The sequence below is a fragment of the Grus americana genome, chromosome 8, assembly GCF_028858705.1.
Source record: "Grus americana isolate bGruAme1 chromosome 8, bGruAme1.mat, whole genome shotgun sequence".
Lineage (NCBI taxonomy): Eukaryota > Metazoa > Chordata > Aves > Gruiformes > Gruidae > Grus > Grus americana.
The window spans coordinates 19560569-19671804 of record NC_072859.1 but is presented as its reverse complement, the minus strand read 5'-3'; the positions used below and the strand labels follow the sequence as shown (position 1 = coordinate 19671804).

At 38.4% G+C, this 111236-nt stretch overlaps 3 protein-coding genes across 15 annotated transcripts; 2 read left to right on the top strand and 1 right to left on the bottom strand.

The window, feature by feature from the left end:
- Positions 1-26254: 26254 nt before the first annotated feature.
- Positions 26255-85865, bottom strand: ODF2L (outer dense fiber of sperm tails 2 like). Of its 10 annotated transcripts, none has more exons than XM_054833863.1 (24): positions 85460-85845; positions 81598-81720; positions 75727-75769; positions 68700-68887; positions 67443-67489; positions 67071-67175; positions 66844-66935; positions 63203-63356; positions 55327-55622; positions 47853-51642; positions 47118-47213; positions 45678-45827; positions 44041-44103; positions 43737-43808; positions 41829-41945; positions 38450-38635; positions 37003-37112; positions 36392-36527; positions 35719-35829; positions 34461-34565; positions 31085-31206; positions 30836-30998; positions 29901-30026; positions 26255-27872 (listed from the first exon to the last, which is right to left on the bottom strand). In XM_054833863.1, the coding sequence occupies exons 11-24, from the start codon at positions 47199-47201 to the stop codon at positions 27744-27746; spliced, it is 1674 nt and encodes a 557-aa protein (XP_054689838.1). In that variant the 5' UTR covers positions 47202-47213; positions 47853-51642; positions 55327-55622; positions 63203-63356; positions 66844-66935; positions 67071-67175; positions 67443-67489; positions 68700-68887; positions 75727-75769; positions 81598-81720; positions 85460-85845; the 3' UTR covers positions 26255-27743. The 10 variants fall into 10 exon arrangements, with proteins under 10 accessions (XP_054689838.1, XP_054689839.1, XP_054689835.1 ...); XM_054833864.1 differs by lacking the exon at positions 55327-55622 and having other exon boundaries at positions 47853-50272; positions 51551-51642; XM_054833860.1 differs by lacking the exon at positions 55327-55622.
- Positions 57700-78005, top strand: LOC129209447 (calcium-activated chloride channel regulator 1-like). Of its 2 annotated transcripts, XM_054833857.1 has the most exons (14): positions 57700-59018; positions 61932-62072; positions 62296-62446; positions 63134-63245; positions 63923-64094; positions 65821-66048; positions 67788-68012; positions 69151-69328; positions 71096-71202; positions 72543-72761; positions 72919-73186; positions 74385-74549; positions 75438-75665; positions 77023-78005. In XM_054833857.1, exons 1-14 carry the CDS (start codon positions 58860-58862, stop codon positions 77445-77447), a joined length of 2778 nt encoding a protein of 925 aa, XP_054689832.1. In that variant the 5' UTR covers positions 57700-58859; the 3' UTR covers positions 77448-78005. The 2 variants fall into 2 exon arrangements, with proteins under 2 accessions (XP_054689832.1, XP_054689833.1); XM_054833858.1 differs by lacking the exon at positions 67788-68012.
- Positions 85866-85954: 89 nt separating the features above from the next.
- SH3GLB1 (SH3 domain containing GRB2 like, endophilin B1) lies at positions 85955-110837 on the top strand. 3 transcript variants are annotated; one of them, XM_054833871.1, is made up of 11 exons: positions 85955-86143; positions 90673-90814; positions 93456-93584; positions 95330-95463; positions 95854-95946; positions 98065-98103; positions 99561-99584; positions 104014-104103; positions 104639-104739; positions 109202-109433; positions 110363-110837. In XM_054833871.1, exons 1-11 carry the CDS (start codon positions 86072-86074, stop codon positions 110468-110470), a joined length of 1164 nt encoding a protein of 387 aa, XP_054689846.1. In that variant the 5' UTR covers positions 85955-86071; the 3' UTR covers positions 110471-110837. The 3 variants fall into 3 exon arrangements, with proteins under 3 accessions (XP_054689846.1, XP_054689847.1, XP_054689848.1); XM_054833872.1 differs by lacking the exon at positions 98065-98103 and having other exon boundaries at positions 85956-86143; XM_054833873.1 differs by lacking the exons at positions 98065-98103; positions 99561-99584 and having other exon boundaries at positions 85957-86143.
- The last annotated feature ends 399 nt before the right edge of the window (positions 110838-111236 follow it).

Genomic DNA, 111236 nt, shown 5'->3' with positions numbered 1-111236 from the left:
CTTGATGGATGGTGGCACTTCAAATTACGTTGGGATTCTTTTCTGTCCTGTAGTGCATAAGTTGGAAGAGATTATCCTCCCAAACAATACCAGCTGTGTTATGATAACTTTTTTAGTTCTCAGTTATTCAGATTGACGTTTCTACCACCACATGAGGCTCTACAGCGTAGGCTTGCTATTGTCTGCCTGAGCTCACGCATCTGAAAGAATTGCAAACGGCAATATACTACATTCTCATGATACTCCTGCTCAACTTGAAAACAAAGCCAGGAATAGTCTGCTAAGAGGAAGTCATTTAGTTTTCCCGTGTAACTCGGCTGCACCTCCCGACCGTGTCCCAGGAGTCACCGGGAACCTCGTTCCTGCGCGTTTCGGTTCTGCGCGGAGCCTGGACCCTGTTGCCTGCTGCCTCTTTCTGCTCTTTCCCCCTCAGTCCGTGCTGTGCGAAGCTGTAAAGCCAGATTGTTTGGCATCTTGTTTGGCGCTCCGCTTTCATCGACGGCTGCGCTGGCCTGTGTTCCCCGTGAGGGGAAGAACACACACAGAGGTAATTAGGGGAGCCAAACAGCGCTGTACATCTGAACGGCAGTGCACAGAGCTGCCTCTCCTATGTGGCTTTGCTTTTAAGTTACGTGGTCCTTGTGCAATAGCCTTATTGGAGTGCTTTGATAACCTCTCATAAAAGATTTCGGCATAAGCAGGAAAGGTTTCTGTGGCAAACCGATCCAGTGTTTTATCTCCTGGTTGTATGCAACAGACTTCAGCTTTTTCATACTCTAACGATGTGGATTTTTTATTTCCCCTCCCACGGGCAATTCTTAAACTATGTTCAATACCAATCTATCTTAAAGTTTCTTATATATTTACCAGGCTATAGCACTACATATAGAGATTTAAAATAGAAGGACAAAATAATGTTTAATAATTTAATAAAAATATTAATTTTAATAAAAATTAGTGAACTTACATACAACCCAACAATATCATCCAGAGGCTGAAGCATGCCATAGCTAACTCAAAGGGAACTATGACAACATCTGTAAAACAAATTTTTTCCCCCATCATATCAGGGAAAAAATAAAATAAAAATCTTTCTTCCCCTTTCCCCAGCCAGCATATTTAAATCAGTTTAGCCAGCTGGCTTATAGCTGCCCAGGATGCTTCAAAGCGTTAGAAAACAGCTCCCTCCATTCGCCGCTTCTCATGACAGATCATACAATAGCTTTATCCTGCCCTTGTACTTAGGGGCTGGTTTTGTTTTGCTGGGTTTTGAGTTTGGTTTTTTTTTTTTCTTTCTTTTTTTCCCCAAGACATTCTGATGTTTGCTAAATTACTTTTATGCGGTTTGCTGACAGCATAATTTAGGTCCAGAAACATTATAGCCAACTGTATGAAAATCTTGAATTGCTTTCCCAATGACAGGTAACGACACCTCACACCAGGGGGTTATTTTGGTCTGCTTCCTTGTGTCATATTTTCAGTTTTATTTTAGCTTGCAATTGTGCAATCCTCAATGTGCTACAATAGGAATTCACCGTGAGAGAGGAACAGCAAATCACTTACAAATTTTCCACCAGACAACTTGCGTTGTCTGGATACTGTTTCCTGTGTAAAGGAGTAAAATAATTACTTACAAATAAGCAAGTTGTAGGGCATCAGTCTTAGTCTCTCAGCAGAGCAAGTCAAGCCACGCTCTGGAATGACACTCAGAAATACAGCTCATAATTTGCAAGTCTTCTCTTTAACAAGAGCAGTTAGGAATCCTTCATTTTTTGCCTAAACATGATATATTCCTGAGTTTCGTGTTTCAATGAGGAAAGATCAGCTTTAAGTTGGCTCATTTCAGACTCTCCTAGGCAGAGAAAAGCCTACCGCAGAGCAGATGAGGAGAGGCACTGGGAGAGTAGAGCTTCTCTGTTCTGATGCCTCGGAGAGGAGCCTGGACGTGGCGTGGAGCCGGGGCACCACGTGCTGTCCCTGCCTTGCCGTCCCCACGACCAGGCTGTTGCGGGCTCCTCAGCCGCCTCCCCGAGCAAGGAGCCAGGGCAGACGCCCAACGCTTCCCCCATTCACCACCCGCCCCAGCAAACCTCCGCAGCGGCTCGGCCAGGAGGTGCCAATCAAGGGACTGCGTACAATGTTCCAGCACCCAAAGCTGACGGTAAAACACTTCAAGATGCAGATTTATCAACAGCCCCAGCTCCCTGTAAGCACCTACCCTGACACACATTATCCTGCTTTACTTGGAGTTTAACCGAGTTGGGCAAACACGTCCTCTTTTCTCCAGTATTTCTACCTGCAAAAAGCTACTTACTGCTTTCACATATATGAATATTTAAGAAAAAATTTGCAGTCTATGATGTTGTTTTCAAAGAGACAGATTTTAACTTGTTTTCTGCAGAGGCATCTCACAGGGATGTCTCAGCTCTTTTGCAGTTTCATGTACAAATATTTACAATAAACAGCAAATGCCCACAAAGGGAGTGAGGAGTCAGTGTTTCCTGGTTGTGATTTGAATTTAACCTCAATAAAACCACAGAGACGTTAACTATTACTTCATTTCTTTGTGCCATCATGACTGAAGCAATAGCTGCCAATACGTTATCGACAGCCACACAACACCATGTAAAACTGAATCGTTTCACGGCAAGAAGATTCACCCACAATTTTAGTGAAATATCTGTGTGCCTGTGACAGGAATAGGAAAAAATCCTAAGGAACCATGAGGGGGAAAAAGACTAGGATGAAAATGCTAGCTGTTGAAACAGTGTCTTTGGGAAGATTGAGTTCATCTAAGTATGATTATTTACTGAAAAGAAGCATTTCTTTCTTTGATTTTTCAGGTACTAAGACAAAATTTATGGATGTTAAATGTGACTTCTTTAGAGTATGGTTAATTCTGCTGTTTGGTGCGACTCTGTACTGGAAGAGCCTTTCAGACCTTTTCTGCAGACCCGTCGTGCAAGTGAAGAAAAATTCTAAGAGTATGTTTGCCCCAAACCTCTGAAAGGTTAGTTCATAGGCTCCATAGCTTTACACAAACAACTTCAAACCCTTTTAAACCTGGACGATGATACATGCCTAACTGGGAAGTTAGCAATGTCACGTGTATTTAGGAGGACATCAATCTCTTTATGAAGAAAGAGGGTTTCTCACCCTGAACCTGACGCTGCGTGCTGTCTCAGGGAGAATGAAGCACAGGCAGTTTACTCCCAGGACCTTGCAGTCAGGGCTGCTTTACAGCTTCCTCATGTGAAGATCCAGAGACAGATGGACTGCACTCTCAGCAGGCTCCGGGCTGAGCTGTGTTTTTACCACAGAAGACCTTTGCTTGTTCCTCACCTGGAGTCTCTGAACCAGGACCTTCCCTTCGCTGAAGGTGAAAGTTGCATATTGGAAACAGCACGGAGAAAACTCCACTAGTAACCAAAATACCTCAGTCTTTAAAGTTTCAGAAACGTATGAGGCCAACATCAAAGTGGAAACGGGAAGACTTGAGGTATCAGCCTGCGACACCTTGCTGCATCACGGCCTGCTTTGGGTGAAACAGATTTCGTGGGTTGTTTTCAATGCCAGTCTGCAGGTGAAGCACGTTGCCGTGCCATCCTCAGGGTAACAGAAGTTGGCATTGTAAGGAGGTCCAAAAGCACCACCAGGATTGCAGTTCTTCAAATTCAGCGGCACACGTCCTGTGTGAAGGGCCACGTTGTCTTCCCCAATGCACGTAGTTCGTTCGATCTGAGCAATGCAAGCACCAAGCAGCTGTGCTGAGGCATATTTTACTGCTGGTTTCTTATCGCAATTGAATAAGCACACAGATGCTACAACAACATATTATCTCTCTCATGTACATTCAATCAATTCTGTCCTCACTTAAATTCGTTTTCCACTAACTGCACTGATTTCCGTGATGACATCCTTGATTTACACTAACGAGAAGACTAGAATCAGACCTGCTGAATTCCCTGGCAGTTGTCTTAATTTTTGTGGGCGTCTTTTCAGCTCATGTAGTAACAAGGCATGGAGCAGACTTATTCAGGAACATTTCTTTGGCCAACAAGTGATGTTAACAAGAAAAATCGAAGGAAGTATTGTCATTCTTTAAATTTGCAAATGAACAAAAATTCTTTGCATCTGGCATTTTCGTTTAGCCAGCAGGTACTTTTCATCATTTGCTAGGATATTATGTGCGTAATAGAAGGGCAATATACGATCCAACAAAAACAGTTGACATCTATAAAGCATGTTAAATGTTGATGTCTGGCTTGGGACTCGGACAGAACTGACCTGGTGACAAAGCAAAGGAGCCATCTCTCAGAATGTTACATAGTAAAAAACACCAGAAAGTATCTAGCATAAATTACTTTTCCATTTCATTTCCTGATTCAACAACCTTTTTTAAATGAGTGAAGGCATCTTCTAAAACAAGGCTGGAAAAGTCATCAAGGAAAGGAAATGGAAGAGACTGTGGCTGATGCATTAAAAGCAAGGAGAAAGCTGTGGAAGCTTTGTCATGTTTCCTCTTCATTCTAGGTAAGATTGAACTGTGACTGTCTTGTAGGAAGCTTATTGGAATGGGCAAATATTACAGACATTCTGAAAACAGCAACAGTCTGTGGATGGTGACCCTTGCAAAGATTATTTAGGGGAAAAAAAAACTAAAAGGAAAAAAGTATCCGTGCAGGTAGTCTGAGCAAGCCCAGGAAACATGGCATGTTTGAGAAGAACACGAAGAGATGATGTTTGACTAACAGTAGACAGGACTCTAAGCCACATCTTATTGTGATATTTTTGGATGGGCAAAGACTGCTCAAAGTGCCGGGTACAACAGGAAGCTTGTAATGAACACTGTGACGAACACTGAATTAAACACTTTACAGCAAGGATTTTCTACAGGTTTGTGGTTTTGGGGAGGTTCTCCCCTTTTATTCTTCTCTTAACACCAGGATAAACGAGATGTCTCCTTCACTGTTACAAACATGACTTCCACGAGAAGCACATCTGAGCATCCCATACAGGGAGGGTGGACATAGTTCCAGTGACCGTAGCTCAGAGCAGGGCCATTGCACTCGGACATCAGGACTCTGATGGGTTTCCCGTTTCTGCCAGTCCCCCAGCATCGCTTTAGCGGAACACACCATTATTTAAGCTTCAAGCTCCCTTCTGTATTTATGTGAAGCAGCCTTACCATAAATGAGAATCAGCCCAGATGTCTTTACAGGAAATTCTACATGGGAAAAATGCATAGCCCTACAAATATAGAAACCTGTCCTCTCTCCATCCATTTCCAAACCTGAAATTTTCCTTAGACATATAAAGACACATGTAATTAAGGACATTGAGCTGGCTGTAGGGATGCAAATTTGTAGCCCTGCTCTAAGTGAGGCTGTTGAAACAGAAGTGGTGAGACAGACCACTAATCAAGGAGACAGCCATTTACAGAAGGAAGGAAGGAGGGGCACGGCCTGTCTGCCCATCGATCAAGCAGCCTTGCACCTGCAATGGGCCCCATTACAGAAGTGACAGGTTCTCCCCCTCCCAGCACCCCCGTAGTCTTTGCCCAGAGCTGGCCTTCACCCAGGTGCCCTTGGCAAGGGTTGGAGGACAGGAAGAAACATTTTTTGCGTTTGGACAGGATGATCAGGGGCTCACATATTGCTGAAACATCACGTCCACAGCTTCCTGGAGTCTTACAGACAGTGGGAAGATCACAGACCAGGTCTAGGCTCAAGTGAAAGGCTTACCGAGGTCATACAGTAGTTTGAGGCAAGAAGGGGATCACTGGCATACACATTTTTCACTGCAGCACAAACTAGTTCAAATTACCTTATGTTTCATTGCAGGATAGGAGTTTGCAGAGTGGCGGCTCCCCCGGGTCTGCTCATGAGCGGTGACCAGCTCCTCGTGCAGCTGTGGGTGCGATTTGCAGCACGGTCCCACTCAGCACCCGCACGCCTGATGGGCTCCAAACGCATCCAGGATATCACGACTTTTAAGGGAAATTCCATTGCACAGTAGTCGCTATATGCAGCTACAAAAACCCCATGTGTGCAGCCCTTCTCCTGACATCGATCTGGCAAACCTCACTCAGTGAGAAGGTAGAAATTGTAGATATTTGCCATTTTCCTCCTTTACGCAGGTGTCAGCGTAGGCTGACAGGGCCAGTGGAAAGTATCAAAGCCGAGAGGGCTTTCAGCAATTTCTTTTACATAAACCCCTGTATTATGCAGCTGTCCCAAAGTTCGCAACATTTAAAGGAAATGGGTTTGGATGAAAGAAGAGCTCTGTGCAAGTTCACTGTTTGCTGTGAATCCTGGTTTTCCTCCTGTCCCAGGAGTAAATCAAACACCTGTAGCGAACACCAAGTGACACAGCAGGCAGCTCCAGTTTGCCACGGGATGCTGGTTTCAGTACACTGGAGCTTCTGGAAGAGTCCATCTGCTCTGCCCGATGGCGCAGGGGACATGGGGATATTTGTGTCCCAAAGCATTTTTAAACTGGTTGGATGTGAAAGAGCAGGCAATACCCCTGGGTAAACAGGGACGGAGGCACACTGTTGAAGTGCACATAATAAAACCTTTTGCTGTCATCCGTACGCGCTTTGCCACTTCCTGAAGGCCTTGCTTTTTCAAAACATGCCTTTAATTTGAGGGCAGTTCTGATTAAATCGAAAGCAAATAAAAGTTGGGTTTCTCCCCTGCCTGAAGCCCGACAGGGAGCAAAAGATCCCACGGCGGTTCACGCCTGCTCCCGCGCTGCAAGGGCGGGGCAGCAGCGGGGGACACCTCCCGCCCCCCATAACCTCCCCAGTGCCGGGGCTGCCCCGGCGCACGCCCACGGCTCGGCACCTCTCCCGGCGCTCACCCAAGCCTCTGCGGTCACAGCTGCACCCTCGCCCAGACACCACCAGTGCTGGACAAGGCAGGTGGCACGGAGCGGGGCTGAAAACCCACCATTTAGCTCATTTTTTCCTACGCCCGGGACAGGTAATGCCAGGTCAGTCCTACATGTTCCCCCACGCTGTGGGGGAGAATTAAATAGCATGCTTGGACGCCTTCACGGGAAGCAAATTGAGGGCATGCATTACTCACCAAGAAAGTTCATCTTTAAGTAAACTTTTTATGATTCAAGTTGTCATGCAGGACAAAGCCTCCTTTCACCAAAACACAACATTTAAGATCGCTCGCCTTCCCTTGGAGTTCCTCTTTCTCCAAAGATCACACTCCTCCTTTCCTATGTTACCAAAATGATACTCCCAGAACAAGCAAGTAATACAGCAGCCATGCCAAAACAGTGGGAATGCTTTTCTATAATACAGTTTCTTGCTAAGCGATGAATTTAAAGGAGGAAGAGGTAAATTCATCCTCGTTTTATTCCCTGCAGTGTGTGTGTGGGGGGGAATAATGTTGCTGCTTCAGAGTCAGCAGATTAGTTACTTTGCAGTTCTTCACTGAGTGTTTCCCCTGCCTTGGGAAGATCATAGGAGATATTTTTAATACAAACTCAGTGAATGGAAATACTGCCAGTGGCGAGCAGGGATGAAAGTCAACACTATTTAGTGAGCAGTCCCAAGATTATCTTAATGCACCTACATGTCAGGGTTTCAACTCACCTGTTACAGATTCGGTAGGGCAAGTCTGATTACCCTGCTATTGAGCGTTGTCTATTCTGTCGCAACAGCGTGAAAGCAAGCTAAACACGTGCCTCACAAGGCCACGGCCCCTCCGCGGCAGACGTGGTGCGAGACACAATGGGACTATCCTGCAACATGCCATACTGTCACCGGCCGCTCTCAAAGATGTTTCTGGTCTAAAATCTAGATGTGAACCTTAGAGTTTTCTGTTGAAAGCTGTAAAAGCTCGTTAGTATTTCTAATCAATTTGCAGGATAAAGTTTGTGATCTGACTAGTGAGTAAAATTGCATTAAATAAAACAGTTATTCCTGTCTGTCTCAGCAGCCAATTTGGCCCCACACGCCTATTGGCTTTCTGAAACAAATAAAGACCATCTTGCCTTTAAAGGCAAAAAAATGTGTTGGTTTTTTTTTTTATAATACTGCATTCACTTGAATGTATTCCATATTTTTAACTTGGCAAAGAAAGTCCTCAATATATCAGGATGCTCTCAGCTCCCAACAAGCTGAGCTGTTCAGCACCCAAAACCATAGCTGAGATAGTGAGACATATCTGGAGAAAGCTTTAAATTATTTAAACTAATTCTCCTGGTGATGCAGGTTGAGGCAAAGGCACTTTGGATGTGAAACATGAGGACTTATTTCAGCAGGCAGAAGTCCAAACGCTTTGCCTGTTTGCACAAAGCTAAATCACTCGGATACAGGAGGATTTGGGGGGATGGCTCTGACCCTGCGCATCCCCCTCAGAGCAGGGAGTCTGTGCTGGAGACACGGACACACCTCGATTTCTCCCGTCTGAGATGAGGTTCAGGACAGATTGCTGGGCGTTAGTTATAATGCACCACTTCAACTCTGTGATGTACCACGACTGATCTCAGCGGTGGGAACTCAGGGTACGAAGCTGCCCACTGCCAGCAAGGGCAGAAGGAGTTCCCTTTCGTCTAACAGTCATTCGTTAAGTACCAAGGTAGTTAGTGGGAAGGATGTGGAAACAACGCTGCGCACAGGGTGTTTTACCTATTGGGCCACTGGTTTTGCTTCCCACCAGCTACAGAAACAAAGTTTATATTTAGATTTCCTTTCACAAATATCCTGCAATTGACAGAGCGGAATGAACCGTGCGCCACACGGGCAGTGACATGGCACACCCAACACAAGCATAGCACCGTCTCAGACATCTTCTAAAGTTTTATAACAAAGTAGTAACTCTGGTTTTCTTCCCTAATTCTACACCAAGACTATAAGAGGGAAAGGGACAGTCATAATGCCCAAGCACATATCTGCAGTCACAAATCTCCGTACAAACATTCTGCGATATTCACACATACCACTACAGCTACAGTCACCTACGGCAGCAGGACGTTGAGATAGCAAAATAACCATTTAACTGCACGGCTGTTCCTGAATGGGTTTCTAGACATTCACATGTGAGTATCACAGCACAGAAAGGAAGTAGTAGAGAGGAACCAAATAAGGGCTCAAAGGCCCCATCCACGTGCAAGATCTGCATTAGCAACTGCATTCAGCCGACCGTCAGAAACTGCAGGAGGAAGCACCTCCATTTGTCCCCAAAAAGAAAGACAAAAATAACCCAACATCATTCCACAAAGAATCAACTTTTTCCAAACATACTGACCCTACTAAGCATGATACTCCAACCACAACATATAATAACAGCCTCACTTACATATTGCTTCTTATAGAAACACCCAAAATAGCTGCCCAGGGCCAGCGCTCACCCAGCTGAAGAGCAGCACTTCTGCAGAGCGACATCTCGGCAGCTCCCCCAGCAGCGTGGGGGCTGCCCCGGGCCTGGGGGCGAACCACAAACCACCCGACTGATTGGGACCGATCATCGTAGTTACAGACAACGCAGCTCAGCTGGAGCATTACCCAGGGCTATTGCTGAGGCTGTTTCTCATATAGAGGACCATAATGTATTTAATCATCTGTCTATATTTTATATTTTATTCATATCTGCATTATTTACATTTTTCCTGCTTATTGAACAGCAGTCCACGTGCAGTGGGATGGGGGGAGGGCAGTGGTACCTCACCAAAACCACTGCACCTTCAAAATCTGCTAACATGGGGTTAAAACCTTTACCCAAGCAGTCAACTTCCCCTGCCCCAGCTTTTTTGGGGAAAAAATATATATCTATTTACACTTCTTTTGAACTTTTAAATCAAGCTGGAAGGGGTTCAAGTGCCCAAGAGCAATTTACTGTAGCTGCTGGGAGAAGGGAAATTTGCATACACATTCCTGTTAATATGAGTAAGCAAGAAAAGGCAGCACAAACTCCACTTCGGCATAAAACACATCCATCTTTATGCTGAAGTGATTTATGAGGTAAAACCATCTGCCTGTAAGCACCTTTTAAAGTAGAATCAGCAACTGCTAATAAAGCAGCTGTTTAGAGAGATGGATAAATCCATTGATGTAAGCAGGTGCAGCTCTGTTTCATTCCACAGCATGAGTACGCCCTGTACCAATGATGAGCATGGATCATTGTAAAGGGCACTTTTCAAAGTAGGTTCAGAATTACATCTGATGTTGGGCATCATCCCAGTATCGTCCGATACGATATATGTTGTGGTGGTACTGGTGGTTTTCTGGGACCTGCGGAACTCTAAATGCTTCTCCTGAACAAAGTACGCTGCGCTGCACTGAATGATGGCCAAAAAGAAGGTCCTGCTGCATGCCCTCCATCCTGGGCTCGCTTAGCTAAACTGAGTCTGGGGCCAGAATAGGACAATTGGCTGATAACCCAGGTTTGTCTCTCTAAAGGTGGCATCGTCATTCAAAACATAATTTACTGAGGAGATCCTTCTAAGGACAGGCCACAGTGCAGTGTTCAGTAAAACCTGAAGCACACGCTGTACAAGAGCTATACTTGAGCTTTTTCCTGGATCTTTTTGCACCAGTGCACTGAAAGAGCATGAGAGTATTTCATGCCGGGACGTTACTGCCTTATCCGCAGCACATCGTATTGCCGTGCGAGTCCTCCCCACGCCGCCCGACCTCGGGGTCTGATGGTGCTGAGCACACACAGGCATCAGCTGGGCTCTGCTGGCTGCTCTCAGAGGACGCCTTTCCACACCAGGTGCCTCCGGTGCGGGGAGATTTACACAGTGTGTACATGACTGCCAGCTACAGACCTGATAATATCTAAACACCCACTTTTCACCTCTTTAGGTGAAATGAGTTAAGTCCATATGTTTAGCTTTTACTTTTCCACATTCTAGAGCACATAAATACACACCAGATGTGCGTGAGAGGGGATGAACTCCTGTCAGGCTGTGAGAAGCTGCGTCAGAGTCTGCCTTTACATTTCCAGCTGCTCCCGAGGATGCTTTGGCAGTGGCTGGTACCAGCGCGGTGGGTCCCGCTCGCGGGGCCCTGGGGAAGCAGCTCTGCGTCAGGACCCGGTCGAGGGTGGACCTCCCTCTTCACATGTCACCATCAAGGACTTGAGAGCATCTGTCCTAAGTGTGATACTCCAAAGATGTATTTCACTGCACGTTGTGCCCTTTGGGACTCAGGCTCTTCAAACTAAAGCACAAGTTAATTAAAAAAGTCAAACACAGAAGATAGAAGCAATATGAACATTTTAACCAAAGTGAAGAAGAGATCAGAGTCTTGCCTTGGCAAGGCATTCATGATAATTTTATACATTGTTCCGCTGTCAGTAATTATTACTGAATAATATGAAGTATGTGAGATTTTCACTTCTTTTCTCATAGTCTCACACTTCTTTTTAGTTAGTTACTATCTGTCCATAAAATTAACTTTGTACTCCATATCAGAGGACTCAGCACGTTTACAGTTATTAATGTCTGTTTGGAGCAACACATTTTTAAGTATCTGAAGATTTTAGCTTATTTTTTTAACCTCTTTTTTTTCCACCTCAGAAATAAAACATTTTTCTCTGTTTATCTTTACAGGCTACAAGACTCTAAAGGGATTCCTTCTACTATAAAGTTTTTTTGTAAAGGGAACACGTGTCTTTTATTTTCAGAACATTATATACAGGTATTGTGCCATGCATGAAATTTTTATTCACAATAAATAATAAAGAAAAAAGTGCTCTAAACCTAGAACTAAATCATTCAAGTCAGTAAGAGCATCATCAGAAGCTGGTTTGTGCTGTTTATAAGAGAGATGTTACTAATACTAAATGATCTGCAAAAATTCCATAGAAAATTTTCCCGAGCTTAGTAAATTTTAATGATGATTTTGCTGAAAATGCAGTGTATTTGGATATAATGCACAGAGCAGGTAATGATCCTGCTTACCATAGGATACACTTAGTTAACCAAAAGTACTCCTGGAACACTATCGGAGTGCCTTTATTTGACTGAATCCAGCTGGGAACTCCACATATGTCAGGAATAAGATTTGCAGTTAATTGGCAACAGCTTAAAACATTTGAGAAAGGTTCCTCTGCACAGGAGGACACAATCCATGTCCACAGACAGTCATCTTTGACTCCCAGATGCAGCTCTATCTGGAAGACAAGCTCCTGCTGACTGTTTCTAGCGGAGGCATATTCTCCTGTCACAGAACCACCCGTTTGCTTGAAGCCTTTCAGGACGGAGACTGGGCTGGCCATTCCTCCGACACGTGGGGATGTGCAGGTAGTGCCACCACTGAGAAGGTCCTCGCAGCAACGGAGTCACTTTTCTTACATAAAACTTCTGAAAAAAGTAACCTCTTTTAGTAAAAGAACATTTACTGGAGACATCAGCTTATGCCAGAGACAGCAGAAGGTTGCTAAGAAGGTCTAACCCAAGAGGATGTTTACAGTTTAAGATTTGTTTAGTGCTTATGGTATAATTTGTGCCATATGTTCTCTTATTTACAGTTTTCCACACAAACCATTTTCTGCCAGATGTGGAGCACAAGGAACTTTCTTGCTCTGCACATTCCCCCATAACATACCCCTTCGCTACAGCTGGGATTGTCCTTCTGTGGCAATTTGTAACTAACATGTCCCTTGAATTTTTTATCTGGTCTCTGGCAGTAGAGAAATGTTGCAGCTGATGAGCCTGAATTACTGAAACCTAATCTGACAGATGGGAGCACACATGGAATATGGAACATCAGCTTGGTTTTCTGATGACTTTCTGTATTCATCTTGGGAGAAAACCTCCTCAGGAGGCTGCTTCCAGCTGGTAGCCTGGGACACGCTGGAGTGTCTTTTACTAAAAAGAAGCTTGTTTTATGTTATCAGTCATACTGAGATTGCAGCAGCAGCAGTAAATTATTGAGCATAAATTGTCATAAATAGTCTGAAATGAAGGGCTGAAACTGTCAGGCACCACAGAAAGGTTTTTATATGTCTCCTATTCTCCTGAAGGGACTGAGTGTCAATAATTCAGCAGTGGAAAACCAGGGAGTAATTGTTCTAGCCTGCTGGCCTGATAATTTTGGAAAATCCTTACTCTACCAGCAGAAACATTCCTGTTGGTGGTAAAGACATTTCACGTGTGCAAGTGAAGGTGCTGTCCTCTCTGAGGGAAGCAGCAGAGGGAGACAACTGTGCCCCTTTCAGCCTGCCCTGGTCTCGGCAAATACGGAGTCAGGATTTCTCCTCTGCTACACGATTTGTTCCAACACTTTTTGCCCCTCACCACTCTGGAGATGTTTCACATCTGTCCCTACTCATTCGTGTCTGTCCCACCTGGGCAGCCCCGGGTTGGTGGGTGCCTGCAGTGGTGGCGGCTCACACCATGTCCTGTACCTCCTGCTCAAGAGCAGCCCACTGCTGCCTCTTCCACCTTGGCAGGCTTGGGTGGCAGAACGCCTCAGCTGGAGCCCGACTTTGTGGCAGGACCACAAGGGCTGACACAGCGAAGGCAAAACACAAATAAAGCTTCTGCTGTCTTCCCACTGTACCTGACAATGGTCTTGCATCCAGCGAGCAAAGTAGCCCTTGTGATGGCTAGACTTCAGTTTATTTTTCCTGCTTACACTTTTGCTGGACCTACCTTTGCTGTGTACATATCATGTCTTTGTGCAGAGCCTGCTTCCTCCATATTGTTCTTGTTCAGAAAGAAAGAGAAGACTGTTTGGAATGACATTGTCCAGAGTTTTCATTTTTCCAGGCAGTGCAGGGCTTTGCCTTATTGTAAAATAAATCAATTTTTTTTCCTCCTGGTGTTCTTGAGAGCAATGTTTGTGAGGTTATTACCTCACAAAAAGGAAAGATGTATTAGTGGGTTTAGGTCAACACAAAAAAGTAAAACAAAAGGTAAAAACAAGAAAAAGGTTGTCTTAAAATTCTTTGCATGCTGTCTTTTCTTTGTCCTGTGTCAAAAGAATATATATAGTGGAAACTACCTCTGGGTGTGAAATTTATTTTTATTTCTCTCACATTTTAGCTTTGCTAGAAGTATAACCACGGGCTGGAAAAAGGTAAAGGTCTCACCTGAGTGTAACTGTGGCTATAGTGGAATGGCACAGGTCTGCCCCCACTCCAGTGCTGGGCACACTGGGAGCACTGGTTTCTCCTTGGTTCCCCAGTGGTGTGTAACCTCACCCCGGGGCTCTGCCTTCCCCTTCCCTCTCCCTGCACTGGCTCCTGGGACTCCATGGCAGCTGCCCCTCGCCCTGGCCTGCTTCACTGCCAAGCATCGTCTTGCTCAGCACTGTGCGGCACCGGCACCAGCCAGAGCGTCGATAAAAATCCCGTGCAAATCATCCTCAGGGTCTCTGCTGCCCTGCTGCCACCACAGACAGGAGCCCAGGCTGTGCCAGTGTCATCTGCACCCTGAGAGATAAATATTTATTTATTGACCAAAGTCTTTTTATTATACAGGTCAGTGTAATATGACACTATTAATGTAATACTTTTATTTCAGTTATCACTGAACATAATTGGTAGGCAGGAGAGAGCACCTTTAGTAAAATGGAGTAAGCAATGCTCAGCTTAAAGTGCAGTGGTACACTTTATTAACTGTCATTCCTTTTAATTTTATCACAGCCTATTCTTAACTCCCTCTTGCAAATGTACATGTATTTTTAGGTATCCTCACTTAAAAAGAGATCAGCGGTGCTAATTTAGCTGTAAACATAATCCATCTGGCATCTTTGAAGTAAGTTCTCTAATGATTTCGCTGAAATCAACACAGCTCACTAACCATTAATTAAGCATCTTCATCCAGTGGACCATAGCCGATAGAATTAAAACTGTGAATAATAAAATGAAGGAAACATAAAAGAGTTTCTTTTGATCTGGAGATTTTCCGCACCAGAATGAGATCACAACTGCTTCATTATGTTTTATAGACTGACAGAAGTTCAAAGCTAACACTAGACAGAAATTGGTTGTCATCACTGAATTAAATATCTATGATTCAATCAGATACGGTTATTGGTTATGATAATTCCTGCAAGAGTGCATCCATGCATAAAACCAGAAAGTATGGTAATCATATATAGTCACGAAAATGTTTAGGCTTACTTAGGAGCATCGTTACCACCTGTGGGAATAAGAATCAGCATTTTACTACGGAGTGCTAGAAACAAAGTAAGAAGCAAGACATTGGGGACATATACAGAGATGCAAGTTTCATCTAAAAGGTGGCTGTCCCTCGCTGGTTGTCAAAGGACCAAGGATGTGCATCTACACTGATTATTTGGTGTAGCAGCAAAACCCCACTCTTGACCATATTTCCAGTCAAACACCTCTGCAAAGGCTGCCTGCAGAGAGGAGCTGAGGCTTCATGAAGAAACCGAAGCGCCGGTACAGAACCAGAGGTGAGGCAGCTGCCTGCTCTGAGTGCAGAAGCCCTCCCTGGCTGAGGTTCTGCTGTCATGCTGCTCAGACTCTGAGATCTGAGAGAAATGAGTAAATAATAAGGAACTGGTCAAGACTATATTTAATTTCCAATGGATTTGGTGTAAAAATGTATTCCACATTGCTCACATATATCTTCAAAAATTGGGTGCTGCTGAAATTACCTGCAAGTTTTGTAGCAGGAACTGTGTAAAAGCTCTTAAAAATACGACACGTATGTGAGCACTTGCTTTCAATACTAATAAATGGAGAGCCTACACCTTCTTTGGGAACTGCTTGATATAGTCATATTCCTTGGACTTCTTGGGAGGATTTTTTTCACATCAATGCATTCTTTGTTTTATGTTGCGAAACATGAATGAGCTCTGGAGAGATATATATATGAAAATATATATAATTGTATATGATGGTTAAAGGAAGTCTATGGGAACCACTTGTTGATATTAAGCAAATGATTTTTAAAAATTAACATCTGGTATAAATGAGTATGACATAAATCACTTCTAACCTGAATCAGCTTTAACTTACTATAGAAAAGTTACTGATATACAGTGTAATGCAGAATGGAAAATAATCAAGCTTTCTTCCATTCGCCCTGAGACCTTTCCATGAATGTTACAGCTGCCAAACTTTTCACAGCTAAGAGTTATTATGGCCATTTTTGGTGTCACTATTATCACAAATTATTAATAATATGGGACTATAATTAATTTAATTGGATACTGTGACACAGCAGCCAAGAGAGTTTAATTGTGATACCCATAGGAGAGCAACTATGTTTTAGAAATTTGAACAGAATCAACTTGATTTGAGAGTTTATGCAGATAAGAGACAGAAATAATACTGTGCTCCATTTCATTTCCTCCCCCATTTCCAGTGCTAGAACTAATGCAATACTACCAGGAATATTCCTGCATAAACCACCATAAGTATCACACCAATGTAAACCCTTATATTGTGCAGAAAAAAAAGAGAAGTATGCAGCCCAAAGACATAAGAAATGCTTTCCTGAATCTGAATCAAACCACTTCCCTTTAGAGGTATTTTGCTGCCATACCTCTATGGTGAAGTTTGTTGTTTTCATTATTCCTGCTGTGAATACACACTATTAACACCTCTAAAATGATTCTGCCCCTGTGAATATTTCTGTAAGAGCAACGACTGTGGAAGAGGCAGACTGTAGAGCTGTCTAGAAAGTGATAGTAGCTTTAATGAGCAAATCAATGACAAATAAGACATTTAGGCATGAAAGTAACAAACAAGCAGCCACAGGGATTTAGTTTCACTCTTAGTCTGCTGTATTTCTAGCTTCGGATAACTAGAGGTACGCTTTAAAGAGAGCTACTGACCCTAGCACACAGCTGAGAAGATCATAAAAACCATTCACAAGGTTGTATTGAATGACAAGTTGTTTTTCTTTTAAAAGTTCTACCAACATTTTCCAAAGTATAAACTGGGTCTTTTGTGTGTGCACTTGCATGTCCACTCAGCTCCTATCATATGTCTATATTCGGAGAATGTAGAAATTAATTACTCAAAATTTGGGGTTGTTTGGGGATGGGAAGGAAGAAACCAACGTTCTAGGTTCAGCCAGCTGCTTGGCATTTGTTCTTGAGTAGCGATTCCTGGCCTGACTGACTCTAATGAACTCCTTGTCACTGAAAAAACAGCAGAGATAAACATCCACTTTATCCACTTTTCTCCAGTTCACAAGCTCTCCAGCTCTGAAAGTCCAACATCTGAAGCATAGATCGTCCCAAAGCAAATAGAGGCAAATGAGCAAAGTCTGATATACAGTGAGTATTCAGGAAGAATAAAGCAGAATAACAAAAAGGTAATTTCTTCCAGGGTACTGGCCGTGAGTCTGGGATTTCCTGGGTGCCTTACATAAAGTTTTACTGTTTGATGTGTGAGTAGAATTTTCATCTAATGTCACCAATTTCAACCATTACCTCCTTTCTTTTATAAGATCAATATACTCATTAAGAAGGGTTTCAGCTAATGAGGTTAATATAATTGAAAGGCTATTCAACATCCTTTTTCTTGAGCAGATGCTCCAGAGAGTTGACCCTAATTTATCATTTGGTTTCACAGAGTTTAAGGTTATGTTGAAAACTACAAACCCCTTGATTATTTATTTAAAGGAATCTAAATATAGCTTCCTTTAATGTTTTAGTACCTAGCAAATAAAACAGCTGTCAGCAATATGTTCTTCTGAGAGGCGTTCATATGAACACTAAGTCTGTTGTTTCTAATTTCAAAAATATGGCCACAGTCAACAGTCACCCGCAGACAGGTGTGCAGTCCAAATATAAATTTTGTATTTGCCAGCACATATGCACATTAAATACGAAGATGGTAATACTAAGTTTTACACAGTGGAACAGTAAGAGCTCTAAAATTAATATCAAATGCCTTGACACTGTCAGATGGTTACCAGGTGCCTTACCCTATGAATTTTTACATCATTACGAATGTATTTAAGAAACATGATCTGCAGTGCAGTATGTCACTGAAATTGCCAAATTCAAATGTTGAATTATGTTGTGTAAAATAATTTCTCACATTTGACAAATTTAAGTGGCTTTAGGCATGGAAGTTATTTTTGTCTTAGGGGCTCTATGAGCACTTAATACAGGTATTTTCAAGTGGGCAAACTAAGGATCTGGAACAGGATCACTGACTAAAAACGTGCTGCAATTGTTTATGGCCAGGTTGAATCAATCCACAATTCTCTATAGTTCTGAATAAAACAAAAATCCCAGCTTCAGAAACCAGCTACAGATTTTTATTTCACATACAGTGAGTAGAAAAGTGTATGATGAAGTCCCAAAAAGATGTCACTGGCAAGACTGCTATGGAGTTTTAATAAAACCCTGGCCATTGACTCTAACAACTACTCTTAGAATATAAAAAAATGAACTAGATAGAGACTAAGCATAGGAGTAGGAGTTGCTTCATTTAATCTAACACATTGTGTGAAGAACTTTTTGCTTTCCTTTCTTCTCCACCACGAACAATAGCACGTCTGAGGATGTGTAGAAGTTATTGCATACCACCTGCAAGTAAAGATACTGAAGTTCACAAATTTGTGAATTTCTTTTCCCACAAAACTGTGCACAAACTTTTTTTTTAAAGAAGGAAGGGTGGGGAAATAGAAGAATGAAACCAAGCATTCTAAGATATTTCTGTATGAGAGTGTTATTTCATTTAGCTAGGAACAGCAGGTGTGCCAGACAAAAGGAGCACATTTTGAAATGTGGGTACAATACCTGCAACCACAAACACACTCTCACTTTGCTCACAACCCCCCCCTTTTTTTTATGTTTGTGTGCATACCTGAAATATGTTACTTGTCCTTATATTTCTCATACAAGTGTGGGACTGTGAATTGCCACCATACGTGCCTTCATCTCTGAGCACTGGAAACATGCTGTCTGCTAGCAGTGGCCAGGAGCACCTTCCATGAGCAAACAGAACACCATCAAAAGCCATTGCAGAAGCAGAATAAACAGAGCAGTTTACCGAGAGCAGTTTACTGCTTTGAAGGAAATGTCTGAGACTCGTACTGACCCAGAAAGCCTTTATTAATGGCCTATGGATTTTTAGTTAATAAAATTTTGCTAGGTCTAAGTTAATCTTGAGTAATGTATTGGTATGGAAACAATCTAGTTCAAAGGATGTTTAATCTGTTCCAGTGTGATAAACATTAAGCAAGGATAATTAATTCCAGATTTTTAGATTCAAGAACCTAAGCTTCTGAATGGCTAATCAAATACATACAATGGCAAGATAATTCAGGAAGTCTGATCACATCTCACAAGACCCACCAGAGGCCTCATCTATCATATAAGAAATAATCTCATTCTCGGAGGAACTTGACAGCACAGTCAGACATCGTACCTAAAACTATCCATCCCACATCTAGCCATCCATCCAAAACAAACTGCTTAGGCATTCACCTTGGAAGGATTTCTGTCATCCATATGCTCTTTCACACAACTTTGCAAGTGGGTATGAGTCTTCATTACGATCTCCTGTTGGAAGCACTCAATTTATATCATCCCAGACCAAAGCAGATATTAAATCACTAAAATCTGGAATCAAATCTGGCAACCTTGGATGTACTTTTAAATACTTCATCCATGTGTACAGTTCTCAGATGCATCTCTTCATACTTTGGGAAGTGAAGTCTGACATGCAAAATGAAGCAAGAGGTTCACTAGTATAAACCAATATTTACCCAGGAGGTAATAGTTACACTAAAATACACTTTCCCCCTATTTAAGTAAATGATACTGTGAGACTAATACCTGTAAGATTTTAAAACATAAGTTGTAGCCAAAAAAGGAAAAAAACAGCAAATTTAGGATGGTCCTGAGTAAGTAAGGAGGTTCGTAGAGAATGTATTGGGGAGGGCAGCTGCTGTTATAGTCTTCCTGTAAGATTTGGGCTACTTGTGCTAGAGGCAAACAGAACAGAATAGCACCAGAGAATAATTACTAAGTTCACACTGAGGATTTTTTGGCATGATTGTCTTGTTTCCAGTACTTGACTGGCCAAATTACAGCTGTCACTGAAATGTGCCATTTGTGAGAAAAATGAAATGGCTATTCAAAACAAAGTCTTCACGGTAGAGTTGTATAATCCCTGGGAAGTACATCATCCGGAGTTTCTGAAACTTCCACAGCTAATGTAAATAGCAAGATGTAAAGCAAAGACAAAATGGAAATACGCAACAAGTCTTGGGCTAAATTACATCTTCACTTGGGCTGCTGCAGCTGCAGTGAATAGAAAAGTCAGGCATTAGACTCTAACATGTACAAAGGTATTTCTAATGTAACCGTGGTCTGACTTCTAAAATAGGTTTTAGAAAATTATTAAAAAATACGTTTGTTCCTGCCTGGAAAAAAGTTTGAAGGAAGGAACTCACTTCAAGAGTTTCAATATTGTTCAAAGAAAGGACAACCAAATCATCAAGGCGTCCTTCAGAAACTGTGGAGAGTGGTTAGATCAAATAATGTGAGTGTGCCAAAAGGCACAATGAGAAAGGATACTTAGAGGGCTTGTGAAAAGCTGGGTGCTTGGGCACTTGAAGTTTCCATACTTTGCTTGACTGTTCAAATAAAGTACCTTCACAAAAAACACCTTCACAGAAAGAGCTGCTATTTTTCTGTTATGTGATACTGTTAAGTGCTCAAAAGGGGGCAGAACTGGACGGCACAAAATTCCTATTTTAACACAGAATTTCAGTTCATTATATATACTAAGAAGACAGAAGGGAACAGAAATTCTTGATATTCACCATTTAAAGCTGGATATGATGCCAAGAACTGAGAAGTGATTAGGCTGCTAGAAAGAAACAAGACTTATTGTATAAAAATCATAAAGTTGTCCTGTTTCCAGATGTTAGTGTGGTAACCCAAGCCAGAAGAGTTGAATCCTAGCAAACAGTATTTTATAAAAAACATGAACTGCAGTTGATACCACTGTTCCCAGTACCCCCAGCAGATGAGAGTATTGCTTAAGCACGCTAAGTTCAGCAGGGGAATCGCGCCAAGAATGCTATCAACAACCAGTACCTAGCAGGATTCAAAGGATGTCTTCCGCAAAACAACAGCATGGAGTTTTTGTTTCTGTTACTGAGATTTATTTCATTCTTGGGAGCTTGTTTTTATTTCAGACCTTGGGGTGATGGGTCTACTAGAAACATGTCATTAGAAGACAAATGCATTTCCCCTCCATTATTATATGTGCACACTGAAAGAGAAATCAGCAAGGCTATCACCTCTGAATGCTTCTGTCCAGGGAAATCTCCCATGAAATACAAGTATGCAAAGAAATACTTAAATGTCTATTTCTGCATCACATATGCTTCATAAAATATGTCGGTGCTTGAGTATAACTGCATTGAATTACTAAGGCTTGGAATGTCATCAGTAAATGTCAGAACAATATCTGAACTCTCCATTTATAGAACTTGAACTCCATTTTTCTCTATAAAGACACTGTAGGATTCTCTTCAGTAATATCCACGGGAAATTTCTCCTAAACCATAATCTTAGGAAAACAAGACAATAAAAGTAGAAAATTTATTTGAAATGGAAAAAAACCTGTATTTTTAAAAATTATATTTAGAGTTAAAATTCAAAACCAGATCATTCAGCTTACACTTAATTCCAGAGAAATGCAAGTATCTAACTTTATATTATTTAAAGGCACTCTCCTCTCTCTTGATTGTTCCTGCCAACAGCAGGCTGCCACCTACAGAGATGCTCTCTTTCTGCTAATTTCAGGATCTTCTGATCCTGCTGAACCTCTTCCAGAGCCACTACTCTTGCTTTCCAAACCATACTCAAGCTGTGGGGTTTCATCAAAAGATGGAGGCCAGAAGCTACTGAAGAAAAGAAAATTTATCAGTCCTAGACCACTTTGCCTGTAACAATTCTCAACCAGGCCTCCAGCAAGCTTTCCCGGTAGTTCAACGATTTTCAAGAATATCATAGGCAAAGATCTGATCCTTTATCATAACTTGGCTAGTTCTAAAACTTTATTATGACAATATTTGTCTGTCATTTCACTGTTTTACAAAATTAAAGTAGTTACATTGTGGGCAGATAATGAGTGCCAAAGTTAGGAAAGAAACTGGCTATTTAAAACCTTATGTGACATTATTCTGGTACTTGCTAGTTTTAAACAATTACACAGCCTTATCACTTTTAAAAAAGTGAAAAGATACAGCACTACTTATGACTCAGCGTACTTCACAGGTTTCATAGGGTACTGTAGACATGAGGTGGATTTTATGTTTTACATAATATAATTGTATTATCAAATTATTATCAAATATGGCAACCCATGAAGTATATTGTTTGTCTCTACAAAGTGATCTGTAAGAAAGAGGTTGGCTTCTGAATCACTGACTGTCTCAAAGGGGTTACTTGTGTGCTTCAAGCTAAGTACACATAAATGACTACCAAACTGTGGGTGAAATTTGCTACTGCAAATTCCACTTAAATTCAAATGTCAACTCTTTTACAACACAACCAATTTTCAAAAAAAAAAACCACCTAAAAACCTAAATGGTGGCATGTAAATATTGATGTCATTACCATGTTCTGTGTGGTTCATAAAGCACAGGACCTAATATTCTACTGCATGGTAAGAAATTCAGAAACAAATTGGAAATAAAGCCTAGGACAGAATCACGAAAGTTTGCTGCACTCTGGCAAAGGATTTGCACAAAGACTTGAAAGCTCCTAGGTTGGGCCCTTCCTGCAGATTTCTTAAGATTTTTGTCTCTAGAAAAAGAATGAAATGTTGGTACAAAACAGTTTGCGTTTTGCAGCATATTAATGTACTGATTTTCTCAAGCAGAGAGAGGAGGAGTAAACCTGACTGTGGAGGAACAGCCAATCTCCTGAGAATAACCTGAAATGCCAGCTTAGCATTTTTGCACTTCAAAAAAAACCAGGCATGATCATAAAATTGAGGCTGTTAAAAATACATGGTTTACTTTGGTAGTTTATAATTCACAGTGGCATTTAGTGGGTGGAGTGGTAAATTAGTAAGTGGCCTGCTGCCACAGCAGAGCAGGCTGCTGCTCTGCAAAGGAGAATCTTTGCTAAGAATAGGAATGTGGTCACAGTGATAATGAAGAAGGGCTCGGCATGCCTGAAATGTTGATGGGAGATCTGGAGATGGTTGTTGGATGTGTAACAGCTGCTCTAGAAATTAGATGTTATCAAAGATTTTTTTGAAAGATTGAATTTGGATGAAAAGCATGCAAAGCTTAACCAATAAGACCTGGTTTCAATTTTTTGTAGTACCACTGAAGAGTGGCATATGAAATATTTATGTTGTCGATAAATTGGAAGGTACAGTTTTGCAGCCAACAAAATGCTATGTTTATTCTGCCATAAGAGGGACGCAAGATTGCAGCAGAGCCTCTACACATAAATGCATCCTTTCCCTATCGCTTTTAAATGAAGTAGATCAATCTGCCTTAAAAGTAATACAATACATTAATCAGGTCTGTCAAACACTCAAACAAAAAAGGTCTGTTTATAAGTCAGTTATTTCCTGGAAACAATATTATTGTTCTCAATAAAGCCAGCATTTTAAAGACCCTAGATTTCTCTGAGGGATTTACTTATCACTAGGATCATACTCCTTTGGACTGTTAGTAGCTGTAAAAACCTTATTCAAAGCTTGCAAGCCAACAGCATTACATCAAGAATCCTGAGTGAAGGGTGCAGATAGGTGTGGATGGCAATATAAAATACGCTCCACCTTCAAACATTTGGAAGCTTTACTACTGAGTGACAGCTGCTATATGATTATTGTTCAGCCGTAAGTACACAAAAAAATATTCTGAACCCAAATGTGTAACAGGGTGACCTGCGTGACTGCAATAAATTCATGGTTTTGACTGCTTGAATTTCCCATCAGTGGGCATCAACATAGTGCTCTCACTTCTCTAGCCTTAAGGAACAAACTTGAGCTATGTCAGCCTTAAAATGATCCACAGGAAGCTTTTGTTGAAAAAGCAAAGAAGAAATCTGTATGAAATCATCGCGTCTACTTCACGCCCTGCACAACCCTTTCCTATCGGCCCCTGCTTTGATCCCTGTTTGTGCTGGCCAGCCCCAGGCCTCCCAGGGCAGTAAGGGCTGTACTCAGATGTTAGGCTGCTGAACAGCTTGTCAGGTCACTTTTCCTATAGGAAAATCACCAACAAAGTGATTTTGTCACAAAAAGTCTCATCTGGCTCTTTTCCAAGATAGGACGCTGGACGTGATTCTAGCAGAGGACATTTTGAGCTGCGTAATAACAGTCCTTCCTTAAACTTTTTACAAAAATCCAATGCTGATTTCATTCACTGTTAAACAGATAAAAGGACTAGTTGAAAAATGCTGCACTAGTAACCGCTCACACTCAACTGAGGAGCCGTCCATACGGAGCTCAACAATCGCTACGTCTCTTCTATAAAGCTGTCGCTTAATGAGGCAGGTGTCCAGAGAGAAGTTACTGAGTTTCTGTGCTCCTCCTGGAAAGATTCCATCTTACAATAGGATTTATAGCAGGTTTTGTGCCATAGATAGGAAACAGATAAAGTTCTCCAATCAATCTTCAGCCACTAATAATAAGCTACGTGGCAGACAGGATTAAAGGGGGTAGGGCCCCAAGTAGCCCTAAGACTTATGCTTCTGCTTTAAATTCTGTGTTCCCACACATCAACAAATCTAAAACATACGATAAGATAATGATCTTCTACTTCAAATCCTTTCTTTCTTAAAACCAGCAAGAAACAAGGCACTGATGTGTTACTGTCCATTTTATCACAGATAAAGAATTGCAGGAATAGGGAGTTCAGGTCAACTCTTTAAGGTCTGCCAATTTCGGGACTATACATGCTTACAATTTAACCTAATTAAAGCTCGGAAATTCTGATTGGATATGGAAATTCACCAGCTACAGCTATTGGGAGAAAATAGTAACATCACAGGTGGCTTTGATTTGCTTTACACAAAGAACACCAGCATCAGTTCAGCTGTGGGCTCTCTTATGTGCCTTGGATCATACTGAATCAACCTGTGGGGAAAAATCACCACAACAATCTTAGCAAAACCATAAAATTCTGCAACACATACACAATATTCGACTATGTACCTTAGTAAGGTTATGGTAAAAATACCTTCTTACTGGGAAATCTAAATACAGTTGGATAGAGAATACTAGTGTTCTTACCCAGCTTAAACCTATTTAAATCTTCACTAGGTGAGCTCATCATTGAAAATATGGTCAAACTTCTACACAGAATCTCTGATTTCTACTGCTTTTCTGGCCAAGGGCGTTCTGAGTAGCAGCAGAGAAATCTTCCTGCTTGCTAAGGGTCCTGTGAATGAAAATGGAAAACAATCACAAAGCACGTACGACACAAAACTCTTGTTTTGGTAGTTTTTCTGTACGTATTTGCAGCAGTAAGCTGTTCCCTCTTACTGTCTGTATTTGAAAACTGCAGCAGCGTATTAAGCATTTTTTGGGGGAAATGCTAAATCAAAATCTCATTTGAAAGAAGGCCAAGAGGCGAGATGCTGGTAACAGCATCATTATCAAGGGCTTCTAAAATCATCCAGAGATGAAAACTCCCAGGAAAGCAAGCATAATTAATCTGTTTCTTCCTAGAAAACTGAGTGTCACTTCACTATGTCATGCAGACAGTAAAAATAAATTCCTTTAAAGAAAAATATTAGAATCCCAAAATACAGTCAATTCAGTATACCTGTATCCAAGAATTCTGCAGCATGACACACCGTTTTCTATGTTGTAAAATGAACAAGGCAAGAACTACTTCAGCTCTATTTTACACCATTACTAAAAATACAAACAGCAATCTAGAGTAAATGGAAAATCCTTAGGTAGTTAGAAAAATAATTTCATTATTAAAATCCACAGCAACTCCTGTCTCTAAGTCAGCTAACAAAATTTAAAATGCAAATAACATAATCAGCTAACACCAGTTCCCAAATGCAACTGAGAAAAAATAAGTGATTTTTGTGACTATTTCTACCATTAAAAAAAAAAAAAAAGAAAAGAAAATCAGTAATGGAGAGCCATAAAAGAATTTGGAAAATGCTGTCTTCGTTTTTAAGAGATTTCTAAGACCTCAAAGATCAAAAATGTATATTCCAGTGCTTAAACATGAAGAAAAGGAAAGAAAGTCTAGATTAATAGAAAGGAAACGATGGGTTGAAAAAAAGAACAAATACAAAATTTCAAATACAAAAATACAAATTTCTAATTTTCTAAGCTGAATCAAGTCACATATACTTTTACATATCCAAAATTTATTGTTTGTAGACATTCAGCAGTAAAGAGGTACCTGAAGCTGTCAGCAATTTCAATAATCCCAGATCTTTCAAAAGGTTTTGATATTTTATAAGTAGCACAAACAGAATTAAATTAATACAAATATGGTTGTAAGTGTATGTGTGTGATGCAAAACCCTCAAAAAATAAAACAGAAATATGTGCTAGTAACATGTCATATATAAGAAATCATAATTATTTTTTAAAAGTGCACACAAGCAGATCATTATCATGTATCAATATTTGTTAGGATGGATAAGCATTTGGAAAAAAAGAAAAAAGAACATCAACATTCTACACATTATAAATAACAATGAAATACATTTAACAAAGAGGTGTTGTCTGTGTGTGAACCAACTTATATTTTCAGTTAAAATATATATATTATTTAAATACACTAAATTATAAATTACATATATTTAACTTATCTGAATGTGCCACTTTTCAAAAAACATATCACAATTCTATAAGCATATATCTATAAAAACAATTACTTTCTCAGCTGGAATTGTTTTTTCTATTAGCCCTGTGTCAGCTGAGCATTTACATGTGTTTAACCTGAGGTATAAGTCAGTCTTACTCACTTCAGTGAACAGCAGCTCCTGTACTCAAGCACAGATAAACACTTAAATACCTTACTGGAGCTGTGTCACCGTGAAAGGGCCTATCAACACATTCAGAGCTTAAATTATATTTAAAATACTTTCCTACTTATATTTGTAAAATATTACTGTAGTATACTCCTGATCATAACAGGACGCAGGGAGAAAAGGCTGGATGGGACAGCCTCGCAGTGGCCACCATTCTGTGCGGTGCAGCAGTGCGTGCTGTGCTGGTGCTAAGCTACAGGAGGAAGGCAGGAGGGGAACCTAATGCTCATGAAATTCTTGCTTGTCTTAATAGGATAGATATCATTATCTTGCGCAACTAGATTTCTACAGTAACAGAAGCATAATGTCTGCTAAATATTATATAATTATTAATAATCAAAATATGCAAATCACTATGCAAACAGTCCATGGGTGTTCTCCTCCCCCACGGGAACTGAAAGGTAACCTGTGATCATCTGCGTTTACCATGGACTAAAAGGCCACATGTAATATTTTACATCACAAGCCTTAACGCATGGTAAATTCACAGACCAATTTACAACTGTCCCTACTGCCACACAGTCTTCTTTTTTCACTTCTGTTCCATGAATAATACAACTCTTTATATCAGTAATACCAGGTAAATTTTCCATATGTGACCAGCCAGTAGGATATACAGTAATGATTGACCTGCTTTTCCCTGCCTACTACAGAAGTTTTCCTAGGGAAGAATTAACATTATAGTACTCAGTCCTGCAAAATACTATAAAGCCTCAACAGCCTTGCCTACAACAAGACTTCACTAAATCTTGAAAAGTTTATTATTGAAATAAATTAAATTAAAGAATTCAACCAAACATTGTTACGTATGAAGCTTTCAAAAACTGCACATAATTCTGGATGCTCTGGGTCTTGTTCTCTGACTTCTGCAGGCTGTTCTCCAGCTCTTTCAAACATACTTCACGGTGCTTTTCATTCTAAAGAAAAAAAAGAGAAATGCAATGCAACTTAGCAATAAAATACAAATCAATCAAAATAACACTGCAAGACAACTAGTACCTAATTTTTATAAGACTTATTTACCCATAAAAGTTTTCAGAATCTCCATAAAAATGAGGGTTCTCAAAAGGACCTCAAAATATTGAAGATTTTTATGTTCAGTCAGGACCAAACTGAACATGTTTGAATAGATTTATAATCCAAAAAAGGCCTGGGAACATAAAAACTAATCTTCTGAATTTTTATCATGAAAGATATCTAGCATCTTAAATCTGTTATGGACTTAACACTCTCATCTTGATTTTTCAAGGAAACATCTGTTATTGATCTCTGATGCAACATGATTTTTGATGCCTATTGTTCCATATTTAAAAAAGATGATTGATAGCAACATTACCTGCTCATTAGTTCCATACCTGATGCACATCATAGATCATTTATTATATAAATACTACAGATATTCAGGTATTTCCTTTTATGTCTGTTACAGATTTCAGATGCTAGTTGGTTAAAATAAATTCAACTTCAAAAAATAGAATTATAGTTTCCAGATTTAAATCTAGCCTTAGAAAAAATTGGTCAGGTTAGAAGGAATAACTGAATAACGTTAACTTCACCATTGTATCTTGTTTCCAGTTTCACTACAACAACAGGACTAAGACCATTTTATCATTTTCCATAATGCATTCTCAGTTATATGTAAATGTAATTGGAATAAAAAGCAAGGAATTAATTTAGAACAGTTCTGCTCTCCGACATACATCCCTTTCACATTTATATTTCAACTCTAAGTTTAAAATGGAAACCATTTGAAAATATACTTTATTTCTGACACAGAAGGATAAATGGGAGTGTTCTGGCCACGTGACATGAATTCTTATTATCTGAGACTGCTGATTCTCAGAGTTTCTTTGCCTTTAGCCATTGGTTGGAGGATTTAAAACTAACAAGCAATTATTTATAAATTAAAATATGCTGGCAATTTGATAGAAAATAGCAAATTTAAATAATTTTAAAATAGAACTATGCAGACATTAAGTTACATTTTGTACAGATAAAAATAAAAGCATACTGAATTCAGAACCATATCTCTGATGTCGTCTTTGATTCTTGAATAGAATTTGCATTTAGGTTGGCTTGATTTTAATCTTGAATACTTCAAGTCAGAATATTGTTTTTGAGAGTCTAAGATAGTGACACTAAACCTTTCCAGTTTCTTCATATTTATTTTAAATAGCTTTGTAGCTTATTATCACTGATCACAGGACAAATCTCTAACTGTATCAAAACTTCGAGTACAGCAAATTATATGCCATCACTAGTGTAGGGAATTCAGATATGTCTGACATTTTATTAATAGAAAATGTGCTGAAATTTTCTGGATTAGCTAAAACAATAAATCAGACTTTTTTTTTGTTTGTTCTCAGAGAATATTACTCATCCAAAATACCTTCTTAGACTGTGGCTCAACTGAATAGGTAAGTATCAGCATATCTAAATTTGGGCATCTAAAGGCTTGACACTTTGAAATATCAGAATATCTCTTTTGTTACTAACTGCATTTATGTGCAACACTGGTATATAAGCTGAAGCTTTTTCACAAATTCCAGTAAAATCAGATTTGTGGATCAACTCAAGAAAAAAAAAAAAAAAGATACCACTATGTTGTTATGGAACTGTTACGTATTTATTCAAATGTAGGTATGCTTACTGAACATGATTAATCTCAGTCAAAACTTTTTTCATTTTTGCCTTGCTGGGAAAATTGGATTGAATATGAGATGTAAACTCAATCTTATTCCAGTGATTTAGTAAGATAGACTGGGCATCTGTTACACGTATTAGAAATGTCAATATACAAAGCATATCGTCAAGTTGAATTAATTTGCTGTTCCCTGAAGCATGTATCAATTGTATTAAAAGTGTGGTTTGCAGTAAAAGGAATTTCATGTAAACGGTGATGTGGTAAGTAATTTCTTAAGTCATAAACAGTATTATTTACTCACACGGTGAAATATGCAGAGGAGTTGTTCTTTCTCTTCTTGTTTCTCTCTCACTTCAGTTTCAAGAATGAGCATTTTTGTCTGAAGAGCTTGTTCTCTGTGTGACATTTTTTCTAGTTCTTCAGCCACCTGTAATAGTAATGAGAGAGAAATGATGCATATTTACTTTCACTTAAAGCCCAAACCAAGTTATTTTCTTATACCTTGGCATTAATAGCTCTATTTCCTATTTCCTATTCTGTGATCTAATACTTTCGTTATTTCCCATACACAGAAACTAAACAAACCTGGGAAATATTCCGGCTAAATTTGAAAGAAGTTTCAATTTGGAAAAAAATGTAATATTATTGGGACAGAAACACTTTTGTATCTCATTTGTAAATTAAGCCAAACATTGTTTTTTCAAAACCAAATCAATATCCTCAGACAGCATTGAGAAAATTCAGATAGTTTATTTCAACATGATTAATTCGAGACAGAAATTACAACTTCATACAAATTTTCTGATTAAACTAATATAACTCACGCCAATCTAAATTCCTGCATTTCCTCTTCCATTTGATTTACTGTTTGCTTCCTTTCTACAAATAACAAATCTCTGCTTAATACTGAAATTGTGCAGTGCCTTCCTCTAAAACATTTTGCCATATCTGTGGGATTTAATATTAGGTAGTTAAAGCATATTGATTTGTCACCAAAAAATGATAGTGAAATGTTGGTCCACTGAACTTTGTCATTACAATAGGATCTGAATTCCACAAAGAAGCTGAATTGTGCAATTCATATTTAACCATGCAGAATTCCCAGTAACTTTTCAGTATTGCTCCCTACATGCAAAATAATCTTGTCCCATCTTTTCTTAAACACATTTGGGCTTAATGCTATTTTAAAATAGAAAATGGCAAACAAGATTAAGAGATGTATTAAATTATCAATACCATTTTTCTCCCTTCTTCCAAGGCAAATTCCAGTTGTCTGGTTAATCCATTATATTCTGCAATTTTCTCTTCAAGCTGCAATTTACTGCACTGAAGACTCTCATCTTCTTTTTTCAGCTGACAAGCAAGTTCTTCATTTCGAAATTCCAACTTTTCTAATTGCCTTTACGCAAAACAGATTAATGCATTATAATTCGCTATAGCACGAAAGTGTAGGAATTAATTGCAGTCAGATTTTTTAAAAGTTACCATTTAAGGTCTTCGTATTTCTTCTGAATCTTACTGTTTTCTTCTTCTGAGGAATGACTGCCCATGGAATTTACACTGTCTTCCTCTTGTGAAAATGACAATTCGTTTCTAGCTGAAGAGACCTATGTACAGGATATTACAGAGTAAAGTAAGCTTCCCAATTAAAATCCAATCAAGTAATTTAACTGTGATCTCAGGTAAACACTATATTATATTCAAGTAAACATTATCCTGTATTTAAAACAAAGAAAATACAGCCAAAGTAGCAGACTAAAAGTTTGCGTGAACACTTTAAGACTGAAAACCTGCTCTGTAGCAAAGTGAAGTCCTAACAAAATCCATATGCTGCTTATGCAGCCTTGTGTATTAGGAGTCGGCCAGGTCTACCTCCTTGTGAACCTCAACTCAAGATTTAGATTCCAGCAAAAATAAGGTCCCTCACACTGTAGTCACAGGAAGCACAAAAATAATAATGCATATATATACAGATATCACAGAAGAACAGCGTAGCATTGCAAAGAATTTCAGAAAGTAGTGAATATCAAAAAAGACAATCAAGTTCATAAAAAGAAAAAAAGAAAATGACCCAAACTGTCTTCACCTCTTCAGCATCCAGACTGACAAACTGTTATACGTTTTCTTTTAAATCTCGTAAGAGTACCAGTGAGATTATTGCCCTTACTACCATCCATCAACAGCAGATTAGCAATAGCTAACAGCCACATCACCAGCCTGCTGGCACCATTATTTAAGAGGTAACCTCCACCATTCACGGGACTCTCTCAGGCAGTTCTATCCAGTAGTTTGAGCTCATCTGGCTGATTTTGCTTCTGTGAATTACAGGCTGTCCAGCTAGAAGACTGGTAGTAGCAGAAACCTCCAGCAGAGGGGCAGTAAACCGATGTCCTGGTCCAGCTGAACCCAGACAAGGGTTTCTGCACACGGTCCAGTTATTTGAAAAGGAATTTTCCTAAACTCTGATCATAAGATCAAGGGTGAAACTCTCTAAAGGACGCAATTTATTTCAGCATATTTTAATGCTGAAATTTAACTGTTGTTCCACCAGACTAGCGATTATACTCCCAATTACTTAATTAGACTTAAGAGGTTTTTTGCGTTTATTCAGGAAAACATGTAGTTAGAGTAACATTACATATATCATTTTATATATGCACTTCAAAATTAATTGTTGCTTAAATACTTTGCTAAGCAAAGATGGATTTATGAGCTTATTAGCATTCCTGGAAGGAGTATTTAAAATGATACAAACAAGAACAAAATTTCATGCTGTAGAGATCATCTTGAGAAGAAATTTAAGACAAAATCAAGAGCTATTTTTTATAAGCATATAAAGTCTATAGGGGCACAGAGACTCACTGTTCTAGCAGAGTATTCTCTTCTAACTGAAAAACACGTGGGTTTTTTTTTAAAAAGAAACAAAAGAACAACAAAACCCCCCAAACTTAGCCCTGCCATTGAAATTGATGACCAAAAAAAAGCTGAAGAATAGTCATATTTAGGCTTAAGAGAAAATACAAGCAGTAGTGCTAAAATCTTGCTAAAAATAGAAATGATCCTATTAAAACATATTTTAAAAAATTTTTTTTATCAACCAATACAATGTAATCATTGAAATATTAAAGTTATACATCATCAACAATAGAATTTATGACTATTTATCTGAGAAAATATTGTCTGGTTTATAAATTAGTCATTAAAACCAAAATGAATGCAGAATTAAATTATTCCACTAGATACAAACAATAATTAGACTTGCACATGTATTTCCAGGGAAGAATACTGCAGCATGTCTTAGGACATAAGTATTCAAAAGAATCAAGAATATACTCACTTAAAAGATACAGAATCTAAAAGTAAATAAAAGTAACTAGTCTTGTCATATACTGAATTCATATAAATAGTTGGCAATAGTTTTATTTGCATTGTGCTATTTCTACAGAAGGAGCTTTTGATTTATGAAGCAAATAATAAAGGAAACTGCACAACTGTCACACACACTAATAGGAAAAAAATGTTCCAGAGACTTTCTTATACATAATTTTCTCATTTATCTTTAAAAATCAACATGTTCTAAGCACCTGAACCTGCAACTCCCTAAGGGTTTTGCATTTCTGTGCATGGATCCTTTCCCAGGACATAAGCTTTTCCTGATATCCTTGCTGCTTTTCCTCAGCTGCTTTCAGCAAGTCACAAACATGTTCTAACTCCTTTAACTCAGCCTCTGTTTTGTCCCTCACCTGCATCGTAGCATCACAGGAGAAAAATGTCTGTGTAAAACCATAAATTAATTGTTGTAATACTTAATGGCTTTCCATATAAGTAATAAATCTGAAATGCTACACAAGTTGCAGAATGTCACCTATTTTATAAAAATACAGACAACTTTACAAGTTCACCATTGGAGAAATTTCTATCTCTGACTACATTTCATTAAAGACTCAGAAACACTCACAATGAACATTTACAAAATTATGCAACTGTTAGCAGTTCATCATGCAATACCCAAATTTTGATTTTACTTTTACTGCAATATATTTTGGGAGATGGCATAGAGACACACTAAGCAGTTTATAGGAAAGGTTCTGACCGTACAACTATTGCTGCATTTGAAAAGAGGGCAACACCTAATGCCACCTGAAGCCATACACAATGCTGTGCTAATATTATGTAAAATGGAGAAATTTTTCTGATCCTCTGAAATTGACTCATTGAAAAATAAAGGTAGTACAAAATAAAATGAATATCTGAGACACTTCTCTGTGAGGACTAATTCTGTTCTGTAAAATAGAACATAGCAGGCAATGCAAAACCTGTCCCTGCCTCAGCTTCATCACTTAAAAGAATATGTGTTTTGATGAGCAGTGAAACTGAAGAAAGTGATTTTCCTACCAATTTTGTATTGTTTTCTGATGTTTAAGAATGTACTTGGCTCCATCTGCTGAAAAAACTTGAAACTCATCTCTGTATAGATTCTCTAAGTGCTAGTTAAAACAATCAACTTACACTATAAAGCAGTCTTACAGTAGGTTTGCTTCCCTATGCAACTTTCACAGCTGTTCTGTCAAGAGGTCTGGTTTTAAAACCATCAATGACAAAATCACATTTTTAAAAGTCATAAAATGAATTCTTAAATTCTAAAATAGCAGCCCAACTCCTAAGTCATTATTCTAGGAACCATTTCTCACCTGTTTGCAATTGCATAGCATCCAAAAAACCACTCCCTCACAAGTAAGAGTCAGTAAAGCATTCAATGAATTTAAAAACAATTTTATAGATGGACAAAGAAAAAAGCAAAAGAGCCAGTACCTTGTGGCTTCTAATAAGTGGAAACATGCTTTATTACTGCAAAACTTACCTTATCTACTTCTAAGCATTTGCTTTCTGTTATTCTTTTGTTTTCATTTAAGACTGTTTCATATCTGGATTTCAATTCTTCTACTGCAGTTTGTAATTTTTGTACCTAGGACACAATATAATTTTCACATACATTTTCAATGTGTTTCTTTTAAATATATAAAAGAGAATCATTAGTATGAAGCATAAAGTGAAACCTTTGATTTCTAAATAGAATCTCAATATTTGTCATTATATGAAGTTACTTCTTTTCATTATCCTACTCACTACACCAAATATAAAAGAGTAACCACGTAAAGAGCACTCTGGTATCAACATTTTATTTTCAACAATGGAGAACGAGCTACACTTGTACTACAGAAGCAGCCAGCATGACTTATCCTTCTCTCCCCAGATAACAAGTATCACCAACAACAGTTCCCATGTGGAATCGCCACAGCTACAGGCTAGGGAATTCCATCCCACTCACTTCTTAAGGTTGGCTGTTCCCTGGAACTACATCTCCCATCAACAACTTTAATTGTGGGGAAGTGTCCCACAGACAGGGCACACTGGTTGTACTTAGAGTTAGTATCAAGTCTTTCCTCTTATCAATAATTTAAAAAAAAAAAAATTAAAAATAGGTAAGTCACGACTGTCAGTGAAACAGTGTCTATACTATAGCAGAAATATATACAACTTTGAGTCAGTGCTCTAAAATTCCTTATTTGTAAGCCAAACACAAAAAGGAATTGATAAAAAGCTCATTTTAAGCCTGATTTATATGTTTTAATGGTATTTTCGATGTGGAGCTACCAATGCAAAGAAAAAAGCTCTTATAACAGTACTTGAGTGCTGTTTTACCGTTCTTAAGAATGTGGCAATACAGAAATGACCAAGGAGAAGTAAATACCATTGGATATGCCCAGTGAAGACATCAGACTCAAATTTTACTTTTTAAACATAGTTTACTGGGTTGCCAACTTGCTTTTTAGGAAGCAAATCTTTTCTAAGCAAGTATGTAATTAGTTCTGTTGGCTTCAATGAGCTTCAACCGAGCTTCACGCAATTCAGTAAGGATTATGTGTATTATGTAATATTGTGGAGACTATCTTTGGATATGGTTTGTAATGGCACTCTCTCCTATCATCCTCAATGTTACGACAGTATGACAGTCAACACAACGTAATTGTTTTATTAGAAATAAAATCTTTATCATTTCCTCGAAACTGTTTAAAAACTTAAAATCCATACTTGAACTTTTCAAATATGCGATTCACCTGATTTTTATACTGTTCAATAAGGTTTTCCTGCAGCTTTGCCTTTTCTTGCAGATGTAGCAGTTCATTTTCAACAGAAACAGTACTGTTTTCCAATGTAGCAAGGGAAGCCTTGATTAAAATATGGAAAATATAAACATTTTAAGTATGTTATTAAAATAACACAATCTACAATATGATATCACTAGCAAGTGATCTGCAGACATTAAAGAGGGCTACACAATTATTTATCCTGTCAAACAAAAATGATAGCCCACAGTTAATTTGTCAGCTCATCAGAATATTTACTTTGGATGATAAATACAATACCAAACCTGCAAACCCTTTAAAAATGAAATTAATAATTGAGCTAAACTCAGTTTTTTAATTTGAAAGAAAATTTTACAAATATAAAATAGCAATTTCTAATTAAGCAATTTTGTAGCTACTGACAGTAAAATAAATGGCATCCTGGTTAAGCAGATAATTAGACAATTCTGTTCCTAGATTTACCATAGATTTCAACTGATAATTTTTCATTGTCTCATTTTGAGTTACTGTAAAAAATGGATGGCAAAATTTATTCTACAGGTTTGGGATTTCTAGATGGAAGGCCAAAAGGGAATTAATGTGGTTATTTCATTAATGTATCAGAAATGCACAGCCATTCAACAATGATTCAAAATAATCTCACCTTTAATTTTTCATTTTCAAGGTAAATCTTTTCATTTTCAGAGTTAACAGAATTTAGCTTTCCAAGAATTTCCTCATCTGAGTTTCTTCTCCATTCCTCCTTTCTTTTCAGTTCTGCCAAAAGGCTTGTGATCTGCCTTGTTAGATAGGTAAGAATGTCTATATCATATATAATACTTCCAAAACTCTCACTATGCAAATTAAATTGTACCTTAATAAATACTCCTTCATTGTTCTTATTTTATTAAAAGGAAAAAAAAAATTGGGAGAATGCATTTATGCATCCAAGAAAGCAGTATCTATTGAAATAAGAAACGTCTGAGGAAGCAGGATAGTATCTTCTAGCAAGTTCAGGCTAATCAGAAGTATGCAGGGGAAAGAACATGTTCCTTACTTGTATGGGGGAATGAAGTTTTAAAAGAAGTTGTGAAATGCAGCAGAGAGAAGGCTTAAACATTTTCTAGTTTCCAACTTCTAAATTCTGCTCAGAATTTTAAAAACGCGAATACATAAACTTGTTTACATTGTCAACCTGAGTACTACATGACTAAGTATCACGACTGTGTGACTACAAAACCAAAAAAAATCAAAAAAATCAACAGTTTAACTTACTTCCTAAGATCTTCTGTTTGAATTTCTAATGTTGTCTTTCCTTCAACCACTGTATCATGCTTGTTTTTCCAGACATCAGAAGCTGACAGTATCTCAGACAGTTTGACTTCCTAGAGAATGTAGGAATTACAAATTATGTAACAAAAGGACACCACTGAAGAATATCATCTAATTCTACAAAATTTTCAAAACACAAGACCTATTTAATATAAGATGGCTTAGATCTCCTTAGTACAAAGCAATATAAAATTTTTCTTGTCTCAAAAGAAAATAAGCAAAACTACCCACATTTTAAAAACTTAAAGTCTAAGTACAGACTTACATTCAAGGCAGAGACACAGTTAAACACTGGCACTGTATATCAACTGTAGAATGCAACAGTATTTCAAAATTTAAAGTGAAAATAGTTTCTTAGAACAAAAATATTTGTCTCCAATACATCTGTGCTACATATAAATTATGTAAATTAATACAAAAAAAAAATTCTGCCAAAACATTTTAGGAATAAAAAATAATAGCTTGGTAAGAAAAGCAAAGTTAAGCAAAGTCCCTCAAAGAAGCATGGATGATAAACCAACACATGCCATCTTGAAAGGACACCAGGTCTTTAATGGGGAAAGAAAACAACAGTGTGACTACAAAACATCAGTAATTCAGGAGTTAGCTGCCATCCCTCCGTACTTCTAAGTGTACTTAAAGCTCCACTACTGTCTTCTCGCAAAGATCAAAGAAAATAAAACCCATTATTAACCATCTCTTAGTATACTAACTGGAAAAATATCTCTGTAATACTGACATGCCCAAAATGATGGCAACACCTCTAAGAATATGAAAACATACTCTTATTAGGAAATCTAAATAAGGCAATAAACAACTCAGCACAGTTCTGATCCACCTCGCATTTTTGAACAATTACACACCGTAGGGATATGCAGGGCAAGAATCTAAGGAACAATTTGGATTAAAGAAGCTTTGTACATGGATTTTGAAAGGTTCAGAGCAAGCAGCTTAGAAACAGAGAGCTAAGTATCAACATGAGATGTCATACACTGATAAATAAAGAAAACAAAGACCTCAAACCCCAATCATGGATTCTCAGTTAGTATACTGCATTTCTGAGATTAGTCAGCATATATGCATAAACATTTAACAGGAAGATCAGGAGAGGCATAACTGAAAGCTGATCACTCTCCTCTTCCTACAGTTTGAAGCATACAACCTCATGGCATAAGATGTTCACTAAATTTTAACAAAACAAAGGCAGTGAACGTAGTAACAGTTTGCGTATCACTTATAGCAACCTTTTCCTTAACCAAGGAGCAAAAAAATACAAGAGCTACAAGCACAGCATGACCAAACAACTTTTCCTATTTTCCACAGGTGAAAGGACCCAATTGTTCCATTTAAAACAATACAGCACGACACTGCTCACAGCATAGTCACTCACACGTTCTCTTATTCTGGAGGTTAAATTTTCCACAGCTGCTTCAAAGTGTTCAGCTCTCTGCTTCTGGGACTTGATTGCTTTTTTCAGAGCAGTCTTCTTTTGCTCACTTGTTTCCCTTAAGGCTAACATCTGGTGCTTGTATTCACCAACTTGAAGTTTCCACTCTGCTATTTTCTTTTCTAGAGTCTGCAGCATAATTAAACATTAACTCTTTTCAAATTCTATACCTTACAGATCATTTTGTGACATAACATAACCAGGTATAGCAATTACATTTATAATCTCTTTCCATAATCTCTTTGTGTCGCAAATCTTGTGGTTGATTCAAAGAGCTAGCCAAGATATGTATAGCAATAGGCAAGAGAAAACACATATTGGGAAACTCATTTTAAAGATGATCAAGAGAAGAGGTTGAGGAGATGCAGAAGCAGTCAGGAGTAGGGGAAAGACACCAATCTAACCATTGCTGTGTGCTCTTGGAAATGAACGCAGAATTTCAATGTAGAAGATATGGCATGGATTTAAACCCATTTATGAGGAGGAAAATAAAAGTGGCTTCATCATCCCTAGTGACTGATTTCTGTAAAGAATACCATGTTAATGATGCTACCAGTGATATTCACTGATGTAGCAGCAGTCTGTGCTCTGAATCTATAGTGAGCACACACATAACTAGGGCTGGAGATCAGTATAACTGCATAGGAAATTTGAATATGAAAGTTAAGATCTTGGATTTGAGTTTTTTAAGTCAAGATGCTAGGAAAGGCTAGGGTCTTTCTTGAATATACGTATTACGATATGGTCTGTAATTAGATGACAATAGAGTATTCTCTTGCAAGATCTCTGACTTTTTGCCATGCATATAATGCCCCCACTCTATTAATGAAACAGAATTGTTTAGTGAAGAAACTATTTTTGATGGAAAGTTATATTTTGTGTCAAATGTATAGTAAAGCAGAAAATGCAAAATTAAAAGATTAAGCGCTGCCTTGCCCACAGCAGACAATTGTTTAAAGATAATTAAAACAGGCTATGATAAAATTTAAACCACACCAGTAAATCACACATTGTAAGGTTGACAAATAACTATAATTTCCCGAGTACTTCATCTTGAAGCACTCAGGAAACAAAGTACATTTGCATTAAATGTATTTTTATTTAAATACATGTAAAAATACATTTGCATTACATGTATTGTTAATGCATTTAATTGTATTATCAAATGTATACAATGCAATCGAGACGAGAGCTGGGTTCTACAACTCTCATTATCTTTTCTATTGCTGTTAATATTTCTGAGTAACTAGATTTTTACATCCCCCTGATGAAGGGAGTGTACTGATCCCATCCAGTCCAGGAAGCTGACCTCTCTAATTTCAGGACTTTGGTACTTTTCATCTACGTATCACTTGTTATTTAAATACGAATGGAAAAAGAGACCAGATATGGAAGTACTACATGATGGCATACAATAAAATCAATACTGGACTCTGCTTCAAGGAGAATCTGATGTGATTATTTTTGAGGTGCTACAGCTTATGAAAAAACATGACCAAGCTACCAGTAGACAACTACTTTCATAAAGACAAGTGCAAGTTCCATTCATATCACTTATTATTCTTCTGCCAAACTACATCAACGTAAGTAAGCTAGCAGCGTAAATAAATTTGTCTCAAGTCACTGATAAATATCCTAATTGTAAGACTGATTAATGCATTTGTTTCCTACATTTGAGTCTAGGTCTGACACTTCACTTAATTATGTTCTGCATCAAAAAAGACCAGAACGACATGCCATTTACCTACTGACTACATTAATGTGCCAGCCTTATTGAAGAAATTACTTGCCAGTTGCTATAAAATACGCATATTATGCGTACGAGAGGGTATCTGTCAGTATAGGTCTTGCTAATGGCCCCCAAACTTACCCACAATCAATGCAAAATGTGGTTTTCCAAGTGACAGATGATCTCAGGTACTGGGATTCATCAAAAGGAAAAGTACTACTTCAAAAAATGAAGTTATAAAACCCCCCAAATATGCATGAAGCAGTTTTCATATATAGATGCTTATAGGGCATTTAATAAATACTACTTGGCGGGGGGAGGGGCCAGGAGAATACCTTCAATAAACAGAGCAAATAGAAAATCTGAGTCTATGTACAGACTTCTTTAACTGTTGGTATAAGTAAACAACTGTTATCCCCTGTTATAACCGCAGGAGGTCACAATCACACTAAGAATAAATGCTTGGGCATTATTCGGTGGCTGAGGTAAATTTAAATTGAGAAATAATTTCATGAAGGTAACACTAACCTTTCACAAGCTTTTGTCCAGATACTAACAACATTATCACCAGGATTTAAGCTAGTAACTGACTTCAGCACTTTCTGAAGAGCAAACAAACAAAACTTTTAAATAAAGATTGAATGAAAATACAGTTACATATCAAGTTACTTTATCTAATGAAAATGATGTTGGAATTCTGCAACTGTACTAGGTAGAACAAGAAAGCGATTTTTATTCAGAAGAAAACATGAGGTATTTAGACACAGACATACATGACTTTTTTTTTAAATTGAGTTGCTATAGGCTCCTTAACAACTTCAAATGATACAATCAATAGGTGATGTATGCTACTAAAAAGAGTCTGGAAGTTAGAAATACATTATTTTTTGGCCGATGTTTTCTCAATCATGCCTATGTTCTTGACAAGTTTCAAATACTGAAATCTGAGGCCACATACAGCTCCAGCCTCTGACACATGACCTCTTCCTTGCCTTGTTCTAAAGCCCATAACTGATGCAAATGCCAAAATTTACCTCTTGCTTTTTAGAGCAGAAAATGGAAATAATTTCACCTACCTTAAACAAAGCGAGCTTAGGCATGAGTCTTAAGTGTTTCTCCTGTAGTCAGTATAAAGAGGTTTGTTTATTCCTTCACAGTCAACAAAAAGAAACAGGTGGTGATTCATCACCCATATCTTACAACAGAAACTCATCCTGGGGACTTGCCTATCCCTTTCCATGGGCTTCATGGAGATTGCCTCAGGATTGGTATCTATCTTCCGGATAGCACAGTAAGGTGAGTGGAAATGCTTCTATGTGTGCTTAACTTCTCTTCAGCAGAACTGTTAGTATGCACAAGTTGAGAAAAGAACTAAAAAACCAACCTTGCAATTAAGATAGTGTGGTCAGGCAGACTGTGCAAAATATAAATGCTAATGACTTTTACTGTTTGGGATTTTTCTTTTAACAAGAGTTCAATTTCAAGTGATACTTTAAGATTTAATTCTCACATCTGAGTTAAACTCCGAACACAATAAGGCTTTGCTAATTTTTCTTTTCAAATAAACTGAAACACAAGTAAAAATATGTTGACCTGTATTTTCACTTTTAATTCATCATTTTCCACTTCTTTTCTTTGAATCTGACACTGCAGGTGAGCTTGTACTGCCTTTACTGATCTTGACAGGTGGTCTTCTTTCTGTACGTTGACCTAACAGAAATAAACACAAATCTATGGGTCTATGGAGATAGGCTATATGATGCTATCTATATTCTTTCTACTTTGCCATAGTTTCTAACTGACATTTGAATGCCCTCAAAAGCTGGAAAAGATAAATCATGCTCTAGAAGTATACTCACAAGCAGGAACTTGTTACTGATGTTATTAACATTAAGCAGAAATCACAGACTTGAAAGAATGTACGTATAATTGATGCCTCACATTTAATCTGACTCTTTAAGTACCATGAACAAGGCCTGGAAGCATGAACTCAGAAATTCAGGCTAAGCAAAGGCATCTAGCTAGAAGGTTGACCAAAATTAAGCCACACTGCTCAGTTCTGGTCTGACTAATTAGACCTGAACTGATCTTCATTAAATACCAAAGATCACCACCTGCTATTAGAAGTATTGATACATTTAATTCAAATTCTAATTTTAGGTGGATACATAATGCATAAGGGAAAAGACAACTTATGTCACCAGAACTGAGGTTGGATGATTCTATGAAATTTCTTGCAACTTGATTCCTTTGGCTTGTTCTAAATAAGAAATAATGAAAACGGGTAGAGAGAAGTCATATTATCAGCATAGACTAGAAGAACATTGTAATGCTCCAGTGCAAGTGGTCGTTATAGATACCAGTAAGAAAGGCAGACTCAGGCTTCGTCAGCTGTTGATGAAAATACCATTTACTGGAGATAATATAAGAAGGAACAAGGGGATAGCACAGATAATCATTTATCCCTTCAGATGCTGGGCACCCCAAATTGTTCAACGTTAGATAGATTTCTAGTCAGGGCACGGCATGCTGCGCAGATGCCATCAATGCTGAGGTGTGCTAGCATTGTGATCTTCAGAATCTTTATAGGCTTTTCTGTTCAGCATTTCTACTCTCAAGCAAAAGGATGTTTCTATGAAAACATTCTGCTTCATTTCAAGATAAAGACAAGGACATGCCAATCGCCAGGTATGAAAGTGGGCGCCCCCACAGGCCCCTCTATTACAATTAGCTGGCTAAGTTTATCCCACAGCCAAGTGGTATGTTCTCTTGGTTAAGCAAAGAAAAACTCTTAAAGAACCATGGCTCTCAACAAACGCCAAGGAGTTACAAAAAACAAACTACACCACTGTCCCCTTAAAGGTTTAACTAAGCCTACTCTGTCCCTCACTAACACTGAACCACGCTGCATTGCATACACATAAAGCGCACTTTAGGTATACAAGTACTGTAACACAGATTGCTAAACTACCAGCACAATAACTTTGAAACTTTTATAGTACCTTCTTATACAGACAATTCTTCTTTTCCTACCATGGTTTCTGCACTGAGCCCCCTCCTTCAGCTCAGAGAATGAATGAGGTCTTCTCAGCCTTTGATGATATTAGCTCTGCTGTCAGTACTACCTTTCCCTACTGATAAAGCTCAAAGAGCCATAGAAACTAACTGTGAACAGTATCTGCTTAGTTTACTCTGTATTGCTTCATTGTAAGTATTGTTTTTCCAGAACTATTGCAATGTAATGAGAAGCCAAAAGCCATTAGTCTAGATGTATACCTCTGCCTGAACCGTGGGACATCAGTGTTAAGGATAAACTGTATCCTTAATAGGTTTGGATACAGTCTTGATGTGTTTAAGACATTTCTGTAGGAAACTTCTTTCAGTATTTTCCTTTCTTTCATAGATCTTTGAAATAATTGCTTTTCTCAAAATTTAAAATTTGTAAATAAGAATCTACTACATTGGGAGAAAACATTCATTCCAACAGAACTGGTCACTCACCTTTTCAAGTTGAAGTGTGGATGAAAGTTCTTTAACATGTTTCTCCTTTTCAAGTATTTTTCTCCTGAGATTCTTCATGAAAAAAATATAACAAAGAAATTATTTTAATGTCTATACTCAACAATGCAACAGTAATGCATGCTGATGAATATTCCAGCTGGAAAAATAAAATTCCATTTGGTGATGATAAACCACAAATACTCTCACTTTGCTACTGTCACTTGAAATTGTATGATCCCATGACGTAGCCATTTTCAGATGTACAGCACAGAACAAAAACAGACAGAAATTTTAATTTACTTACAGTATTTTGTGTTTCATTTTCACTTAACCTCTGCATCAAAGTGTCAATGTTTTTACTGTTTAACTGCAAGACAGAAGCAGGAAACATTAAAAAATTACTTCTGATTATAATTGATTTAGCATTTTTTCAGCAGTTTTGAATTTGATGCATATAATTTGCTACATTTTCAAATTTGGTACATACAAATATATAAGCTTGCATACTCATGAGCTACTTAGAGCTGGTGGTTTAAACCCTAAAGATTCAATTTATTTTGTGCATAGAACTTCGTAGTTGAAGAAAACAAACTAGGGTTGGCTATTCCATACACCGATTTGTTTCTTTCTTTCTTTTATCTGAAAGGACTCTAGATACCATAAATAATTAAGTGTTATTTAAACACGTAGTTAAATAGTAAAAGCATTTGTACAACCTGTAATATTTTAAAGATTAATATTAAAGTATTAAAGCCTTACAGGAACTTCAATGAGATGTGAGTATTTGAAGATATAGCGAGAAAGCATAGGCTGGGAGATCACAAAAATCAACCTACATTAACTGTTACTACAAATCCAAAAGAATTTATGTGCCTATAATAGTCAACTAAACTTCTTATTCTAAAATGTCTGATTTTGGGGGTGGGGTAACTTTCCATTTAAAAAAAAAACAGACTTGTGGGACTTTCAGAATGTAAATCTTAAACATTTTAATGTCACTAGTGAGAGGATAAACCCACTGCCTCAAGGTAGAAACTTTTGGCATCAAAAGTTTTACTACAACTGCTTGCAAAGCCTTCACCTTATCCTAGCCTGCATGTAATTGCTCAGAATGTTCTGTCATCTTGATCCCATGTTTATCTGTAAAGTCAGTACATGGACCTCAATTCTTCATCCAGGTTTCCACCTCTGCATGCACTGCAAACCTATAAACATTGTATTCTGCAGTAGTCCTACCCTTTCCTGACTACACGGAGTCAGATATGCTATCAGCAAAAAAACTAATATATAAACAGGAACGGTGTTTTCTGACCCCACAGTGATTTACAGGAAAAAATACAGGAGTGCTTAGAACTTCCCAGAATTGAGAAGTGTCTGGAAACCTAAATTACTCATACCATCTTTACATTCTCAGGAAATTGTCTTCCTCACAGTTAGTTGTCTATGAACTTTCTTTCTAACAATCTCCAAAAAGAACAAAAAGCCTCATGCTGTAAGACAGCTAGCATTGTCCATCAAAACCTGAAAATCAAGAATATAATCTTTAAAATTAAAAAAAAATAGAAGTTCAGAATAAACACTCATCTCTGTAAGCTTGCAAGGACAAAAGTTAGCTTTATGACTTCAGAAAGCAAGCTAAGAAAGTCAGCAATGACAAATCACATTTAAGAGAAATCTACATTCTTCACTCCAGGTTTCTGTGTGAGTTCCACAGAACACTACTGTTAAACAGGAATTCATTGTGATCCCCCCCGTTTTAACATACATAGCCCACTAAATTGCTTCCAACTTTGCAGGAACTTTCTCAGTGTACAGGACATAACAAAAAACCCTTCCCAATACGCCTGTTAAAGAAGATAATAAAACTACGTTAGTTTAAGATTCGCATAAGAAACGTACACTTGCATTGGTTCTATGTTTATGCCTTACATATTTTCTTACTTGGTATTCTAAACTGTCAGATTCTTTGCTTAGATCGGTAAAATATTTTCCATCATGGATGGCTTTTGTAGCTCTGTGATAATCCTTCTTATATGGTTGAATCAGTGAACAGAGTTTTCCTGCTTCTCCAGGTGGCACATACATTTTTCCCTGAAATAGCATCATAATTATGTAATGTTCTTGCTAATTCAAGGATATCAACATAAAACAAGTCAGATCCTCAGGAGAATCATTTAGTAGAAATTTTAAAGATCAAAGAAATCTCTGATTTATGACTTCCAACAAGGGTAAAAGCCTGTGATATCGCAGGATGCACCCTCAAACTGATCACTCCCAGAACACACCTAATCTACAAGGCAAAGATGAACAGTTTACCTCCAGTGAAGGTGGAGGCCAAGTTCTGCTCAGACACCGACACTACGTTTCACAGCAGAGTTCCTCTAATTTCCAGGCAGCAATGGCTTTTCTCTTTTCCCAGTTTGGAAAAGCTCCTCAGCAGGCAGGGCTGCACAGGAACATCATGCTGCCAGTGTCACAGCAAGTCCAGAGCCCAGTATCAGTGCCTACTACCTAAATGCATCCCGTTCCCCTGCTTCCAGGAACCTGCCATCACCCTCACACCTTCTCCAAACACCTCTCTCCTGCCTCTGCCGTTGTACTCCAGCATGATCGATGCCTTTGCGAAGGACAGTTATCTGTTTACTCTGCTCTGTGCTCCACTGACTACTCATTATTTTTCAGATGTGGATTGTCTTGCCATCTCTACCCACCAGGACCCATTTCTCCTGCTTTCAGCCTGTGCCAGGTGCATCTCCATCAAAAGGATTTGTCAGACTAAGAGATTATATTCTTACATCCGTATCTCCTTAGCATAACTGAGAGAATGAGTAACAGATTTTGGGAAGTTGACAACTAAAAAAATCACTCCCTCACAGAATCAGAATGTAGATTGCTCTGCTTCCAATTGTTGCCATAAGGCAAATAACTACACTTCAAATGTCTGACTTTTTTAATTTTTATATATACATATATATATATTATTTTTTGTGTCTTGTTTTATTACAGGCTCACATTTCCTGACAGACCTCAATCTGTGTAACACAGTGCAGATCTCTATGGCTTTTTCTTGGTTATAAAACCAAAACTAGGTTCCTGAATTTAATTACTTCCAGTGAGAACAGCATCTTGGAAGATTAAACATCGTGTTTCATTTACCCTAGCCCATCTATGTAAGAAGAAAAGAACAAATAAGGATTTTTCCACAGTTTCAGTATACCATTTTTATGTCCAGCACTCTCACTTACCTACTTTTGGAAATATCACCTACTTCCCAGCTGTAGCTAGGAAGTATGTTTTGAAATATCTGGTTTGAATCTTATTAACAAAGTAAATAGAATGAAAAAAAAAAAATCAAGCTTAACAGGAACAGAATGAACTTACCTCAGTAGCATGATCACAGTCCAATAAAGGAGCAGTACAGTTATGTACAGGTAAAGATGAGGATGACAGCGATGCCGACAACATTTTGTTTTAAGGCTGTATAACAAAAAAGTATATGCTAACATACATTGGTGTTCTGTGAATCAGTAACGGAAACATTACCGGCATCCCAGGCTGTTCCCACTAGAAAATATAGTGTACCAGACCAAGTAAACCCCAGTCTCATCAGAGATTTAACACAGATTTAATGCAACTGAAATCTTGCACACATATTCCTAACCTGTAATCACTTAAGCAGCACTGAATTCACACATTCGGCGCACAGAAATCAAATCCCTCAACAGCAGAAAACTGAATACACAGGAAGGACGGAGTAAAGCCCGCAGCTGCAATTTCCCACTTCAGCGCTCCCCGGCGCAGAGGATGAGGAGCAGGAGCGCAGCTCACCCATCAGCGGCCCTCACTCCCGGCCCTCTCCCCTCGCCAAACGCCCCTGCACCCGGCTGCCTGCGGTTCCAGCCCCTGAGGGGTTCCGCGGGGCAGCGCCCCCCCCTCAATACTCCCTCCCACAGGGCAGCACCCCCTCAGCACCCCCTCCCGCGGGGCAGCGCCCCCCCTCAATACCCCCTCCCACAGGGCAGCACCCCCTCAGCACCCCCTCCCGCGGAGCAGCGCCCCCCCTCAATACCCCCTCCCGCGGGGCAGCGCCCCCGCCCCCCGGCGTCCCCTCACCGCCGCCGCCGCCGCTGCCCGCCGGGAGCCGTTGCCGGGGCAACCAGCCGTTGCCGCGGCCTGGTCCTGTGGAGGCAGCCAGCCTTGTCCCAGGAGCCGGGACCCGCCCCGCCCCGGCCCGCGGCGCAGCGGGTGCAGACGCTCCCCGGAAGCAGCCCGCCGCCCCCCGCTGATGGGGTGCGGTAAGACGGAGGCACCTGAGGCAGCTGTGCGGGGTCGCTCTGGCCTTTGCAGAGCAGCGTGGGCCTGTGATCTCCGGGGGTCTGGAGAAGCAGCATGGCCCCCTTTCCCGAAAGAGGGAGGTTCATGCGGTTCTGTGGTGCTTCAAGAAGTGCTGGGTCCGTTACCGCCCGGTAACTTGACGGGGTGCTGTTCGTGCATATCCAGGAGGTTGTTTTCAGAGCAAGAAGAAGGACAAGAAACTTGGAGAGCCCTGGGGAGCTTTGGATCCTCTCTTTGGTTTCTTTCTAGGTGTTTCCATTAATATATTTTTTCTGAGGTTAAACAATAAGCATTCACGTAACCTGACTGTATATGAAGCTTTTTTGGCCACACATTGTCAAACATTGTAGAAAAGCTGTGTGTTTTTAAATAAACATGTTCTGGTGAAAAACACACCAATTACTCTTGGATCACATCACATGAGAAAGCAGTGATGACACTTGAGGTAGCACCTGATAGAATATCTGAGACATCTCAATAGATGTAGGGGAAGATCACTTTCAGATCATGAAGTGTGCAAAACAATGATCAGGTGATATAAATATGATCATATGGACAGATACATGTGTACATCTAGATATGTACATAGACACACATGATCATATTTATAATTTGCACATAAGTTTTGTTTAGAAAAAATCATACTGATAGAAATGTTACTTTTTAATATGCTAAGTAAATGTCAGTGTTAGCAACTTAGATTTTAAAAATAACCTTGGTATTGGGAGAAATAATTAAAATCAATATAAAAGATATCCTTTGGTGTCATTTGTAAACATGCTAGTGTGTTTGTATTTTCTTCTTTTGCTGGCAATGGCATTTCAGAAGTCAGAACAGTTCTTCCCTTTATACATTCTTTGGAGAATATTATCTGGCCATGTGTGCATGGTAATAAAAATCAAAGGCTAAATTTCAACCTTTTTAATTCTAGTAGAGATGAAATCACTCCATTAGCCATTCTAGAGTGAGTGCCTGTTTGTACCTGAATTACAAGGGAGAGTTTGTCTTTGCACGTGCAAAAGGCCAAATGTTTTGCTCTCCATAGGACCCATAGCCTTGAATTATGAATTAACCATCTCTGTCAGACCTTTGCTCCAGCACTGCAGTTTATGAGCTCCAGCTTTGGTATCTCATAGTCAGCTCAGAAAGAATTCTGAATTTTAGCTTCCCAGAACTTGCTATATGATTGACTTATTTTTAAAAGAAAGCAATAAATTGTTGCAATTATCTAAAAATGTGGTGATTGCTTATATAATAAAGCAACCAATCTCCATCGGTGCTGGCTAATTAGCATGATAATTAGCATTGCACTCTGTACCTCATAAACAAAGGATGAATTACAAGTTTCCATCAAAACTACATTTTCATCAAAACTACATTTTAATGACTGTGGCACAATCCAGAGTGGAAAATAATTAAAGGAAATATGACACACAGTTCCACGATGACATAATTACAAGCCTTAACTAAAAGAGGTGTGCTGTAGAGAGGCTTCTTTAGATACCACGGGAACTCTGCTGTGTGTTTGTCACGGCTCATGACTTTATTTGCTCTAAGGGTATAACTGAACTTTTAATTTTTGTCTCAGAAATTCAAGATTCTAATGCCTTTCTTTGTTCATTGTTTAATTTTGGCAATAGCCTGCTATCACACGAGTTTCACAAAAGCAGCAGATTTGCTGCGACCCTGTTTATACACTGTTCCTTCCCCATCCTGTTATGCATCACATGGTGTAATACTGACCAGAATTTCTTTCTCCCAGCAAGCCTTAGACACTCACTGCCTTACACAGAAATAGATATCTGGCAGAGATGGAGATGACAACATTTCTTTCCATAGGTATGGTGGGTTTTGTTACTTCCTCAGCCTGTTTCTCAGTATCTCCCACTCCGTGTTGTGGCGTGCCAGCTTCTCAAGCACGTAGACAGGAAAGTCTACAGTGCACGGGGGCAGCGGGGCCACTGTTAGTCTTCTGAGGTTTTGGCCAAGGACGTTTGGAAACATCTTACCCCAGACGCAGGTTATAGCAGCTACAGTCATGCAGAACCTTCCTTATTACATGTATTGACCTGCCTGGATCAGAGTTCCCAGTGCTAATTGCTCACCATAAACCCAACTGTACTGGTGCTGCTCCTCATTTCCATGTTAGTCACTTCCAGCTCAGTCAGACATCTCAGCTGTTTGCAGTGGACTTTTTAGATCTTCAAAGGAGGCAAAAATAGCTTTAATTTATTTCTCATTTACTAAGCAGTCCTTAAATCCATTTGCTTGGAAGACAGAGCAAGAGGACACATTAAGGAGTGAAGTTCCAAGCAAAAGGGTAGAAACAACTGAAAGCACATTGTACTTTCGAGATTAAGGTAGCTTAATTTGTATAATCTAGTTTAGCTAATAGAAATTCTTTTCCAAGAGAAAGTGGCACACTCAAACATAATAGCTTTAATTCTAGACAGACTTTTGGAAGGTTTGATTCTTCATCTGGCCAAATTCTCTCTCTTATCATAAAATGACAGCCCATTAACAAGTAGCCCTGGAAATTCTCTCTTGCAGGGAGCAGAGGCAGAGACCCTTTTGTGCATGGGTGGAGCAGACAGCTAGGCTGCGGTTAGTGGGATACAAACAATACCTACAGGAAACCGGGAAGTTCCTTGGAAGTGCTTAATGTGGCCAGCTGGAACTGTGAGCGGAAGCCTGGGTGGATACATAACAAATGTCAAGCCATTCTCCCCGTGTAACAGCAGGGATCCCATCCCCAGCTGGTTGTTCACAGTGCTGCTCACAGAAGATGCTCTTCAATTTACCAACCTCTGCTTAAGCCCCAGTAGCCTGTGGGTTCCCCAGTCCTGGGCACTTTGTGGGAGCAGCAGTCCCTATGGCTAAAAACTCCAGACTTCCCATGGCAGGAGGGCTGACCTCACTTGCCCACTGTTAGCACAGCCTGGCCATGCCTTTGCAGAGGCCGACCCCACATGGGGCTCTGGTTAGCTCCGGCTCTTGGGATTTTGGCAGCACTTGGCTGAGGATGGCTATTCAGGAGAGAGATGGGCCAGAAAGGCCCTGACTCATCCCGTGCTCAGAAGCCAGGAGGGAGCTGGGGATCACTGCTCAGCTGTGGGCTGCTCCTGGGGCAGAGCCAGCTTCATAACCCATCACCTCTCTAATAATTCCTGGATGGTAATTGTGCTGAAGACAGCAGTAATACTTGTCTAGGTAGAGTTTCAAAGACATTAGGGAAGATCTGGTAAGAAATCCAAGGAGAACAAAGACAGCTTGTTGCTACAGAAGCAGAAAAAGAAGTAAGGACTAGTTCATAAGAGTTGGTTAGTTAGCCTTGCTTCTCTACGTGCCACTTTTCACTTGTAGCTATCAGAGACTAAGTGAAGGATAACAGAGACATGTCTGAGGTTTGCCTTCCAGTCTATCTGAAGCAGAGATAAATGCTTAATAGCAAACCCTCTGATTTGCAAATGGCAACTCACTCGCTCCTCTTCCTCCCTCTTTCGGACGCCTGCTGTTCTCTATATACATAGCAGCAGCTCCTTCTTGGAAACATGGTGATGGCCTGTACACCCTACAACATGAAGCAGGTGGAAAAATGGGAAAATATATCAATTTCACACCTAACTTCCTAATAAGCGATTATTTGATAGACATCTAAGGCTCACAGGGTAAATTCCCTGAACCATTTTACTTTTCTGGTTTGCTGTCAAGTTGTCTACAACAGAAGACTGAAGAATACGGAGCATATGTTGTTCAACCCTTTCCTATATGCTTCCCACACATCTCGGTAGCATGTACTGCTGTGCAAAACCTGTGTTAAATGGATAAAGGTAGCCTTTTGTTCCTAATCCCTTAGTAGTGTGTCTAGTGGAAAACGAAGCATTGGTTTGTTGAAGTTAGTTCCACTTATGATATCAAATACTAAATTACATTTTGATGCGTGGTTTACTCTCACGTAAGGATATATTAAAAAGCATCGCTGTTTTATCATAAATTTCTAGAGATGGAATTCAAGTTCAAACACATAAGGGTAAAAGAAGTCAATTTTAAAAGACATAAAAGCTAAGATCTTTGAATGGTGTTGTTTAAAGTTAGTCACACTTAGCCGCAAAAGTGAACTACTTGATGTTAGAACTGCCTAAGGTCAAGTGTTGCTGGAAAGTTGCTGTTCAGAAAGTCCACCATATAATTTTGCTGGCTAATTCTGCGTACAGTGGTATAATGGCTGACTACAGTTACCATTTATTTGCCCTTCTGTTCTCCCTGCAGGCAGAGCCTTTGTTCGTGAGTGGGCCTGCCTTTGATGGGGGTGTTTGATGAGTATGACAAACATTTCTATGCAACTGGGCAGAATCAGATTGAAGTTACAAGGTAATTCAGCATTTTTCTCCTTCAACAAGCCCTTTGTGGCACACTTTAGAAACTTGACTGGTCTTTTTCTATAAACTTTTGAGGTATCTCTTTTTCTTTTAGTCCTTACTTTATCCCTCATTAAGTATCTGTCCTACTTTATGAAGAGATCATGTGGTTTGGCAGTGTTCGTGGGCATTAATTTCTTCTGAACTGACACTGGAGACGTAATCATTTCCATGCTCCACCACCGGAGAGGAAATGGTGCTTGTACAGAAATATTCCTTCCTCCCTGCTCACGGTGTTTTTCTATCTAAGCTTTTCCTCCTCACCTCTCCCTTCTCTGAGTATACTGCAACTTTGGGTTTTTCCTATTAAGCTTCTTGGTTTCTCTTGCTTCAAACTCTTTTTTTTTTTTCATCTTTGCTACCTCTGCACAACTTCACCCCATGCTCTCACCACTGCAGAAGTGCCTGGCTCACTATATGCTCTTCCTCTCTGTCCATATGGCCAATGGACCTTGAGAAACAAAGTTTTATTACAGTTTTATTTATTTGACCTGCAACTCACTGCCCAAGTGCCTGTACATCTGGTAAACCAGGAAGCCATTTAACAGGCATTTTCCAGGGTACAGCAGCATTTGGAAGTGGTATCTACTGAATTAATGAGACTACTTCTGCCATTGTAAACTTTAAATCTGTAACTGTGTAATATTTTTACTCAGGCAATAGACTGAAGTAATGGAGAAGTAAACAAATAAATTCTTATTCTTTGTGTCATTTTGCAATGTATATTCATATCTTTTTACAAGGATAACTGTTTTACGTGGGCAGAGTGCAGGCTACACTCCAAGCACCATTAATATCAGCACTATATTCAGATAGGGTTTTTAAGTGGAAATGTATTCTGTTTTATCCTTAGGTGTTCCTTTAATCTTACTGGAATCTGTGAAAAGTATTCCTGCACTGAAGGTAATTGTGTCATTATTAGGCTAACATGGCTTTTTAAGGAAGGATGTGCATTTATTCCTGAAAGAAATCAAATTGCAGAATCGTCAATAATGTGTATGCAAAGTTTATCATCTGTAAGTACAAACATAAGAACAAATTTCTTTCAATGAAATATATTGTTATAAAATTTGCTATATCCTCCTTTTTGAAATGTAACATTTATTTCAACTTTTATGTAAGTAAATCAACTGTAATGCATACTGTTATTAATGTAAGATGGAGTTTACCATCAGCTGATGTCTCAACTATATAAATCAGCAGTGAAGATATATTTCCATCCCTATTTTTTGTTACTCTTCTGTTGCTTACTTTTGATTATCGTCTATTTGTTTATCATTGTAGGTGGCTGAATTCTGTAATGAGCATAACCAGAACTGAGAAATATCCAATCTGCAGAATTGCATGTGTGACCACAGAAGCACATGGGAAGTAATTAAAAACTGTATAGATTTTGAAAGTAATCTATTCTTGAGCTTTATAATGAAATAACAGATGATTTTGCTAAGAAATTAGCATTTCCTTCAGTTAAAACATAGTACAAAAAGGCATCTTCACTTCAGACTGTAGTCATCTTTAACAGTTTTAACATACCATCAAAACTAGAGGAGCTGCACAGATTGCATATCAGGGAATAATTTTCCTGTTATTCTTATATTCTAGATAAATGAGTCTAGAAAGCATAAATAAATACAACCATTTTTGTTTGATGCTAATTTATGTCATTTTTATATCTAGGTTCTGACATTGTTAAGAATGATGGGTTGTATTCCAAGTACTTGTTTACGTTTCCTGAGAATGGCAGATACAGCCTGCAAGTTCACACCCAAGCTAACGGAACAATTGTGCCACAAACTGCAATGCCACAGAGTCGTGTCATGCCTATACCAGGCCATGCAGAAAACAGTACAGCAAAGTAACGCAGAGAAAATGATGCAGCTCTTTGTTCCAGTACCTGTATACATCGAGTCCCTTCATAAATACTAAGAGCAGACATTAGAGCAACAACATCCCAGCTAAGAGGTATTTAGTTTTGAATGCTTTTCAAAACCTGAAAAGTCAGTATTCTCCAGAAGAATATTTAAAGTGGACTGTAAACAGCTGTAATAGAGCAGTATCTGTGTAATTCAGATAGACAGGATTTGTGTTTTGCCTGTGAAAAGAATACCTCTAGGTTTATTAACTAGAGTACTATAATCAGTGATTTTAAATTAAGACCTGTTGAAGTTTTAGTAAATTAAACTCTCCTGTAATTATTTTATATCAAGTAATAGTTATTTCAATTTCATATTAGCTTTCTTTGTAATTAGCACTCTTGCAACTGTAAAGAAATAGCTATTGCAGTAGAAATTATTGTACTTCATTGAGGTTAATAGATTTTTCAGATTTAAAACCATATAAATGAGGTGAAGTCCAGGTCACCTGCATACTACAAGTGTATGCATATAGTTAAGATTAATCAGCATTTTTTAATGCTTTAGGTAAAATCAAGATGAACCCATCAAGACCCTCAGCTATTAAAAATGATATTCAGATCGGAAGAGGAGGTTTCCAGAGAACAGCTGCAGGAGGCTCCTTCATAATATCTGCAGTTCCAATGGGACCCAAGCCTGATGTGTTTCTACCATGTAAAATTATTGATCTTGATGCCAGAATAGCACATGATATGGTCATTTTGTGATGGACTGCCTCAGGAAATTACCTTGATGAAGGCTGTCGTGGTTTTATGCTAGTCGGCAGCTAAGCACCATGCAGCCACTCGCTCAATCCCCTGCAGCGGGATGGGGGAGAGAATCGGAAGAGTGGAAGTGAGACACTCATAGGGTGAGATAAAGGCAGTTTAATAGGTAAAGCAAAAGCTGCACGTGCAAGCAAAGCAAAACAAGGAATTCATTCACTGCTTCCCATCGGCAGGCAGGTGTTCAGCCATCTCCAGGACAGCAGGGCTCCATCATGCAGGACAGTTACTTGGGAAGACAAACGCCATCACTCCAAATGCCGCTGCCCTCTGCCATCCTTTCTCTTCCTCAAGCCCCTTATAAGCTGAGCATGACATCAGATGGTATGGAATATCCCTTTGGTCAGTTGGGGTCAGCTGTCGCGGCTGTGTCCCCTCCCAGCTTCTTGTGCACCCCCAGCTACTCACGGGTGGGGCAGTGTGAGAAGCAGAAAAGGCCTTGGCTCTGTGTGAGTACTGCCCAACAATAACAAAAGCATCTCTATATTATCAACGCTGTTTTCAGCACAAATCCAAAACATAGCCCCATACTAGCTACTATGAAGAAAATTAACTCTATCTCAGCTGAAACCAGGACATTAACCACACCTTATTCCATACCATCATGCTCAGGTCCCATACAATCCAATCCATCCTCATTAACCACCATCCCCCTTCTCATCCTTTGATATAATACGTTGATATCATTCCTTTAGTCTATGGACCGCTCTTGTAAAATGTCCCCAAAATGTCCACAAAATGTCTATTGAGTTCATTTAGCCCATGACTTCAGGCTCCATCTGTCCTAACAGTCTCTCAGGGCAGTTTTTGGCTTGCTATCCTGCCTCCTGCCCAAGCTGAAATTGCAAAATGAATACATTTTCTGTGTGCATTTTAAGTGAGCTCCCAACCTTTATCAACAGTATTCTGTTGCATCTGGAAGCACGGGTACAAGTGCCAGTTCAGTTTTTGTCTGTGCTTTGTAGCAGAAGCTGAAGACTTAACATTTCTCATTCTTCATCATTAATCAAATTTTTGTTAATTATAAATGGCTTAAATGTGCTATTCTAGTAATTCAGTGTGATACACATCACACAACACAGGATCTGTAATGGAGTTTAGTCTCACTGACACCAGTGGGAATTCTGTGCAGTGCTTCCAGAGCTTTATTCTTGCTCTGCTCTTGCAAAGATTTTAAATTGAATTAGCCAGTAAGTTTTTAAAGAGCTTCTTCCAGTTTTGATGGAAGGCTCACTTTCACTACGTTGTAGATTTTGCTATTCACGGAGGAGACACATATACTCTGTGAATGTAAGGAAAGAGTAGAAAGACACATCAAATTTGGACAAGAAATAAGAATTTTACTTCACTTAGTGTAAGGCCAAATTCAAGGAAGTCAGAAATACTGAGACACTTCAGTGTGGGTTCATGATGACTGCCATCATCTATTAATTTCAGTGCTGTGATGTGAGAAATTTAATCATTCAAGCACTCAGGTAATAAAATAAGTTTTTTGCAGATCTATCCGCCATGCTGCATTTATTTTTCCCAGTAGCTGAACCAATGAAACTGATATTAAGTAAGTAGTAGTTTGAAAGTATTTTGAAAGAGGTCAAAAGTTTGAATGATAGCTAACACACAGGACAGTATCTTCTATTATTTGTATTTTCAGCTGCAAGTTATGAAATCAGAACAAGTGAGACTCCTCTGGAACTAAGAGGCAATTTGTATAACACTGCTTTTGTGAATACTTCCCCTCTATTATCTGAGCATGCTGGCTGCAAAGTAAGTTAAAAAGTTTCGCTCGCCAGTAGTGTGGAGGTGTTTAAAAAGGAATCAGTCGTTACTATTTCCAAGGCTTCTGTGACTGCTAAAGACAAACTGAAAACAATCATTATTTTGTATTAGTATGAAAAAACCCTGGAACAAACCACACAGAGAAGAATTTAGCTAATTTTTCTGGCCAATATTTCAGAAAAAGTGGGATGATATCATTTCATACCATGACCATCAAGAGTTATTTTTTGATACACTAGGAAAACTAATGGAGGTAAATCTTTAACCTGAAGTACTTTTAAATGCACATGCCAGGATAAATTTCACACAGTAATTTTAAAAGAATTGTATAAGACCTTCAGCATCAGTTTACTCTCTTGACTATTAATGACTCTTACAATATCACCAAGAAGACATGGTATTTTTAAAAAAGGTAGAGGGGATGACCTGCAAAATTATTGAAAAATCTGCTTAACATATGTTCCACAAAAATAATAGGAAATTTGATATAGAATTCAATCAATAATGAATTAAAGTATGAAAATATAATCAGTATCAATCACTACCACATTTATTAAATTTTAATTATTTTTAATGCAATTATGAATTTAACTAACAGCTGTAGCATGAGATATTTGTGAACTGATTACTGTGTGACAGTCCAATTAAAAATATAGTACTATGTGGGATTAGCTAAGCACCTCCTTAACGAATTAGGAACTACCTAGCTAAGAGATCTCAAAAAGTAGCTGGCAGGGAAACACCATCTAATAGACATTTCTCAAATGATTGCGAATCAGTGATTGGCATTATGCTATTAAATACTTTATCAAGGAATTGGAATAAAATATAAAGTCATTTCTGGACAAGTTTCTTTGAGTTCAAAGTGAGAAATGATGAGGAGGGATAGGACAGTCACAAAGAGCAATCTGGCTTGCTTAACAAACTGTGTCCACTCAAGAAAAACACTTTTTATTCCAAATGAATTGGTTATTCATCTAAAGGCAAACAATGCCATTTGAAAGGGGAGATTTTACGTACCAAATATTGTATATACAACTTATCAGCATTTTACTGTCTCACTGATCTAATCTTGCTTTTTCTATTGTTTCAATTCCATCTTACATAATTACTGCATTGTTCACGATTTTTTTTTCAGGAAATTCCAATTGTGGTTTTGCAATTATTTCTCTCCTCTAAAATGAATAACAGAGCATAGATGACCTGAAGAGGCATAAGGAAATTAAATGGGGTTTTTTTAGTGCACAATAAAGTATCAAGTATTTCCTCCTAAAATTAACATAACTAAATGCAGCCAACATATCCGATATAACTGTACTTGCATAGAACATCAGTGTCTTGTTGCAAACTGTTACACCTCTTTTCAACACAAAGGTGGTAGAAGCGAAGAGCAGGTGTGAATCCCTCAGGGACGAGGCACAACACTCAGCAAGTGAAAGCTTTGGCTTTATGGATAGCGTACTGTTACCACGGTGGGAGCCCCAGGACACTGACACTAATCAAAACGGGGACCCGATGCAGCACAGCCCTGCTCAGGAGTGAAGCTCAAGGGAAAGCACCACAGGGCTGGATAACAAAACTTGCACTGATTAACATATCATACATAAGCAGGTCCTGTTGTCCAAATGCCAAGACCTGCAGCTGGCTGCCACGTTGGCAGCCATGCAATGTGGGGGAAGTGAACAACCTCAGGTTACTATGACAACAAGATAAGACACATACTTGGATGGAAAGGAGCAAACTATCCCAGGTTGCTGTAACAAGAAGATAAGATGTGCTTGGCGCTTTACATACTGGGGGAAGTGAACCATCCTAGGTTACCACAACAAAGTCCTCTCACGCCCTACAATGGTCATATAAATAAGACTGATAAGCCATCGCTCTTCTAACCAAGAACCTCACAGACAGGGACAAGTAATGAGGGTGACTGGGAGCCTGATATTTTTGCTGTCTTTTCAGCTCCTGCATTTGGCAAAAAGTTCTATGGTATGGCTAAATAAGAATGGCTATGAGGATCTGGTTGTTGCAATTAATCCCCAGGTGCCAGAAGATACCAACATCATCCTGAACACGATGGTAAGAACATTTGCATTTACATGCTTTGTTTCTCAGCAGTTGTCACTTGACTTTTCTGCTTGGAAAGTAGCATGAATCAGATCCAGCTCTCATTCTTGTCAATAGGTTTTTTTCTTGTCATTTTGAATTAATCACGGATTAATCCCATAGTTACTGAAGTAGCAATTTCTAATTTGTTTTGCCATCTGTTGTCGCTACTAAGAGCACTAACTCCCTGAGACAATGCTGTAATATCTCTTTTGGGAGGCAGACTGAAATTCTGTTAAGTATGTGGTGAGTTGACCCTGCTGGATGCCAGGTGCCCATCGAAGCTACTCTATTCCTCCTCTGCTCAGCTGGACAGGGGAGAGAAAATATAACAAGAGGGGTAGAGATAAGGACAGGGAGATCACTCACCAATTACCATCACAGGCAAAACAGACCTGACTTGGGGAAATTAGTTTAATTTATTATCAATAAATCAGAGTAGGATAATGAGAAATAAACCCAAAACTTTAAACACCCTCCCCCCACGTCTCCCTTCATCCCGGGCTCAACTTCACTCCCAAATTCTCTACCTCCTCTCCCCAGCAGCACAGGGGGATGGGGAATGGGGGTTGCGGACAGTTCATCACACGTTGTCTCTGCTGCTCCTTCCTCCTCAGGGGGAGGACTCCTCACACTCTTCCCCTGTTCCAACACGGGGTCCCTCCCATGGGAGACAGTCCTCCATGGACTTCTCCAACATGACTTCTTCCCATGGGCTACAGTTCTTCACAAACTGCTCCAGCGTGAGTCCCTTCCACAGGGTGCAGACCTTCAGGAACAGACTGCTCCAGCCTGAGTCCCCCACGGGGTCACAAGTGCTGCCAGCAAACCTGCTCCAGTGTGGGCTCCTTTCTCCACAGGGCCACAGGTCCTGCCAGGAGCCTGCTCCAGTGTGGGCTTCCCGTGGGGTCACAGCCTTCTTCGGGCATCCACCTGCTCCAGCGTGGGGTCCTCCATGGGCTGCAGGCAGATACCTGCTCCACCATCAACCTCCATGGGCTGCAGGGGGACAGCCTGCCTCACCATGGTCTCCTCCATGGGCTGCAGGGGAATCTCTGCTCCGGCACCTGGAGCACCTCCTCCTTCTGCTTCTTCACTGACCTTGGTGTCTGCAGAGCTGTTCCTCTCACATATTCTCCTCTCTCTGGCTGCAGTTGCACAGCTGGTTTTCCCCCCTTCCTAACTATGTCATCCCAGAGGTGCTACCACTGTTGCTGATGGGCTCAGCCTTGGCCAGCAGTGGATCCATCTTGGAGCCGTCTGGCATTGCCTCTGTCAGACATGGGGGAAGATTCTAGCAGCTTCTCATAGAAGCCACCCTTGTAGCCCACCCTGCTACTAAAACCTTGCCATGCAAACCCAAGACAAAGTAGCTTTCCAAATTGTGTTTACCTGAAAGAATGTCATATGAATGCTTGTTTAATAGCCATTGATTATACTATTGTTTGTCATTAGCTAGTATGTCTCATAATGTTCCTTTTCAAATTGTAAATGGAAAAATAAAAGGTTAGGTTTAGTGGCATTTCTGGGCTTAATTTTTATTCCAATCCGCGTAGATGTCTCAATGTATAAATTCCCCTAGAACAGGATGCTGGCCAGGTTTCAAAGCAAAGAAATTGTTTTCTACAAAGTCAAATCATTTTAGAGAAAACCTGCTGCATGGGACACTTCTCACAAATGCCCAGGTTCTGCAGTATGTATAATGCCTACTAGACCCTGATGTAGGATTATCTCAGTCCCATGTCATCTCTAAGATCAAGTACGAAGGATACCATAAAATTTTTAGCATTTCCAGATTTCTTTCATCTTGTGAGAAGAGGTTTACATGAAGTAAAAGTGGATCTGATAGTTTACTTTTTATCATCAGTCACCGACTGTCCCATTCTTTAACAATAAGTAGAGTTTAGATCACTCCATTTTCATTAAGGTACAAACCACTGAATGTTTTTTAGGGTAGAAGTGTACGAGTGATGGTTACTGGTACTGTGAGATACTGACAAGACATGAAATTCACATTCTAACTGACCTTATGAGAACTTGCTGTTATACCATTCCCTCAGTTTCCCTGAACTAGTTAAAACTGCTCTGTTCTATCTGCAGAGCAGGCAAGGGGTTGCACAGGGACACGTGGCATGTCCCATTACTGCTCAACTTCTCATGGGTTAGGACTCGCTATCGCTCTCAGACCTGGCAAACTGAATCTCTTCAAGAAATCTCCTTTAGCTGAATTTTACGTACATGTAACATGGCTATTTGATGCCCTGTCACAGCTTGTTTCTTAGTTTATGAAAAATCTGTGGGACAGATTTTAGTTCCCTCCTTCCCGTTTGTTTTTTTTCCACTGTACACTTAGTGGAGAGGAAAAAAACAAAGGGAATGCTTTTTCTGATGCCTCTACTCCAAAACAGGTGGTAAAAGAGCAAGAGGAAAGGAAAGTAATGGCAGCATATAGTAGCCATAATACAAATAAGAAGAAATGTGAAACAGCGAATTTGACTGGAAAATTGTGACATTAGTCAGATAAATGAAAAGCAGGTGCAATGTTGAATCTTGCCCATGCTAGCTGCTGGGCCAGTATTAATTTAAGGGTAAAATCCTCGTATTTTATAGCTTTCTTCTCTTATGAAGGCTAGAGTGTGAATTTTATCACAATCTCTGATTAAGAACAGGATTATAGAACTGGTGAGAGATTCCAAGAATTACAGCTCAGTCCTTGGCTTCTATGTTTATTCTTAGCAAAGATTGTACTACTTTCTTAGTTTTTTGTTATGTACTTAGTTCTACCTTATTGTACTGCTGTTTCTTGATAAGACTACATTATTCATTGCACACACAGTCAAATTTTTAATGTTTCCATTGATATTACTATTTTCTTTCATTCCCTAGAACATGATTAAAAATGCTTCTCATTACTTGTTTGAAACGACAAAACATCGTTTTTTCTTCAAGTCTGTAAAAATTATAATTCCTAAAACATGGAAGAAAACCCCCAACTATTCAAGATTAAAAACAGAATCCTATGACAAGGTAAGATTTAGAGAACTTTTTCTGATTAGAACAAGGAAAAGTTAAACTGATAAGGTTACATTACAAATCAGAGCAAAATCTAGGACTAATCCTGGAAGTTCTTATTCAAAAGTGTTGAGTGTTCGTAGGATAAAAAAAATTGCAGGATCGAATTTATTCAACAAGGATCACTTAACTCTTCTCTACACCCATGTCATGTATAACTTTGGTCTTACTCTTTCAGGCAGATGTCATCATAGCAGACCCTTATATAAAACATGCAGATGATCCTTATACCTTACAGTATGGAGGATGTAGGGAGAAAGGACGTTACATCCGTTTCACGCCTAACTTCCTGTTAAATGACAATTTGACTAATGTTTATGGAGAAAAAGGTAATACTATTTAATTTAATTGCCTGATTTATTGTTGGTACAAAATAGCCAAGATTTTTCTAAGTGATTAATGAATTTGGGTACTTTAGTTTGCTTGCTAAAATGAAAAAAAAAACCAACCCAAAACTTTGCTAGATGTATTTTTCAGAAATAGTAAATACTTGTGAAATGTCTGAAGCGAAAAATACACACACTGGATCCAGAAGTTGTTCATCTCTTTGAAAACCTTAAACATTTATTCCGCTGCACTTAACTACTGCCATTAGCAGTAGCCTTCCTTTTATGACCACTTACCAAATAAACTATCCAGTGTTTATGTATTTGATTTTGTACTACACTGTGTCAAAAAATGTAAGGGTTGCTGCTCTGTGGAACAGAAACCTCACAAACACTAAATTTCCCTAGGAGATTTTTGCCAACTTGGAAGAAAGTTCCAGTTCTCTAGGACAGTTCCTGCATTACTGAGAGTAAAATATGAATAAAAATCCTAGTCCTGGTTGCTAAACTGATGCCTCCCTAGTTTTAGCTCAAGGAAAAATTATTATCCCCATTGCTTAAATATTTCACAATCTTCCTGGATTACCTCAGATAAGAATTATTTTAAATTGTTAAAATGTCTAAGTAAAACACCGAGTAGCTTTTAAACAGTTGTATTTAGAATGTGCATGCACTATTCTTTTTCAACAGGTCGAGTTTTTGTCCACGAATGGGCTCACTTTCGGTGGGGAGTGTTCAATGAATATAATGACGACGTACCTTTTTACGTGTCTAGAAATTCTGCAAGTGTTGAAGCAGTAAGGTATTTCTTTTTCACATTTCTGCTTTTACTTTACACAGGTTTAAACATTTCAATAATGTTTTCGATATTCTCATCGTCTGTGCTGAGTTTGTACTTTGTAGTGTCCACAACCTGTTTGTAGGATTAAAAGATGCTCCGCAGCCCAGCAAAACCACAGCTGCCTTCAAGTGCTGTTTTGTAAGAGGTTCAGGAGATCAGGCTGGATAATCTTTTGCTCTGTGTGTAACTGCAGACTTCAGCCACCATTTGTTTCGTACTTATTTAACATAAACTTATTAAAGAGCAGTAATCAACAACACTGAAATTGGCTGCTGAAACCAATGTGATTTTAAAAAATTTCTACAAAGAGGGACAATAACTGAATGGATGTAGAGAAATAGTTCAGGCTTGCCTTTTTTTCCTAGCTCAGGCATACCAATACAGTCTTTTGCATTGTAGCTAGCAGCAGCCTGTAATTATCACAAGGAAGATCACAAAAGACCACAGGTGTTTTATGATTCTAACTATTTCTAGATTAGTTTGAGGACCCTGACAGGCACACAGACAGCCTACTTATGTACTTGTGCAGTGTCTAGTGCTGCATCAAGAGCAATTTGGCTTTAGGCAGCTAAAATTCAAATAAATAACCAATTAAGACTGGGTTCTTAACCAGCCCTGCCTATCTTCTCTTTCCTTAGCTGTCCAGCTGGTTTGGCTGGTATACCTGTTTTCCAAGACTGCAGAGGAGATAAATGTGAGTCAAGAAGCTGTAGATATGATGGTCAGCTGTATGAAAAAGGATGTATATTTATTCCAGATATACAACAAAATATCTCATGTTGTGTTATGCATTCACAATACATACCATCTGTAAGTATTACTATACCTTTCTAGCCTGACAGTTTAGTAACATTTGGTGTCTAGTCAGTTATTGCTGCTGGGGAGAATGATCAGTCAGGTGTTTCTTTAATTAATTTCTATTTCAAAGAATATGAATGATGCTATCAGTTCTATTAAAATTTGTTCAAAAGGGAAGACAAAGCAGCTACTGGAAATTATTTGACAGCTGTTTTCTGCCAATAAGGGTGAGATGTACTGCAGTCTCCGCATCCTTCTTGCTCTGTGTTTGGAGAATTAGGTCAACAGGCATAGAAGGGAAGCATTCTTGCCAAATGCCTTGTCCATAAGATAACTGCAGCTTTTGATCGCTCCTTATGTAAACTTGCACCTCACCTGTGTGTCACCTGGTTAGGTCTATTACACTCCATTGCAGAGCAAGCTAGTCTGTCTATCTAGCCTTAACAAAGAAGTAGAAGCCAACCTCTCTTGAAAGCAGCCAGAACAAACAGGCAGGCATCCTCACGCCAGCAGTGTACTGTTCCAGTGCTGGGACAGGGGTTAGCAGGACAGACAGTCTCCTTGCAGGCTAGATCTCTGTGGTACGGGGTCACAATTCCTCCAGCTATTGACTTTACTTCTTTGGGCAAGCTCTTTCCAAGAATTTTTATGGGTGTACTGAGTCTAGCTAGGATACAGTTAATTTTCTTCATAATGGATCATGTGGTGCTGTGTTTGAGGTTTTTGACCAAAACAGTACCAACAACACACTAATGTTCTAGCTTAGCTGCACAGCATCAAGACCTTTGTTTCTCACTCTGCCCCTCCTCTTGAATAGAATGGGGAGTGTGTGGTACGCTAGAAGAGGACACAACCAGGCAGATGACCCAAACTAACCTAAGAGATATTCCATACCATATAATGTCATGCACAGCAATAAAAGTGAAAACGGGGTATTCAGAGGGTTAGCCATCTTATGCTCTGGAACTGGCTGGGCATCTACCCACAGGAGGTGGTGAGTGGTTGCCTTTGCATCACTCGTCCTGTTTTGTTTCTTCTCTCTTCTTTCACTTATTAAACAATTTTTTTTGCTTTGTTTTCTTTTATCTTGACCCTAAAGGGTTTTTTTTCTTTTATTTCTCCTTTCTTCTTCCCCTGTCCTACTGGGGAGGGGAAGTGTGGTGCTTGTCTGCCCACTGGGGTTAACCCACAACAATTGGTCATGGCCTTCCCTCACCGGTATGCCGTGGACATCCTTAGGCAGCCAAAAATTTATTTCCTGCTTCTCTCAAAGTCTTGCCTTTGTATCTTTTGCATGTTTCCTTATTCCACTCAAGAAAACTTAGAGAAACTGCTCCAAGACCATCAGGTTATCCCAAGAAGTTGGTTAAATATTTAGGCTGCTAACTTGTGCTGACCTCCATGCTGTTCAGCTATATTATCAGGCTTAAACCTAGTGGACCTCCATGAATCAGTCACTCCAAGAATCTTAGTGCTCGCAGACTGAAAGCTTTGTTTCTGCATGTACAACATGCTTGTGCTTATGTAAAATCTGAGATAAGTTCTTTGGGAGTACTTTCTTCGCTTGCCTCTTCTAAGATTCTGGCTGGCCAGGCACCATAGCACAGAGGACATTTGCTGGAGAAGAACCCCTCCGCTTGTCCTGTCCTCCACCACAAACTTCATATTTTCTGAGATATTTTCTTATGTTTGTACTGTTGCGTTCAGAATTATTATCAGCTTCAATCTGAATTTTTAGGTGGTTGAATTTTGTGATAAAAACACTCACAATAGTGAGGCTCCAAATATGCAGAATAAGATATGCAACCACAAAAGCACCTGGGAAGTAATTATGGAATCTGATGACTTTCACAATTCGGCTGTTGTAAATGCTTCTGCGCCCCCCTCTGAGACTAATTTCAGGCTGCTGCAGACCCAAGACAGAGCAGTCGCTTTAGTACTGGATGTTTCTGGGAGCATGTCAATGGTAAGAATACATATTTTTTTAAGCAATTTTTAGGAAAAATTGTAAGAAACAGAAAAAGTTACAAAATAAAAAAATCAGTCAATTCTGTAATTAACTTGATTATTTTGGGGAAAAAAAAAAGACTACTGTTATTCTCCTTGGTAATTTTATTCCTACAAGATATCACTTAAAAATACTAAGAGTTATGGGCCAGAGTTGTTTATTTTTCTTCTTGTAAAATCTCTATTTTATATACTTTCCTTCCTTTATTCCAGACCTAGTATCACAATGCCACTGTATATCTTCCAAGCAGAAAATGTATCATAGATGGAGTATGACATTGTATTTTTGTTATGAATTATTCTAAAATCTGAAGTAAATATGTAGGTCACAATACGTCAATAAATTAGATGTTATTTCCTCACAGTATTGCTCTTTGGAATCAAGAATGGGAGCTGGCATAATGTTATGTCATTTTAGCAAGACTATTATTTTTTTCTTTTTTCCCATAAAAATTTGCATACATTTATTCTTTCACAATTTCTTGTGGCATGAGATACTAAGTTTGTTTATGGATGCAAGGTTTAATAAAAATCCCTGAATATGTGCTTATTTGCATAAATATCCTAATACTTTTATAAAGCTGTAAACAATATGATCATCTGTAGAAAGATGACAAAATTATCTGGGTAGGTAAGGCAGCTATCTCATGATTTATAAATAGACTTCAAACATCTATGCATACTCGAACAGCTTTTAAAACTCAGCCTATATATTCTTCTGATGACATATGGCATTTTCTTATCCATAACTTACCTCTTCCACAGTTCAGTAGTGAGCCAATGACCATTACTCTCTTATTGAAAATACCACTAGTTGAGTGTTTCATTTCTCACAGGAATCCAGGCCTAAAAGAAGATAATTCGAAAAGCTCAAACATGTTGAGAAATATTCTTAAATATTTGACACAATCATACCTTAAACCAAATACACATGAAGAAGCATAAAGCAGTGTATGCTCCAACTCTTTAGTTTTGGCATACATATAATAATTGTGGGATTCTCCCATAGTGCTCCATCAACACATCTATTTCCAGACATGCCGTTCTAGTCCAGTGCTGTTCTTGAGACTGATCTTCAGCAAAGATCTGCAATTTTAATAAATTGTATTATTTTTATAATACAGATGTCTACCATAGTACATTTTATTAAATCAGTTAGTAAATAATAATGTAATACTAAAAACCAGAATGAAGATAATTATGAAATAAATATTGCAAGAATAGCTAGCTCCAGAGATAAATGTTTTCAAATATAACTTTTTTTTTTCCAGTAATCTATTTGAATATTTGCATTTAAAATAACCATACCTTAATATTATTTATATTTTCGTAATACTTAGTCTCTAGACTGACCTACTCATCGGGCATCGTAGGTGTTGTCCTTTTGTATTGCCACCACACTATCAAAAAAAAAAAAGTAACAAAAGTCTTGATTAGGAATGAAGTCATAACATCAGAAGATGGACTTTGCCTAGTGATGTCTTTCCTGGAAGCTGCAGTTTGCTGCACTTTCACAATACCAGAACATGGTTTATATCTCCTCTCTTCTAGAACTGAGTATACGAGTTACCTTATAGCAGATAGTTTTTAATTTTTAATTGCAACCTGATCAACATAAAAAATTCCTACATTTTGGTCATAGTCATAGCTTTTCAGAAGAGATTGCATTCTAAGGATGTTGGCTTTTTTCACATACAGCACAACCGCATTGGACATCTCCATAGTGCTGCAGAGGAATTTCTGCTCTGTATTATTGAAACCGGTTCCTGGGTTGCAATTGTCACATTTGACTCTAGCGCATCAGAAAAAGCTCCTTTGCAACAAATAACCAATGACGCGGCACGCCAAAAACTTCTTCAATATTTGCCTACATTTGCTAGTGGAAAAACCAATATCTGTGCAGGCATACATAAAGGACTTAAGGTAAAGTACAATATGGAAATATCTCCTGGAAAGTATGGAAAATGAGGAAGAAGTGAGAAACATAGTTGAACATGGACTTCCTATGCAATGGTAGAGTTAAGACAGATAATATGATTCTTGAATCTATCAGGAGAAAATATGATATAGAAACTATTTGGAATTACCATTATATGGCATTAGAAAGAGCATTACCAGAAAACAGACCAGATGTGATGTCCATGCTTCAAAAAGGATATTGAAAAAGAACATCAAATTGCAAAATGAACTACAAGAATGATCGAAATTTTGGAATAATTCCCACAGTTGACTAGTAATGAATCAAGCCCCTAAAATTGTGAAACTACATACAAATCATGAGATCGGGAAACAATGATGGATACATATTATTATTTATTTGTCTGTTTTACTTCCTTGGGCTGGCAGTCTGAAGTCCCAGAAGACGTCACCTAATTCTGATGCAAAACTGAAAATCAGGAGCAACGTGTAGGAAAAGGGAAGAAAGAGAAGGAGAGAAGTTGTACAGAGAAGGATGAGACTGCTGAGGTAGCCGAGAGTCCAGGTCAGAGAGGAGGCTCAGGACAGGGGGACATCAGGAGGAAGATGGGCAACCAGGCAGGGATGGAATGGCCAGGACAGAGGCCTCCCCCATGGGTGCTCCCTACCCCTTTCTGCCCCACCTTCACTTACCTCAGAGTCCACCCTTAGACAGAAGTCTGTCCTTCTCCAGTCCTGAAATTTTGATTGGAGAATAAAGAGTTCTAGACAGTGGACATGAAGTTTTTAATACGATGCCCTTAAACATCCAGTTCCTGAACCAGCAAAGCATGTACAGGCAGAATGCTTCTGACATCTTCAATTTGGGACAGGTTCCTTCCCTAGGAAAACATATATTAAATATTCATTATTTATAACTGACCACTTAATACATCTAAGCAATCAGATGCTGCAATATCAATTGCAGTAATTAATATTGTAATAGTTTTAGTGTTAAATAAAAATTGAAACACTTATTAAAGAATAGATTTGTCTTATATTTGAAGTTAACAGTTTTAAATGCATACATTGACTGTGCTGTGGGATAAACTAGTATTTAAAAATTGTTCTACTGCTTATATCATGAATTCTTTTCTTGATGCAGTTAATTGCAGATAAAATGAATACTACATATGGTTCAGAAATTGTGTTACTGACAGATGGAGAGGACTCACATATATCAGCTTGCTTTGATGTGGTGAAAGAAAGTGGGGCAAAAATTCACACCATTGCACTGGGGCCAGAGGCAGACAAAGACTTAGAAGAACTTTCAGAACTAACAGGTAAATATTCTAAATACACTCTTTCTCCAGCATGCATATTCAAGTATGTAAATGTAAAAGCATGGCAATTGATCAGTCTGGAAAAAAGAAAATTAAGAAATTCAAAACAATTTTAATGACATTTGGTTTTCATAACAGTCTTTTTTAATACAAACAAGGAGAACTTTTTAGATTCATAGATTTGCTTTAAGAGCTGTCTTGATTTAAAAAATGCAGTAAGATTACAATACCCTATTACCAAGGAGATTTACTTATGATATTGTTATATAACATAAAAAGACATGTCTAGAATTCTATTTCTGGCATTACATGCAATGACTAGAACTTTCTATATGCTTTAACTTATAAGTATTTTTTATCACATAACAAATAATAATTTTCTCCAACTGTTGTGGCTAGGAAATTGTAAGCACAGTGACTACCCTTGTCATTGGCAAGCATAGCTGTTGGCTGAGCTGGAGCTACATAATTAATTTGAAAACAACCATTTAAAAACTATTCATAGGGGTGTTGCTTCATGCTATGGCACCTGCAAATGCCATTGAAGAATGAAAACTCCTCGTGTAGATCTAGAAGGCAAACTGACTCCAAACAAATATGTTGAATAAATATTCTTATTTGAGAGGTGCGCATGCTGTGCATTTTCAGACTACAATCCACTTGTTTCAGCAATTTAAATAACTTGGAATGCCTTACGCATTCTTCAACATCATTAGATCAACATGACTATGGGAAAGTCCAGAGTTCAATTCTCTTCTGGCCTCTATTTTAAGACAAAATTTGTTGTTTAAGGTCCACTTGCAAACTATTTATTAGGAATCATTTGTGAGCCAGAAAGAACCCACATGGTCCTTCAGCATGTAGTCTTCAACCAGCTGGCCTTCCTGCTTAGAAACAAAAATCAATTTTCCAAAGATACTAGATCTCTGAGCTAACACCTCCTCCAGCTCACACGACTCCACATGTTCTCTCATGAGACAGAGCCATACACCTGATGTAACCTGCACACCTTATGTCGGCCCGTGCACAGGGACGAGGGTGAGAGGCATTAGGTGGTATGGAGGGGCTGTGGGCAGCGTCTGCACACCCCGAGAAGGCTCCCCAGGGCTCAGCACTGCATAGCAATCTCTCCCCCGCCCTGGGATTCCAGTGACCTGCGCATTAGGAGCACAGTGATGGCTTGGTTGATGTCTGGCACGTATGATCCTAGTTTGAGAGAACTGCAGCAAATGCATCAAGTGCAGATGCTTCAGTAGAGCAGTATGAAGCCATATTCACAACAAATTCATACACAGACGTGAGCTGAGTATGAGAACCTCCAATGGACTAGAGCTGCATGAACTCAGTATGCATGAAAAGAGATCTAAACTTCACATTGGGAAATAAAGATGATCTGGATTTTAAGAGTCAAAACCCATGGAATGCCACTGTGTCTTTTCTACAGAGGTATTTTCAGAGCAGAATTTCACTGAAGGGATAATATGTGACTCCAAAAGTACCAGGAAAAGTCTAAAAATGCTGTACTTGATATGCTGCAGGGAGTGATTTTTTTGCAAACTTTGCCAATGGGAGATAAAATGAGTTGATCATACAAGCCAGAATTTACTATGACGCATGTATTAACATATTAATAAAGACATACATTTCTTTTTTGATTTTGTAACAAATTGACTGCCTCAGTCAAACATTCAGTACCAGAAGTCACATAAAATTTAGCAATTTTAGAGTAAAAAATAGTATTTCTAATTCTTTGCTCTTGTCTTTCAGGAGGTTTGAAGCTTTATGCTGTAGATGCATTCGTCCCCACAAAATTAATTGAGACATTCAGTGCAATTATATCGGGAAGCGGAGATATTTCTAAACAATCTATTCAGGTCTGAATTTCAACCCTTCTTTTTCCTCCTATGCTTTTAGTTGTTGAGTACTTGAATGAATTTAGTCATTAATGATCATAATTGTCAGTGGCTTAATTTGAAAATAGGAGCAAGTACATTTTCTAGTGATCTACATTTCACTGCAATGAAATAAATATATAATTTACATAATTTATATAATACTTGATTCCACAAAATCCAGAAAATTTTTTCTCATAATTGTCAAAGTCCAAGAGAATTTGAGAGAAAAAAGCAAGCAGAAATCCCCCAGGATGCTTAGTTCACTCTTATATGAAACATTACCTTTTAGAGCACTTTAATGGTCTAACTTAAGTAATGAAGACACAATTAAAAATACAGCCTCTCTCCTAAGCCATATGTATAATTTTAATCTATAAACTTTTAGACTTTTCATCTAGGCCAATTGTTAATTAGAAATTAGCAACTCATTCCTCACTTTGTAAATATTTTAACACAGATCCAGTCCTATGTTTTATCCAAAATATACCACTCACAAAGACAGCCAGATTATAAGCAGCAATGTAGATTTGAAGCAGGTCTGGGATTTTTTTGAGTTGTTACATTGCCTTTAATTGACTCTTGTGTCCCACCTTTACCAGGAAAAAAAATTAAGTTTATGACAGGCTATGTTCTAATTGCAGACTTTATTGTTCATAAAATAGAAGGAAATTACACAAAAATATTTTAGTTTTAATAAAGGAAATATTGTTTACTTCTCTCTTCTACACATTCTCCTCTGTTCTGTTGTTAGTTCTGTCTCTCTTATTACTCGTAAGCATTACAGTCATATGTGGAGATATTTTCTTTCTCTCTCTTCCAGGATTTTGAGACAGACAAACTGCAGTGAAAATACCACTTACTGGCAGAATGCTTTAGATAGGTAGATAAATAGTTTAGATACAGAAATGAAGGACTTTTTTACACTCACTGTAACTTACTCTGTTTACCATAATTTTACACTTAAAATCAATGTTACTATGCAAGCAGCCATTTCATAAAGTGAATGTAGGATTTTATTAGTTTTCTTCATTCAATAGTTTTGCAAAATGTCTCTTAATTTTCCTATAGGTAGACAGCATAACTAGAAAACCTGCCATCTTCTCTATAAAACTCTGAGTTATAAGTGGGCAGAGACCTTTTGTCATGCTACTTTCCAAAAGGCATAAATGCTTTTCAATTATCTCCTCCAAGACTAATCCATTTTAAGTCAGCAATGAATGGATACAATATTGTGGAATGGATGAGGAATCACTCTGAAAGTATGTTAAATGCTTCTTTACTAAATAGCAATAAGACAAATTTTATTTCTCTAACAACAGCTTGAAAGCAAAGAGCTAGCTGTTCAGCCTTCTGAATGGATGAATACTACTGTGCCTGTTGACAAAACCGTGGGAAATGACACCTTCTTCAGCATTGCATGGAATCGATCTCAGCCATTTTTTTTCCTGAAGGACTCCAAAGGAAAAGTATATGGAAGCTCAGACTTTACAATCCGTAATTCAAACACAGCTAGACTCAGTATAAGTGGCACTGCAGAGGTAAAGACTGAACATTTTCTTTTATTTTCTGAATTAACATTTCCTATAGACTAGCATACAGCTTCAATTATTTTTTATTATATAAGGGAAATAACAGCACTGTTAGAACACAGAACTTTTTCACTATTTTTTTTTAATTTTTGTATTTTATTTGCAGGTGGGCAATTGGGAGTTTTGTATTAAAAATGTTCATAGAGCAACTCAAACTCTATCAGTAACAGTAACCTCTCGACCATCATGTTCTAATGTTCCTCCTGTGAGCACTGCAGCTCACACAAGCAGGGCAAAAAGAGCATTTAATCCAGTTGTTGTTTATGCAGAGGTTAGCCAAGGGTTTTTGCCTGTTCTTGGTGCAACTGTGATAGCCACCATAGAGAAGGATGGTGCTGCAGCAGTAACCCTTGAACTTCTTGATAATGGCGCAGGTAAGGTTCCATATACATAGTGAAAACCTTTGCATTTATGCATTTTGGAACCCAAATCTCCATGCTCCCCTCCGATTTATCACTAAGGACTGAGTCATGTCTATGCCCTAAATCAAGAAAAAAATAAAAAAGGAGACAGAGAATCCTACTGCTTTGGGACAGAAGTAAGCTACAAAGCTTTTTCTTAGTAAGGAAAACAAAGATATGGGCCTTTACCTGAAAAAAATTTCCGCTTTCTTTCCTGTGCTGTTATTGAGGGTGAAAGCAGAACTGTGCATGGTAGAATACACATTGCTCATATCTACTTTCTGAAAGTGTACTTCATCTAATCATCTGCCCTCAAAAGGCAAGGTAAAAAGAAAACAAGCTGTTTTGATAGTCCATCTCATATTCGATGAAGCTGGATTACAGTCTTACCATTAGCTCACTAAATGTTAGCTTTATCTCTTTTGTATGTTAAATAGGCACGTTATTCTTCTTTTCAAGAATACTCTTTCTTAGAGCAATAGCAAGACATTCCTGGCATTCAGCATCCCTCAATCTCTTTTCATCTCTCCTCTTCCTTTTCTCTCACCACTGCTGTAGACCTGTAGCTTTATGAGTTCAGTAGTAGCCAGCAGTGCCTCCTCATTCTGTCTGTGCTTTCACATTGCTGTACTTAAAAATATAATAAGATTTCCTGTGTTTCTTAAATAACATCTTTTTTCTGAACCCATAAGGTTATTTTTACATTGCTGCCAGGCTTTAAAATAGTTACCTTGGATGCCACCAGCAGATCATCTACTGCAGCCAGTCAGGTACAACCGCAAAAGTTCACTTAAAGAGAAGGGATCCTGTCTTGATGAATTCCTGGCCAAGGTTAAATTACGACATTTTTCTAATTTAAAGGTGCTTTATGTAGTAAATTGCCAATATGTATTTATTTGGTGGTTCTATATAGTAACAAGAGATTTACCTAGTTAAAGGTGCTAATGCAAAATAGTTTTGTTTTTTTTTTTTTCCAAAAAGTACATATGAAATGCAGGTTGTCATAGTAGGACCACTCCTATTTTTAAAGATGTCCACTTTACAAAAACACTGTCAGGTTTTCTGCATAGTAATGTTCAGGTCTTATGTTTATGTATGAATAGCAAAAATAACCTTATTTACCAGCAGGTATCTTGTTTGAGATATTAATTCTCAATAATTCTATACCAAGGTGCTGACATGACGAAGAATGATGGAATCTACTCAAGGTACTTTACTTCTTTACAAGGCACTGGAAGATACAGTCTAAAAGTGAATGCCCGTGGGACAAATACAACCACCAGACTTAGCCTCCAGCAAAATCGAGCCTCATATATACCAGGCTACAGAAAAAATGGTAAAGAGCATTTATGAAACAGACAATTCTTTGCGTGGTTTGTATGTAGGGGGGTGTAATGGTTTAGCAAATGGGATCACGTAGATTCACAAAAATTCCATTTGATTTTAAAAGATGCTCCATCTATCATTTTCACTACAAAAGAGCCCAAACAAATCAAACCAGCTCCAAGTACTGTTTCCCATGTATGGGAATAGCATAAACTTTTAAAATTTAATCTAAAAATTATTTTCTCTTACAGCCATGAAAAGGATAAATATTGCTCAGAATCTATATTTCAGCATCTCACAACAAGGAATTTCAAATGTATAATTCTTCTTGAGACTTTAAAATGGGGATTTGGGGTAAATAAATTCAGCATGCAACATAAGTATGAAAACTAATGCTGCTAGAAAACTTAGCTTTTGAGATTTCTTGATCTTTTAGTACTTCTTCTTCTTAATGCTGAAAAAAAATTAGTTGTTGCAATTAAATATTCTCACACTTATACATTGTAAAATTTAGAAAAATCAGCATAAAAATTGTCTAAAAAACTCACAAAGTATGGCCTATATAACTGAAACTCTCATAAAGCCTGGTTAAAGAGATGGATAGAACTACCTTATTGCAGCCATGGCTCACCAACATCTGCCACCTGCTTTATCGGTTGCATCATTTCCAATTTTTATACATTTTAGACTTTTTCTGCTTTTTGAGTTTCCTAAATTTTACGCTGAGAATCCTGAGATGACCTTATTTTCTGCCTTTACTTCACTAACTTTCCACTAAATTTGAATAAGCTAAAGAAAACTTATAGGATGAGAAAAGATAATAAAATATAATAGAAATTAAAAAAAAAATGCAATTCAGAGTTCTGTCATGATGAAAGTTGAAAAATGTTTTAAACAGGTAAAATTTATCTGAATGCACCGAGACCTAAATTTGCTGATAAAGAAATCCAAGTCAAGCTGGGAAGTTTCAGCAGAATTTCAACAAGTTCCTTTCTAGTGAATACAGAAGGAGATTCTGCTCCTATTTATCCACCCTGTAAAGTTACAGACCTTCGTGCTCGTACAGAAAACAAAACAATAGTCTTGTCTTGGACAGCTCCAGGAGGTGACTTTGACAATGGAAAAGGTGAGTCAGACACTACATTTTTTGTGAGATGAGGTTGACATTTTTATCTGAAAGGACATACCCTGGGAACCAGCACTCAGGGATGATGGCTATATCTTTCCCACCTGAAAACGTAACAAAACAGAAAGTTACCCTATTGCATGATACCTCTTTTAGTTCTCCTTATTTTTTCATGTTAAAAAAACCCAAACCAAGTAAATCAAGGAATATTACAAACAAATCAAATAAATGAAATTCTAGTACAACCATTAGAGACTTTAGCAACAAATCTTAGTCTGCACATAATTTAAAAAAAAAATAATCAGCCAACATGGACAATGCAAAGCTTTAGTCTATTTACAAAGATGTAAATGGACTACAGAGATGCAGTAACATTCTATCCAAAATACTCATTTTACAGTTGTTGTACAGGAAAAATGAAACCTAATTCCAGATGAAATGTACAAGCATTTCCCTGCATAAGCCAGAGATGGTGCATTAAAATATACAATCGACAGTCATGCAGATTACAGTTTCAGATTAAAATCTTATATTTATCTAAAATTTTTAATAACCAGCCACACAAGGAAAAAACCTCAAGAAAAATTTCTCAACTTCTTTTATTGCTATTTAGCAACTGTACGTCTAAAAACTTTAGTACCTAAAGTGGTCAGTTATTGCATTAGAGTTTAAGATAGAAGGTCCTGCACTGGTTTGGAGCTGGGCATATCATGCACATCTCTCTACCATCTAAAGAGGAAAAGCTATTCATAAGAGGAAGAGAGGGGGAAGAGGGAGGGGTAAGTCTTGAAAAGCTACAAACTTGAAATAGAAACAGCAGAACCCCCCAAAATTAATCAAACACATTTATAGCAATGTAACTACCAGTTCTTTGATTACAAATGGGAGAATCATTTTGTGTCTTTTACAGTTTTTGCTGTCAAAACCTCATGCTGAGAGAGAGAATACAGATCAGATGCAAGGCCTGCCCCTACTATCTACACATATATTTTAATTGCCATTTCACCTTATGTTTGTATTTGGATAGCACAGTTTCTCATTCAGCTACATTTTGCGCAGGTCTGCACAAAGCTAAGAGTGTTGGTGAAACAATATTTTTAAGGTGGATTCAATTTCAATTTTTAATTGAAAAGGAGGAGTTTCCAGACTCAGCAACAATAGACCTTTGACACTGCAAAGTAATGTTTAAAAGCAAACTTGCCAACCCTCCATGCTCAGCAATAGTCAGTAGTAAAACAGGAATCATCAACACATTTTTTTACAAAATGGCTCTAGAAGTCTTATAGTGGCACCACAAGCAGGGATATTAAAACATCTACATTAATTTGTTGTTAACGTGTGTTCTTTTTTTCCCTAGCTGATCACTACATAATAAAAAGCAGTGAAAATCTTCTGGACCTAAGAAATCACTTTGATCGTGCTACTTCTGTGAATTCCTCTAATCTCATACCTCAGGAGGCGGGTAGAGAAGAAACATTTGAAATTAAACCAGAAAATTTCACAACAGAAAAAGACACCATAATCTACTTTGCTCTGCGTGCTGTTGATGATACCAACTTGACTTCAGAGGTGTCTAATATAGCGCAAGCCACATGGTTCATCCCTTCAAAAGCATCTGTGCCTTTAGATTATGACAGCAACGATGGTGCTAACAGTACAGTAATAGCGGCAATAGTAGCTCTGTGTGTAGTAGTTGTTTGTACTGTTGTAACTTCAACTCTGTGTGTTTTACAAAAACAAAAGGGAAGAGTGGATATTGAAACAATGCAAAAGCATGTGTAAAATAAAATACAAGGAATTTACTGCAATTTTTGCTACACAAAGTAGGGAAGGAGGGTTTTATACATTCAAAAAATCTGCACTTATTTTAAATGGACGTATTTGTCTTTTTTGATAGGCTTATAGGAGTAGATTTTCAAAAGTGTGTCTTATATTCAAGTACATGTACACTACTTAAATGTTAAACATGAAAGCATGTACTCAGATATAAAGTATGATATTTGTACCATCATTTGTTTCTATGTGATAAAAATACTTAACTCTTCTGTTGCAAGATTTTACCAATGAAGTGTGCAGTTTTTTCTTAAGCAAAGAAGGCAAAGGAATATGATACATTCCTTATTTTTATGCTCCACATAACAATCACGTAAGGCAAGGTGGGAAAGAGATCAGAAAAATCTTCAAGTGGTTCAATGATTTCCTAGTATCTTTCACATGTTGTCAGTTAGGCTTAGTGAGCTAAGAACAAAATATGTACCTCCAGGCTGTTTATCAAAAAATATTTTAAAATATGTACCTCCAAGCTGGCTATTTTTCAATAAATATTTAAGTATGTATATCTACAGGTGTGTAGAAGAGTTGAGTATATCAATACTTTCAGAAGGAGAGTTGCAGAGCATATGCAAATGAGGACATGGAAAACGTTCCGAGGTGAAGACTAAACAAAGCTATAAATTTGGCGTTAGAACAAAGCTTTATATAACAAAAGGTAATTTAAAAACTGCTAATGGAGAAGGAGTGTGAGGGATACAGGGAGAAGGGTGATCTGAATGACTCTTAGGTTGCTGTCTAGCAAATTAACAACCGGCTCAAACAAGAATGCTTCAGACTTCTTACATGGCCAAGTAGTTTTTACCTCTGCTTTCCAAAAACTGGAAAAATGTACAATAATAATGAAAAAATGTTAAATTCAACAGTCAAATTATCATTCACAGTCCAGCATTACCCAGTAAATATACCATGTCTAGCAAACATGAGTACTTTAATTTACAACCTTGATACTATTAACACAATTTGTGATAGTGGGAATTACACTTCAGAACCAGTATATAATTTTTATAAATAATATAATATACACCCTCAACAAGTTTGCTGATGACACTAAACTGGGTGGTGAGGTGGATAGGTCAGAAGGAAGAGCCATCTCACAGACAGACCTGGACAAGCTGGAAGCAGGCTAGCAAGAACAGCATGAAGTTTAACAAAGAAAAGTGCAAAGTCCTGCACCCAGGACAACATAACCAAAGAGCCCAGTAAAGGCTGCGCTCTGTGGCTGGGGAGCTACCTTGCTGAAAGGGACTTGGGGGTCCTGGTGGACAAGAAGCTGAACATGAGTCAGCAGTGCAGCGCTGCAGCAACAAAGGCAAATTGGATACTGGGCTGCATCTGCAGGGGCACTACTGGCAGAGATAGAGACATGATCATCCCACTCTACTCAGCGCTTGTCATGCTGCACCTAGAGTACTGTGTTCAGTTCTGGTCCCCACAATTCAAAAAAGACAGACTGGAGAGGGTCCAAAAGGAGGGTCATGAAGATGATCAAAGGGCTGGAGAACCTGCCCTATGAGGAAAGAGTGAAGGAGTTAGGTGTCTTCTCCCTGGAGATAAGAAGGCTCATAGGGGACCTCATCACAGTATTCCAATGCTTGAAGGGCAGCTACAAAGAGGATGGAGACTCTCTCTTCACAAGGAGCCACATGGAGAAGACAAGGGGCAATGGGTACAAGTGGCACTAGGAGAGGTTTCATCTTGACACAAGAAAGAAATTTTTTACAGTGAGAGCAATCAACCATTGGAACAATCTCCCCAGGGACATGGCAGAGTCTCCATCACTGGAGGTTTTCAAGATGGAACTAGACAGGGTGCTAGGTAATCTCATCTATGCTCCCTTTCCCATGAAAGGTTGGACTGGATGATCTTTCAAGGCCCCTTCCAGCCTAAGCTGTTCCATGATTCTATGGTTTTCCTGCATACACCAACAAATCTATGCAAATGTTGAATAATCATCTTAAGTTTTCTTCTTTGCCTTTGTATCTGCAACATCAAATTTTGCCCTTTGTTCTACCCTAACTTTTACTTTTTAACAGCACCAACTTTTTAATATTTTAATGGAATTTCTCTACCTTTCCTCTCCTATTTTTATACTTCCCACAAGTTCTGCTTTTTCTTTATCTAGGTTTCCCATTTTTTGTGGGTTTCTGTACTTCTACATGATGCCATCTCTTAATGAACCTTACTATTGGATGCGGTTTCAGATTTAAAATTCCATTTCCCCAAGCAATAATAAATGTCATAGTTTCAGTTCACATCAAGGCCAGAATAGCTGTCACATTTTAGAGGAGACAGACTCCTTTGGAGAAGAGAGTCATAAATCAAAGCATTATTTGCTGATAGCAGTTTCCTCTAACAGTTTTTTAGGTCACTGAACATCCATTTATTCAGAAATATTTCCTTTTGTTTGCTTCTGAAGTGCCATCTTATTCCTTAAAGCATTTCTGCTGCATACAAATTATTTGGTAGGAAATACATCACAAAATCAGAATAAATGGGTTGCAGCACTGTTCCTGGAACTATTTCCTAGAGTAACGTAAAAATATGAGAGACCTTACACAGCCAATCTCCATGATCCAAGACAACTCATCCATTACTCTGTACCCGCCTGTCGAGCAGAGCTGCAGCAGTCTATTGCGTGGCGACGCTGACATCTAGTGGGCTCCGACAACACTTCCAGTTTCCCCAAACGTTCCAAAAATTGGTTTAGGTCAACGCATCTCTCTGAGATACTCTGACCTTAGTATAAATGCATATTTAAAAGTGCAATCAAATACGAATAGTCGAAGGTTGAATTTAGTACTTAAGGCTAGCTCTTACTATAGGAGCATGAAGATGATTTATTTGAATTAGGAGCTTCAGTTTACTGAGCTCTGTCTATAGTAAAAGCTCTGAAGAACTCAGTTCAAGTAACTCAGAATTCAGCACTCCCCCAAATATCTCTGCAAAAGGCAAACAAAATTTGCTCTTTCATGCTTCCTGACGAGCAAATGCAAAATGACAGGGTAAAACTGTTTGACTGATTTCAATGATTATGTTTACACTAACAGAACTACACTCAAAAGTTATGTGGGCTGGGGTCCCAGTAACTGACACAACTGCCAAATGCCAGTTCAGACTAGCTAGAAAAGATGGGACAGTTAAAGTCAAAACCATATAAGCTTTATTCCTCAATATGGTCTTCCTAATGCTCTTAAAATAATTTCAGCTTCCTACACAGACCTCACAGTGTTCCACAGAGAAGATAAGTTTAATTATTCCTATGCCACATGTGGATAAAGTGACTTTCCCACAGTCACCAGCAGGGAAGTGGTAGAGCTGCAAATATACCTCCAGTCATTAAACTATCATTGTACAGCAAAAGGAAGAATCCCCAAAATTCTAAATTTTATTTCCACAGGGGCCAGTTATGGCCTATAGAATTTTCCATACAATCTTCCTCCAAGTATAAGATAAACAGCTTCTTCTAAGATAGACAGCTGGTGTGTGGGACCAAATTATTATCCTGCTGGGTATCAGACTAACCCATTATGGCTCCAGAAGTATGATACTGAAAGGACAAAGATCACAAAAACAACACATGATTTACCTAGTCCGGTTCTCTGAAATTTCAGGACTTTTGCCTACTGAATGTTTCACCAATTGCTGCATGCAGTCCTAGTACAATTCCAGTTTAAGTGTTTAGGGGAAGCACAGCAACAGCTGCTGTAAGGATCAGTGGAAGAGTGCACTAATGTGAAAAGGAGCATTAATTCTCACTCAGATAGCTGTAGTTTCTGAGCGGAAGTGTGCTGTTGAGAACAGCTGCTTTCTGGTTCTGTCAAATCCAGTCCCCAGATTTTTCATGAAAGCCTGATTGTACACAGGCCAGGCAGCTGGCACTATTGATTTTATAATCTTTGCCTGGTTATTAACAAGCTAAGCTCACAGTTGTTAACGCTGGCACAGAAGCTATGGACTCACACACAAACAAATGCCGGTACTATTTTAGTAAACCAAGAGAGAGGTAAAATTTAATAATATTTATTTAAAATGACACATTCTGCTCCTTTTATTTGTATATGTCTTTTCGCTACATTAATAAATGTTAAATCAAATTTACCTTCAGGTTTTCATGCACATCTATTTTGAAAATCTGTTTCCAGGATTGCTTCAAAATATTACTTGGAGTTTTGCAGAGTTGACTGGTAACACATTGCAGAACTCTTCATTTCCCAGTGTTTAACTGCATTAAAAGACAACATAGACACATAAATATTCATAAAACAGCTGTATTATGCAAATATATGCTGCAGGTACATAATAAAGAGTGGGAAGGGGAACAGCGTACATACATGCAGTGACACAAGATGTGCCCCATATAACTCAACGTATTATAGAATTAAATATGTATGAATTCTAATATGGGTATTACATTATTGGGGTCACACATGCTACCGCAATGTGTATTGTTTATTTTACCGCATTTTCACAGTGATATAAACTGACTTATGGAGGCATTTTTTTGGTTGCCTTTGTTAAATCTTTGACTCCAAAGCCTTTGGTTTAAACACTACCTTCCCATAAAGTCAGAAAACAGTACTGGGAGTCATCTTAGAAGCATTTACATTATAAGCTATTATTCTTTATATAAAATTATTTTATTTTCTTAATTATACTATAAACCTTTGCTTGGTTAGTTTAAGTTTTTTTGGTAAGGGTAAGTCTTTAAGGATATGGTCCAAGATGCATTAGCATCAAGGAAAGAATATTGGAAACGCTCCCAATGGATAGACTAGATATTGGTAAGTGGTATTCAAAGGATTGCTTTAAAATTCAAATATTTTAGGATGATACATTCCTTAAAATTAAAGCACACCTAAATAGCAAGGTCAACAAACAAAATAAAAATTGACATTATCTATCAAGCCATTCTGAACCATACTAAACTGTGCTAAATATACAATATTTCTGCAAAGTGAACTTAAAAAATGCTCAAGATTTCACACACTTTCAATGCTTTTGATTTTCATCAAGCTTTTCAAGAAAAGCCTAATGACAAGAAATAAAATCTTAAGATTAATTTCTTCACAGATGAGTCTGACACAGAAGCAAAATTAGTACAGTTAGTAACAGTGACCGTGCTGCAGCATCTAGTTATTCAACCTACAGATCTCCAGCTTCTTGCCCTATTTTACAGTGTATAAAACTTTACAGCTACATGATCAAGATTTAGGTAGACAAATGTAATGATCTAGAGAGATATAAAGGGCTAGAACTGCAGCAATTCTAACCATCGGTCTTATTTGTCTCCCACTTCAGGAAATCTTAATCAGAAACTCTCAAAGCCCTCACTCAAATTACTACCAAGTAACAGTATGGAAGTTCTCTATATAAATTCTACTTCTGATCATAGGCACGGATGTTCCAGGGTCTGTTTATATCCAACAGTACAATGCTGTAAAAAGTTATTTCTTCTTTTTGGATGCGTTATAAGCAAGGCTGAAGATCAGGCAGTAGGAAAAGTACGGTGTTCACCTGGTGCATCGGTCACTCACCTTCTTCTTAATTGTCAGAGATGAGAGGACATGGCATGCTTCAATTTCTTTTTCAGCCTGAAATGATTCTGTAGATTCTCTTGTGGCTTATACTTCAGCACTTTTTCAAGTGACCCTCCCTGCTGTCTACCCTGCACTTCTGAAGGAAGATACTGTTCCTCCAGCACAGGTGGCAGAAGCTGGCTCCTCAACTGTTTGCAGCTGATTTTATCAGAACAAGCCAGGATATCTCTACACACATACATTCTTTGAATACACATTCAGAGCTTTCTCAGTCAGTATCTAGTTTGTAACTAAGCCCACATGCTAGGTATGGCTGTCCTTACCTAAGCCAGATGTATTACTTTACCCTGAACCCAAATACCTGACAATGGTTTTGGGTCTGAATAGCAGCTATAGAGAGTGACCACATTTCCCACTAGAGCCATCTATTGGAGTTTCCAATAAAGACAGGGCAGAAAGCCTGCATGTGGTAATTTCTTAGAAAGACAACAGGAATCTCCAAGATTCAGCTGTTAATGCCTGAATGCCTGTTCCTTCTAGGATGCCAAAAAAATTTCCAGAGTTTGTCCTGAAGACTATGTTATAGGCCTGCAGGGTGTGGAGAAAAAGAATTTGAAGAAAGGGAGTAACTCAGTAGTGTTTTAAGAGTAGTAGAATATTGCAGAACTCAGAAAGCATGGAGTTCCAGGTTGTGATCCAATAACTGAATTATTTTTACATTATAGGATAAAACAGGGGGGAAAAATATCCAAACCAGGGTTTTATATAAAATATATAAACATGCACTAGAACAGATCTTCCTCTTAGATGTGTAGTAACTATTAGGCTGAAGAGTTATTTTCTCCCTCTCGCTTACATTCTGACTGCTTAAACATTCATGAAAAGAGGAAGGATGTTAAAAGTGAGAACTGAAAAACACATTCAATGCCCCACATATGCCAAACAGCCCATCTGCTAAAGGTGGAAGTACTGTCTACTTAAGGCATTTTCCTAAGAAGCGGTACTGTTGTGTCTAGGGCTCCTTAGGAAAGGCGCAATTAAAAGTGGGTATTCCAAATCCTACAAGAAAACTCTAACTCATGGGATCTTAAAGGATGGGAGTCTTCTTCCCTTCCATCCAGGTTATGCTAGAAGGGAGAGGTATCTAACCATTTTCTGAAGGAAAAAGTGGAGTGTCAAAGCTGTCAGTCAACATATCACAGAAAGCAGCATTTTCCTCTGTGGCAGGTGAGGCTCACATGTCATGGGCAGCATCAGGGTGCAAGCTTCAGGGAAGAACTAGCAGTATTTTGTTTTGGGAAGAGCTAGGCTGTGTTGGTTGCTGTTAATTCCAGCCTGGACATACCACTCTCCCAAGGCATTATTGGGGTACATCTCATCTGAGGAGGTGCTTCTGCCTCAAGGTCAGGCACTACTGCTCTCAACTGTTGGCATCTCTGGCTTTTTGTGGAACTCCATCAATGGGAACTGCTGACATTTAGCACCAAGGAAAGCTATGAAATGAAACAATTGCATCTGTGTGTCCAAATCCAAAATCTTTGATGTTGCTGTCTTTTCACATATCCTACACTGATATCACAAGAAATCATGATCAGCTCTTATATGACCGTATAGTGCTGAGCATTACAGGAGGGATTCATGGGACCTTTAATACACTACTAAAACTCATTTTGAGAAATGGAAACAAACTTGTCATGTAGTTTTTAATATATAAACACATCCATGTATAAGTGAGACAATAAAAGCTGAAAAAGGTAAAACATATTCAAGCAAAGTAAACACATACACACAATAGCTTTCAGGCCCTCTCCTTATCAGTACTAAAGGTACAATGGGAACTTTACGTAGCCTGGGTTTTGTTTTGGTTTTAATTCCTGGAATCTCACTGGCAAGTAAGCAAGATCGCATTGATTGTTACAGTTATTTCCTTTCTCTGGAATTCACTTCTTGTCATAATGGCCTAGGATTTCCTCTGACTTTATCAAATTTAGCCAAATATTACTTACTATTTGGATTATGAGGTAGAGCACTGAATGACCAGAATAATTTTCAAGCTGGAAACATTAGCTGCCAATGGTGCCCCATTGTTACTCTATTTTCTAATTGCTAGCCCATGTCAAAGGCTCTTTCAGGCATTCAAAAATCATGATAAGAGACGTTAAAATAATGGAAATTAATAAAATTAGAGAGTATTTTCTTCTAATTTTCTTGATTTCTGGCACTGTTATGCTATGATACTTAAGGTTTTTCCAAATACTCTCTGTGATGCTTTGGTGCTATTTTATAGTTGTGTCTCAGTATGCTTTCATCTAAACAAGCTCTTTTAATAAACAACCTTTTTCTCACCAACTTTTAAAAAATTCTTACACTTCCACAGTCCATCCAAAAACTATTTTTCATGAAGACAAACAAGATTCGACTTACAAAACACCGGACTCAAGACTCAGGGACGGAGGGAACTCGTCCTCTCAGAGCTGGGCCCGAGGGTGCCAGCCCCAGGGGGCATGCCGGGCTAGGCCGGAGCCTCCCAGGCAGCGGAGTTTCCACGCGTAGGGTCACGGACAAGCGTGCCCCGGGCGGGCCACCACTCTACCTTTTCCGCACGCCCCACTAACTAGTGTTTATGGTAAAGGCCACGACCGGCTCCGGGAAGCCTCCCTTTCCCTGCGGAGGGCGGGCGGACTGAGACCCGCTCCGGAGGCAGCCGCAGGCCCTGCAGCGGTCAGATAACGGCCGCGGCTCCCTGAGGCGGGGGCGCGTGCCGGGGCCCCGGGGGGGCGGCCGTCCCTAGCGGCGGGATGCACCTCCCACCGCGCCCGCACGGCGGCGCGAGGCGGGGCGGGGCCGGAGCGGGCGTCACCGCCGCTCCACCGGCCGATCCGGGCTCTGCGGTTGACGCCACGGCGACGGCCAATCCGCTGCGGCGCCGGGACGGGCCTGGCACCGCCCCCCGGCGGCTCCCCACAGGGACGGGCCGGAGGGGCCGCTGCCGCCGCGGCTGCCTGGCCTGAGTCAGCGCCCCCTCCCCCGCCGAAGATGAACATCATGGACTTCAATGTGAAGAAGCTGGCTGCCGATGCGGGCACTTTCTTGAGCCGCGCCGTGCAGGTATGCCCCGGTGGCCCGCCCGCCCCTGCGGGGGCCTCGCTGGGACTGCGCTTAACTGCCGCGGCCCCAGCTGGGGGAGGTGGGCGAGGCCGCGGGCTGGCTCCGCGGGGCCGCTGCTGGGTCCGGGCCGGCGCGGGGTGTTGGCCGAGGCGCTCGGCTCCGCCCCGGGCCGGGGGAGCGGCGGCCGGGAGGGGTCAGGCTGGCTGCTGCGCCCGCCGTGCGCTTCCAGCTCTGAGGGAGCGCCAGGCCCGGCCGCGCTGGCGAGGGGTGAACCCAGACCTGCGTCCTGAGCAGGCAGCGATGAGCTGCTGTGAGGCGCCTCCTTGTCGAGCTAGCTCCTTCCCCCGCGGGTCCCCTGCTAGCCCTAGGCTTGGCAGGACCCGGGGATTTCGTCCAGGCTGGTTGCAAAACAGCTGGCCTCGGGGGGCTGGCGGGGGAGGCCGAGGCGGCCCAAGGTCAGGACAGGCAAAGAGGGGAGAAGGTGCCTGGGCTGGGCGCGACGAGCTGAGCAGGCATCAGCTGCAAGGAGATACGGTCGGACTTTATGCGTGGAAAGGACAAAGGTGTGTCTCGCCTGAAATAAGCTGGTGTTTTTACTGGCTGCTACAAATGTATCCTGCTGCCTGGTCGGTAAAATTCGAGCTCTGATGTGACACGTGAGAAGTGTCTGTCTGCTTAGGCTTTTTGGTTTTGTTTGAGTTTTAGTATCGTTTTTAAGCTTGTTTGATAGCCCATTGTTTCTGAATCGGCCTTCCCCTTTCTTCACGCTAAGGGCACTATAATTGGCTTTTGTTCCTTAGCTGTTGTCCTGAGTTGTAGTCCCCTTTCTTTATATAATCAAACCTGAACAGATTTCCTGTCGGGAGGTGGACATCCAAGCAGTGCATAGTAATCCACTTTGGTTTCTCATGAGTTCTTGCTGGGTCACAGTCAGGTTTGGAACGTAATTACAGTTGTTACCTGGTCTGATGTAGTGCCCTGAATCTCAATATTCAAGCAGAACTAATGATCAGCAGCACAGCAAAGCTCTGAAAATGCAAACTCGTCAGAAAACATTGTTGTTCAAATTTAAATGAACTTAAAAGCAGTCCTTGTGGCTTCTCTTGTGGCTTCTGTTTGTCATGGAGGTCTCTCTATGCTTTTTTTTTTTTCCTTGGCTTCTTCCAGGTCTACATGTTTCCCAGACCTTCTCTTCCTTTCCAGCCTCCACCCCTTTCCCTTTTCTTGCTGGACAAGGAAAAAAGGGAGATGCAGTTCACCCTTTATTGTAAGATCCTGGGATGGAACCATGTGATTTTGTCTCTCTTTATCTTGACTTTTTACATTTAAATCAGCTTATTGCATTAAATCTAATGTAGGTTTTTGCAGTCTATCATGATTTAAAGGTGCTGTGAACTGTGGTTTACTCCAGTATGCTCTGTCTACATTGTTGGCTTGCATCTGAGTAGCTACATTAATTATCTGCTTAACCTAAACTAAAATTCAGTGGAAATGTGGAAGTAGTAATTTTGCTCTACCAGCTGCCCCTTTCCCCTAAACCGAGAAGTTTAATGAGCCATTGAGGGGGAGGAGCATATCCCTAACATGTTCTTCTGAGTAACTCATATTCTGTGTGCTACTGTTGCTTCCCCTATTGGTTTAAGTTACTGTGTAAGGCTTAGAGATAATAGTAATGGGTTATTATTTTGTGGATTTCTTTTAATATCAGCTGGGTGTAGATTTTGCATCCTCCAGTAAAAATTACAGTTCTGTTTATTAAGTTAAACTCGTACGTTCAGGCATTGTTGGATGATGTGGTATGACCTGATGCTAATTGCTTTTGGATATTAAACAAAAAAACAACCCAAACCCTATGAAACAGTTCAGCAGCATAAAATGGTATGTAGGAAAACTACTTGAAATTTCCATTTCAACTACACTTCAGCTGTTTTACAAGATAGTGAACATCTTGTTAGCGTTTCAAAGGCTTATCAGACTTTCCTGTTATAAGGGGATTGGGGCTGTTTTACCCAAAACCACCTCATAGTCGTGTTCCAGGAAACCTGTTCCTTCTGTGGATGACATTATACTATATTCAGACTGCCATATTCTAATTAGTAATGTACAGAAAAATCAAGCCTACTGGCCATCTTCATTCAAAACCTACCTTTCCTTCTGACAGGCAGAAAATGTTTTGAAGGAGTCCTTCTCAGTCAGTCTTGCAGTAGTTGCAATTTGTGGAACAAAGTAGTGAATGGTTATAGTTAGTGGTGTTTGAGGTGAAATAAATAATGACATAGAGTGTAGTAATAGGAATGCGAGTCCTTCCTCTTGCCAGGCTCTGTAATCCACAAGCTGCCTGTGTAGCAGTTGGGAATGAGCCGGGCCTTTACTCTTTGGTAGCAGAAACACTTTTATTGTATGTGACTTCTAACTGAAGTTAGAGGCTTATCTTAATGTAATTTTGTAGTGTAGACTTGACATGTCTATTGGGCTGTGATAACCCAGTTGAATCCAGGATGGATCAGATGGCTTACTGATATGATTTGTTCCAGCAAATGCTCATATTAAATATCTCTGTATGACATGTATTGAGCTTTAATAAAAAGGAAAGCAAAACTTTTAGAGCTCTAATAAAAGTAGAAAATCATTAGTATCTGCCTATCTTGGAACAGTTTTTCTAAGCAGAAGAAAAATTCTCGATTCATAGCACCACCTTCCTCATTTTGTTCTTATCCTTGAGGGACAGAGTAATGTCTGAAAAAAGGATGTAAACCAGAAAGATCAGTTCAAATTTAGAGTTTCAGGGTGACCAAGATGAGAAATCAGAGTGGCAGCATTGTTGCATTACATCAATGCTGGAAACCATGCTTCTGTCAAACTACTATTTACCATGCTGCTCAGTATTGCTAAAATTAAGTTTTTCCTTTAAGTGTGTATGTGGAATCTAACATTGTGATCTTCACTAAGCAATTTTGACACTGCTGAGATTTATGGAAATATTAATGGGAAAGCCTATTTTATAAACAAATACTCTTTGTAATTGCTAAAAAATAATTTCAAAACCATTAATATTGTATTGCAACGAATCTGTACAAAGTTTTTGAGAACAACTTAGAGTACTTGACATCTTTTTAAAGAACCTTTTTACAGTAGTAGTAATACATCCATAAATAAATTCCATTCTTCCCTATACTGCAACTGAACTTTCTCATGAAGGCAGTTTGCTTTTATGTAGAACTGCAAATGCCACAGCATTTATCAAGACTTTAGATGTGCATGCTGTCAAAGTTGGTTTTATTCTACGTGTGAGGGAAATTAAAACAAACTTGGATGATGCAATTCACATGTATTCTTTTTTCTTACTGCAAGTTTAAATATCCCACCAAATAATTTGTTAAGAATGAAGTTTGACGGTCAAAAATGCTTCCAGTCCTATTATGGTCTTAACTGGTAAGCTTGTTAGGGATTTAATAGTAAGCCAGGTTCTTCTGAAAAAGCCTGACTTTGAACAGGCTGTTGAGTGATGAGATCATCATTGTCATGAGGAACCACTGCCTTGAAGAGAGGCAGGCAAAACCCTCAGTTCCGGTTTTGCTTGGTTCCCTGATGTGAAACGCATGGCTTCCCCCTCTCCCAGAGAACTGGGATTGAAGTACAAACTGCTTGTGGATTAATGAGAGTTGGCATGAATTTAATATCAAGTGAAATGAATTGTCTGCTGGATTTATTTAGCTAAATGGAGTTATATTGTATTTCATTGTCATTGACAACACAGCTTGGAAGAGAAGAGCAGAGGTCATCTTACTGTTTCTGTAAGACATAACAGGATCGTTTATATCTACACAGTTCATCAAACATTGATTTGCTGTATTCTAAAAAGCAAAACACCCCCCACCCCCAAAGACATATATTCCATAACTTCCCAGGAAGTCTATTTTAGCTTTTAATCCTTGTTTTTAGAAGCTTTCTCTAATGTCTAATTCTAATTTAAGTCTTCACGCTGAAGTTTAAACTCACTACTTTTTATCCTGTTTGCTGTGGACAGGACAACATTTTTTTTAAAACACATTAAAGATGGCTGTGATGAGAATCTGTTGTGTCTTCAGGTTTTACTGTGGGAGAAGGGACAAACTTAATTACAAAATATACAAGATTGAAGTAATCTTTTAATTGCCTTCGTTACCTCTGGACTCGGTTTCCTTTTGGCTCGTGTTTTGAGGAACACTATACAAAATCGGACAAAATGCTTCAAGTGAGAACTCTCAGTACCAAGTAGAGCAGAGTATTTCTTCATACTGTTGTAAATTACCTTCCTTGTCTTGGTTTGATTAACACCCTCCCGCCTCTCTTTTTCCTGATAGTAGGGGTGTGTTGCTGAATTTAACAACTTTCAAATTTATCCTTAGATTTTTATCAATGACTGGATAACAGTTGTATCTTTGATAATATGGTCTGCAACTGATATGAGTGAATAGTTACTGTCTTAAACTTGTCCTGGGAAATTATTTCTGTGAACTAACAGTATTTTCAACCTGTCTAACTCATAGTTCACGGAAGAAAAGCTTGGTCAAGCAGAGAAAACTGAACTGGATGCTCACCTGGAGAACCTTCTCAGCAAAGCAGAATGCACTAAATTGTGGACAGAAAAAATAATGAAACAAACAGAAGTATTATTGCAGCCAAATCCAAGTAAGGAGCCCTTCAAGTTTTGTTTGCAACTTTTGAATTAATAGATTTGCCAATGTAAATGTTTACTGCAACAGGTATTGCATAAGTTATGACTAAATATAGCAGGTTTAAAATTTGAAGGCTGGAGTTAGGGAAAGCACATTTTTAAGAGCTACTCGGAATCAGAGACACTGTACCAATTGCTGGTACTTCTTTAACCCTTCACATGTGAAAAGCTTTAGCCAGAGCTTTAAACTGTAGCATTGGTTCCACATTCTTGTCAGTCTCAGGTTGACTGGTTTTTGAGTTCTTTTCTGTTTAATTGAATTTCCCACTCTAATTCCAGAAATCTTAGGTAGCTGTAAGAACTCTGAAGTTCTTCATGGAGTAGATGCAGTGGCTAAAGAAATTTCATTACTATTTCATTACTTTAAACTGTCTGCACGATACAGTTCAGCTTGAAGCAGGCAAGATGAACTGAAATGCCTCTTTAACAATTCCTTTACTAAAGAATGATTTTTCTCCAGATGCTGAGTCTTTTATCATTTGCCAGCATTTTATACACCATACTTAAGCACTACCGTAAAGTTTCAAATATGTTTTCATCCACTGGTAACAATAACAGGAAAAACATAGGTAGAAGAAATGTAGTTTTCTGCTGTGTTAATTTTATTTGTTTCTGGAAATGTTGCTGTCAGTAGTAATGTTCAGGATACCAGTGTCAGGCTCTCTACTGTTATCTGTGCCATTTGTGGCAGTTGTACTAGAGCTGTAGGAATTTGCTTAGTGTGTAGATCTAGATTTCAAGTCAAGACCTGGTTGCTAGCCACTGGGTGAACTACTACTACCAATAAAATATATAAAGCTCCTTTAGGTTCACTCAAATGATAAAATACTGCTAATACCTCTGCACTGAAAACATAGGTACTCTCATTGTAGTGACATACTGAGTTAGGATGCATTAGTACAGGTAGGTCATACACTGATAGCCAAATAGATAAATTCTTTATAATGCTGATCTTTGAAGTATTATTTCAGAAGTCTGTTGCATTCTTTAGTTGCATAAAAGCAGGATTTAAAAAACAAACATAAAACCCAAAATAACTAATCCTGTAGGAAGGATGCAATAGAACTTATAGAATATTCCAGCTCAAATTTCTACTTTTGTCTAGGCCAGAGGAAATACTTATCTTGTTCTTTTAGTTCAGCACTTGCAATATGTATTAACTTTTTCAGAAACTTGTAATTGTAGAATATTGAGTCACTAACTGCAGGCTGGTAGAACTGTGTGAGAAGGATTCAGTAGAGAGATAATATACGGTAGTATCTCAGTTGTGCTGACCAGTCAATTTTCTGATGGCTAAAAATACTCAGTGTTAAGCAGTGGTCTTTGTCTGTGAATGTAACTTCAGCTGTTTGGCAGCCTACCTGGGAGGACTATCGCATCCTGTAGAGAGCTTCTTTTGGTTGTTAATCGAGCAACCCTGTCTGGGGGAGGAAAAATTACTTTCAATCACATTTTTAACTGTACTGTTAGGTCAGACCCATATAATAGTCCAGTAATTTTAGATTACTTTTCAGTTCTTTTGTCATTTAGTCAAAAACAAATGTTGTGAATGGAGGAAAGAAAAAGCAATGAATTTGGGTCATTTTTGGTTCACTTTTGGTGCCAGGGAATGCACTGATACCCATGTTTGTCTGTGTCAAGTTAATTTTTGTGACTTTCATGAGAAAGTAGTTGTTTAGTCCAGTGCTGACAAAAGTTGTCTAATTAACAGTATTATTTTTGGTTGCATCGAAGTCACAGGTATGTTTGTTGGAGACCTTCTTTGTGGTTGTCTGTACTATTGCAGGCTGAGATGAGTTCATACTGACTGCATAAATAGAGTAAGTTATAAAGCCAGAACGATTGGTCAGAGAAATTGGGCGTTGTATCTGAGGAGTTTGTTATTGTAATTAACATTATTCCTGTTGATGTCTGTGAGGCTTTTTCACCTAAGAACCATGCTGTGGCTTAATATTATGGCAGAGGGATATTAGTGATCATATAGTCACAACAAGTTGTTTTTTTGATAATTTAGTTGCTCAAACTAAGGAAAGATGGGGAATACGAAATGAAGCACTTTCTAATGTCTTCAGTGGTTTATTTCAGAGCATTTCAAGGAAGCAGGAGGAGTGGGAAAGAGAGGATATATTTTCTGGGGCTACCAAACTTTCAGAATGTCTTAACTGGGAACCTACAGTAGTTGTTGAACTTAATTCCTACACTGCTAATTCTAGTGAACAATTTTCACAATTTTTTCCTGGAGAGGGAAGAAAGACTTTGGTTTTGATAAGGAGAAGTGTTCTGTTATGCTCTTACAATGAAGACTTCTGGACAAAATTTTGAAAAACTGTATAAATATGCTGATAGGAGGGAGAGGGAAAGTATAATTTTTCACTTTCACAGATGGTTCTAAGAAACACTTGAACATAGCATGACAAAAATTGAATACAGTAAGTTTCTAAGAACAGCATCTTCAACTTAGCATTGCTCACTTAATGTTGAGTTTAATGTCCAGATTTTGAAATTCTTTTTTTCCTTTTCATAATTTTTTTAGTGTTTCTATTTCTAACTTGTGTTTTGAATGGCAGTAATTATTTCAAATAAACATTTTTTTAGATGCCAGAATAGAAGAATTTGTCTATGAGAAGCTGGACCGCAAAGCACCAAGTCGCATGAATAATCCAGAGTTACTAGGCCAGTATATGATTGATGCTGGGAATGAATTTGGCCCAGGAACAGCCTATGGTAAGTAGAAGCAAAAACCATCTTGTGTTGTAGAAATGAAGGGGGTGGGGCGGGGCGGGGGGGGGAATGTACAGGTCTAGTTTTTCTTAACAGTGTAAAATAATACTTCTTGTCATCTTCTAGATAAAAAAATTCTGTTATTTTTGTATCAGTTTGAAATGACTTGATGTATAAATTTGAGCATTGGGAGATCAATAATGAGGTTTTTATCCAAATCTAGAAATAGAATCTGCTGTTGGAATGATAACTGTCTTTGTGGATGGGTAATTTTCTTACCAGAACCAATAATTCTGGAATTTAGTTTCCTCATTAAAGGAACACATTTACGCATCTGACATAATTTATGCATTTTATTTGTGGTGTGGAGTGAAAATGTTATCCAAAATTAACTTCTTTGGTAAGAAGCTTCTCTAACTTTACAGTATTCCTGCTTTTCTTAAAACATATTTTGCTAAAGATGAGAGTGTAGAACATAATCTAAGTTTTCTTCCTTCTCCAGCAAATTTATATACTTATGACAGGAGGGTTGGAGGTGTTCTATCTAATGTTTTTACACTGGCATTAATTATAAAGTCTAATTCTAGTGTTCTCTACAACTCTTAAAGTTGCTGATAACAGATTTAGCTGTTAATTTAACTTAACCAACTGAAATGCATAGGTGTCTGTATATGTACCATAGTCTGTAATCGAAGTCTAAGAGTTAGCTCTCTAGTTCCTTTCCTCAAAATTGCAGTGGGAGAGAAAACTTTTGTTCTGGAAAGAATGAGTTCTTTGTATCTGGAAACGATGGGGTTCCTTTTCAAAAGAAGGAAAGTGCACTTGTTTTATAGAAGACTTATGGATACAAAATCAGTAACGGCAGGCTTCATTCCTCTTACTTTCACATGGTTCTATGTTGTTATCTGTGGCCTTACTGCTGATCATCAGCCTCCAATCTTGCTTTTTAACATCAGATAGAATTGTACTTATAGGCACGCTGTCCCTTAACTTGCAGAATTTTTAGAATTCAGGCAAGTAACATAAGCTATTAGCATAAAGATAGATACACTGTTAGCTTTTATGTGGTGTCACAAAAAAATCCATTCTCTGAAAACTTAATGTCTTTTCTAACTCAGCAGTGTCAGTCTGTTGAAACATAACAACTGTGTTCTTGATACATTAACTTCAGTTTCAACACCTAACGCACAACTAAATTCCCAAGTATTGGTCAGTTAATGTACAAATGTGTATTTAGAAACTGGAGTTGATGGAGGTGAGGAAAAGCACATTATTTTCCAGTAGTAAAATGAGCTTTTTCCTTGCTACCATCTACTCCTGACTTAAGCAAAAATCTGGTATAAGGGAAGGAGGTTATTGGATTAAAATAAGTAGGTACAATACCCAGTTCCAAAATAGGTGTTCACAATGGTGTTGCCATAGTTAGTGTCACTTCTACAATGCTGTATCTATTATCATTGAAATCTTGCCCTGACCTGTGATTGTTTTATTAATAAAAATGGTTTGGTTTGGTGTGTGGGTTTGTTTTGGGGTTTTTTGCAAGGATGGTGTGTGTGTGGAGGGTTTTGTTTGGGTTTTTTGGGGGTTTGTTTTGTTGTAGCTGATTCAGATTTCTTTTGAAAGCCCTTGTGATGGTTTTGGACTATCTTCCAAACTGCTGGCCTAAACTTTCCTGCCTGTAGAAACTTGTCATGTTAACCATCTGTCTGAATAACTATGAAACTAACATTTTTTTTTTTCCTTTGCAGGAAATGCACTCATTAAATGTGGAGAAACACAAAAGCGAATTGGGACAGCAGACAGAGAACTAATTCAAACTTCTGCTATAAACTTTCTCACTCCACTAAGAAACTTTATTGAAGGAGACTACAAAACTATTACTGTAAGTTGAATTGTGCATCCTTCAGCATTTCACAACAATCATAACTGTAAATCTTCAAAATTAAATAGTAGATAGTTGTGCATTATTGCTTTCCTCAAACTAATGTAGAGAAAGTCAGGTAGAATTTGTGCCTTTGGTGTATTTTTCTTTGTTTTGACCAGGTAAAATCAAAATAATTCTGAAAACTTGCTTTCTGTAACTAATGTTCTATTAAAAATATGTACCTTGAGTATAAAATGAGTGAGAACAATTAGGATGTAATTCTGCCTCTTTGTTCAACTGAAGAACCTTTTTGTATGTGATACTACATTAAAAAAAAATCCAAGTAGATAGGATTTTGCTTTTGAGTATGTGTACCTATTCTCATGAACTAACCTAACTTGCTTTCAGAAAGAACGTAAACTATTACAAAATAAAAGACTAGATTTGGATGCAGCAAAAACCAGACTGAAGAAGGCAAAAGTTGCAGAAGCTCGAGCTGCAGTAAGTAGATTTTTTTTTAAATTTGTCCATAATTTTTGAACTTATATATTTAGAAACTCAACTGCTTGGTTGTTTCCAGTCCTAGCTTCTTATCCTCACTGTTTTTTCTGGATACTTTGTAAGAAATGCCTCAGTGGAACACAAGGAAACGAAAGCAATTTGCTGATCAGGGTGTTAGTCTTCTATTTTTAGATAGCCCATCAAGTTGAACTTACTTGGCCCAAGTAAGTATTTTCCCTTTCTTCTATACTTGATGAGCCTATACTGCCAAAAATCACTTGCTACAGTCTGCCAAGATGGTTGTAAATACAAATTGTTCAGAGGTCAAGTTTTGGCATTTGAATCTCTGTAAGTGTTGAAGCAAGTGTGTGTTTACTTCCAACTGATGAACCTATCTAGACTTAACTTCTTTATATCAAAAATAGTCATAGTTTACTCTTTCTATATTGTTTACTACTTCACATCATCAAACAAGGCATGACTCTTAAACTCACATTTCATAACCATTCTTATTCCCTCAAGAAATACTTGTTCAAGGAAATTAAAATTACTCTAAACTAAAAAGCTTTTGTTTTTTAAACTCTTAAAACGCCTCTAAATGGAGGAATAGATGACTAAATAGATGGTATTTCAGCAAGGTACGCTTATAGTATTTTCATAGCTATCTTTTGACTCCATTCCTAAAAGTGCTGCAGTTAATGATGGATAGTGATTTTTTTCCCATATGGGTTAATGCAGTAGGGTTCATGCACACAGACGCTGAAGGAATACAGACAATTTAAACACAGAGGGACAGTGTACATGATGAAGAGGCAGAAGCGTGACTGTCAGACTTTGCTGGCTTTTCCAGATGGATCACTGTCCTGAAAGATCTCAGAATCATCATCTCTGAGCTTCGTAGATGAAGCACCTCCCATCTTTACGATGGTGATCCTTCAAAAAAAACCAATGTCATGTCTACCTGAGCTGTCGACCTGAAAGTTCTGCTTCTGTGTCTCAATCCTCCATGTCATGCACGCTGTTCCCCTGTGTATTTAAATTGTCTGTATTTAAGTCCATGCATGCATTTCCCCTTCTATTATGTAAATTTTATGCGAAAAAGTTACTTCTGTACTTGTCAAGCTTTCTTAATTTGTAAGACTAACAATGGAGAGCAGAGCAGGGTTCTAGTCAGCTAATAGTGGAATTTGGAAGCAATGGATAGTAAACTGTTCCTTTGCTTGGATTTGTTCAGAGTTAAGTTAAACAAAATACTTTTTTCTTTGTATTTTTAATTAACTTTCTTATGCCATGGTAGCAAGTATATGCCTTACTACTTAAAGCAATAGAAAGAGCATAAGGAAATTGTTCCCCATGAGCTTAGTTTTAAAAGGAAGGCTCTGTACTTGAGTTTTAGTTCGATCAACAGTGTAATCATCCAGAGCTTGGTGCTTGGACAAAATTATTGCTAGTTGCTGCTGCTACTACTTGACCAGTTTTAAATATTAATATAGCAAGTAATTCACGGTTTTATTCACAAATAATTTAGTGCTGGTAGAGCATGAAAATGTAGGCTTCTTCACTACCTTGCCAATACTTCAATTTTAATTAAAATTTTAACAGCAGTGTGCATGTTTAAGAAGTGTTGGATTGTAGAATTCCCAGAGAAGTGAAAAAATTGCATCTCTGCTTTATCCTCTGCAATATAGAAATGAGGACTAACCTGGATATAGGTGTGATGCAAATGGTTCATCTTCCACTGGCTCGCTTATTTATGAAGATATCTGACCAACAATGCTGAACTGATAGGTTAGCAAAGTGTATTGAGTTATGATGCAAACTTTTGTGTTTCACTACTTTCTTTGACAGGATAAAGTAATAAATTACATCTACATTTGATTATTTTTTCCCTGTTTATAAAAATATTTAGTATTTGATGAAATTACATTCTCCCATGCTTGTCGTACAACTGAAGCAGCATAGATCAGTATTTAAAATAGAAATCTCAACAGTTTTATTTATCTATATTCAGTTCACAGTCTTGCTTAGGTTAAGCTTGCAGTGTTTTGTGCCAATAATCTGTTCACCTGCTATATTCAGTGTTGTAACTCGCTTTTGTCTTCTATCTATGCACTTAAGCAACTAAACACCTCTCAGCCTGAAGAGAATAACATTATGGTAAATGTCTCTTACGTGCTCAACTTGCTGCATGTAAAATGGCTAAAGGTTTGTTGGCCTCCTGTGTTCATTCATTTTCCTATCAAATGTTTCCTCTTGCTATCCAGATCATTTGGTCTTGTTTCAGATGTTTTCCATTCCAGACTAGATTGGTATAGTGTACTAAATACATTTACGTTGGTTCGATGTTGTTTTTATCAGAAATATTTCTGATAATCTGAAGTATACATTATTATATTCTAACTTCTATGAGTTAATGCAAACTTAGGATGCGAATGAGTTGATTTTTTTTTTTTTAATCACTTCTGAAATTAATTTCATCTATTGGAGGGAAAGGAATTATTTCATTCTCCTGTTTTTTTTAATGAGGAGTGAATTATGTGGAATAGCCAGGAATATGTAGAAATTATTCCCTTCAAACAATTTTATACAAATAACTGAAGCTGAATAATGTCACATAAATTAATGGCCTAACTTAGAGTGCAATATATCCTAAACTTGTTGCAAAGACTCATTAATACAACTGTTTTCAGCACCATAATTGTGAAAGTGGAAAAGATGTTGGTTAATTATGTACAATGTAGACTATGCTATTCAGCCTGCACTGGTTTGGGTCTTGGATCTGCACAGCATAGTGGGTCTCATCTCAATTAGTGTTCCAAATTTCTCAGTTGTGATCAGATAAAAGAGTAAACAAACTTGTTTGTTACAACTTGCTTCTGCAACCTTTATGCACACTTCTTCCTGCCAAAGTCCCGATTGTGTCATCTTCTTACAAATGCAGAAAATGAAGGTTAAAGGAGAACTGCCTTGCAAGAGGGAATTGGAACAGCAAGCTGAAGTAATTAACTTCTAGAGTAAATTCTTTGCAGTTCTATGATTTTGCTGTACTACTTGCTACTTTAATACTCAGTTTGAGATACCTCTGTAGCATTTTTAATTAAATTTAGGTTTCAATAAATATGCTTGTGAAATAGGAAACTGGTAATGGAATTAGCAAGAGAAATCATTCAGTTGTCTGTTTCAGTCTTTACTTAACGTGGTGTTGAAATGAGAATAGCTTTCCCTAGTTTTCCAGTATTTTAATATATTAAGGTAACTTAAATTCCTCCGTAAGGTAATTTAGCTTGTCTGATTCATGTCATTTTCTAAGTAGTTATGTCTTATGTTGTAATAGCTTGTTTTAAATAGATTTGTGTAACATATAAATTCTAGAAGTCATACACTCTTTAGTATCTAATTTATTTCACAGATGTAGTGCTATCCATACTCATTGTAGCTTCATTGTGTATGAAGGACTTTGCGCAACTTATAGCACTCCTCAAATCCCTGTGAAGTTCTGAGGACAGGAAAGTAGCTAAAAGCCAAAGTATGGTTGTATCCTGTACTAAAGTACCACTGATGTCTAAGTTTGTTATGTTTCTATTTTTTTCCCCCCTACTCTTAATGCTGACTAGATATGGGCTGAGGAAGTGACGAAAGTAAGTAAACAACTTAGAAATTGCAGAATTCTGAAGCCATAACTTGTGCTGGTCTAATGTAATAAAGGATATTGCATGTTGTTGATTTTGGTCTAATGCTAGCACCTGATGCATCCCATCAGAATACCCTGGTTCCCTCTAGGGCCTTTCAAACTCCAGTGGCGAAACAGTGCCTGGGGCTTGGTTTATAGTAAGCTGTTTCTGACTGTCACTTAGTACCATGTGACAAGATAGAATAGAAGAAGAACTACAGGACTTGTCTCTCAAAATGTATGGTATGGCATCCTGTTAAAAATGACCTCTAGAGAATGAGCTTATTTGAAAATTTTCAGAAAGGTTGGGGTCTAGTATCTAAACTGTCCTGAAAAACACTGATCTTCAACTTTTACCCAGAACATGGGACAGTAATTAAAATGCTGGAGTGCATGCAAGAAACTCTGAGAAAACTCTGTTTTGAAGGGGTTGGTTGGTTTGTTTTTTGGTGGTTTTTTTTTGTTGAGGGGGGGGGTGTGTGTGTGTGTGTGTGTGTGTGGTTTTTTGTTGTTTTTTGTTTGTTTTGTTTTGGGTTTGTTTTGGGTTTGTTCCTCGCCTTTCTCCCCAGTGTCACTAGAGAATGCTGTGCTTATCTTAAGCAACTGAAGTTAGGATGTAGGCACATCTGAAAAGTGTGCCTGGGCTAAAGGCTGGTTCATAAATACAGCATTAGCCTTGGGGTGGGGGCTGCAGCCTTCTCTTGTCATGCCATCCCTTGCGCAGGGACAAACTCAGTGGAGCTAATGGAGTGTTAGGCAATAGCCACTCTGGTGCCATGAGAAGGGCTGTTCTTGGGCTCGCTGGCTCTCACAAAACAGTATTGGGAACAGGCTGTGAGAAGCTGTACTAACAGTTAAAAGGAAATGTCTTAGGGGATTTCTGTGGAGATGGGGAAATAAAAATTAAGGGTAGCAGTAGAAAGCATGGGTAGTTGGAGGGCAGGGACTTTGTAGTATGGTTTTTAAAGGGGAACTAGATAGGCAGTTGTGGGAGGTCTAGGGCATTGCTAGGAATATCCCAGAAGTTGGGATATGGAGCTTTGGGTGAAATCTTGGGGGTTATGAGAGAAAATAAGTGAAGGCTTTTTCTATTCCAACTTTCTGTGAGTTATGGTGTGAACAGGGGGTTATATGTGTAGAGTGTAAGGCGAGAGTTTAAGAGGAAGAAGCAGTTGAGATTGAACTGTAAAAGGGGGGTTAGGTCAACTTTAATCCCAAAGTTTGAGAATTATTTTCCTATTTAAGTAAAATAACAATTTGGAAGCAGCAAACCTGTCTGCTGGAGTACTTGGTACTATTTTGGGAAAAAGATGGCAGAGGAGCAGTACTACTGGAATGAAAACTAATCTTGAAGCTATAAGACAATTATAAATAAAACTATTTACTTTTCAGAGATGACAACAAGCAACTTCAGGGACAGTGAAATCTAACAGATTGTGTCTTGGAGAGAAAAAGAAAGAATACAAAGTACTTGACCATAGCATAAAGGAGATGAAAAGCTTTCAACCTTGTAATAAATTATGTAATTCAGTGTTCCTTTTTTTATTAAGCATATGAAAAAGAAACTACAACACATACATTTTGCCAAAGGAACAGTAATCCATCCAGGTTTCTAAAGGCAATCTGTCCTGTGTTTGAAAGTTGGAGGAAGAGATTCATAGATGTTTTCAATTTAAATCTAAGAAGCTTCCCAACAAGGATTTCAGATTGTCCAGTAATCTCTAGATCAATCACAGGGTTTTTTGAGTTAGAACAAAAGATCTGCATGGTGTCGATGACAAACTTTCTTCAGTTTAACTTCCCTTCTGAAATGTGGAATTAGAGGATATTAAATACTGTACTATAAAACACATGGGGTAGGTACTGATGTTACACACTTTATAAACATACGGATTTTGTTAGGAGACTTCTGAGGTGTCTGCTGTAGTCAATGGAAAGAGCAGAGGCTTTTAGTGTGTGTTCAGCAGGTTGAGGTTAGGCTGGTTTTGAGCATCAAGAGGAGCTCCTGCCTGTCCGAGGAGGCCCAGCTATATTGGATAGCATGAATATATCCGTTACCACTGTTTTACCAATAGTGTGTCTAACGAAACAACATTAGGAAGGTGATTTTATTTCCTGTGCTCTTATGATTGTGTGTTATCCCTTAGCTACAAGATTGCACAGTATTTCTGAGAGGTCATATATTCTCGTGAAATTTGGCAAGATTATGAACTTCTGAATATTCATACTGAACGTGGGGAGCAAGTACCATTTTGAGGGATCTTCATAGGAGATACCCTGTGAGACGTTCTAATTGTTCTAAAAACAAAATACAACTGCAGCTGGGGGTCACTGGAAAGTTTAGGCTTGTATTTTGGGCTCTTAATTCTGTTCAGAAACAAAGGTGATCAGGCCATAAGTTTCTGAGATTGAAAGTCAGCTGGTTTTCACCTTTACCACAAGGTGTAGAATAGATACGCTCTCCTGCTACTCTTCACCTAGCAGTACTGAAAATAGGGATGGGCAAAACAGATTAAACACATCATCACATAATTCAGTGTATGTAAATCTCTACAAACCCAGTACATTGGGCCTTTGTAAAGCAATGTATTTAAAGCCACTCTGTACTGGCTAGGTTAATATATGTTACCACATTACTCACTTTGCCTTTTCTTATACAAAGTAGCTGATTTGCTAAAATATTGCTGAAACAGAATTATTCTGATGGATATTTCCCCTTCTTGTATGTCCTATTCTCATGTATTTACTTACCTGGCAGGAAGAAACAAACACATTAGCAACTGCTGACTTCAGAGAAGCAAGAGACTAGACTATTTGTCTTCAGATAAATGGTTTACCTATGATTTTGCTGTTTGTTTTTTTTTTGTAAAGGAAATGAAGATGTTGCTAATATGGAAGGGAATGCTTTTTCTTCCCATCTCGGCTGTCAGATTTGCTCTTTTCCCCCTGTTTGTTCTTACATTTCTCTCAGGGACTGCCAGATGGATTTCACTGATATTAGTACAGATTTAATAGGAAAATTCCAAGCAAAGATTCTTGCCTCAACGAACTTTGAAAACCTAATTTGTTTGTAACTTGATACATACGCTGCTATCTCAGTTCTAGTAAGAAACACACAGTACTCCATAGCTGCTTCCTCACTGTTTAATTAATGTGTAAGCCTTCCTAGCTGCAGTGACTTCAGATCAAAAACATTTCTTGGGTAACTGCATCATTCTTCTGTGGTCATTTCTGAGATTAAGATCCTTCCATGCTATTTTTCATATTGATTAACATCAGTGGAATGCAAAAGCAGAATGTTTGCAAACACAAAATCCTTTTGAAACCAATGTTTTGTCAGTATCACCTCGTTTCCTGCAAATATATTTCCTTAATCTGTTTTGTTGAGAATAGTAACTGCTGCATCTTTGACTTAGTGCAGATTTTTGCCTTTGTGTTTGCTTTTAGAAAAAAGATGCTATATGTATATAAGCATTGAGGCAAGGTAATCCAAATTCCAGGCTGAGGAGGTTCTGTCTTGGAACAGTAAATCTTGGATATTACAACACATTTTTACGTATTTGTGTGTTTTCAGTAGTGTCCTTTTTTTTTTCCCCAGAAATATAGTCTAAAGAAATTTTGGCTAGATGGAAATCCTTTAAAACTGCTATAATGTTGTTAACTTAAAAATTGCTGATAATGATGTGTAACAAGGGATAAATGTAATTGGAATTATTCAAATATGAAACTTAAATCCAATTATTTTAATAGAAATTTTACTCTAATTGAAGTTAAAACATTTGCTATAGTTTGGATTTACTTCTTTTTAAAGAATTACAATTACAAGCTCCAGAAATAGTTGTAGTAGCTTGATGGCCAGTATGAGATATTAATTCATGAAATATTCTGTTAAAACTTACCATCAAAGATTTATGTATAGCTGATTGCCATATGGTTACGTGACAAAAATAATGTGAGGTTTACCTTAAATTATTTGGTCAGAACCCTGTTAATTTGAAGTATGGAAAAAAAATCACATTGTCCTTGGATGCTACTGTCATGCTGGCAGAACCCCTGGTGCAGACACTCTTATGCCAGTGAAGGCTTGGTTTGTTACTGCGAGAGGTGGGGTAATGTTGCTGGCAGACAAACACCTTCCTTTTGCATGCATTGACTCTGTGGTAGGTGTCTGATGATAAAGGTGTTTGTTGTGTATACAGGGCCTCAGCATTTCTGAACCCAAAATGCAATTACTCTTTTTGCCTAGTAAAGATCTGCAAAGAAAACACACGTTTCAAACACTTAGGCCTATGATTAATGCATTTGTGTGAGTAGCTGTGAATAAAATGGAACTGTTGCAGTCGGAAGGTCTAACAGAGTGCATTGTACAAATACCTAACGTGCGTCCTTACTTTTAGTCTGAACAGGAAGTACGAATTACTCAAAGTGAATTTGACCGTCAAGCAGAAATTACCAGACTTCTGCTGGAAGGAATCAGCAGCACACATGTGAGTACCCAAAAGGGGTAGAGGGGGAAAGTCAAAATCAGGGTACTTTCTAAAAATATCTACAGTAAGCTACTTGGGAACTTTGGGCTATGAGGTTTCACTTCAGTGCATTAAAGCATCAAACTGTGGGGTTGGTTTTTTTGAGTTCTAGTTTAGTATCCACTGAATTTAACTTTAGTCTCCCGTTAACCTTGAGAATGCAGGAGCTTTCATTTTTATCCTTTAAACTCAGCTTCCCATTCATCAGATCAACTGAATATTAAACCCACAAAAATCTGCTAAAATATTTTTTTTATCTTGTGACAACAATATAGGTAAATGGCATGATACTTGTACAGCACCTATTTTTTGTGCTCAAATATGTAATTTTTGTGACATTTTATCCCCTTAACCTTGTAAATCAAGGCACTATGCCCATGTGGCACAAATCCCTATGTGGCAATACTGGCGTTAGCACCTGATTAGGAGACCAGTCTTTTTAATGCAGCATAGTACTTTTACAGACTAAAAACTTGAATTCTTTGCTGTATTATAGGCACATCATCTTCGCTGTCTGAATGATTTTGTTGAAGCTCAGATGACCTATTATGCACAATGTTACCAATATATGTTGGATCTTCAGAAACAACTTGGAAGGTAGTAACACTGTAAAAACTTCAGAAAAAAACCAATTTTTTCTAAGTGCTTATGAATAGTAGGAAAATTTACACTGATGTAACAGTGGTGAACACACAGGCATGCTGGACTGAAAGGAACTATATCTGTTCTCAGGTAATTAATATGTAGCTACCCCAGTGTTACTACTTCCCTTAGCCTACACACAGCATTAATATCATTTCAGGGTTGATTTACTGAGATTTTGTATATTTTGTAATTGAGGAAGGTGAGCCTATGGTAACCTCGTTTAATGGTGCAAAAAAGAATTTCTAGAGATTTACTTGTAATCATTCGGTTGTCTTTTGCTTCATGCTGCAAAACCACTATGCAATGTGGGAGAAGTTTTTGTACTGCCTATAAATTCCTGTTTGCTCAGGGCGCTACCTGATTTTAAGTGAAACTGCATTCTCCACTGTGAGTTGCCAGCATAGATATTGTATCTAGGGAGAAATGTACTTCATAATATCTGTAGTCAGTAATCCAAAGCACTCACAGTGTAGTGAGCAAGTTTGTCTAGCTTTACTGTTTTGAAGTAAGAGAAGAAACTGTCTGACATGACTTTGTGCTCATAATCCTTTTGGGTTGGTGTTTTTGGGTTTTTTTGATTGGTGGTGATGTAAAGAGATTGACATGCTTACTTTTTTGTAAAGTTTCCCTGTTGTAATTCTTCTTTACAAATCAGCCTTTCTTAGGGTTATACCAGAACGTGTTATTTAGATAAGCATATGCATTGAAAGATTGTCTGTACTTAGAAGTTTACTGTAGTGTCTGTTCTAACTAACTGTCTCTGTAAAGTATCTCTGTTTATGTTTTTCATAACAAGGAAGCAAAACCAAAAGTGTTCTTGAGTCTTGTCTTTTTCCTGACTTGCAACTTCCTGTGGTATTTGATTTCCTTTCCTCAGTTTGTTTGAGTGGGTAGTTTAAAGACGTTATAAAAAAGTCTTTAAAACTGTGATTTTTAAAAAAGGCTACATCTTTAAAGTTACATTCCATTGAAGGAAGTATTCCCCTATAAAATTTGGTAGTGCATAAATGCAAGTTGTAGAATTGAAAGCTTGAAAATAAACATTTACTGGATTAAGGACAAGTGCCTGTTAAATTAGAAATTAAGTGAAGTATATTTACAGAACTATTTTGAGAGGATGTTTTTAAAATCTGTACTCTTATCCTAGTATATTTACCAAACAGAACGCTTTAAGTATAATACTTTAACCTAAGGAAGAACATACTTGTCTTTAAAATCTCTTGCTTTAGGATGTATGGCATGTCCTGGAACAGCTGTCTTTGTTTAAAATATATGTAAACTGCTACCAGGTATAAAAAAGTGTATTTGAAGAAAATACTGCCTTTAAGAAAACAGAAGGAAGTCTCTTTATGTGGCTATGATCTGATTCGTATTTTTGATAAAATAGCTATGACTGCTAGAAGGCCAAAAGCATGGAAGCTTTGCAAAATCCTAAATGCCTCAAACAGCCAAATGAAGTTTGTCTGCCTATGTGGATTAAAATAGTAATGGTATTAAATCTTGGGTGTGTCTTTCCTTCCTTGTGCAAGGAAGTCCCACTGAACTGTAATGGAGAGTGCTGGGACAGGGTCTCAAGTTGCGCTTCTTGCTTTGGAAGAGTTCCTCAGTTTATAGGCATATGGTGCATAGCACTTGCATTAAATAAACAGACGAGCAGGATGCGTGTAGTGTTCTTCCTGTGTTACGTGTAGGCAGATATAGTACCAAATAAATAGCTCAGGCAGCTCAGCTAGATTTTGGGTGTATTTGCCAGTGCTCTGTTGGTTAACAAGGGATATATAGTGCTGAGCTATATGTGTTATTTTCACACATCCAAGAATGACATTGTGCCGTATTCTCATATGAAAGCCAAGAGTTCTGAGGGACTTACTTTTGTTTTGAGATCATTGGTGAACCAAAGGCGTTCGACCTCTAAGTGGGATAGTTTGTTGCTGGCTCTCAGAGTAGAGGCATATTATGTTTTACCTGGCTCAGAATTTAGGGCATAAACCCTAACGTGGTTCACATTGAGACTATTCAAGTTCCAAAGCTGATGTACTCTCCAGAGTTAGCTGTAGGGAAGGTTGGGGGAAAACTTGTGCTCCATTCTCTTTATATAAATAGACATAGTTTTATGGATGTTTCCCTTCAAGGCAGCATCAGCTGCTTATCCCTTTACTGCCTCCCCCTCTTGTGGGGCTGTTTAAAGAATCAAATCTCCCAGGTCAAAAGCAATCTCTCTTTTTGTTTTAGTTCCTCAGAATGAACTAAACAAATCTATTTCAAATATCCTGGTACTCTGGCTGCTTTCTTTCTTGCTGATAACTGCTTTTGCTCTGAATTTTCTCAGCTTCCCTGACAGACAAGCCTGAGCTTTGGCAGCATTATTTTTTTGAATTACCCATTACTAGTCCCCTACTTTACAATCTGTGAAACTCCTGCTACTCAAGTGTTCAGAAAAAATCCCAGACAACCTCTGCATAGCCGAAGCTTTCCAGTAACATGCGGACATATGGCTTGGCAAAAAGAGTGAGCCTTAGTGCTTTACTGATTGACAGAGTGGTTATAAAGCTTTGGCTTTATTTTCCACTAGCTGTACAAACCAGTGACCCTTTGAACTGAGCAGAATGATTTACAAGTAATTGCTGTGTTAAGAGAACAGGTTTAGCAGTATACTAAACAGTAGTTTAGCAATATTGAGAAGCAGCTGATTGTCATTTAAAATTAAGTCTCTGCCACCTAATCAAGTAATAAACACATCATGAGGCGCAGCTGAGTTATCCCTACAAAAATGTGAGGTCTAGTTTTTCCTCCCTTTGTTCTGCTTGTTTGATTTGCTTAGGGAACATGGTAAACTGGTTTGAAAAACTAATCTGGCAAATGAAAACAAATATTTTTTTGGGTGGAGTTGCAGTCTCTTTTTGGTGAGTTGAACCAGCCTTTTATGATCAAATGAGTCAAGGTAAGACAGAGGGGCAAGCGGGACTTTCTCTTTTTGATTGTAGTAAACTGCTAACTAAACTCACAACAGTCCCCTGAGAGTCTATCCAAATTCTTATATGCAATTCAGCCTAACTGTAAAGGGGCTAGTTCTGTCCTTCACAATATACTCCTGCTGTTTGCCCTCAGTCAGATGTAACAATTGCATGACTGCAAGGTGAACATGTTTAACAAGCTGCTCTGATGTAAAGGTAGCAATCTTGATAATTTTTGTTATATCGGATTGTTGAATCAACTCAAAAGCAACACATTGCTAGATCTGACTCAAATGACAGAGAATTAATGTTTATGCAATAAAATTTGAGCTGCCTTAATTCCGCCTATGTTCATGGCCACAGAACCCAAAAATTAGTCACTATATTGGTAGATTTAGTTTTCACCTGCATCAGCTACCTAAATCAGCTCCTCTTATATGAGCACCAATAATGCTGCAGACGTGGGTGTGGAAATATGCTGATCTTGATTTATGTGGTTAAAGTTGCCACCAAACTGCATTTTCAACAAGAACTTAACTGGGGAGCATAGGTGGGAAGGGATGAGATGAGACTGTTTTCTGACAGGTTCATGTACACAGTATGAATAGATTTTCACTATGTCAAAAGGGCAGAGAATGACTACATCAACTGCTAAATAAGTTTACTCTGCTGTGTAACTGCATCCCAGGATGTAGGGCAATGTGACATGAAACAATCTCACAGCTCATCATTGCCTGTGTGCTGTCCCATTCACTTACTAGAATATTATATGCTTTTTTTTACCTTTTTGAATTTTTTTCCAAGCAGGTTAATGAGTTGAATAGACTTCATGAAAGGCTCTGACGAGCACTACAGCTGGCACAGAACAAGCAGCAGCCTAGAAAGGAGGGGCTTAAGTTGATATAAGTTCATCTTTAGTGTCACAAATAGTTTTGTTTTACAGCATGCAGTTAGCTGAATCAATGAACTGATTTAGATACAGAAATGGTTGTGGAGGTTTTTTATTCTTTCAGAGGGAGGCTGTGCTTTTGACCTGCATTATATTGCCCTGATCTGGTTCACCAGCACAATCTTCTATGTAGCCACATAACTGAGGAATGAGCAGGAGGAGGTGGAGGCTACTTTTACTGGCAGAGCTGTCAAAAGAAATGTTTATTAAAATACAGTCTGAATTAAGTCTGACTAACAGTGCTCTCCTGGTTTTGCACTTTTTTTTTTACCTCCCCCCCCTTCTTTAAGAGGCAATTATATTGATTTATACTACAGGTCAGGAAGAAGTATCTTTATTTAGGTTTATACAGATATCAGTGCTATTCTGTTACTGCTCTCTATTGGTGTTTATTTTGTACTTGATAAAAGCAAGAATGATAATTTAGGCATGGAGGCATGTATAACTCCCCATGTAGATCTGATTCACTCAGAAGTCTTTTTGGTTTTTGTTTTTTTTTTTTCTCCCACAGCTTTCCATCTACTTTCCTCTCTAACAATAATCAGTCTTCCTCAACTCCTGTGCAGAGTGTTTCTACTCCCGTAGTCTTGGCCTCAGCCTCTGCTTCATTGCCTTCAGTAACCAATTCAATAGTTACTTCAGGCATCAGGGAACTGAAGTCATCAAGTGGCAGCAGGAATGCTAGAGTTCTCTATGATTATGATGCTGCAAACAGCAGTGAATTATCACTACTTGCAGATGAGGTAAGAGTTTTCTATGTACCGTGATCATTTAAAAGTGAAATCAGAATGCTTGTGACTAGGTAGTTAAGATGTGCTACATCAAGAAATCTGTGTAGTTTATTTTATTTTTGATCTGTGTAGTTGATTTTTTGATTAAACCTCAATAGTACTCTTAGAGCATTGTACCTATATACCCTAATAGTCTATAGTGAGAGTTAACATTTATTGCACCATCTTAGCTTGCAAGAGCATTTGCTAGACAATCAAGATGCAATTCTGCTGTCGTCTTTTTACCATGCCTTTACCACTGTTATCAATACAATTAGTCTTTCAAACATTAAATATTGCAATTTGGGAAGAATATGAAAATACAGCCACTTCTTGTTTTGAATGGTGGTGGTGGTTGTGCTGTGTTTATTCCTGTTCCAATTCAATTGCACTCTTAAATCAGGTGGAGATTTACAATGAAGCAGGGTGCTGAAACAGAATGTCACCTAGTAATGTAAACTGTAGCTTAACCCTGAAGAAGAGCATCCACAAAGTGACTTAACAGAAAATCTTAGGCCACAGCTTCTAAGACGTAGCATATCCACACCGTCTGTCTTTCTGTCATGCACTTGAAGATCCAACAAACTTTATTTTAGATTGTCTGTTAAAGTTGATGGTGATACACAAGATTTATAGATAAAAAATAATAGAAAAAAACCAGTAATGAATAGAATTTAATCAGTAAAAAGGAACTTTAAAATATGCTACTATACTTCTTTTCCATGGACCAGTGAAATAATTTTTATGAGCACTAGATTATGTTCCATGGATGCTGATATTAAATGCTGTTATTAACTTGGTTAATCTCAGTTCTAAGACATTGGAAATCAGATGAAGGTAGACTGTATTTTTTTTCTGGGCAAGGAAAGGTTACAATAATGTGTTTCTGGTTTTTTTTTTAGGTGATAACGGTGTACAGTATCCCTGGCATGGATTCAGACTGGCTGATGGGTGAAAGGGGAAATCAGAAAGGCAAAGTGCCTATTACTTATTTAGAACTGCTAAACTAAATGGTTGGCCTGAATAAAGACTGTCAGTTATGGCAACAACATATTTATATACAATTAACATTATGTAAGCAGGTTTAAGTGTCTTCCATGTTATTGTCTTGCGGGACAAATACCAGCCATTACAAACTGGCTTTTCTGCCAGCATGGTTGCATGGTAAATACTCTATTCAAACTTAATGTGTTTAAAGCTTTTACTTCATTTGCCAAGAACATGTTTCCTACAGATTTGTTTCTACTGAAGTTTTCACTAATACAAGCTTCTACTTTTGAGTAATCTAGATTGAAAGCAGGAGATACTGTTTTCTACTGAAATTTTTCATTAATGGCAAAGCTTTTCTTCACGTAAAATAAACTTATTGTGAACTGATGCAGGTGTAATGCATGTTATTTGAATAACCAAACATGAAACATAAACCTTAACAGAGTCCATATGGTCTGTTCCCAACACTTGTGGAGTACAAAGTACCACTGTGCTGAGGCATATACAGCTATCTGCTGAGGAACTTGTGCATTTAATCACCTTTCGAAAAAGGAAAATGGTTGGTTTTTCTCGTTGAAAATTTAAGGCAAATTGCTGGTACATTGAGATTTTAAACTGCACCTAGGTGGATTGGCACAAGCTAGTGAGATATGTTCTGACTTTTTAATCTTGCCTTGTATTTTTTCCCTTTAATTGCTTTCCAGAAAAGAGGCTAATTCAGTTTGATTAGTAATTAAGGTTCTTTCAACTGCAAATCAGCCTTTATGTGAAATTAAGCACTGCATT

Bases quoted from the DNA above. Each gene is read 5' to 3' on its own strand.
- ODF2L (XM_054833861.1), bottom strand. From the start codon at position 47,201: ATGTTGTCGGCATCGCTGTCATCCTCATCTTTACCTGTACATAACTGT. The intron at 44,104-45,677 runs GTAAGAAAATAT...TCTGTCTTGCAG, and splicing joins CTGACAGTTTAGAATACCAA to TTAAACAGTAAAAACATTGA. The intron at 27,873-29,900 runs GTGAGTAAATAA...TTTTTTCTTTAG, and splicing joins TCCTCTGCATATTTCACCGT to AATGAAAAGCACCGTGAAGT.
- LOC129209447 (XM_054833857.1), top strand. From the start codon at position 58,860: ATGAGGGTGACTGGGAGCCTGATATTTTTGCTGTCTTTTCAGCTCCTG. The intron at 71,203-72,542 runs GTCTGAATTTCA...CTCTAACAACAG, and splicing joins TTTCTAAACAATCTATTCAG to CTTGAAAGCAAAGAGCTAGC. The intron at 75,666-77,022 runs GTGAGTCAGACA...TTTTTTCCCTAG, and splicing joins TGACTTTGACAATGGAAAAG to CTGATCACTACATAATAAAA.
- SH3GLB1 (XM_054833871.1), top strand. From the start codon at position 86,072: ATGAACATCATGGACTTCAATGTGAAGAAGCTGGCTGCCGATGCGGGC. The intron at 95,947-98,064 runs GTAAGTAGATTT...TATGCACTTAAG, and splicing joins TTGCAGAAGCTCGAGCTGCA to CAACTAAACACCTCTCAGCC. The intron at 99,585-104,013 runs GTAAGTAAACAA...CCTTACTTTTAG, and splicing joins GGGCTGAGGAAGTGACGAAA to TCTGAACAGGAAGTACGAAT.